We start from the raw sequence: 144,179 nt of genomic DNA on the forward strand, positions 1-144,179 counted from the left end.
GCTAGTGAAGAAGCATCAATACTAGGGATCAAAGAGTTTGATGGTATGTATTTTGTGTTCTAGAGGATGCAAATCAAATATTATCTATACAGTAAAAAGTTGCACGCACCACTTCTGGATATGAAACCAGAAGGTATGAAATATGATGAGTGGAATCTCCTCGATAGATAAGTGTTTGGAGTAGTCCGGTTAACACTATCGAAGAATAATGCTCACAACGTGGTGTCAGAGAAAACCACAGCAGGGATGATGAAGATTATATCCGACATGTATGAGAAGCCTTTCACAAATAATAAGGTACATTTCCTGCAAAAACTCTTCAATATAAAGATGACAGAAAATACATCAATTGCACTACATTTGAATGAGTTTAGCACAATTTTCAATCAATTGACATCCATTCAAATTAAATTTGATGATGAGGTTTGTGCTTCAATTCTTTTGGTGTCTCTGCCAAATTATTGGGAGCCTATGAGGGCTGCAGTCAGCAACTCTATAGGCAACAAAAAGTTGATCTTTAATGATGTTCGGGATACCATTCTCGCGAAGGAAGTTCATAGAAAGGGGTCTGGAGAATCGTCGACATCTAAGTTTATCCTAAGTGTCAATACTAGGGGCAGGAAATTCGAGAGGAATTCCAACAAGAGCAATGGTAGAGGGAAGTCAATGAATGGTAGAAGCAAGTCCAAATTCAAAAGGAATGTGGAATGTTGGAACTGCGGCAAGTCTGGTCATATAAAGAAGAAATGCAGAGCACTGAATAAGGATGGAAAGGAAAATGATGCTATAAATGTGGTAACTAAAGAGGTACAAGATGATTTACTCTTGTCGGTTGATAGCCCTATTGACTTCTAGGTGTTAGATTTAGGAGCTTCTTTTTACATCATCGCACATCATGAGATCATGGAAAATTATGTTGTTGGAGATCACGGGAAGGTGTATCTTGATGATAAGAACCTTTGGATATTGTTGGTATTGGTAATGTCAATTTGAGGATGTCAAATGGGACAATGTGGAAAATTCACAAGGTGAGACATGTACCAAAATTGATGAGTAATCTGATCTCAGTAGGGAAAATTGATGATGAAGGTCATAATGTGAATTTTAATGGTGTTGCTTGGAAAGTCATAAGGGGATCCATTGTTCTTGCACGCAGAGTTAAAACTGGAACTATTTGCATCACTTCCAATTGTAGAGACACGATTACAGTTGTTGATGTTATTACCGATCACATGAGTGAGAATGGAATGAAAGTGTTTCAGTCAAAGAGAAACTACCAGGGTTGAAAACTATAAATAATAGTTCGTATGAAGGCTTTATTTTCGGCAAGCAAAAAATGGTTAGCTTTTCTAAAGCTGAAAAGGAGCAAAAGACAACAAAATTGGAGTTGGTTAACACAGATGTATGACGGCCTTCAACTGTTACTTGCCTTGGTGGTTCTAACTGCTATGTGACATTTATTGATGATGCAAGCAGAAAGGAATGGGTTTATTTCCTGAAAATAAAATTTGATGTTTTTGACACCTTCAAGAAATGGAGAACAATGGTTGAGAATGAGACAGATTTGAAAGTGAAGTGCTTGCAGTCAAATACTGGGTGAGAATACATAGATGATGAACTCAACCAGTACTGTGTTGATAATGGAATCAAGATGAAGAAGACCATACCTGGAAAACTTCAACAGAATGGTGAGGCTGAGAGGATAAACAGAACTTTGAATAAGCATGCTAGGAGCATGAGATTAGATGCGAGATTGCTAAAGATGCGTTAGGTTCTTCCCTTGCCATGGATCGAGTCACCCTTCTTTCCTCTCTTCCCTCCATGGATGATCATGATGTTGGAAGAGAACCCTTGTTTCTTGAACGAGTAATGGTGGAACTCAATTTAGAATCAAGGAGCTTTGGAGGAAGTTCAACCTTCGACCTCAAAGGGAGAATCCGACCTTGATCTCTGAGGGAGAATCAGACCTGTAAAATATAATTTTCTCAATACTTGCCTCTCTTTTCCTTCACGTCCCCCTAAATAGGGTTGAGGACGAAAATACAAAGATGACCCATTAGGTCAAGTGGTTCACGCCACATTACACTGAACCAACCCAAAGTAAACCAAACCAATTAAAGTAGACCAAACCGAATTGAAATTACATGAAAAGTAAATTGACATAATTTAATTCCTATGCCTATGGATAACTCGTGATGCTATGGAGTCCATAACATCACCCCCCCCCCCCCCCCCCCCCCCCCCTTGGAGAAAGAGCTTGTCCTCAAGCTCAAAGTATGGGTAGAGGGTGTGAAACGCTGCTAATGGCTCCCATATCGTGTCACTGGGGTCAACATCTGCCCATTGCACTAAGATCTCCCAATCACCCTGAATACGGCGAGTTTGTAATACCTGTGCCGGGGTAGAAAGTACACGTCCCTCAGGGAGTGGTGGCAGCGGGGTGTGCAGCAAAGGCGAATCACCGTGGAAGGCCTTTAATTGTGAGACAAGAAAGACGTTGTGAATTCTGGCCTCTAGCGGTAGCTGCAATCTGTAGGCCACTGTCCCAATACGGTCCATCACCTGAAAGGGACCATAATATTTTGGAGAGAGCTTGTGACGTTTGGTGGCTGTCAACGACAACTGCCTGTAGTATTGGAGACGCAACCAAACATAATCTCTAGGAGAAAAGAAGACTTCCCGGTGCTTCTTGTCATAATATTGTTTCATAGAATGTTGTGCTTTCTGTAGATGAGTGCGCACCTTAGTGATGAATGTGTCTCTTTCAGCTAATGCTTGGTCCAAAGTGGCGAGTTTAGAGGCCCCTGGTTCATAGGCTAAAAGTCAGGGAGGTTCTCGACCATATACCATCTTGAATGGGGTTGTGCCGAGTGCGTTGTGGTAGGAGGTGTTGTAACAGAACTCAGCCCAGGCGAGCCACTTAACCCACCTCTTAGGTGAGTCCCCCACGAAACAGCGGAGATACATTTTAATGGTTCTGTTGACGACCTCTGTCTGACCATCAGTCTGTGGATGGTAGCCGGAAGAAAAGGTTAATGTGGTGCCTTGTAACTTGAAGAGATCTTTCCAGAAGGTACTTGTAAAGATTGCATCCCTATCACTGGTAATTGAATTAGGCATCCCATGTAATCGTACAATGTTATCCATAAAAAGTTGAGCAACCTGAGAAGCAGTGTAAGGATGTGCCAGAGGAATGAAATGCCCATATTTAGAGAAACGATCCACCACTAAAAGGATAACAGATTTACCCGACGAAGAGGGAAGTCCATCTATGAAGTCCATAGAAATATCAGACCAGACCTATGACGGAAACTGAAGTGGTTGAAGCAACCCCACTGGACTTAATGTTTCGGCTTTATTCCATTGACAAGTCTGACAAGCCGCCACATAATCAGCTATACTGCGCTTCATGCCCCTCCAATAAAACTCCCTACTGATCCGGAAATATGTTTTCTGTCGGCCCTCATGTGTACTGTCATGGAAGGAGGCTAAAATGCTGTTAATCAGAGGGGATGTGTGGTGTAGAAAAATTCTGTTTTTGTAGAGGACGAGATTGTCCTGAACCGACCAATGTGGTGTCGTTGTGCCCTGCTGGATATCCTGGCATAAGGAGATAATATTCGGGTACTGTTGTGCCTCTTTTTGTATAAAATCCAACAAGAGTGCTCTGGGCTGACTGATGGCGTGTAATTGCGGCTCTGGAACGTCCTGACGAAATAAGGCATCAGCCCCTACATTCAAACTTCTCGGTTTGTACTCGACAGAAAAGTCAAACCCCATAAGCTTACTTAACCAATGCTGTTGTGGTGAAGTAGTGAGTCACTGCTCAAGAAGATACTTGAGGCTGCAATGATCAGTGCGAATCAAAAAAGAATGTCCCCAAAGATAAGGGCGCCAATGTTGTATAGCTTTCGCCAATCCAATTCCCTCTCATAAGCTGCCAACTTGTGGTGGTGTTGGCCCAGTTGACGGCTAAAATAAGCAATCGGGTGGCCCTATTGGTGCAACATTGCACCAATACCGCCCCCCGAAGCAACACATTCCACTACAAAAGACTCATCAAAGTTGGGGAGCTTCAAAACTGGGGCTGATGATAAGGCGTCTTTCAATTGCTGAAAGGAATGAGCTGCTATCTCTGACCAGGTAAAAGCATTTTTCTTGAGGAGATTGTTGAGCAGAGCTGCAAGCTGGCCATAGCTACGAATAAATTTTCTATAATATCCAGCTAGGCCCAAAAATCCTCTTAAGGCTGTAATAGATGTAGGAATAGGCCAATCTGTGACCGCTTGTATCTTACTCTGGTCAACCTTCACCCCTGATGCTGAAATAATGTGGCCCAAATATGCCACTTCTGATGTGCCCATAGAACATTTTGACTGATTTAAAAGCAAATGATGTGAACATATAAGAGAAAATACCTGGTGAAGGTGCTGAAGATGTTCTTCCCAGCTGTTGCTATCGACCAAAATATCGTCGAAAAAGACCAATACATATTTTCTCAAGAGAGGAGAAAATACCTCATTCATGAGGGCTTGGAAGGTGGAAAGCGCATTTGACAGACTAAATGGCATTAACTAAATGGCATTACAAGGAATTCAAAATGGCCGTGATGCATGTGGAACGCTGTTTTCTCCACATTGGATGGATGAACTCGGATTTGATGATAGCCCGATTTCAAATCGAGTTTAGTAAAAATAGTAGCTCCATGTAGTTTGTCCACCACTAGAATAGGAAATTTATCTTTAATTGTATGGGCATTGAGTTGTCGGTAATCCACACAGAACCTCCATGACTTATCATGCTTGCGGACTAGTAATACCGGTGAAGAAAAAGGAGACTTGCTGGGCTGAATAATACCCTGTGCTAACATCTGCTGGCACTGCCTTTCAATCTCATCCTTCTGTAAGTGAGGGTAACGATACGGACGTACCACTACCGGCTCGGTACCCATTTTCAAACGGATACGGTGATCACAGTGCCTAAGTGGCAGTAAGGTAGTAGGGTCTTGAAAGATATCCTCAAATTCTATAAGTAAGTGAGATAACTTACATGTGTATGTAGACTGGACTTGGGCAACCTGTAGTTCGCAGGTGAGTAGTGCTTGTGTGCCATGCAATATAATCTGATGTTGGTCCTCTAGAAAAGTCATGGTCAGAGCTTGGATATCCCATAGTAAATGTCCCAACGATTGTAGCCATTTAATTCCTAGCACCAAATCGAATCCTGATAGTGGAATCACCAGAAAATCTGCAACAAATTCATATCCTTCAATATCAAAGTGTGTGGCTGGTGATATGCCGACACTAGTAATTTTAACCCCATTGGCTACTGATACAGAAAGACCATTATGTTGCTGTACTACTAACCCAAGTTGTTCTGCAGCCTGCTAACTGATGAAATTATGTGTACTACCCGAGTCAACTAAAGCCAGTAACTGTAAATGATGTAATTGGGCTTTAACCTGCATGATGCTTGCACTGCGTAGACCAGTCATAGCATGAAGGGAAATCTCTGGACCTTCTTGGTCAGTTTTAGCAATTTCTTCCTCTGCTGGTATTTCTTCTCCATCCTCCCACAGACATATACTAAATAATCGTTTGCAGTGGTGCCCAAAGACATACTGTTCATCACAGTTAAAATAGAGGCCCTTGGCCTTTCTCTGGTCCGTTTCCTGTCTAGTAAGTTTTTTGAAATAAGGAGCAGGTGGAGCCGAATTAGAGATGTTAGGGCGTGGGGCTGCACTGTCTCTAAATCTAGGAGGTCCATAGGAAGGGTTTGGCGCAGAGGCATTGTGCCTCCCTGGCCAAGCTGGTTTTCTGACCAGTGACTCCTTGAGAACACACTGCTTGTGCTCAATTGCCCTGGCTAAATTCATAGCGTGGTCTAAATCAGTAGGAGCATGTAATTCAACTTCTAAACGCAGAGCTTCTATCAAACCAGCAGTAAAAATATGGACATACTGTGTGTGTTAACAAACTGGTTTGCTGAGGCTAACCTTTCCTAGAAGGTCTTTTGGTACACCTCTAGTGTTCCAGTTTGTTGGTAATTGATTAATTCGCCCAATGGATTGCTACTAGCAGGAGGACCAAATCACATCATGCAAGACTGTCTAAAAGTTGCCCAATCCTGAACCACTTGGTCATTTCGGAATTGGTGGTACCATAGAAGTGATTCATCAAGCATGTGGTAGGAAGCCAAATACACTTTCTCATCCGCAGGTGTTTTTGATGGTAAAAGAACTGATCACACTTGGCTAACCAAATCAAAGGGTCCTTAGACCCATCATACGTAGGAAAGTCAAGTTTTAAATACCTGGGCACTGTGTTTGGTCCTTGAACGGCAGTCCCCAGATGGGAATGGTGTTGACGCATTGGTGGTTGTGGGGGAGGTGGTGGGTGGAATGGATGTTGTTCGGCCGGTGGAGAGTAGGCAGCTGGAGGTTGGGCTAGTGTATCATGGTCCTCTTGTCACCGGAGGAGAGCTTGGATGGCAGCATCCATTGATTTTATTGCCTCACGCAAATCAGAGGTTGTTTGATGCACCTCTTCTAAGGCATGAGCCTGGTTATCTGTCCTTTGCCTATTATCTTCCACTAACTGTCTCAAATCATCAGGGGAAGAGGAATCCCCAAGGGTGGACCTGTCTGATACCAAGATGTTAGGTTCTTCCCTTGTCATGGATCGAGTCACCCTTCTTTCCTCTCTTCCCTCCATGGATGATCTTGACGTTGGAAGAGAACCCTTGTTTCTTGAACGAGTGATGGTGGAACTCAATTTAGAATGAAGGAGCTTTGGAGGAAGCTCAACCTTGGATCTCAAAGGGAGAATCCGACCTTGACCTTTGAGGGAGAATCAGACCTGTAAAATATAATTTTCTCAATACTTGCCTCTTTTCCTTCACGTCCCCCTAAATAGGGTTGAGGACGAAAATTCAAAGATGACCCATTAGGTCAAGTGGTTCACGCCACATTACACTGAACCAACCCAAAGTAAACCAAACCGATTAAAGTAGACCAAACCGAATTGAAATTACATGAAAAGTAAATTGACATAATTTAATTCCTATGCCTATGGATAACTCGTGATGCTATGGAGTCCATAACAAGATGTTCTGGTTTGAGGCTATTAGCACTGCAGCCTATTTGATTAACAAAGGTCCCTCAACACCATTGGATTACAAAATACCAGACGAGGTCTGGAGCGGCAAAGAGGTAAACCTATCTTTCTTGAAAGTGTTTAGTTTTATTTCTAATATTAATATTGATTTTGTAGCTAGAAGTAAACTTGACGCAAAATCTAAAATATGTTTCTTTATTGGCTATGGTGTTACCGAATTTGATTATCGCTTATGGAAGGACCAAAGTCATAAGGTTTTTAGGAGCAAGGATGAGATCTTCAATGAAGGTGTCTTGTATAAAGACAAGTTGAGAACAGAGTTTGAGAGCACAAGAAATGAAGCTAAGAAGTCTGAAGTGATTCAGTTGAGATATCTTCCAGCTATTGAGATGGAGAATATTTACACTTTTTTTTTCACAGAAAAATATTGCTCAAGAAGACCAGAAGTGTCAGAGATAGGTGGTTCCGGTGCACCTAGGTTAGGTTCCATCCACCCCTGGTTTTTTACAGTCCCGGGTCATGGATCGAGTAACATGGCATGGGATATGAGGCTCCAGCACTATGAGTGTGTTTTTAGACTCGGTAAGGTCAGAGAAAACCCTTTCTTGGACTGATCTTAATCAAATGGTAAACTCTCTTTGATGAAGGTAATATGGTGCTTGGTAGAGGTCAAGAAACCAAATATGATGAACGTGAAGGGTAGAGAGAAAGTGTTACCTTTTCTTGACCACGACAAAAAGTGTTTCACTCCTCTTCTTGCTGTTGCTCATGCTAGGATTGTAGTCCTAGCTTGGGTAGCCCATGGCCTACATTGGGAAGCTCCTTCCTAGACTCAATTCTAGAAAGAGACCTGCCTAATGCGGCTCGTGATGTAGGAGATGAAATCTCTCAATTCTAGCTCGATAAGAGAGAAGAAAGCCTTCTCTTCTTGCTGGTGATGAAGAGGAGACAGAAGCCTCTCTTTGAACTCGAAAAAGGGATAGAAAGTCTCCCTCCCTTGCTCGGTATGAATAAATGGAGAATGGGTCAGAGTGATGGTGGGAAATGCAGATATTTGAGGAAAACCTATACCTCGAGACCTTCAAGGGATATCTCTAACCCTAGAACTCATCAAGGTGAGCCCCAAGCCTGTTTAACCAAATTCTCAATGCTTGCCTTTTCTCTTTTTTCTTAACCTTTAAATAGGGTTTAACGTCATAAGTGTTTTAGGGCTAAAAATACGCATATTGCCCCTACAAACATAATCCTTACATACTCAATAAAAATCATACTTAAAGCAATATAAAATATGAATTATAAAACTACTGAACTCGTTGAGTCATTGTCATCTCCTTTGAGTGACTCGGTGTGCAATTGAGTCGACAACATCTGCCTCCCCTTGGAGAAAGAGCTTGTCCTCAAGCTCGTAAGTTGGGTACACCTATTTGAAGATGTCTAACCGCTCCCAAGTAACTGCCACTTGATCGGTTGTTGTCCACTGGACGAGAAGCTCCCATTGGTCATTGATCAAACGGGCACGTAACACCAAGAATGGTGTAAGAATAACTTGTCCCTCGGCTACAGTAGGAAGGAACATAGCGGATGTAGGAGGTGGTCCCTTATGCGGTTTCAAGAGGGAGACATGGAACACATCATGCAGCTTAGCCGTGTTGGGCAGTTGTCATTGATAGGCCACTAGTCCCACACCCTGGAATATGGGGAAGGCCCAAAAAACATGGGGGAGAGTTTATTGCTCTACGGTCCCCCAATGGACTGTTGTCTATACTGTTGTAGGCATAACCACACATAGTCCCCTACCTTGTAGGAGACATCACGATGCCCCTTGTCGTAGAGATCTTTCATACGAACCTGAGCACGGCGTAGGCATTTTGTGATAGTCTCCAACACCTGATCATGATCCCTGAGTGCCTGATCAATGGTGTCCACACGGGTTGACCCTACAGTATAAGACAAAAGGCGAGGGGGTTCCCTACCATAAAGTACCATGAACGGAGAAGATTGCAAAGTGGAGTAGAACGAAGTGTTGTAGCAGTATTCGGCCCATGGCAGCCATTGAAACCAGCGCTTCGGACGATCACCCACCACACATCGTAGATACATCTATATGGTACGGTTAACCACCTCGGTTTGCCCATCTGTCTATGGATGATATGCGGAGGAGAATTTCAATTTTGTACCAATCAGACGAAAAAGTTCATGCCAGAAAGTGTTGGTGAGCACCGCATCCCTATCACTTACAATCAATTCCGAGATGCCATGTAAGCGTACAATCTACTCAAAGAAAATATGTGCGACCCATGACACTGTATACGGATGAGTGAGAGGAATAAAGTGGCCATACATGGAGAACCGATCGACCACCACAAAGAGGACTGATTTCCCAGATGACTGTGGCAAATCCTCAACAAAATCCATCAAAATATCGGCCCATACCTGAGTAGGAAGGGCTAGCGGTTGTAGGAGGCCGGTGGGGCTTAAGTGGTCCGCCTTGAAACGTTGACATACCTCACATGCGGAGACATATGAAGCAATGGATGTCTTCGTGGCTTGCTAGTAAAAGTCTGCTCAAATACAGGTCAAAGTTTTCTGAATTCTCTCATGTGTGTTGTTATGGTATGCAGAGAGGATGGCAGGAATCAACTCGGACGTGTGTGGGAGGTAAATGTGCCGCTTGTAGCAAATAAGTGAATCCTGGATGGACCACTTCGACTCCATCGTCCCCTCTGAAATTTTATGGTGTAGCTCCTATAGGGCCGGAAGAGTAGCATGGGTTTCTCTAACCAAATCAAGAATGAGGAACCGAGGCTGACTGCTAGCATATACAAGCTGCTGATATTCCAAATGATGGAACAAGGCATCCACGGCCTTGTTTAATCTTCCTGCACGGTATTCAACCAAAAAGTCAAATCCCATCAACTTACTGATCCAATGCTATTGGGGTGAAGTCATGAGACGTTGCTCCAATAGGCATTTAAGGTTTTAGTGATCCGTCCGGATGAGAAAAGCACGGCCCCATAAGTAAGGCCACCAATGTTGGACTGCCTTGGCCAACCCAATTAATTTCCATTCATATGCCACCAAGTTGTGATGATGAACGGCCAATTATCGACTAAAATACGCAATCGGATATGACTACTGCTGTAAGACTGCCCCAATGCCTACACCAGAGGCGTCACACTCAACCACAAATAAATCTTCAAAATTAGGAAGTTGTAGGACAGGGATTGAAGCGAGAGCTCCTTTGAGGGACTCAAATGACTCTGTGGCCGCCTCATTCCACTTAAAGGAATTATTCTTCAAGAGACTGGTTAAGGGCGCAGCCAGCAGACCGTAATTCTAAATGAATTTACAGTAGTACCCTGCTAGACCCAAAAATCACCGTAGAGCGGAGCAAGACTGCGGTTGAGGCCAATCCTTAATCACCCGAATCTTCTCAAGGTCAATCGTGACCCCCACATGTGATATAATATGGTCTAGATAAGCAATATGTGAAGCCGCAATGGAGCATTTGGATTTCTTCAAATAGAGCTGATGTGCTCGTAGTAGGTCAAAAACAATCCGCAAATGCGCCAAATGCTCGTTGGTGGACTTGCTATTTATGAGAATATCATAAAAAAAAATAAGAACAAACTTCCGAAGATAGGGGCTAAATACCTCATTCATCAGAGCTTGAAAAGTAGAGGGTACATTTGATAACCCGAACGGCATGACCACAAACTCAAAGTGACCATGATGCGTGCAGACACAGTCTTCTCGATATCGGAGGGGTGCATACGAACCTGATGATATCCCGACCGTAGGTCCAATTTAGTAAATATCCATGACCCATGTAACTCATCCAGGAGCTCCTCCACAACCAGAATCGGAAACTTATCCTTCACTGTCTGATCATTCAACTCCCGATAATCAACACAAAACCTCCATGTTCCATCATGTTTCTTCACAAGTAAGATGGGTGAAGAGAATAGGGATCGACTGTTACGAATAAGGCCCTGTTGTAACATCTCTTGACATTGTCGCTCGATCTCATCCTTCTAAAGGTGTGGGTACTGGTACGGACAAACTACCACCACATCAAAACCTGGTTTTAAACAGATCATGTGGTCACAATGCCTCAAGGGAGGCAATCCTGAAGGCTAATGGAAGAGGTCAAAGAATTCCTCTACCAGATTATCAATAGTACTATCTGATGGGTCCTGTGTGTGGATGGTGTGGATGCGGTGGGCCCTATCCACCTGACAGCCCTGCAAAAGCACTTGACTACCGGCCAACACAAAGCTCATAGTTAAAGCCAAAAAGACCCACAGAATGGGTCCCAATGTTTGCAACCATTTAATGCCTAACACCATATCAAAGCCAACCAAGGGTGTGGTGAAAAATTCAGCATTAAATAAAGTAGAACCAATGGAAAAAGTTACCACCTTACTGATCCCATAGCTAGGGACTTTCTCCCCATTGGCCACTGACATGGTGGCTATCGGATGAGGAAGGATCTATAACTGAAGATGCTACACTGCGGTTAAGCTCAGAAAATTGTGTGTACTGCCCGAATCCACTAGTCATACAAGTTCCTGGTCTAGGACAAGAGCTCGGACTTGCATAGGTTTGGCAGATTTCTGCCCAATAATAGCATGCAAAGAAATCGTTGGTGGTTCCTCCTCAAGAATTTCATCCATCTCCTTTGTACCGTCTAATTCACTCACTTCGAGCCAAAACAACCTTTCACATTGGTGCCCCACCCGGTACTATTCATCATAGTTGTAGCATAGATTCTTGGACTTCCGTTCTACCATCTCCGCACTTGTAAATTTTTTATATATTGCGGCGGGGAATTACTAGAGCATGCATTGGCTACCAGAGCAGTATTTGGATTGTGTCTGGAGGAAGGTAATGCAGGGGGTGTCACCTGTGACAAATTATGGCAGCACCCTTGCCAAGTGGAGGATGTGTTCCTTTCATCTTGCCAACGCGGCTTATGTTGCTGCAACCGTTGTCGTTGTTCCATTGCCCGGGATAAATTCATTGCCCGAGCCAAATCAGGTAGGAAAAGGAGTTCAACCTCTATCCTCAGAGATTCATGGAGACCCGTTGTGAATAAGGAGACCTGTTGGTCGACCCGTACCAAGCCGCCAGCACGAGCCAATTTTTCTTGGAACAGTTTTTTATACTGTTCAACTGATCCAGTTTTTCTCAATAGGACTAAATCTCCCAAGGGGTCTGTGGGCGGGAGGACCAAATCTGATTGTGCATAAATTTTTAAATTCATCCCAATCCAGCACTGGTCTCTCTAGGTCCACCTAGTGAACCCATAACTGGGTTTCATCTATCATATGGAAGGAGGGTAGTTGCACCTTATCCCACTCAGCAATCCCTTGATATAAAAAAAAATTCTCACATCTATGCAACCAAATTAAGGGATCCACTGACCCATTAAAAGTGGGAAAATCTAATTTTTTGTACCTTGGTATTGTGCCTCCATTCTACAGTCCCTGGACAGCAGTGCACCCAGGCCACTGCTCCCCTCTTCGGTTGAACGGTTGAGTCACCTCCTTCGTCTCTGGGTTATGTTGTCTCTCTTCCCATAGATCAGATATCATGCTACTGATTTGGTTCATCTCTAAGTCCAAACCACAAACTTTTCCCAGCAGTGGTTGTGTTGCCTCCATGCTATCCTCCATCTTTTGCATCCTGTTTGAAGTTCTTCATTGTTGGATGTATGCCTCATGTTACCCTGCTCTGATACCAAGTTGTTACGGTCCCGGGTCAAGGATCGAGTAACACGGCATGGGATCTGAGGCTCCAGCACTGTGAGTTTGTTGCTGGACTCGGTAAGGTCAGAGAAACCCTTTCTTGTACTGATCTTGATCAAGTGGTAAACACACTCTTTGATGAAGGTAATATAGTGCTCGGTAGAGGTCAAGAAACCAAATATGATAAGTGTTACCTTTTCTTGACCATGGCAAAGAGGGTTTCACTCCTGTTCTTGTTGATGCTTGTGCTAGGATTGTAGTCCTAGCTTGGGTAGCCTTTGGCCTACGTTGGGAAGCTCCTTCATAGCTTCTTGTTGGACTCAATGCTAAAAAGAGACCTGCTTGATGTTACTCGAGATGTAGGAGATGAAATCTCTCAATTCTGGCTCGGTAAGAGAGAGGAAAGCCTTCTCTTCTTACTGGTGATGAAGAAGAGGCTGAATCCTCTCTTTGAACTTGGAAAAGGTACAGAAAGTCTCCCTCCCTTCCTCGGTATGAATCAATAGAGAATGGGTCAGAGTGATGGTGGGATATGCAGATTTTTTAGGAAAATCGATACCTCGAGACCTTCAATGGGGTCAAACCCTATCTTCTCTTGCTCGAAATTAGGGAATTTTCTTCCCTCTTACTATTGTATACGTGAATAGGCTAAATCCCTCGTTTGAACTCAGAAAAAAGTAATTAAAACCCTCATCTTCCCTTTGATCTCGAATACTCTTACTACAAACAGAATTTAAGATGAAAATAATGCAAGATCAAATCAAGAACATACCTTGGAGCTCGTCAAGGAGACCTCCCAACCCTAGAGCTCATCAAGGAGAACTCCCAATCTTGTTTAATCTAATTCTAGACTTGCCTTTCTTCTATTTCCTTTCCCTTTAAATAGGGTATTTCACGTCATAAGTGTTTTTGGCTAATAATTCTAATTTTACCCCTACGTCCTTGCTCATTACATAATTAATGAAAAATTAAAATGAAAGCAATATAAATAATGAAAGTTAAACTAGTGAACTCTGTGTGAGTCATTGTCTTCTCCTTTGGGTGACTCGGTTTGCTATTGAGTCCATAACACGGTCCCGTAATGGACTGTTGGAGGTACGGTTGTAGGCGTAACCAAACATTGTCCCCTACCTCGTATGAAACATCGTGGTGTCCCTTGTTGTAGGCACCAGTCATGCACTCCTGAGCCCACTGTAGGCGGTCTGTGATAGTTTGTAATGCCTGATCTCGATCCATAAGCTTCTGATCAATGACGTCCACGTGGGAGGAGCCTCTCATATAAGAGAGAAGAAGAGGGGGATCCCTTCCATAAAGAACCCAGAAAGGAGATGATTGCAAAGTGGAGTGGAACGAGGCATTATAACAATATTCAGCCCATGGTAGCCATTGAACCCTATGCTTCAAACAATCACCAACAAAGCATGGGAGATACATTTCGATGGTGTGATTGACCACCTTGGTTTGGCCATCTATCTGAGGGTGATACGCGGATGAGAACCTCAATTTTGTGCCGCTCAGATGAAAAAGTTCCTTCCAGAAAGTGTTTATATATACCGCGTCCTGATCACTGACAATAGATTCTAGAATGCCATGTAATCATACAATATGCTCAAGGAAAGTATGTGCCACTCGAGATGCCGTATAAGGATGAACCATCGGAATAAAATGTGCATACTTGGAGAACCGATCAACCACCACAAATAAAACTGATTTTTCAGTTGAAAGTGGAAGACTCTCAATGAAGTCCATCGAAATATCGGCCCAAACTTGGGTAGGGAGTGTGAGCGGTTTTAGAAGACCTGCTGGACTCAAATGATCGGATTTATTTCATTGACAGACCTAGTAAGCTGAAACATAGTTCGCAATGGAAGTCTTCATAGCCTACCAATAAAAATTGGCTCGAATGCGCAGGAAAGTTTTCTGAAGACCTTCATGTGTACTGTCATGATAAGCCAAGAGAATTGCAGGAATCAAATCGAACGTGTCGGGAAGGTAAAGTTTCTATTTGTAACAAATCGGTGAATCCTGGATGAACCACTTAGAATCCAGAGCCCCCTCTATAATCTTCCTGTGGAGCTCCTTTATGGAATGAAGAGAGATATGTGCATCTCGCACCAAGTCGAGGAAGAGAAACTGAGGCTGGCTAACTGCATATATGAGCTGCTGGTGTTCAAAATGCCTGGACAAGGCATCTGCTGCCTTGTTTAACCTTCCCGCACAGTACTCCACTGAGAAATCAAAGCCCATTAACTTATCAATCCAATGCTACTGAGGCGAAGTCGTGAGGCATCGTTCAAGTAAGAACTTGAGGCTATAATGATCAGTACGGATGAGAAATGCATGAACCCATAAGTAAGGCCTCCAATGTTGGACCGCCTTGGCCAACCAGATTAATTCTCATTCATACGCAGACAGTTTGTGATGGCGAGCTACCAATTGCCGACTGAAATACGCAATGGGGTGTGATTGCTGTTGTAAGATGGCCCCAATGCCCCCACCCGAAGTGTCTCACTTAACCACAAATAAGTCTTCAAAATTCAGAAGTTGTAAAACAGGTGTAGAGGTGAGAGCACCTTTGAGGGCCTCAAAGGATTGTGTGGCATCCTCGTTCCAATGAATGGAATTCTTCTTGAAGAGATTTGTCAAAGGTGCTGCCAGAGTACCGTAATTCTGAATGAATTTGTGGTAATAGCCCGCTAGACCCAAAAATTTGCACAAAGCTGAGCAAGACTGTGGCTGTGGCCACTCACAAAGTACCTAAATCTTTTCGGGATCAATAGTGACCCCCTCAAGTGATATAATGTGCCGAGATAAGGAACATAAGATGCCACAAAGGAGCATTTGGATTTCTTCAAATAGATTTGATGTGCTCATAGTAATTCAAACACAATCCTTAAATGTGCTAAATGTTCTTCTCTAGACTTTCTATATATGAGTATATCATAAAAAATAAAAAAAGTAAGAATTTCTGAAGATAAGTGCTAAATACCTCATTCATTAGCGCTTGAAAAGTTGAAGGTGCATTTGATAACCCCAAATGGCATGACCACAAACTCAAAATGGTCGTGATGTGTGCGGAATGTTGTCTTCTCAATGTCGGAGGGATGCATGCAAAGCTGATGATATCCCAAACGTACGTCCAATTTTGTAAAGACCCACGACCCATGTAACTCATCGAGGAGCTCCTCCACTATAGGAATCAGGAACTTATCCTTCACTGTCTGCGCATTTAATTCTCAATAATCAATACAGAATCGGCACGTGCCATCATGTTTCTTCACAAGAAAAATGGGTGAAGATAATGGGGACCTGCTTCTACGAATAAGGCCTTGTTGTAACATTGCCTGGCTCTGTCTCTCAATCTCATCTTTCTAGAGGCTGGTACGGTCTAACGACCACCACAACAGACCCTGGTTTCAAATAGATCCGGTGATCACAGTGCCTCAAGGGAGGGAACCCTAAAGGCTCATGAAGAGGTTGGAGAACTAGTCAATAAGATTATCAAGAGTGTTGTCTGGAGTGTCCTGGGCTTGCATAGAATGAATGTGATGTGGTTTGTCTACTTGACTCCCTTTGTTGAAGCACTTGGCTACCGTGCATGACAAAACTCATGGTTAAAGCTGAGAAGTCCCACAGAATGGGGCCCAATGTTTGTAACCATTTAATGCCCAATACCATATCAAAACCCGCCAGAGGAATGACAAAAAATTCAGCATGAAATAAAGTTGTACCAATGGAAAAATTTACCGCCTTGCTGATCCCATAACTCAGAACTTTCCCCCATTAGCCACCGAGACTGTGGTTGTTGGATGTGGAAGGATCTGTAACTGCAGACATTAGGCCGCAGTTAAGCAAAGAAAATTGTGAGTACTCCCCAAATCAACTAGTCCCACAAGTTCCCGATCAAGGACCTGAGCACGGACTTGCATGGTTTTGGGCAATTTTTGCCCTGTAATGGCATGCAAAGAAATTTCTGGTGGTTCCTCCTCTATAATCTCATCGGTATCATCTGGATTATCTGCTTTATCCACTTCGAGCCAAAACAAGCTTTTGCACTAGTGACCTGCCCGATACAGTTCATCACAGTTGTAACACAAATTCTTGGACTGCCTTTTCGCCATCTCGGCACTTGTCAATTTTTTGATATATTGAGGTGGAGGATTAGTAGATCTCGTATTAGCTGTCATAGGATTGCCCAAGGTATTTCTCAGAGGATATACTGCTGATTGAAATGCCTGAGAAGGAGTATTGCATCGTCCTTGCCACGTGGAGGAAATGCTCTGTTCCCCTGGCCATAGTGGTCTTCTGTGCTAGACTTTCTATCAAAGTTCTAATGATCGGGCTAGATTCATTGCTCTAGCTAAGTGGACAAGTGCATATAACTCCACCTCTAGCCATAAAGACTCATTAAGGACTACTGTAAATAAATTTACCTGCTGATCCACTTGAACCATCCTGCTCGCTCTTGCTAATTTTTCCTGAAACTGTTTTTGATATATTTCCTCGGAGCCAGTTTGGCATAACAACACCAAATCTCCCAAAGGGTTGATGTGAGGTAGAGGACCAAAATGCAGAATGCATAATTCCTTAAACTCTTCCCAGTCTACCAATAATTTATCTGACTCAACTTGCTGATACCAAAGTTGTGCTTCCCCTAGTAAGTGGAAAGTAGCCAACTCCACCCTATCATTAGCTATTGTTCTTTGATGGCTAAAAAATTTTTCATAGCTATACAAAAAAATCAAAGGATCTTCTGACCCATTAAAAGTAGGAAAATCAAGTTTAGTATACCTGGGTACGGTGCCTCCTCCCTGGTTGAAGTGTCCAGCAAACTCATCTCCCCCTCTGTTATATGAGTGGTCCTCTCCTCTTTGTTCTGGATTGTGTTCCTTCCAGTTGTTAGACCAGTTGTTATGTTGTCCATCCTTCCATTCAATCTCTCCATATCGAGATTAATTTTAGAGAACATGTCCATGAATTGAGAAATTTTTTTGTCATTCTCTGCCTGACCTCTTAGCATCAACTCCCTTAAATCATTGTTGCTGATCTCTGTCATTTTACCCTGCTCTGATACCAAGTTGTTATGGACCCTAGCCATGGATCTAGAAACTTGGCGAGATAATTGTGAATCCAACACTGTATTAGGGTTTTTTATCACGTAATGAAGAAAAGACTCCCTATTTTCTGGTTGGGATCGTGATGCTTGCAAAGGAGTTTCCTTTGCTTGATCTTCTATGTAAATAAAAGAGTTAACTTGTTGTTCTTGATCATGAAGGTTGAAACCCTTTTTGAGGTTCATGGCAATGAGGGTAGGAAGCCTCTAGGATGATTACTGCTAACCACGTAAGGAAGATTAGGACTTTCCCAATACTCCTTCACTACGTTTCAGCTAAAGCTCCTCCTTGAAGGTACAGCTCGAGTATGGGATCAAACCCTATCTTTTCTTACTCGGAATTAGGGAGTTATCTTCCCTCTTACTGTTGTATACGTGAAGAGGCTAAAGCCCTCCTTTGAACTCGAAAAAGAGTAATTAAACCCTCTTCCTCCCTTTGATCTCGAATACTATTTCTACAAACAAAATTTAAGATGAAAAGAATGCAAAATCAAATCAAGAACTTACCTTGGAGCTCGTCAAGGAGACCTCCCAACCCTAGAGTTTGTCAAGGAGAACTCCCAATCTTGTTTAACCTAATTCCAGACTTGCCTTTCTTCTATTTCCTTACCCTTTAAATAGGGTATTTGACGTCATAAGTGTTTTAGGCTAACAATGCCAATTTTACCCCTACATCCTTGCTCATTACATAATTAATGAAAAAATAAACTGAAAGCAATATAAATAATGAAAGTTAAACTAGTGAACTCTGTGAGTCATTGTCTCCTCTCTGGGTGACTCGGTGTGTTATTGAGTCCATAATACAATACAACCCAAAAGATCGATCTGTTAACTGCAGAAAGCCATGTACCTAATCCAAGTGGACCAGGGGTGGACGGAACCTAACCCAAGTGAACCGGAACCACCTAGCTCTGACACCCACCATTCCCATTCCCTACGGCTTCTGCCGGGATTCGAACATGAAACGTGGTGTCGAACTCTGATACCATGTCAAACGCCTAGCCAATACAACCCAAAAGACTAGTCTATTAAGTGCGGAAAGCCAAGTACCTAACCCTGGTGGACTAGGGATGGACGAAACCTAACCCACGTGGACCGGAACCACCTAGCTCAAAAAAAGATGACATAGGTCCAGAAGTAAATTAGAACATTCCTGTGACTGAACTCAGAAGATCTGTCAGAACTAGCTGACCACCACAAAGGTACTCCTCTACACTTAATTATATTTTTTTGAGTGATAAAGGTGAACCAGAGAGTTATAAGGAAGTCATGCAAGTTGATGAATCAATTAAGTGGGAGTTGGCCATGCGGGATGAGATGGATTCATTGTTATCTAATCAAAAAAGGCAGTTGATCGAGCTCCCAAAAGGAAATAAGACCTTGTAGAATAAATGGATGTACCGAATAAAAGACGAACATGATGGTAGCAAGTGGTACAAGGCAAGACTGATGGTAAAGGGATTTCAACAAAAAGAAGGCATTGACTACACTGAGAGTTTCTCTCCAGTAGTGAAACAACTATTAGAACAGTACTTGGAGTAATGCGAAATGAAGACTTGCACTTAGAGCAGTTGGATGTAAAGATAACCTTTCTTCTAGGTGATTTGAAGGAAAAATTTTACATGATGCAGCCATAGGGTTTCAAAGCACAAGGAAAGGAGAAAATGGTGTGCAAACTTAAAAATAGCTTTTATGGTCTTAAACAAGCTACAAGACAGTGGTATAAGAAGTTTGACACTTTTATGAGTAGTAATGGTTTCTTGAGGTGCCAATCAGATCATTGCTATTATGTGAAGAAGCTGGATGACTCCTACATTATTATAATATTATATGTTGAAGACATGTTGATAGCAGGTGCTAGCAAACAGGAAATATATAAGTTGAAAAGGGAGTTATCCAAGAAGTTGCCAATGAAGGATTTGGGTGTTGCAAAACAAATCCTTGAGATGAGGATTACTAGAGATGTTGATGTCTTGAAACTATCACAAGAAGAATATGTGCAAATTCAACGTGAATGATGCAAAACTAGTGAGTACTCCTTTGGCTAATCACTTTAGGCTATCTAAGGAGCAGTCACCTTCTACAAGCCAGAAGCGAGCCAATATCGCCAATGTGCCTTATGCTTCTACTATTGGTAGTCTCATGTATGCCATGGTGTGTACTAGACCAGATATAGCTCATGTAGTTGGAGTTGTGAGTAGATATAAGATTAATTCGGGAAAACAACATTGGGAAGTAGTGAAGTGGATTCTCAAGTATTTGAGAGGCACCGCAGACTCAACCTTATGTTTCAAAAAGTTAGACTTGGGACTACAAGGTTATGTAGATGTTGACATGGTTGGAGACATTGATGGTAGGAAGACTACCACTGGATATGTATACATGTTGGGTGGTACAGTAGTTAGTTTGGTCTCTAAGTTGTAGAAGTTAGTTGCTATTTCCACTATTGAGGCAAAATATATTGTCGTGGCTGAAGCCAGCAAAGAGATCATATGGTTGCCATCTTTCTGCCATGGGAAGAATGTGTTGTATTGTGACAATCAGAGTGTTATTCATTTAGCAAAGAATCTTATTTATCATACCAGAATAAAGCACATAGGTGCGTTATCACTTCATCAGATCAGCTCTAGAGGATGGAGTCTTAGCTGTAGAGAAGATTCAAGGAAGTCAGAATTTGGCAGATATGTTGACAAAGACTGTTACGATTGAGAAACTGAAATTGTGTTCAACTTCAGTTGGACTTCTCTCTGAGGATTCAGAAGTAGGGGACGGAGCCCCCGCCCGGTCCACAATATATTAACTGTTATTTTATTAAGGGCAGTTTGGGAATTTCACTCTTGTAATTCGATTCCCCAATTTTCTCTTTATAATTGAGGGGTGCAGCTATTATGGTTTTATCATCTTATACCGAGGAGCATCTCGAGTTGAAGCCCGAGAGGTTAGAGAGAAACACCTATAAGTGTGCGATTTCTCATGTAAAGTATTTCATCTTCATAGTGGATAACTATAGCAGTGGAAGACAAAACATAGTCTCACCTTGAGGCAAACTTGTATAAATATTGTTGTGCTTTCTAGTGGTTGTTTTTTTCCTTCTTCAATGTTTATTATTATTGTTCTCATTAGTTTAGAATTAGGGCATCTAATTCCTAACAAATTCTCCATGAACTCACAATGCGCAGTGGTGTGAAAGACGCTCCTCAATCTAACACCCCAAGAGTCAATAGGGATATCGACCAACAAGAGTAAAGCATCTTGTACCTCTTTAGTCACCGCATTTGCAGCATCGCTTTTCTTTTCATCCTTCTTCGGTGCACTGCAGTTCTTTTTAATGTGACCAGACTAGCAACAATTCTAGAATTCCACATTCCTTCCGAATTTAGACTTGCTTCTATCATTTCTTGACTTCCCTCTACCATTGCCCTTGTTGGAATTCCTCTTGAAGTTCCTGCCCCTAGTATCTACATTAAGGGTAGAAATAGATGTCGACGATTCTCCAGAGTACTTTCTATGAACTTCCTCTATGAGAATGGTATCTTGAACATTATTAAAGATCAACTTCTCATTGCCTATAGAGTTGTTGACTATAGCCCTCATAGGCTTCCAACAATTTGGCAAAGATGTCAAAAGAATTAAAGCACGAACCTCAACATCAAATTTAATTTGAATGGAGGTCAATTGATTGACAATCGTGCTAAACTCATTCAAATGTGATGTGATGTATTTTATGTCATCTTTAAATTAAAGAGTTTTTTTCATGACATGTACCTTTTTATTTGCTGAAGACTTCTCATACATGTCAGAGAGAATCTTCATCATCCCCATTGTGGTTTTCTCTGACGCAACATTTTGAGCAACATTCTTTGATATTTTTAATTGGCTTACTCCCAACACCTGTCTATCCAGGAGATTCCACTCATCATATTGCATACCTTCTGGTTTCATATCCGAAAGTGTTGCGTGTAGCTTTTTTCTATAAAGATAATCTTCTATTTGCATCCTGTAGAATGCAAAATCCATACCATCAAACTTGTTGATTCCAAGTGTCGATCGTTCTCTGCTAGCCATTACTCTCAATCACAAACCAAAGCTCTTATACCACTTGTCAGGAATTAGACACCTTAATTCCAAACTAACGAGATATATAATAATAAACATAGAAGAAGGAAAAAGCAAGCACGAAAAATATAAGATTTATATAGGTTCGCCTCAAGGTGAGACTACGTCCTATCTTCCGCTGTTGCAATAATCCACTATGAAGATGAAATAGTTTACAAGAGAAATCGCACACACTTACATGTGCTTTTCTCTAAGCTCTCACGGGCCGCGACAGATGATCATCACAATGATAAAACCCTAATAGTGGTACCCCAAATATAAAGAGAAAATAAGGGTAACCGCAATACATAAGTAAAATTCCCAAACTACCCTTAATGAAATAGCAGTTAATATATCGTGGACCGGGCGGGGCTTCACCCCCGCACGCACTTCCAACCCCCACCACGACCATATAACGAAGGTCAATCCACATACCAACTCAGCATGAGGTGTTGATTAGGCTCCACAAGTTAACAACATGTTGTATGCACGAAGCATAGTTCTCGCCATTTAATTTAAGGTTTGGTTTCTTCTCTCAACAACACCATTTTGCATAGGAGTTTGAGATGCTGAGAATGTATGGTCTATACCATGCTTTGTGCAATATTCCTCTATTGGAAGATGGGACCAAGCCCACACGACCAAGGAAGACTCACATATCTAAGAGTATTGGAAGTGGGCCCAAGCCCATAAGATGTGGATCCACAGAAGATGGGCTTGAAATCACACGACCAAGGAAAGCCCACATACCTATGAATGTTGGAAGATGGACCCAAGCCCATAAGATATGGACCCACAGAAGAGTTTCAGTTTTAAGGTTTTTAGTCATGTTAGTCTTCTATTTATTTTGGGTTATTTAATTATGCTAGGACTTATCATTAAGTGTTAGAGTTTGGGTGTAATTGGGACAAAGGTAGTTTTTTTTGTAATTGGACTCTACTACCTTCCTCTATTATAAATAGAGGTTCAGGTACTCTGATTATAATAAGTTAATGAAGTCAATGAAGTATTTTTCTTTTCCAAAAATTCAACATGGTATCAGAGTAAGTTATGTGAGTTGACTTGGTCAACCCACAGAGATAATGAGATCCTTTTCTCTAAACCCTAAACCCTAACTCTAGGTTCGTAGTTATTTTTTTCAGTCCCTACACCGTAGTTTGCTTTGCATTTTTCACCTCTATACTGAGATTTTCATATTGACAGAAATATATTTGAGTGTACTTTCAAATGAAAAATGATTTTTTTTCCAATCGGAGTTATCTAAAAAGATAAATCGATATTTGAATTAGCGAAGGTCAGATTGAAAAAAAAGGTTTGAACAGCAGTAGAAAGCTTCAACTTCCGAGCTATTTTATGCAATCAAGAACGAGACTTTATATGGAGAATTATATATCAAAAGAAAGAACTATGTCTCTTTGGATGAGACATTATTATTGAAGAAGAGGTCACCTCAGTACCTTTTGTCATACCATAATTAATTTGACTCTAAAAAATATTATGGTTGGGACACCATGAGAGTAAGTGCCCAGATTGGGACACCATGATAAATTTAACTCTCAAAAATATCACGTTTGTGATACCATGAGAGTTGGTGTCTGGATTGGGACACCATTATAAATAAACCCACTACCTCCCCTGTAATGACTTTTATTACTCCTACCACTTGAGAGTCGTTGTCTTGTAGAGGAACACGGTGGTGGACACTTCAGAGCAATGCCGATAGACACACTACCTACAAAAGACGAAGTGTGCCCTACATCCAACATTAGGACTGGAGTATGGAGCATTGTCTTACCGTCTAAGAGTGATTTATACTCTCACTTATATTATGCCAGCAGGACCACATGGAAGGACGCAACAGCCTAAGGGGGAGTGCTGGAAGATGAAGGCATATTGGAATCTGTGCCATTTTATACAAAAAAATTCTATACATCATTTGCAATAAGTTGAGAGTTCATGTTGTTCTCTCACCCCCATCTTGAGGGGGAGTGTTGGAAGATAGGCCCAAACCCACACGACCAAGGAAGGCCCACATATCTAAGAGTATTATAAGATGGGCCACACAACCAAGAAAGGCCAACAAGATGGGCCCAAGCGCATAAGAAGTAGGACCCACCATGATTACCACGAGTTGGCATCCATATAACATAAGTTGGAAGATCAAGGACTCACAAATTCATCTTTATCTTATGGTCACGTCCTAAAAAAGTTCATGTTTGAGTTATGTTTGTCTTTTATCTATATTGATTTATTTAATTATGCTAGGACTTATCTTTAAGTGTTAGAGTTTGGCTGTAATTGGGACAAATGTAGTTTTATTGTAATTGGATTCTACTAGTTTCCTCTATTATAAATAGAGGTTCATGTACTCTGATTATAATATATTAATAAAATCAATGAAGTATTTCTCTTTCCATAAATTCAACAAGGTTCATGTACTCTAATTATAATACGTCAATGAAGTATTTCTCTTTTCCATAAATTCAACATCCTATCAGAGCAGGTCTTGTGAGTTGACTTGGTCAACCCACAGAGATAATGAGATCCTTTTCTCTAAACCATAAACCCTAAGTTTAGGTTCATATTTTTTTTCTTTTCAATCCCTATACCCGTTAGTTTTCTTTGCATTTTCACCTCTATACTGAGCTTTTCATAGTGCAAACTATATATTGATGGAAATATAATCGAGTCTACTTTCTAAGAAAAAAATATTTTTTTCCAATCGAATTTATCTACAAAGAGAAATCGATATTTGAAGTAGCGAAGGTCAGATTGCAAAAGAGGTTTGAATAGCAGTAGAAAACTTCAACTTCCAGGGTATTTCAACAAATTCTTGATCTGAGTTTTGTATAAGGAGGTATTGATCTTAGAAGTGTTAATGGTCATGCTGGAAAAAGGAGAAATAATAGTTAGTTTGGCTTGATGATAGAGAAGTTATACTTGGATGAAAGGTATTTAAGTCTAGTTTCATAAGGAGAAAATTTCATGTCATTCTGATCTATATTTAAAGATATATTCACATTGAAAGAATCAAAGGTCATGTGGGTCTTCTGTTGCATTGGAAAATCCGAATTTAAGCCCATTGTTTTGTGTCACTTTTTGAGTTTCTATCTCAGGAAAATATCTCACTTCTCCCTATTTTGAGGGCTTATTTATATGTCTCTGTTATTTGGACTTATTGCTACATTTATGATATTTGGTTCAAGCAGGGATCACTGCCATTACCTCCCAGTTTGAGGGGGAGAAGTAGAAGAAGTAGAAGAAAGAGGTATTTTATTCCATATGTTGTGAATAAGTTTTATATGACCAAAATATTCAAGAAAGGGGGAGCACAAATGAAGCTTGTGCATCTAAGAAGAAATTTTTTATATCAAATTATTTCATGGCTCCTTTTATAAGGTTTATTATTTTAGTTTGTGTTATATGTTGGAAAATGGTCATGTTATATTCAGCTACAGCTATTATGTCTTTTTGGATGAAACATTATTATTGAAGAAGAGGTGGCCTCGGTATATGTTACATCATCGTCACGGAGGAGCTTATTACTACATCCACTACACGTAAGGACATCTATGTTATTTTACTGTGATGGAAGAGTTTATTACTAACTCTATGTTATACCCCCAATCAATTGGCATTTCTTACTCCTACCACTTGAGACTCATTGTAATGTGGAGGGACACGGTGATGGAGCTTGTTTTAGTACACTTTCGAACAGTGTATAGACCCACTACTTACATTAATAGGAGTGGCACTACCTACAGAAGATAGGAGTGTGCCGAACATCCAGCATGAGTTATTTGACTGGATTATGGAGCAATGTCATACGACTTGAAGTGATTTTACCCTCACTTATCTTATGCCAGTTGAGCCTCATTAACGAGAGCACCAGTGTGAGGGGGAGTATTGGAAGATATGAAGGACTGCCATTTTATACAAAAAGACACTATACATCATTTGCAGCAAGCTAGGAGTTCAAGATGTTCTCTCACCCTCGGCTTGAGGGGGAGTATTGGAAGATGGGCCCAAGCCCACAAGATATGGATCCACAAAAGATGGGCTAAAGCCCACAAGACCAAGGAAGGCCCACATACCTAAGAATGTTGGAAGATGGGCCCAAACCCATAAGATATGGACCCACAGAAGAGTTTCAGTTTAAAGGTGTTTTAGCCATGTTAATCTTCTATTTATTTGGGTTATTTAATTATGCTAGGACTTATCTTTAAGTGTTAGAGTTTGGGTGTAATTGGGAAAAAGGTAGTGTAATTGGACTCTACTACCTTCCTCTATTATAAATAGAGGTTCATGTACTCTAATTACAATAAGTAATAAGTCAACGAAGTATTTCTCTTTTCCATAAATTTAATATCCTTGAAATATGAATTTTCAAATTCTCCTCCATGATCATTCTTAATTTTGATAGTACTATAACCTTGCTCCTTTTGAACTTTTTCACATAATTTAACTAAGGCTTGAAAAGCATCATCCTTATGGGCTAGTAAGTCTACCCATGTCCACCGTGAATAGTCATCTACCACCAGTAGGGTGAAGCTCTTCCCATTAGCTTAAGATTTGGGTAGGTCCAACTAAATCCTTGTGGATTAGTTGAAGGGGACGAGATGTTGAAACTATATTCTTAGCCTCGAAAGAGGTTTTGTATTGTTTTCCAACTCAGGAAGCACCACATGGTTTCCCTCTTACAAAAAATTTATCTTGTAGTCTTCTCACTAAGTTCTTTTTCACTAATTTGTTCAAGGAATCAATTCTATAAGTCCTATTCTCTTATGCCATAACCAAGACTCATCAATTTTTGCACCCAAATAGATGGCACTAGTTTAGGGTGTATTAACTATATTAGCAACATAGAGATTTCTATTTTTGTTTCCCTCTAGAACTAGTTCATCATTTTGATTCTTTACTAAGTTTTTGTCCTTTTCAAATGAAAGCTTATTTCCTTTATCACAGAATTGAGTAATGCTAAGGAAGTCATGCATCAACCCTTCAATGTAATAAACATAGGATATGAAAGAGGTTAGTTAAGGTAATGATTTTATCAATTTATTTTATGGTACCTTTGCTATTGTCTCCAAAATTTACATGACCTCCATCTTTGGGATTGAGTTCAACGAACTTCTTTTTGTCACTAGTCATGTGCCTTGAGCAACCGCTATCCAAAATCCAAACATTTTTTGGTACCTTGGCTTGGAGACATACCTACACCCTAAGAGATTTAAGCCTTAGAGACCCATTTAAGGGCGGTTCTCATTTGGATAACATTTGGGGTGTTAGGTAATTTGGACTTCCAAGTTTGTTTGCGCAACTTCTTTTGGGAAACCTCTTTGGTAGATTTGGATACCCAAGTTTGTTTGATGTCGTTCTCATTTTTAACTTTGCAAACGTGCGCAGGATGACCCAACTCATTACAATAGTGGCATCTAATATGAGGAATGGGAAAGAACATCTTGTTTTTATTTGTTTTGTTCTTCCCAACTTTCCTCTTGGTTATGAATTTGAGAGATAGAATTGATATCAAATCAGCCAAGAACTTAATTGATATCAAAGCCATGTGGGCCAAATAAAAATGATTTTAGTTATTCAAATAAAAAATGATTTATTCATGTAATCAAAATATCATGCATTAAAACAATTCAATATAAGTAAAGGCATGCACTCACGACAAGGATAAAAAGAGTTTTTGTTCTCCCCTAAGGGTAGTCACCGCCCAAGAACCCTTGCTTGGGAAAATTTCCACTATTACACTCTAATAGCTGGAAAATAGAAAGAGATTTCGGTTCTCTTAAGCCAAGTGTAGTTCAATACATGATTTTCATACAACCCAATCTCCCCAAAAGATTGTTGCCAGATTCTAGCTCTACCTAAGCCTTTCTATTTAGATTATTAGGTTCTAGATGAATCTTTCACAAATACATAAATGAAAGGGAAAATTTTACCCCCCTACTTGGAGAGATACTTTTCCTTGAGAGATTCAAGTTCCCTCCTCCTTTGTAGCATATTGTGGAATGATCAAGGAGCTTGTACTATGATGCGTACAAGGATGATTGAAAGTGGTAGGAGATTTTTAAAGGTTTGGCTCTCTCAATTTCTCTCTAAAACACTTTTGATGGGATTTTGTAAGGTAAAACTTTGTGGCTTGATAATATGCCAATTAATGCTCATTCACTTCTTTGCTCATGGTTTGGTGGAGAATTTATAGCTTCCCCGACTCAAACTAGCTATTCTTTACCTATTGGCAAAAATCAGATCGTTGATTGATCCACCACTGGTAAGTGATTGATCGATTTATTGACCATAACGACTACTTTTTTTCCAAACAATGATTTATTGATCAACGGACTGATAGATCGGTATGCTACCATTGGTCCAAAAAAGTTAAGTTGATTGATCATTGCTAGTGGTTGATTGATCAATCAAGATTCCCTATGGCTGTGCATAATAAGTATGATCGATTAGTGTATTTTCTTTTGATCGATCATGCTTGAAATCCCTTTTTAGCAAGGTTCTGACTTATCGATCAATCATTCCATGTTAATTTTGCTTGCCTAGACAACTATGATCGATCAATCTTTGAGGGACAATTGTTCATGCATTATAGCATGAAATGGCCATGTCTTGGATGATCGATCAATCAACTATGGTTAATCAATCATGCTATATATTTTTGTTCCACATAGTTCTGGATGATTACAATGCCACATAAAAATATGTCTTTTTATAAAGCATAGGAATTTCTCTATAAGTGCTTTAACATATTTCTAACTGATACACATACACACACACACACACACACACACACATATATATATATATATATGATTTTAAACATTTCTAAATGCTAATTAAATCCTAAAGCTCTAATCTCAAAAGTACTTAGGACTAGGAGTTAGAATACTCATTTACAAATATTGAATGAGTTTAAATATATAACTTGATGCTTAAACTCAAATCTTCACATTGTCTTCTTCCTGTGGGTGTTTCTTCAATAGTTGTTCTTCAATTTTACTTGAGGTCTTCGTTTTGGATTTGAAACTTTAGACCTTGAGATATTCTTGAAGGTTAAGTTATTAGCTCAATTAAGTTTTGTTATCATCAAAATCAATGTGAAAGTCAACCTATGGTCAATATAAAAAAATATAAATAGGTGCACAAGAATATTGATTTAGACAATGAGAGGGAAGAAACCCACTCTTCTCCTCTCCCTCCTCATGTTCAAATGGAGGGAGGTGAATGTGATGGACTCCATAGCATCCCGAGTTATCCACAGGCGTAGGAATCGTTCATGTAATCTAGCGGTAAGCGAGGGTCATCTCCACAGGGAGGATTGACTTTTGTGTATTCTTCAGTCAACTAGCCTAACCAAATATGATGAATTAATCTGAACTAAACACTGATTAAATCCTAAATTATAAAGCAATGATCTAATTAACTACTTGCACAACAGGAAACATCAACTCCGGATTTATCGTGATTCGTGCCTCTCTCGAGCGCCACGTAACCACGAGTCCGGATTCTCAATCCTTTCGTCTAGCCCCTCTAGGGTGCCTAGAGTTAATGACAGAGATCGGATTACAATAGAATGCGGAGAATCAATTTCGTATTTTAATGATGCTAAAATTACAAAATAGGGCAAACATGTAATTCAGGTTTCCTATTCAATTCACTTAAAACTTTAATCCAAACATTCCCACAACAAATCATTCTCTTAATTTAAATCATGGATAAGAGATTGGATTTAAGATTCCAGAATCCAACCTAAATTATAATCCTGCCCTAACTAGCTAATTACACAAAAATTTGGAAAACAAATATTCAATAAACATCCATTCTCAAATCAAATTTAATAAGCATTCAAAACCTTAGTTCAAACTATAGGAAACTAATTAAATTATAAAATGACGGATTACTCCCCTTCTTCTTCCTTTCGCTCGGGCAGCAATTTCGTTCTCACGGTTGCTACAATTTCCAGAAATGGAGGGCTTCAGATTGCAAGAGCGAGTGGTCGTAGGTGGAGATGACGCCGGCGAAGAAGAATAGAAATTCACGAAGGGAGGTGGTGCTGTGAAAGATGGAATAGACTCTCTCGAGCTTCCTCTTTTTCCTCCCCCCTCCTCCCCAGGTCTCAAATCGATTTTCCCTTAAAATTTACCTATCTCTTTCACTAATGGCATTTCTATAAATATCTCCTTCTCCACACAAAATTCTCCTGAAATTCCATAATTAAATCCATACAAATTATTAAAAGCAATGAAATAAACCCTAAAAGCAATGAAATATAATCAGGAGAGAAAAATATGCAATATAAGCAGTGATTAATGCCAAATTCAGTAAATGCACGTTTCATTTGAAAATCAATAAATAACCACCTATAACACAATTATAAGGGTTATTCTATTTTAATTAACCTAGTTCTCATGTCAGAATTTGGCATCTATCACACCCCCAAACTTAAGTCTTTGCTAGTCCCTAGCAACACAACAACAGAACCAAAATTAAGCCTAGGAAAACAAAATGTCCCTTTCGTAGGGAACACGATTGCATTTAGCGTATCCAACAAGCCGTTAAACCCCTACTTTACAGTAGTGGATGAGTTGTGTCTCATGAGGGTTTGCATGGAATTTACCCACAAAATTCATCTAAATCAACAATATAAAAAGAAAACTGAAGAAAATCTACTCCTCATTAGCATATGACTAACACTTAGTATAGTAAAATGTCTGAAAATCCTTTGAAACCCTACTCAATTTGAAAACTTGTGTAAAATATAACACATTATCAATCCAAATACACTCACTGCTACTCCACCTGAACCAAGGTGACCCATAAGCAATTACTTCAACAGAACAAAGAGGCAATAAATACCAATAAAATCCTGGTCACATCACAATTAAGAGAGAATAGGAGAGTAAGCCTGTTGTCTAACAATCTCACAAAAGAAGTGTATATATTTCAACCTACAACTTCTTTCAACTTACAATTCATCATCAAAGTTAAGGAAACGCATTGCTTCCATATTTAAACCCATTTTTCGCTATTACCAGCATAATTTTTTTTCACTAAATACTTTTGGTATTACCACCATTTTGTATTCATCCTCACTGCACATGCACTTACTTTTTAAGTAACCGACTGTTCCGGTGCATGCCCCTTGGTTTGCCCAGGCTGTTTCTGAGGTTATCTGCCTTTTGCAAGCAAGAGCATTTCCATTTGCATTCATACATTACAACAAAAAATTTCACAGAGATATAAAAAAGAATAAGATCAAATAGGCATACAAGACTATTTAGACTAACATATATCAACACTAGATTTACATGTTCTCTTTTGCAACTTAAGTTCCAAGTCTAATGCAATAGTAAGTTATCCCATTGAATTCTCATGGATCACAACAAATGATATCAGAATTCTAATATGCATATTCTGCACAGTTTTACAAAAAAAATTGAAACACATTTGAGCCAACTTATTTTAACTCTACTAAAGTTAACCACATACTAAGAGGAGTAATTTGAAAACAATGAACAAAAATCAAAAGAAAATCATTGCTAAGACATAAAAGAGTCCTTCCCCGACCCCCCCCCCCCCCCCCCCCCCAAACCTAAACCTGACATTGTCCTCAATGGGGAAAAGTTAAAACACCAGAACGACTACAAAAAGGAATAACAGCTAAAGAATAATAAAACTCATGAAAACCACATGCTCCATTGGCAACACAAGAAGTAAAGCAAAGCCAAAACAATATAAGGAAAAGAGATATCAGCAAACACCCCCAAACCTAGAGCATGACACATCATCAAACAAACCAACTAACAATCACTAAAATCAACATAACCAAGAATGAATAAACCAAAAATAAAAACTCTAATGTACAAAGGGATAGAAACGTGGGGATTGCCCACAATGTGCTAAGTTAATAGTCTTAAGCAAGACTCTGACACAGTCAAGATGAGTGGACGGGTTCCTCCAAGAGAATCACCATCACCTCCTTCGGTGTTGGGACATTCTCAAGATACGGTTTGAGCCTCTGACCGTTAACTTTGAAGACCGACCCGTCTCCGTGATTGTGGATCTCAACTGCTCCATGAGGAAACACCTGTGTAACCTCAAATGGACCTGACCACCTGGTTCTCAGCTTCACTAGAAACAAATGCAATCGTGAGTTATAAAGTAAAACATTCTGCCCAACAGTAAAAGACTTGCAAAAAATAGATTTATCATGTAAAAGCTTTGTTCACTCCTTATATTGTTTGGCATTCTCATAAGCATCATGACATATCTCTTCCAACTCATTCAATTGCAATTTCCTCTCCTCACCCGCTTGAGCCAAATCAAAATTCAAAGCCTTAATGGCCCAATAAGCTCTATGCTCAAGCTCAACAGGTAGATGACATGCTTTCCCAAACATATGGCGAAATGGAGACATCCCAATAGGAGTATTATAAGCGGTTCGATAGGCCCATAAGGCATCGTCTAATTGAGTGGACCAATCTTTCCTATCAAAGCGAACCGACTTCTCCAAAATCCGTTTGATCTCCCTATTAGAGATTTCCACTTGACCACAAGTTTGCGGGTGGTACGGAGTGGACACCCGATGAGTGATGGAGTATTTCTTCAAAAAGGTCTCAAATGCTCTGTTACATAAATGAGATCCCCCATCACTGATGATCGCTCTCGGGGTACCAAACCGATTAAAGATATTTTCTTTTAAAAACTTGACCACCATTTTGTGATCATTTGTCTTACATGCAATAGTTTCAATCCATCTAGAGACATATTCAACATCAACAAGGATGTATTGATAGCAGAACGAGATAGGAAAAGGACCCATGAAGTCAATACCCCACACATCAAACAATTCAACAATAAGAATGGGGTTCAGAGGCATCATGTTCTTCCTAGACAAACAACCAGTCCATTGGCATCTATCACACACATGAAAAAACTCATGGGCATCTCTAAATAATGAAGGCCAATAGAAACCACATTGCAAGACTTTAGTCGCGGTCTTTCTAGCACCAAAATGTCCACCACATGCGTGGGAATGACAAAATTCAAGAATGTTGGTAAAGTCTTGCTCAGGTACACAACGCCTAATGTCTTGGTCTAGACACACCTTGAAAAAATAAGGGTCATCCCAAAAACAATGTTTGACTTGGGAAAATAATTTCAACCGATCTTGTTTACTCCAATAATCAGGAATCTTACAAGTTACAAGATAGTTGACTATGTCAGCAAACCAAGGCAACTAGGATACTTGGAGAAGTTTTTCATCAGGGAAGGAATCATTTAAAAGGAAGGGATCCTTCCTGAGGTGCTACACATATCCTAGATAGATGATCAGCAACAACATTCTCACAACCCTTCTTATCTCGAATCTCAAGGTCAAATTCTTGCAATTGCAAGATCCATCTAATCAAGCGAGGTTTAGTGTCCTTGATGGATAATAAGTACTTCAAAGTAGAATAATCAATGAACACTATAACCTTTGACCCTAACAGATATGATCTAAATTTGTTCACAACAAACACAACAGATAGCAACTCCTTCTCAGTGGTAGTGTAATTCAATTGAGCATCATGAAGAGTGCGGCTAGCATACTGAATGACATAGGGAATTTGATCCGCCGTTTGTCCCAAAACAACCCCCAATGCATAATCAGAGGCATTACACATCAACTCAAAAGGCAAAGACAGAGTAGGGGGTTGGACAATGGGTGCAGTTAACAAACATTTCTTCAGTGTCTCAAAAGCATGAATACACGCATTATCAAAGGCAAAAGCGATATCTTAAGCAAGCAAATTCATCAAAGGACGAGAAATTTTGCTAAAGTCCTTAATGAAGCACCTATAGAACCCAACATGGCCAAGGAAAGAACGCACCCCCTTCATAGAAGTAGGTGGTGACAGATTGGCAATTAGGTCAACCTTGGCTTTGTCCACTTCTATACCCCGCTCAGACACTACATGTCCTAAAACAATTCTTTCTTTTACCATGAAGTGGCATTTCTCCCAATTCAAGACTAAATTGGACTTAATGCAACAGGACATTACAAGTGAAAGATTGTGCAAACATGTCTCAAAGCTAGAGCCAAACACAGAAAAGTCATCCATAAAGACCTCTAAAAAGTCACCAATCATGTCAGAAAAGATACTCATAATGCACTGTTGGAAAGTGGCGGGCGCATTGCATAAACCAAAAGGCATGCGTCTGTAAGCAAGGGTGCCAAACGGACTCGTGAATGTGGTCTTTTCCTGGTCTTCTGGAGCAATGGGAATTTGATTGTAGCCAGAGTATCCATCTAAGAAGCAATAAAAACTGTGGCCGGCCATTCGCTCAAGCATCTGATCAATGAAAGGTAGTGGGAAGTGATCCTTCCTAGTGGTGGAATTAAGTTTTCTATAGTCAATGCAGACATGTCACATGGTGGTAGTTCTTGTGGGAATCAATTCACCACTCACATTTTTCATTATTGTTATCCCCATTTCTTAGGGACAACTTGAATTGGACTCACCCAGGTGCTATCAGAAATAGGGTAAATGATGCCTGACACAAGCAACCTGATGACTTCTTCTCTCACAACCTCCTGCATATGGGGATTTAACCTACATTGCATCTCACGTGAGGCTTTAGTCCCCTCCTCTAAATGAATACGATGCATGCATATGGAGGGGCTAATCCCTTTTAAGTCATCAAGAGTCCACCCCCAATGCATCTCTGTGTGCTTGTAAAACTTCAGTCAATTGTTATTCCTGCTCAGTACTCAAATCAGAGGCAATAATGACTGGCAAGGAGTTCATGGGCCCCAAAAATGCATACTTAAATGTGGGAGGAAGTGGCTTAAGATCTAGCTTGGAAGTTTCAAGAGGTTTGTCCAAGTCGAGATGAAGATTATGTGGATGATCAATTGTGACAACCTCATAAGCTTCCTCCAACAGAGGTACAAAACTGAGTAAAGAGTCAACCTCTCGGAAATATGCTTCCTCATCAAAATAGTCCATGTCTAAAGATGTTATGGAAGACTCATAAGATTCAAGAATGGATTTGTCATCAAGCATAATAGTCTCTATCTTAAATGCAGGACTCAGATCATCAGACTCAAGTGGATGGTGCCTTGCATTAAACACATTCAACGTGACCTTAAAATTTCCAAAAGACAACAACTCACCACTTTTACACTGAATGATAGCATTAGATGTGGCTAAGAAGGACGTCCTAGGATGACAGGAATTTGGTTGGTTACATTGACTATTGGTTCTGTATTAAGAACAATGAAATCAACCGGGAACAGAAATTTGTCCACTTTTATCAAAACATCTTCAACTATTCCTCGTGGTATCTTGACAAAATGGTTAGCTAGTTGAAGTATGATGGGGGTAGGCTTCAATTCCCCCAAACCTAATTGCTGGTACACAGAGAAAGGAAGCAAATTCACACTTACCCCTAAGTCAAGAAGAGCTCTCTAGATGGTGTGTTCACCAATGACACATGAAATTGTGGGGCATCCAGGATCTTTAACTTTAGGAGGAGTGTTGTGCTTCAGAATTGAGCTTACATTCTCAGTAAAAAAGTCCTTTTTGTTAACATGTTGTTTTCTCTTCTGTGTACAAAGGTCTTTCAAAAATCGGGCATAAGCAGGGACTTGCTTAATAGCATCAAGAAGTGGAATGTTAATGTGAACCTTACTAAACAGTTCCAACGTTTCATGCATGCTATCTCCTTTCCTAGGTGGGCCCGATAATCTCTATGGATAAGGAGCTGGTGGGACTTGGTTAGAGATCTGCCTAGCTGTTGGTAGAGAACTTTGGGTTCTTCACTCAATGATGTGTCCCCATTGTCATTCTTTGACTCCTTAGACTTAGTGGTCCTACCCCATTTTTCAACTCACAACCACTCCTAAGGGTGGTTATGGCTTTGGCTTGCTCGTGGTGGGGATTGGAACTCAACCCACTCGCATGTGTGCTTTTGGGGTTAGGAATGGTTTGACTTGGGAGTCTATTTTGTGCCTGTTCACTCATGTGGCTGGCCAACTAACTCACTTGCATTTCAAGTTTAGCAATGGAGGACTGTGTATTCTACAAGAATAATTGAAGTGTATCCTCAATTGAAGGTTTTTGTGGAATCAATGGTTGTTGAGTGAAGTGTGGGCGTGGAGCTTGGGGTTGAATAAACCCTGAAGGACCCCCAACCTGTGGGCCCTTGGACCATGAGAAATTTGGGTGCCTAGCCCAACCCGGATTATATGTTTCCGAAAATGGCTTGTTCCGGTTTGGTCTATGAAAATTTTGGACTGCATTCAAGTCCTCAATGAGCTCCAGGTAGGATGAACTAGATGGACACATTTGTGTGGGATGAGATGAACTAGATCATATGGCACAGACAGTAGATGGGTTAGGAGCAGGTGAACTCTTGGACACCATAAGGGCATCAATTTTTCTAGTCAACCCCTCAATCTTGGCCATTAGCATGGGTGTTTCACTAACCTCGTAGAGACCCCCCTCTTTTGGCTTCATGGGATCTCCTATCAACATTAAATGATGAACCCCATTGCTGAGATTGATCACTCAACATTTCAAAGAAGTCCCATGCCTCACTAGCATTCTCACCTATCAAACTCCCACCACTAGTTGCATCTACCATGGATCTATCCTACGGTGTAAGACCTTGATAAAAGTATTGCACTAAGTGCCATTTCTCAAACCCATGATGCGGACACCTATGGATCAAATCCTTCCATCTCTCCCAAGCCTCATAAAAGTGTTCACCCTTCTGCTACATAAAGTTGGAGATTTCTCTCCTGAGAGTTGTAGTTCTCTGAATGGGAAAGTACTTGGACAAAAATTTCGTGACTAATGTGTCCCATGAAGTGATGCTGCCCACCTCTAAGGAATTAAACCAAGACTTGGCCTTATCCTTAAGTGAAAATGGAAAAAGTCTTAACTGGATAGAGTCATCTGAGAAATTCTGGAATTTGAAAGTCGCACAGATATCTAAGAATTCCTTGATGTGGTAATAAGGGTCCTCCTTCTCCAACCCATAGAATGTAGGGAGGAGTTGGATCACACCCGATTTCAACTCATAACAGGTGGCAGTAGTGGGTGGCAATATAATGCAAGAAGGTGATGTGAAGTGGGATGGGATAGAATAATCCCTCAAGGCTCTATGGTCACCTGCTGCAGGTAACTGTGATGGTTCACCCTGATTGGCCATGGTAGCTCCTAACTTGACTTCTGGTGTTTTCCTACAACTATGCTCTACCTCTTCAACAAAGGGAGCTAATGGTTCACCTAAGGAGCCGCGCACGTGCATAAAAACACAAAAGGAAACAAAACTAACTATCAAATTATGCTAACAAACTAACTACAGAAAATACAAACTAACTAGAAGAAATAAAAATAACTCCACACAAAATCATCAAGATAAAACAAAAACATAAAATAATGAAAGCAGAAAAATAAATCTAACCTAAGACCATGGAGAACAAAGAAATACACTTAATATGTGCCTCCCCGGCAACGGCGCCAAAAACTTGGTGTGTCATTTAATTACATCGGCTTTTATACCTCGCAAGCGTACGAATCGTTCATGTAATCTAGCGGTAAGCGAGGGTCATATCCAAAATATGATGAATTAATTTGAACTAAACACTGATTATATCCTAAATTATCAAGCAATGATCTAATTAACTACTTGCACAACAGGAAACATCAACTTTGGATTTTATCGTGATTTGTGCCTCTCCGAGCGCCACATAACCACGAGTCCGGATTCTCAATCCTTGCATCTAGCCCCTCTCGGGCGCCTAGAGTTAATGATAGAGATCGGATTACAATAGAATGCAGAGAATCAATTTCCTATTGTGATGATGCTAAAATTACAAAATAGGGCAGACATGTAATTCAGGTTTCCTATTCAATTCACTTAAAATTTTAATCCAAACATTCCCACTACAAATCATTCTCTTAATTTAAATCACAGATAAGAGATTGGATTTAAGATTCCAAAATCCAACCTAAATTATAATCCTGCCCTAACTAGCTAATTAATCAAAAATTCGAAAAAAAAAAATTCAATAAACATCCATTCTCAAATCAAATTTAATAAGCACTCAAAACCTAAGTTCAAACTATAGGAAACTAATTAAATTATAAAATGACGGACTACTCTCATTCTTCCTTTCGCTCGGGCAACAATTTCGTTCTCACGGTTGCTGCGATTTCCAGAAATTGAGGGCTTTGGATTGCAAGAGCGAGTGGTCGGAGGTGGAGATGACGCTGGTGAAGAAGAATAGAAATCCATCGAGGGAGGTGGTGCGGCGAAATATGGAATGGAGCCGAAATCCCCTGACCGGCTCTCTTGAGTCCTGGTCGGAAGTGCGGAATCGACACCGGAGGGTGGTCAGAATCTGGAATCGGTGTAGGAGAAGCCCTCTCGGGTCACCTCTCGGCCTGGCGAGCAAAAAATGGTAGTGTCAAACTCACCGCAACAGAGACTCTATCAAGGTCTCCTCGGGTCTGTTCCCGGACGGCATTGGACAAAGGTGGCGTGCGGCGGATGGCGATTGGAGGGAGCCCTCTTGGGTCTTCCCTTCGACCGATCGGCAGTAGCTTGAGAGACTCTCTCGAGCTCCCTCTTTTTCCTCCCCCCTCCTCCCCTGGTCTCAAATCGATTTTCCCTTAAAATTTACCTACCCCTTTCCCTAATGGCATTTCTATAAATATCTCCTTCTCCACACAAAATTCTCTTGAAATTCCATAATTAAATCCATAAAATCCATTAAAAGCAATGAAATAAACCCTAAAAGCAATGAAATATAATTCATGAGAGAAAAATATGCAATATAAACAGTGATTAATGCCAAATTCAATAAATGCACGTTTCTTTTGAAAACCGATAAATAACCACCTATAATACAATTATAAGGGCTATTCTATTTTAATTAACCTAGTTCTCATGTCAGAATTTGGCATCTATCAAGGTCCACCCTTAAGGATTCCTCTTCCCCGGAGGATTTGCATAAACTTATTGATGCAAATCGTCAAAGATCAAATGCACGTATTGATGATCTTCGCACTTCAATGGAGACCATGAATATGACACTCGAGCTCATTCCACGACGACTTGATGAAGGTGGGGGTCGCGGACCACCGCCTCCAGCAGCCTATTCTCCGTCGGCCGAGCACCACCAGACACCACAAGCTCATCCACCACCGCTACGCCACCCCCATCCACCTATGGCACCTCACGCCCAAGGACCAAATTCGGTTCCCAGGTATGTGAAACTAGACTTTCCAATATTTGATGGGTTTAATGTTAGGTTCTTCCCTTGCCATGGATTGAGTCACCCTTCTTTCCTCTCTTCCCTCCATGGTTGATCTTGACGTTGGAAGAGAAACCTTGTTTCTTGAACGAGTAATGGTGGAACTCAATTTAGAATGAAGGAGCTTTGGAGGAAGCTCAACCTTGGACCTCAAAGGGAGAATCCGACCTTGACCTCTGAGGGAGAATCAGACCTGTAAAATATAATTTTCTGAATACTTGCCTCTCTTTTCCTTCACGTCCCCCTAAATAGGGTTGAGGACGAAAATACAAAGATGACCCATTAGGTCAAGTGGTTCACGCCACATTACATTGAACCAAATAAAATAAAGTAAACCAAACCGAATTGAAATTACATGAAAAGTAAATTGACATAATTTAATTCCTATGCCTATGGATAACTCGTGATGCTATGGAGTCCATAACATTTAAGGACCCCTTGATATGGTTACACAAATGTGACCAGTTCTTTTACCATAAAAAAACATAGGCAGATGACCGAGTCCAATCGGCCGCATACCATATGCTCGATGAAGCGCTCCTATGGTTCCACCAATTCCGAAATGAACATTTGGTTCAAGATTGAGAGACATTTAGACAATCTTGCATGATGAGGTTTGGTCCTCTTGCCAGTAGCAATCTGTTGAGCAAATTGATCAATTTTAAACAGACAGGCCCACTTGATGTGTACCAAAAGACCTTCCAGAAATGTTTGACCAGAGCTAGTATTTTTGTCAAGCCCTCCCAGTATGTTCAAATCTTAACTGCTGGATTAACTGAGGCCCTGCATCTGGAGGTTGAATTACATGGCCCAAGATATTTGGACCACGCTATGAATCTGGCCAGGACAATTGATACTAAACAGCGTGTTCTAAAGGACTCGCTGATTAGAAAACCAGCTTGGTCAAGCAGGATAAATACCTCTACGCCATCACCCTATTCAGGGCCTCCACGTACAGGTACTACTATAGCCCAGCATGCAGAGAGTTCTTCCTCTACGCCACCAGCCCCTTACATAAAAAAATTAAATAGACAGGAGATGGAACAGAGAAGGGCCAAGGGCCTTTGTTTTAATTGTGATGACTAGTATGTCCAGGGTCACATATGTTAAAAATTGTTCAGTGTAATTCTCTGTGCGGATTCTAAGGACATCTTACCCGAGGAAGACATTGTTGAGACAGACTAGAAGGGCCCAGCTATTTCCCTCCATGCCATGACTGGCCTGCGCAGTTCCAACACAATGCAAGTTCGGGCACAATTGTACCTTCTACAGTTACTAGCCTTAGTTAACTCGGGCAGCACACATAACGTCATTAGTCAGCCAGCGGCAGAACAACTTGGGTTAGTAATCCAACAGAACACAAGCCTCTCAGTCTCAGTGGCCAATGGGGCCAAAATTGCCAGTGTGGGTATCTCTACAGCCACCCCCTTTTCTATTGAGGGTCACTCCTTTATTGCCGATTTCTTGGTGATTCCTCTGGCAGGATTTGATTTGGTACTCAGAGTTAAATGGCTCCAAATGTTGAGGCCTATTTTATGGGATTTTCAGGCCCTGACCATGACCTTCACAAAGGCCCAACGTCAAATAACCTTGCAGGGCACACATGCTACTATGCCCAGCACACTTCAGGCAGTTCAGGTCCAGAGCACCAAGTTATGTAAGTTATCTCAATTACTTATAGACTTTGAAGATTTGTTTTAGGCACCTTCTGCTCTTCCGCCTATTCGCCACTGTGATCACCGTATCATATTGCACATAGGGACTGAACCTATGGTGGTTCGGCCTTACCGTTACCCCCACTTACAAAAGGATGAAATTGAGCACCAGTGCCAAACTATACTCGTCCAGGGAATTATTTAGTCCAGCAGGTCTCCTTTCTCATCCCTGATGTTACTGGTCAAAGGCATGACAAGTCGTGGAGGTCTTGTGTGGACTACATGCAGCTCAATGCTCACACAATTAAAGACAAATTTTCCATTCCAGTGGTGGACGAGCTGTTAGATGAGTTACATGGTGCCACTATATTTACCAAGTTGGACTTGAAGTCTGGTTATCATCATATTTGAGTTCATCCTTCAGATGTGGAGAAGACCGCGTTCCGCATGCACCATGGTCATTTCGAGTTCCTCGTCATGCCCTTTGGTCGCTCCAATGCACCATCCACATTCCAGGCCCTCATGAATGAGGTATTTAGCTCTCTCTTGCGGAAATATGTTCTTGTTTTTTTTTTATGATATATTGGTGTATAGAAAACACTAGGACGAGCACCTTCAGCACTTTCAACAGGTATTTACTCTTCTCCGCTCCCATCATTTGGTTTTAAACAAGTCCAAATATCCTATGGGTACCTCCGAGGTGGCATACTTGGGCCACGTTATTTCAGCAGTTGGGGTGAAGGTTGACCAGACCAAGATTCAGGCCGTCACAGACTGGCCTCCTCCCACCTCCATCATCGCGTTAAGGGGATTTTTGGGCCTCACTGGGTATTACAGAAAATTTATCAGCAGTTATGGCCAGATTGCAGCACCTCTCCACAACCTCCTCAAGAAAAATGCTTTTACCTGGTATGAGACAGCGGATCATTCCTTTCAGCAATTGAAGGAAGCATTATCTTCAGCGCCGGTTTTGCAGCTCCTGGATTTTGATGAGTTGTTTGTAGTGGAATGTGATGCTTCGGGCGAAGGTATAGGTGCAGTGTTACAGCAACAAGGCCACCCAATCACTTATTTCAGCCGACAACTTGGCCAACACCATCACAAACTAGCAGCTTATGAAAGGGAATTAATCAGTTTAGCTAAAGCAATCCAACGTTGGTGGCCTTATCTCTAGGGGCGCCCATTTATTATTCGAACCGATCATTGCAGCTTGAAGTATCTTCTTGAGCAGCGTCTCACCACCTCCCCTCAATAGCATTGGTTGAGTAAGCTGATGGGGTTTGACTTTACCGTTGAGTATAAACCTAGCAGTTTGAATCTGGGGGCCGATGCCTTGTCTCGCCAGGACGTTCCAGAGCCACACTTACATGCTATCAGTCAGCCCAGAGTTCTTTCGCTGAATTCTATACGGGAGGAGACACAACAGCATCCGAAATTCATTGCATTATATCATGATATTCAGTAGGGGACATCAGATATCCATTGGACAATCCAGGATCATCTTATCTTGTTCAGGAATAGGATTTTTCTGCACCACATCTTGCCACTTATACCCAGTATCTTAGCCACTTTCCATGACAGTACACATGACGGTAGATAGAAAACATATTTCCGCCTCAGTAGAGATTTTTATTGGAAGGGTATGAAAAGTAGTGTAACAGATTATGTGGTGGCTTGTCAAACTTGTCGACGGAACAAAGCCAAATCATTAAGTCCAGTGGGGTTGCTCCAACCACTTCAGCTACTGTCACAGGTATAGTCAAATATTTCCATGGACTTCATTGATGGCCTTCCCCCCTCTTTCGCTAAATCCGTTATATTTGTTGTGGTTGACCGCTTCTCCAAGTATGGTCATTTCCGCCCTTTGGCGCATCCATGCACAACCGCTCACGTGGCTCAGATCTTCATGGATAACATTGTCCAGTTACATGGGATGCCTGCGTCCATTACCAGTGACAGGGACGCCATCTTTACCAGTACATTCTGGAAAGAACTATTCAAGCTGCAAGGCACGAAATTGGAGTTCTCTTCCGCCTACCATCCGCAAATTGATGGACAGACCGAGGTAGTTAACAGGACGATTGTATTCAAGCTGCAAGGCACGAAATTGGCGTTCTCTTCCGCCTACCATCCGCAAACTGATGGATAGATCGAGGTAGTTAACGGGACAATTGAGATGTATCTCCGTTGTTTTGTGGGGGACTCACCTAAAAGGTGGATTAAATGGCTGGCATGGGCAGAGTTTTTTTATAATACATCGTACCACAGTGCCCTCAGCACTACTCTGTTCAAGGTAGTATATGGCAGAGATCCGCCTCGGCTTTTGTCGTATGAACCAGGTACATCCAAGGTAGCCACCTTGGACCAGGCTTTAGCAGAAAGGGACAACATGATCAGTGAGGTGTGCACTCATCTCCAAGAGGCCCAACATGCTATGAAACTATCTTATGATAAGAAGCACCGGGAAGTGTTCTTCACTCCCAGGGATTATGCGTGGCTACGTCTCCAAAATTACAGGCAACTTTCACTGACCGCCTCCAAACGTCACAAACTCTCCCCGAAATATTATGGTCCCTTTTAGGTGTTGGACCGCATTGGCACAGTCGCCTACCGCTTGCAGCTTCCACCAGAAGCCAAGATCCACAATGTGTTTCACATCTCCCAATTGAAGGCCTTCCAGGGAGACTCCCCATTGCTACACACCCCTCTGCCACCGCTACATGTAGGTCGGGTCCTTTCTACTCCAGCGCAGGTGTTGTAGGCTCGCCGCATTCAAGGCGATTGGGAGGTTCTAGTGCAGTGGGCTGATGCAGACCCCAGTGACACTACATGGGAGCCCTTAGCCACTTTCAGGGCTCTCTACCCCTCTTTCGATCTTGAGGACAAACTCTTTCTCCAGGAGGGGGATGATGTTATGGACTTCATAGCATCCCGAGTTATCCACATGCATAAGAATTAAATTATTTCCCTTTCCATGTATGTTAAATTTGGTTTGGTTTGGTTTGGATGTAATTTGGCGTGAACCAATTGACCCATGGGTCTAAGTTGTATTTTTATTCCCAAACATATTTATTGGGATGGGATGCTGAATGAAGGCAAACATTGAGTAAATTAATTTTAGCTAAGTCGGATTCTTCCTCAGAGGGCTAGGTCGGATTCTCCCTCAGAGGTCCAGGTTGAGCTTCCTTCAAAGCTCAATCCATTCCATTCCGATTCCACCATTACACGTTCAAAGAACAGGGGTTCTCTTCCAGCATCAACAGTCAATCTGGAGGAAAGAGAGGGAAGAAGGGTGACGAGATCCATGGCCCGGGAAGATCCCAACAATGAAGAGACCCTCAATGGCTATCTTAACATACAACCCCGGTCTTCATCCTTCTCTTTGTACAATGATAGGGTGTTGGAATGCACATCACCACCATATGTAGGGAGGAAGGCCCCATCATCCTCTAATTCTATTTTTCATATAGAAATAAGATGGGGCTTTCCCGCTTTCCCCTCTCCCATTGAACAAAAGCAACCGCCCAAAAAGCTAATCCCCCCTCACATTAGCAAGAGAGAGAATTTAAACGCATTTTTTTCCAAATAAAATCAACAAAATATTTTTCATTGCCTTTTTAAACAAAGGCATTAATATCTTTTGAAGGAGTGAATTTAAGTAATTTATAATTTGTGATGGGTGAGAGTAGGGGTGGCATCGTGCCGAGCTGAGCCAAGCTCGAACCTGCCTATATTGGATCTGAGCTTGATTAAAATATTTTGAGCTCGAGCCGAGCCTATGCTCAAGCCTAAAATTGTTATCAAGCTCGAGCCTAATAATTTTAACCGAGTTTGAGCCAAACTCGAGCTTCAACATTCATTTAAAACTTTTCAAAAAATACAAGTCTCGAGTTTGTGCTCCAACATACATTTAAAACTTTTCAAAAATACATGTCAAATAAATTGTATATAAATTATATATACATTTTACATAAAATTGAAAATGACATCTACTTAAAATTGGGCATAAGGGTGGCATCGAATCCAGTTGAGTTTGAACCTTGTTCAAGCCAAGCTTGATTTAAATATTTTGAACTCGAGCTTGACCGATCCTAGCCTCAAACCTAAAATTGTAATCGAACTTGAGCCTAATAATTTTAACCGAGTTTGAGCTCGAGCTCTGGCTGAGTTTGAACTTAACCTACATTTAATACTTTATATAAAATATATATTATATAAATTATATATAAAATTATACATACATTTTAAAAAAAGAATGACAGGGGAGGTTCAGAATTGAATTTCAATAATGGATTAGAACGCACCAATATTAATCTTTTTTACTCCAAATGTTGTCTAACTTATTATGTAATGTTTGAATCTGGCCATAAATTTACTACAGCCGCCTTAGTGCCCCTAGTTGAAAATTTATATTCTAGGAAAAAAAACCTTTAAATAAAATCTTATTACTATTAGTGACTTATTAGAAAATTACAAGAAATATTTTAAAGTTTTTTAGAAAAGTTAAATGGACCTCTTATTGCCTCTTCTAGGGAAATAAATAAAAATTAATAATCAATCTAATATATTACTATACTTATTGATAAATTTTTAATCAAATAAAATGTCAAACACAAAATTGCTTTGAAAATTGCTTCATGGTAAAAGTATTACAACAATAATTGTCAAATACTTATTCAAAAATTTTCTATACGGTTTTCTAGCCCATCTTGGCAGGAAATCTTACTTAGAAAATTATATGATTTTTTAATAAAAATTTTCAATTAGAAAAATATTTACAAAAAATATGAGACACTAATAGTCCCTAAAAATTTATTTCTACTAAAATGTATTTTCAATTTCTTCAAGAGCCATGAGAAAGGAGAGTTTAAGGAAAAAGTTATTTTTTCACTTTATGATCTCGCACGTGCGAAATCGCACGAGCGAAAGTCGCATGGGGTGGGGGGTGCAGAAATTATTTCTCCCCTTAACTTGGTATCTCTGCTAGTTCTGGTTTTCCGCCGAGATGAGGAACGTTGCCAAGGGAAAAGCTTCCAGTGGCATCGGCTAGGAACTTTCATTGAGGATAATGGTTGTGATAGAAACGGCGGCGGTGGAAACAAAAGTGAAGGCAGACGAGGGGGAAGAAATCGATCGACGATCACAGAATCGGTGGCGACAGAAAGGCAGAAGGCGGCCGGTGAGGCAGCTGTCGACGGCAACACATGCGGCCACAATAGCGGCTGGAGAGGCTCGACAGTGACGAGGGGAGGAAGAATTTTCCCACACCACTCATTAAATTAACGAGCAGACTCGAGAGCTTTCAAGCCGAACCTTGATTCAGTCGAGCTCGGCTCATTAATTTAAATGAGCCAATCCTGGATCTTGAACTCGGCTTAATATTTGGGTATACGAATCGAACCGAGCCGGAGTTGAGCCACGGCTTGCGAGCCGGCTCAGTTTGAAGCTACCCCTAGTGTGAGTCATTTACCCTTTCGAAAAGAGCAAGTCGGCCTTTTCTTCTCGTCATTCAAATTTCAATTTGGCTGGCCATGTTCAACGGAAAGCTGATCTTCAAACCAAGGAATCTATAAATTTGAAACTGAAACGCAACTGTATCTTTCCGAGCGGCGCTTGCCACGACAAGCTGTGATAGAGAATGAACATCAACAAACTGGTTTGCAGCCTACTGAGCACGTTTGAAGAACTTCATTGATGGGTTCGGGGCATTTCTCATTGTCAGCCAAATGCATTTCCCACTCTTAAGTTCCATGTTACTCTAAAGAAGAAAGCAGATGCCTTGGGGTTTTTTGAAGCAGAAGACAAGCCCATCTCTTTTTGACCTTGTGTTCTTCGTCTTTTTTCCTCTGAATGCAATTATTCAGACGTCAGCCTTGGAGAATTTCCATTCGCGCCAAGGCCAACCAGTTCGAATTCAGGTTCAGAGCATGGAACCTTCAACCTAAAACCCGCTTCTCTATTATTCTTCATCTTCGAAAATTTCTCTTGAAGGTTGACTCTGAAGTAGGCGATTCGGTCGTAAGACATAGAAGAGGGAGGTCTCAATGGAAAATAGTGCAGTTTTTTCAGAAAATGTTTGCACAGAAACTTGGCATTAAAACCTTTTTTGCAGATAAATTCGTTTCTGTGAAAGGCAGACCAAATCCCCGGCAGCCGAAAAATGCTATTCCGCATAAAGGGCAAGGCAGATTTCTGGTGAAGGTAATCACCTGAGTGGTCTTCTTGTCTACTTCTCTCTTTTCATAGTTCTGAACCGGATAAAGACCTCATTGTCAGAGGAGGTTCTAGGGAGATTGATTTACCGAATAAAGGCTATTCCTTTGCCAAATCAAAGTCTTATGCTTCTTCAGTATTAGTATCCACTTTTATATTTGTTAATTAAAATATTAGTGTTTATTTCTCCAATCTTATCCATCTAACAAATCCAGCTTGTACCATTTTTACCAGGGAAATAAAGTAAAGTTAACTAAAACTATACCATACTTTTCAATTTGTTTTAATAAACTTTTGCTTCTTGCAGTTTCTTCCCTTCTGGGCGTGATAAAGGTTAATTTTTTCTTCCATGCTATTTCCCTGTACACCTTTTATGCCATTCGTCTCTTACAATAGCCTGATTAGAAAGTTAATTCTATTCTGAAGAAAAATGAGATGACGTTTTTGTTTTTTTTTAAATTTCTGATATAACCAACGAAACTATTTTGCAGGAGTATATTTCCTTCATTGCTGGTTTTCTCGCTCTTCTTTCTGTTTCTGTCTCTCAGAACAAACACTGGGAAGTAATTATTTACGCTGCTACTGTCGTTTCCTGCACTATCGCGCTGTCTAAGAGTCTTATAGCTACAAAAGAGCATCTATGTCGGGTTTTAGCTGTACTAGCAGTTACATTACTAGGGTTCGCTTATATTTTGAATTATCCAATCCACATTTCAGCGTTCTTTTGGAAAGCTTGGAAGCACGCTGTCTCATTTGGGTGTTTAAATATTGTAAGTCAGGTCAGTAATTTCCCTACAGTACTTTTCTCTGTTGCTGGAAAGTTGTTAGGTGTCAATTTTTTTATGGACACGAATCTTCCAATGGATCCACTCCTCTCTTCCTGAACATTCTGCCTTTTGGAATAAAACGTTTTTTTTCTTCGTGATTTTAGTATTTATATGGCCTTAATTTAGATTCATAGAAATGGTTTTCTGTTTGGCAGGCAGTTTTAAGGAGATTTTCACTCTTTATTAGAAGATATAAATCAGTTGGGTTCATTGTTTCAATTGTGCTGTCCTTATTGCTACTAAAGGTACGACATTGAACCTTTTACATGATACATTTTTCTCTTATCGTGGAATTAATTTAATTTAATCCTTAAGATTGAGAGATGGAATTCATTTTGATATTGTCAAAATTAGCATAAACTACAACTGTTTGTGTTAAATTACCAGTTCAGGGGTACTTTGGTTATTTCACATACACAGATTATTCTCAGCTTACCCTTATTAGATAGATGCCTTCATTCAGTTCTTATGCTTCAATCTTTGAATTCTGAGTTGTATTATATGAGTTATAGTTGATTTTGTAAGTAGGAGCATTTCTGTCCTTTTATGTAAATATCCCTTAAGTGAGTAATAAAAAGAAGGGAGCTCGTACTTTTCAGGCATGCACTCCAATGTAGCCTGTCCTTTTATGTAAATATCCCTTAAGTGAGTAATAAAAAGAAGGGAGCTCGTACTTTTCAGGCATGCACTCCAATGTAGCCGTGCCTGCTTCTCCCTTTCTCAATTTTTCTCAATTCCTCCGTCTTTCTCTCAAATTTTCTCTAGTTGCTTTCTTTTCATGGTATTAGAGCAATAGAAGTCTATCTTGAGTAGATTTTCCACAGATCTAAGCCTCTCTCTCAACCTTATTGAAGTACTTCAAGAAATTTCTGGACTGATAATTTAAAAATCAAAATTTGTTCCTCTTCTTACTGCCATAACCTCTTTGGTTATGTTACTAATTGAGTAGGGCCTTATGTTCTACTACCCTAGAAGGGTTCCTACTTGAAGCCCTAGATGCATATCTGCCTGAGCACCCCATCCAGGGCATGCATCATCCTGTTTTGCTTACATTATCCTACTTGCTGCATATGTAATTGATTCCTATCCAGCCTATGTGCTGATTTGAAAGTTGATTATTGTTGATTGAATTGTGTAATGAAAGTGGAGTTTCTGCCCTAATTTCGAAATTGTGGGGCTTCTTTTACATGTGCTGGTTGAAATTTATTTGGATATGAGTTTAAAGAGTATCTCTTTGAATGGCTGGACGAGAGGTCGGTCAAGGAGTAATTTCCTCCCACCAACCATCTGGGGAACGAAGTAACTCCCATTCAACGACCACTCTCTCTGATCCAGCACCTCTAGTAGGACAGCATCCAGGAAGAGGCGAAGATCGAACCAGTCTGGGGAAGCAGCACCGGCAGCAGCAGCAACGAAGAGGTAAACAACCGGAAGAAGAAGAAAAGAGGGAAAAGGAAGTTATTGAATCTGAAGATAGTTCAGGCGAGAGATGGCAAACTGTAATCTCGAAATCCTCACGCCGAAGGATCCTTGTGGAGGATCCGACCATATACGAATTCCGGAATGGAAAAGCAAAGCTGACTTTTCAAAAGAGAAAGGAGAAGAGTGGGGAGGCCATCCAGATTCATGCGCAAGAGGGGAAAAAGAAATCATACATCTCCCTCCCGATCTCCGCAGTCAGATTTTTCCTAGACATTTTTAGGAAAGTCCAAGTAGGAAACATGGGAAGAAAATACAGCAGATCACTCCTCACTGGCGATCTGGAATTCCAAGTTCACAGCCAGTATCATGGAGGCCTTCTTCATTGCGTCATCCACCAAAGACGTGGACAAATGATAATGGGTATGATTTTCCTCCCACAGCCCTCCACTTCTGGAATGGGTTGGAAACGATTTGATCAAATTCTTCAGCAGCTAGCCACCCCACCAAAAATCCACTCACAACCTAGCGCTTCACACCAGACAACTCTGTCGCTCCCACCGGATCCTCCACTAGAGAAGACTCAGACCTGCAAAACCAATTATCCAATACCACCATCAACACCACTCCCCCAATTTTCACCCCAGAAAAAACAATTCTTTATATCCCTGCCAGCCCACATTGAAACTGAGGGCAAGCGCAAAATGTCCCTGGCAGTCCTCTTGGAAGACCCGGAAAATTTTTTCACCAGAAGACAACTCCAAGAATGGCTGCAAAAACGAAATATCACGTTCACAGCCATCATCAAAGCTCATAAGAGGAGCTGGATCATCAACTGCCATTCGGAGGAGGACCGCAAGAGACTTCATTCACTAAAGGCAGAGACTATTTCAACGATCCTCCACATGACCAATTGGAGCCCAGAACTCACAACCCCCATCTCGGGGCAATGGGTGATCGTCAAAGGTCTTCCGGTGGAAATCCGATGCCGGCATACTCTGGAATGCCTCACAAAAGAATTCGGAGAGGTTATTTGGGCCGAAAGCCAGCCAACGCAGCTTCACAGAGAAAAAATTTTCATCCGGCCAAAATCACCGGTAAGTGGTTTACAATTTTTTCATATCTCCTGCGGAAAAACCATGATCTGGGTCTCCATGGAATTCGGAGATCTGGAAACCCTTCCGGCAGCCAACTCGGAAGAAACCTCACGAAACACAACCCAGACTCAGCAGATCCGTCAGTTACTGACTCGGAAGCCGCACTCGGAGTTCAATCGGACATGGGTTCCGAAAAAACAAAAACAAAAAAAAAATCCAACCACACAACATCAATCCCCATATCCCGAAACAATCCAATCAACACCAGTTCACAGTAACCCTTTCACTGCCCCCGCCGAAAAAGATCCTATCCACATAAGTGCATCCGCAGACAAAATCTCATCTCTGAAATCGCCCTTGGCAACAGTGCCAATCCCCAATTCCAAAACACCTGCAATACACCATTCCCCAAATCCAAAAGCTGATAGGATCTTTCAAACCGATGTGCAGACACATCCGGACAAGGGGATTATTACTTCCCTTTGTTCACATCCATCACTGTCAAACACTAACCCGCCTCGAAACAAAAAACACTTTCCCCCACATACCTACCTCTCCATTTACCAAAATCCATCATCACCTTCTCAACCTCGAGCCCCGCACCATACTCTTACACAAAAAAAAAAAAAAAAAAAAAAAAAAAAAAAAAAAAAAAAACCACCTTTTCAACCATCAAATCCACAGCCGTCGACCTCTACAACTTCCAAAGCGCCTCAGCCCACATCACGCCGTCGCCCCGTCATGTCCTTTCTACATCAACCCTTTCCCCAACGCCGCACCTCGAGTCCCGAACTCGCCTGCCATACATCAACCTCCAACACCCTTCAGTCGACATCACGCCCCGTCCTTCCCTTTCTACATCAACCTTTTCACCTCTGCCGCTTTTCATTTCCCGAAGCAGTACCCATCTTTCCATCTTTAAATCCCTCCCATCCCCTCCGCCACCCAAATCTTCCTCTTCCCGAAGCCTACCGTACGCCAATCCCTCAGTCCAAATCACGCCACCATCAACCCTTTCCCCAACGCCACACCTCGAGTCCCGAACTCGCCTGCCATACATCAACCTCCAACACCCTTCAGTCGACATCACGCCCCGCCCTTCCCTTTCTACATCAACCTTTTCACCTCCGCCGCTTTTCATTTCCCGAAGCAGTACCCATCTTTCCATCTTTAAATCCCTCCCATCCCCTCCGCCACCCAAATCTTCCTCTTCCCGAAGCCTACCGTACGCCAATTTCTCAGTCCAAATCACGCCACCCTCCCGTCCTTTCACTTTTAAATCCCTCTCCTTCCCTCCGCCGCCTAAATCTTCCTTTTCCCGAAGCCGCACCCCTCACTTGTCATCCCCGTCCCGCAGCTTCTCTAACTCGATAAATCCCCTTTCCCCCCCACTTCCACCCACATTCTCGGCTCGTTATCGAGGATCTCCCTCTGCGACCCCCCCGACCTCAAACCTTCCTCATCACCCATCCCATCCATCCCAGCAACCAACTCCTCTCGCCGTCCCATCAAACCCTCCCTCTCTGACTCAAATCTCCCCTTATACGGCCACCCCTCGAGCCCCGTTAAGGCCATCCCTCTTCTCTAATGAATCCACTTGGGATTTCGAACCCCCCTCTCACTCCCCTTCCCCCTTATATATTCACTCTCCCACTATCCTCTGCCCCACCCCCCTTCGTATTATTTACCCCCACTCCGACACCATGGAAAACTCAAACCCCAAAACCTTCACCCCTCCCTTCCACACCAATACTGAAAAACAAATTGCCACCACCCCTTTCCGATATACCTACTCCAGGAAAAAAGAAGCAGGGAAAACTAAAGCCAAACTCGGTAACCCCACACCTTCCGAGACAAACAAGGACAAAGATAAAATCAAAGACACTACCCCCCCACCTTCCCCCCCTCCAAATTCCCCTCCTGTCCTTCCAATGGAATTTCCGCATGATTGGTACGATCTCCCCCCTGCTTTCCCCTATGGAATCCCTCCAATTTGGTCCGACCTCCCCCCAACTATAACCTCTGAATCTACCCTAGCCAAGGCCTTCACTCCCAATCCGCGCGATGAGCTCCTCCTATTCCTGCTGGAACAGGAACAATCCTTTCCTCGAGAAGAATTTTCAGAAATGACGGAGCTTGCCAACATATTTTGTGCGGGATACACTGAAGCTGGAGCCGTGGAGCGAAACATCAACTCCCACCGTTCCCCATGATCGTTCTATCATGGAATGTAAGAGGTCTCGGCTCTCTGGCCAAGCGTGCTCTCGTCAGAGCAGCGCTTTTTGATGTTAAACCAAAAATAACTATACTTCTTGAAACGAAGATACAGTCTTTTGATTATTCAATTGTGTGTAATATATGGTATGACTCCAACCCAGCGTGGGCGCATGTAGCTGCAATTGGCCATTCTGGGGGCATTATTGTCATCTGGGATCCAATTGCTTTTGATGCTATTTCCGTCCTTCCGGGGCGATACTCAATAGGTATCCAGCTCCGGGATCACAACCTCGGTACTTGTTGGGCTCTTGCTGGCATATATGGGCCTACTCGGTACCATGACCGAGCATCTTTCTGGGAGGAAATCTTTCAGCTTGTCCAATTGTGGGACCTCCCTTGGCTCATTGGAGGAGACTTCAATGCGACATTATCTTGCTCTGACAAATGTCCTCCTGCTTCCCGAACCTCATCAACCATGAGAGCCTTTTCTGACTTTATCAATAGTGTTGCTCTCTCCGAGATTCCTCTTTCGGGGAAAAAATTCACCTGGACAAATTGTCAGAACCCCCCCATTTTGTCTAAATTGGACAGATTTTTTTCAAATATAGAATGGAACCTTCTTTTTCCCAACACCTCTGGCCAAGTCCTAAACAAAATTGGATCTGACCATTGGCCTATCCAACTCAATTCCCGGCCTCTTGCGTGGGAAAAATCTCCCTTTCGGTTTGAGAATGCCTGGTTATTAACCACGGCTTTCATCCCTTCTTTGAAATCTTGGTGGCTCGAATTGGAAAATCATCCGAACCCGGGCTGGGCCCTCCCTCGGAAACTGAAAGCCCTCAAAGCAAAGATCAGAATGTGGGATAAAAATCACCGTGTTTCTGCTGCTTCCCAGAAAGATTCGATTCGCCGCCGCATTTCTGAGCTGGATCTACTGGAGGAACAAAGGTTAATCTCTCCTACTGAATTTTTGCTTAGAAATAAATTAAATGCTGAATACCGTACATTTCTTCATTCTGATTCTGTCCGTTGGAAACAACGTTCAAGATTTCGTTGGATGGCTGAGGGTGATGGAAACACAAAGTTTTTTCATTCCATCGCCTCGGCCAGGAGGAGGACTAACCGTATCACTGCTCTCTGTAACGGAGACCAAGTGGTAACGGATAGTGCCTCCATTTCTAACCTTTTGGTGAAGTATTTCTCAGAGCTATATTCAGAAGTCTGTTTCAGAAGACCAAAAATCCATCAGCTCAATTTCGAGCGCATCTCAACTGAAGACGCAATTGATCTTGAAAAACCATTCTCCTCAGAAGAAATTGAACGGGCTGTGCTGGGCCTTCCTAAAGATAAAGCCCCCGGACCAGATGGCTTTAATGGTGAGTTTTATCACTGTTTTTGGGATCTGTTAAAAAATGATGTATGTGCCTTCGTTCACAATTTTCACCAAGTGGGAATTACTCACTCTGGAATTGGTGCATCTTTTATTGCGCTTATTCCTAAAAAAACAAATTCAGAGGAGCCTAAAGATTTCCGGCCCATCAGTCTCATTTCCAGTTCATATAAAATTATTGGTCGTCTGTTGGCTAATCGGCTAAAAGCTGTCCTTTACAAGGTAATTAATCCTTGTCAAAGTGCTTTTATCCGAGACAGAAACATCCTGGACTCTTCTCTTACTGCTCATGAACTTCTTCATTCGTTCAAAAAATCTTCCCTTCCTAGGTTTGTTCTGAAAATTGATTTTGAGAAAGCCTTTGACCGGATTGACTGGAAACTGGTGGATTATCTTTTTGACCGTATGGGTTTTGGTACCAGATGGAAATTCTGGATGAGGAGTTGTATTTCCTCCCCTTCTTATTCTGTTTTGGTAAATGGGAAACCCCGAGGATACTTCAAATCCTCTAGAGGGATCAGACAAGGAGACCCCCTTTCTCCATTTATTTTTACTCTCATTGGAGAATACCTTACCTCTATGATCCGGTTTGCTAAACGTTCGGGTTGGCTCAGTCCTATTTTTTCTGATCCAATCCAAGACGTCCCCATTCTTCAGTTTGCAGATGATTCTATTCTTTTTGGAGAAGGGTCCATGAGACAAATAAAACGCATGAAAGCTATCTTGAATATCTTTGAATTGACGTCTGGTCAAAAGATAAGCTGGGAGAAAACCACAATCTTTGGTTTTAATATTGATGCATCTATTCTCAACTCAATGGCGAACTATCTGGGTTGTAAGGTAGCATCAATTCCGAGTACATATCTGGGCTTACCTTTGACTCCTTTCCTGCCTTCGAAAAATTCCTGGTTTCCGGTTGTTGAGAGGCTTGAGAAGCGTCTGGCTTCTTGGAAAGGAAAATTTTTATCCAAAGCTGGTAAACTGGTTCTAATTAAATCATGCCTTCATGGAATACCTTCCTATTTCTTATCTTTGTACAATTGTCCAGCTTCTATTCGGGATAGAATTGAATTTTTGAAAAGAAGATTTTTATGGGATGGGCCAAATGGGGAAAAAAAGGTTAATCTTGTAAAATGGGTTGATGTTTGTAAACCAATTGTAATGGGGGGCCTCGGGATTCGTGACGTTGCTACCACCAACAAGTCTCTGCTACTAAAGTGGGTTTGGAAGTACAACATGCAACCCAATCTACTGTGGCGCCGAATGGTTGCAAGTAAATCAGGAAAAGAGAGAGGTTGGTGGACGGAGGGGGGAAGATTTTACAAGTTATCCCCTGTTTGGAAGAAAATTGCCAAACTCTTACCTTGCTTCAAAGCCGCCGTCAAATGCTATATTGGAAGTGGTGAAAATACTCTTTTCTGGTCCGATTGGTGGATCGGGACTAGTTCCTTAGAGGAAAGTTATCCTCTTTTATTCCAGCTGTCAAGATCTCGAAGTTCAATGATTTCTGACCATTGGCAGTCCTCGGGTGGGTGGAATCTTCATCTCAGACGGGCATTAAATGACTCTGAAACTGTTGAAGCAACTGGCCTGATCAATTTACTTTCTGGTGTGGCCTTAAAAAATTCTTCCGATATCCTCATCTGGACACCCAACAAACAAGGTATGTTCTCTTCAGCCTCAACGTACCATCATTTGATTTCCTACCATCTTCTTCACGCAGAACATCTTGTTACTTTTGCTTGGTCGCTCCCGATTCCTCCTCGCATCAAATTTTTCATCTGGACGGTATGTCTTAAAAAAATTTTAACTTCTGACGCTTTGCAAAGACGAGGCATTAATATTCCCAATCCAGAATGCCCATTTTGCAACACATCTCCTGAAACAGCAGATCATACGCTTTTGCATTGCGAATATGCTCATAAGATTTGGACCGAATTAATGGACAAGATCGGTTTATTATATTGCCCTTCGCAATATTTGCTAAACACTATTTATACTTTGGTTAGCTCCCATTTTCCGAAGTTAGGGAAAATCTTAATATCTTGTTGTGTTGGACACATTGTGTGGAATTTATGGAAAGAAAGAAATAATCGCAAAATCAATCAGAAATCTATTCCTCGGAATATTCTCTGTGATCAGATAGTCGGTCAAGTTAGCTCTTGGGTTCTCCTTCGCAAAGAATTCTGTGATCTAAGAGCAACAAATATGAGGGAAAATTGGAGAAATGTTGCGAAAATGTCTCTTATTTCGAAGGCTCCTATTATGATAGAATGGACTAGACCTCCTCCTGGACACTTTAAATTAAATTTTGATGGAAGTGCTTTCGGTTGTCCGGGCCCAGCCGGATTTAGTGGAGTAATTCACGATGATCAAGCAAATCTTCTCTACACTTATGCGGGTCCAATTGGAGTATCAGACTCTACTTGTGCGGAATTACATGGCTTGCTCAACGGGCTGAAACTCTTCATACAAAAAAAGGACGGTGCTCTCTTGATTGAAGGGGATTCTCAAGTTATTATAAATTGGTGCTCCAAGCCTTCAAAACCTCCTTGGCGTCATTGGAAGATTTATGATGAAATCTGTAATTTAACTTCTGATTTATTATGTACTTGGAAACATGTACCAAGATCTGCTAATCATTTAGCCGATGTTCAAGCTAAAAAAGGCGTTACCCTCCAACATCTTGTTGTGGAGGAAATGTCTTTTTAGTTTTTTAGTTTGTATTTTATCTCTTTTGAATGCATTTACAACTCTTCTCAAAAAAAAGAGTATCTCTTTGAATAGAATTCTGGTGTTTTTATTTGGGTGAATTTATGTTAGAATCCAGTAAACCTGCTGCTGCCCTTAAACCTATTGAGAATTCAGACAGTTGAAACCTATATTAGAGATGATCCTCCTATTCCTATGAATGAAGATTGGGAGGCTAAAGATAACCAAGCCATAACTTGGTTGGCGAATAGTACGGTGTCACGCTTATCTTGAGTTGTGGGACAACCAAGGGGATGTGGACCAAGCTGGCTTCTATTTTGTCTCAGGAGGGCCACCTATCTTGTACTTTATGAGTTATATGTTTAGTACTTCACATGAAGAGGGTTGAAAGATCAGTCACTAAAGATAACCAAGTCATAACTTGGTTGGTGAATAGTACGAAGTCACGCTTTAGTGACTAGATCTTGAGTTGTGGGACAACCAAGGAAATGTGGACCAAGCTGGCCTCTATTTTGTCTCAGGAGATCAACCTATCTTGTACTTTATGAGTTATAAGTTCAGTACTTCACATGAAGAGTGGTGGCAGATCAGTCACTGATTACTTTATAGAGATGAGAGGTGTTCTTCAAGAGATCAGTATGTTTCATCTCTTCACATGAATGCGAATGATATAAGGAAAGAGAAAAATCAGATTCAGGCTGCAAGGTTTTTAGGGCCCAATTGTTAGCCAATGATGACGTGACCACTTTAGAACAAGCCTTTAATAGAGTTATTTGAGCAGAAGGAGCTGTAACAGGTAAAGTTGTAAAGGATATCAGAATGTCAGATGCAATTGCACTCAATCTTCACTTATCATTAAGTAAGTATGAGGGTAGAGGTTGAGGGAGAGATTTCTCTACATGAGGCCATGGTCGAAACGATAAAGGGGATTAGAAATGCATTCATTGTGGTCGATCAAACCATTTTTTGACAAATGTTGGGAGAAATTTGGTAGCCTGCCTGGGTAATCTCCACAGTGACGGACAAAGATACTACCTCCTACTTTGGTCCACAAGATGAAATTCAGCAGTTACTACAGAGACTTGGTTAGTTGGCCACTACAACTACCACCTTTTTGATTTCAGGATTCCATACTATTCAGATCTTCAACTTAGAGTGTAGGAGAGAAGAAGGAAGGAGAAGTGAATGAGGAGAGGTAATGATGTTAGAGAGAGAGAGAGAGATGAAGTGAAATAGGGATTTGGAAGATATCTGAACCCTTCCCCTTATCCTTTATTTATAGATGACAATAGTACATAAATTATTAGTATACCCTAATACCCTTCATGCTAGAGAGACTGAAGAAGAGACCAAAAAATAAGATAAATACAATAATGCCAGCCAAGCTTGTCTATATCTTTCAACACTCCCCCTCAAGCTGGTGGTGAAAAAACATTGTATATCCCAACTTGGTATATGAACTGGAGAGAATTTTGGAGTTAACTGACTTCATGAACATATCAGCAAGTTGTTTATAAGTTGAGACATGTTAAAAGCTTATGATTCCTGCTTGCAACTTTTCTCTCATAAAGTTACAGTCCACCTTGATATGCTTATTCTCTCATGAAAAACTGGGTTGGAGGCAATGTGGATTGTTGCTTGATTATCACAATAGATTTCCATAGGGTCTTCTTTGTGGAATCCTAATTCAGCTAGAAGAGATTTAACCCATAGAAGCTCACTTATCGCATGTGCCATGACTCTGTTTTCTATTTTTGCACTTGACCTTGTATCCACATTTTGTATTTTACTTCTCCATGTAAGAAGGTTGCCTCCTAATAAAATATAGTATCTTGAAGTAGATTTTCTTATTGGAAGATAGGGCCCAAGCCCACACGACCAAAGAAGGCCCACATATCCAAATGTGTTGGAAGATGGGCCCAAGCCCATAAGACCATGGAAGTGTCAAGATTTTTTGAAGATTATTTTCATTTCCCGATTGATTGCATACATAGAAAGAGGGAACTTAGGGAACATATAGTCCCGTAAGTGATAATAAATGCAAAATTACAATAATACCCCTTTACATATATATATATATATATATACATATATACATATACATATATATATATATATATATATACACATATACATATATATATATATATATATATATATATTAACATCCCCCCTCAAATAGATGCTGGTAAGTCAACCAACAACAATTTGTCAACCAAAAATTGATGCTGCTGTCGAGTCATTGCTTTGGTGAAGACATCGGCCACTTGGAGATCTGAAGAAATGTAAGGAAGAGATATCACTCGACTCTCTAAGATATCTCGGATAGAATGACAATCAACCTCAATGTGCTTGGTGCGTTCATGGAAAACGGGATTGGTGGCAATCTGAATAGCACTAGTGTTATCAACATGAAGAGGGGTAGAAATAGTCTGAGGAAAGTCAAGCTCCGAAAGAAGACCACGAAGCCATACAATCTCAAAACAAGCAGTAGACATGGCACGGTACTCGGCCTCAGTAGAAGATTTTGAAACACGATCCTATTTCTTACATCTCCAAGAAATTAAAGCATCATCTAAAAACATACACCAACCCGTAGTAGATCGACGTGTATCTGGACACCCAGCCCAATCAGCATCACTATAAGCAACAAGTTGAAGGGATGAGCCAGTAGGAAAGAATAACCCACGAGTAGGAGAACCTCGAAGATAGCGAATAATACGTCGAATTGCCGCAATATGGAAATGCCAAGGAGAGGACATAAACTGATTGATCTGATGAACTGCATATTAGATATCGGGGCGAGTAGTGGTCAAGTAGATGAGACTCCCAACCAAGCGCTGATAGAGAGTAGGGTCATCTAGAAGGTCCCCTTCATCTTTCCTGTATTTGGCATTGACCTCCATAGGAGTATCAACCGAAGAAGGGTCCTCCAAACCAATCAAGGTAATAATATCTTGAATATACTTTTGCTGGTTTATGAAAATACCATTGGCCCAATGATGTACTTCCAGTCCTAAGAAGTAGGTGAGCTGGCCAAGATCTTTCATATGAAAAGTGCCATGCAATAGCTGCTGAACTTTAGTAATCAAACCACAGTCAGTGCTAGTAATTATAATATCATCCACATAAACCAAGAGAAGGACTATACCAGATGCGGACTTGTGGAAGAGAGAAGAATCATACTGACTTTGTGTAAACCTAAAGGTAAGAAGCGTACTGTGAAACTTCTCAAACCAGGCCCGGGGAGCTTGCTTGAGTCCATATAGAGAACACCTTAGCTTACAGACATCATGAGGAGAAGAGGTAATCATACCACACGAAAGCTTCATGTAGATCTCTTCTTGAAGGTCATCGTGAAGAAAGGCGTTCTTCACATCCATCTGATGCAGTTGCCACGATTGGGAAGCAGCAATAGCTAAGATAGTTCGAACCGTGGTCATTTTGGCAATAGGAGCAAATGTATCTTAATAATCTATCCCATATTCTTGTTTGTTGCCCAGAGTTACTAGGCAAGCTTTGTACCGATCCAAAGAGCCATCAGAGCGAAGTTTTAGAGAGAAAACCCATTCACTCTCAAGAGGCTTAATTGTAGGGGGGCAAGGAACAATATCCCAAGAGTGATTCTCTTCAAGAGCTTGAAGTTCTGTTTGCATTGCATGCTGCCAACACTCATGTTCCATGGCTTGTTTGTAACAAGTGGGAATGGAAATAGAGGATAAGGTAGCCACTAGAGAGACAGTGGAGGAGAAACCATACCAATGAGGAGGTCGAGAAGGGTGAGTAGACTGGCGAAGAGCGGTGGAAGCTAGAGCAGGAGTAGAAGCAAGCGTCAGGACAAGATCGTGAGGGGGCATAGAGGAAGTGGAACCAGACTCATGTCTACTACGTCTTCCATACACAAAACCAGGTTTGAACCTTTCCACAATTGTCGAAGAATCATCAAAGCTAGGCAGAAGAGATAAAGATGCAAATGGCAGCTCAACATGAGATGGAAAGAAATAATGATTTTCAAAGAAAACCACATTCCGAGAAACACGTATACGACGAGTATGTGGATCATAACAAACATAACGCTTTTGAGGTATAACATAACCAAGAAAAGCACACTTAACTGACTGGGCTGTAAGTTTATGTTGTTCATGAGTAGGGAGATGCACAAAACAAACACAACCAAATGTCCGAAGATTAGAATATGAAGGAGAATGGCCAAACAACTTAAAGAAGGGAGATGCAAGATGGAATGTAGGAGAAGGTAAATGATTGATCTAATGAACCGAAGTAGAAAGCGCTTCACACCAAAAACGAGAAGGAACAAATGATTCAAGTAAAAGGGTTCTGACTACATCAAGAAGGTGACGATTTTTCCGCTCAGCAATACCATTTTGTTGAGGTGTAGAAGGACAAGAGCGTTGAGAGACGATCCCTTTGCTTTGAAGTAAGTCCTGAAACTCATTAGACATGTATTCGCTGCCAGAATCAGAGCGCAAGACCTTGATGTTGGCAGAGAATTGAGTCTCTAGAAGTGCAAGAAAACGCTTAAATACTAAAAAAACTTCGGCCTTAGCCCGTAGAAAGTAAACCCAAGTAAACCGACTACAGTCATCAATAAAGGTGACAAAGTACTTGTAATGCGCATGGGAAACAACAGGTGTAATCCCCCAAACATCAGTATGTATAATACCAAAACATTGTAAGGCATGAGATGCATGATGAGGAAAAGGTAGAACTTTACTTTTGCCAAGTTTGCATAATGGACATTCAAAAGAAAGATCAAGAGAAGAACATGCTTTATGTCCCAATACACCAGAATTAAATAATTTTCAAAGTACATTAGAGTTTGGGTGGCCTAGATGTGTATGCCACATCTTAGGTACAGAACCAACAACATTACATGCAATGGAAAGAAAAGGAAAACTAGGACTAATGGTGGAAGGAAAAACATCAAGAGGAAAAAGTCGTTCCACTTTAGGCCCCTTCGGGATCATCGTCCCTGACACTTAATCTTACACAACACAACCAGATCGAGAGAAATGGACATTACAATTATTATCGACAAATATAGCAACATAAATAAGATTTGTGGAGAGGTCAACAGACACAAAAACATCAGTTAAGCAAGAGGAAATATCACCAACAACATTGATAGGCAAAAAACTGCCATCAGCGGTGATAATTTTCTGATTTCCATCACAATTTCTGACATTGGAAAGATAAACAACAGTATTGGTCATATGGTTAGAAACTTCAGAGTCAAAATACCATGGCTTAGAAGAAACTTTATGATTACTTGAGAGCCCAAAAATAGAGAAAACAGAAATGATCATCTGTTGTACCATCTCAGGAGTGAGTATGTTCGGGTTTGCCGAGGTTGTAGTGGTAGTAGGAATAGGAACAACCGTTGAGGCAATAGGGAATGCAGTTTAACTAGAGGCACCAACAGAGGCATGATAAGCAGTACCCTGCTTCCTTTCAGGTCGAATGGGGCAGGCAGAAATGATATGACCCTGTTTCTTGTAGTAGTTACAGAACTTCCTAGGGCAATCCCGAGCAATATGACCAAAAGCTTTACAACTAAAGCACTGAACAACACGCATATCTCTTCCCTTATTCCTCCCCTATGCTGCATATGCCATAGTAATAGGGGCACCAACATTAGCCCGATGTTCCAAGCCAGCTTGAGTTACTATACGCTGCTCCTCACGAAGAAGTTCACTGAAACAAGCATCTAGAGATAGTACAGGATGATGATTTATCAAATTAAACCGTGCAATTTCAAAATCAGAATGGAGCTTCATCAAGAATTGATCTCTCTTGCTGGTTTCATACACTGCTTGAATAGTAGAGAGAGCTGCAATGGGAACATTCGAGTAAACAATGTCTGCATAGTCGGCCCAAAGGTTTTGAAAACCAGAAAAATATTCCTCAATGGAGAGACTTCCTTGGGTGAAATTAGCCATCTCATACTCCAATTGAAAACGCCGAGCCGTGTTGTCTTGATGGTAAATCTTGGCGAGATAACTCCACATGTCAGCCACATTTCTATAAGGCCTCAGATTGAGAACAAAGTGAGGCTCAACAGAGCCAAGGATCCAGGTCATGACCCTAGCATTCTTGACTGTCCACTTGGACAAAGCCTCGGCCTCTTCGAGGTGCGGGATCACTCCCATCGATATGACCCTATAACTCTTTTCCCATGACGAATAAACGAAACTGAAATTCCCAGGCAGTGTAATTTTTACCCGTGAAACGAATAGGGAACGACTCTAACCGATCAGATGACATGATAAAATCCAGATGACATCTCTCTGGACAGAAACCCCCAAATGCTAGAACAGAAAACCCAAGTCTTCAAAGAGAAGAAAGATAAACGAGCCAGGCACCGTAATCGTCAATTCGAATGGGCACGAACCAGAACCAGAACCCAAGGACTCAATTTCTGCGTACAGTGTTCTCTGTTCGTCCGTTCGAGCAGAGGACCAACACGCCGAAAATCAAGCTCAAATAACGACGCAAGAAGGGCGAAACCCAACCTGATCGATCAAATGAACATCGTCGCTGTGTCACCAGATTCGACTCCTATTCTCCAATCTGAAAGTTTCTGAACGACGAAGCCTCTTTTCTCGTGTATGCAAGTTTGCGTGTGGGATTGAAGCGTTCGTGAGTTCTCCGTGGAAGGACTGGAAGTAAAACGAACCTCCAAAATCCACTAAATCACGCGTAACAGCAAAATGAACAACCAAAAAAAAAATTATCCGAGAGAGGAATCTCCAAAATCCACTAAATCGGAGATAGGAATCTCTGAAATCCGAGATAAAACCCAGATGGCGCCACAAGACCCTCCGAAATCAACTGCAAATCGAGAACCGATAACCTTGATCCAAGATACGACGAACTAAGAAAGAGGGACAGAGAACTCACCCGAAGCAGCAGTCGTCGATGATCTCCAATGCCGAACTGAGACAGCCGATGGCGCCGAACAAGCTTTGAAAAAAATTTAGGGCTCGGAACGAAGCTCTAATACCATGTCAAGATTTTCTGAAGATTACTTTCATTTCCCGATTGATTTCATACATCAAAGAGGGAACTTAGGAAACATATAGTTCATAATAAAATGTAAAATTACAATAATACCCTTTACATATATATTAGAAGGAAAATCCATGCATCCAAGAGATATAGAAGATGGGCTCAAGGCCTATAGATCAAGGAGAAGACCCACAGGCCTATACAATGATGACAGAATGGTAAATAAAGGGTAATCTCATAGAGATGACATTGATGTAATTAGGTTAAAGTTCCAGGGTTAAAACCCTAAACCTTCAACCCTAAGTTCAAGGGTATTATTGTAATACGGTAGTTTCATTAATCTATAGATAGAACTTCAAAGGGAGGGTTAGGAAATCAAGTCCATAACCACCTCTTCTTCCTCTAGTTTTCTCCCAATGGGTCTCTCTCCCTTTTTTTTCATGAGCTAAATTCATGGAGTCCTGTAAATCAACATTTCTATTATCTGGTGATCCAGCCCAATACTCATCGACAAAGCTTTCAATATTAAGATGACCTTGACACTTATATAAGAACCCTTGTTCTGGTGCCTTTTTCAAGTACTCGAGAATCCTTTCCAATGCTTGCCTATGAGACATCTGAGGTTTATCCATATATTGACTGACTGCAAAAGAAATATCTGGTCTAGTCACACTGAGATAGATAAGCTTGCCAACTAGCCTCTGGTACTTGCCTATAACAACTTCTTCTCCTTAGCCAGTACAAAGTTTTGTATTTGTCTCCATAGCAGTGTCAGCAGGGCGACATCTCACCATTCCTATTTCTTCAAGCAAGTCAAGAACATATTTCCTCTGTGATACGATAATACCATGCTTGGACTGAAGAACCTCAATACCGAGAAAATATTTAAGAAGTCCCAAGTCTTTTGTCTTGAATTCATTGCATATCTTGTTTTTAACTTGACTGATGCTATCTGAATGACTACCCGTCAAAATAATATCATCCACATATACAGCAAGTAGTACAACTCCTTTCTTAGTATGCTTGACAAATACAGAATGGTCCACAGAGCACCTTGTAAACACAAATCGAATCATTCTTCGACTAAACTTGTCAAACCAAGCCTACAGAGATTGTTGTGGACCATATAGTGATTTTTTAAGGCGGCACACGAACTCCCCCTCAACCACATATCTAGGTGGTTAGTGCATATTAATTTCCTCTTTAATATCGCCATTGAGGGAAGCATTTTTTACATCTAGCTGAAAGATAGGGCATCGAGAATTAGCAGCCAGAGATAATAAGAGATGCACCGAGTTGAGCTTTGCGACTTGGAAAAAGGTTTCCTCATAATCAATCCCATAACATTTTTTTTAAATGATGCTGATTTTTATTAAGACAAAAACGTAAAAGAGCAATTTACAAAGGAGGGAAGCCTTCCCAAACAATGAGAGATTGCTGACAAATTCCGAATTTTGCCAATTTATCTGCCAAAGAGTGTGCTGATCTAGGAATGAGATTCCAATTACAATCAATAAAAGATACAATGTTAGTAATACTATCCGTGATGGACTAGTAGTGTTAAGGGGGGGGGAGCTGTCTTTGGAACACCAACTAATAACAGTCTTCGAGTCGCCTTGAATGATTAACTTGCCATGGAGACGATCCCTGAAGATTTGGAGGCCAAACAGTAGAGCACTAACTTCAGCAGTATTAGAATCAGCAATGCCCACCGGACCAGTATAAGAAAGAATAGGGTCACCATTGTGACCTTTGAACACACCGCCTACTCCAGCCGGCCTAGGACAACCAATAACACTACCATCAAAATTCAGCTTAATGCAATCGTAAGGGGGAGGATCCCAGATGACCATAATTGGAGTTCTGCAAGGGCCAGACATATGGACTATCAAAATCCAATTTTTCGGAAGGGAAACACCCGATAGAGCGGAAAATTCCTTTCTTGTATGAAGCCAGCTTGAGATGAGGCCCACGGCATGAGAAGTCGTGTTGTCCGGGGTGCAAGCTTGGAGTGAATCTCCGGTTGTTCCACTTGAGCCAAATGCACCATGGAACATGCGCATGACAGGACGAAAGTATTAACTTGCCCAACCGAGGAAGGTGAATCCCTCAAACCATCTCAAAAGTGCCAAAGAGGTCCTGATGTAGCCCCACTTGGAGCCTAATCTTCTGAAAAATCTTCATCCATACTTGCCATGAAAATCCAGTGTAAAAGGACATGCTAGACTATCTCATCGCACTCACCACAAAAGAGACAAGAAAGATCAAGTGTGGTGAAGACTCTTCTATGAAGGTTGTCCAAAAGAAGAATCTGTTCTCTGATGGCCGACCACACAAAAAATTTGATTTTGCTTGGCGCTGAGAGTTTCCAAGCCAGATTCGTCTTGTGTTCATGAATATTGTAGTCTTGCTTTCTGATATGGGAGTAAGCAGAAATAACAGTGAATCGGCCATTAATGTTGGGCTTCCAAATCAGCTTATCAACTGAATGCTCCCGGATAATAGTACGACTGGTAAGGAGAGAGCAAAAAGCCAGCCAACAATTCTTCATCATTTAGTCCCCGTCAGAACGGGAGACTCCATGAATCAGCCATAGAGCAAGAGAGGTCGCTAGCCACCCTATGCAGCCCTGAGAAGTCCTCCGAGAGGGATCAGGGGCCACACCATTCATCCGACCAGAAGAGAAGGGTTCCATTGCCCATGTGAAACGAGGTAGCATCTCTGAATATTGGAAGGAGCTTGAAAATTGATTTCCATATCGGGGAAAGGAGGCGAGCGGCACCACCCTCTCTCCATTAGGCACCCAAAAACTGAAGGTAGAATTTCACCATATTCCTCCATAAACTGTTATGCTTGTTGTTGAAGTTCCAAATCCATTTGAGCATAAGAACTTTGTTCATTTCTCTTGTAGGTCGGATGTCCAATCCTACCCTATTATCAGGCATGCAAATATCCTTCCAACTAACTAAATGGTATCTGAAGGTGTCTTCTGGACCTCTCCAGAGAAATCATCAACGAATGGCATCGATTTTGGAGCAAATGGAGGCCGGACAGTGCATGAATGATAACAAATAATTTGGCAGCCAACCCAGACTAGACTTGAGGAGAGTGAGACACCCCGCTGTAGATAAGAGTTTACCCCTCCAAGTGGCTAGCCTCTTTTCAAATTTCTCAATGAGGGGGGACCATAGTGATGTCGAAGACCGAGAATCAAAAAGTGGGAGCCCAAGATATGTAGCTGGCATATTTTCCACAGAGCATCCCAAGTAGTCCGCCATATCTCAAAGCCTAGCTGGATCAACGTGGTAGCCAAGAAGAGTGGTTTTTCCCTAGTTTATGTTTTGATCGGAAGCCAATTCAAATAATCCCAGAATAGCACGCAATTTTCTGATATGATCCATAATACCAACCCCCAAGCAAATAGTATTATCCACAAACTGGAGAATCGGAATATCAAAGGCTGTGCAATCTATCATGGGGAGGAGCCATCCCATGTTCTTGGTCGAGTAGATCAAGGAGGATAGATATTCTGCTACCACGTTGAAGAGCAAGGGGGAGAGGGGGTCTCCCTGTTTGATTCCCCTGGTTCCCTTAAAATACCCACAAACTGTTCCGTTGAGAAGGACAGAGTAGCTTGCAGAGGAGATGTAGCTTTGGATCCAGAAGCGCCATTTTTCCCCGAATCCCATCTTCCCTAGGAGGGTGTCCAGAAACTTCCAGTTAACTTTGTCAAATGCTTTTTCGAAGTCAAGCTTGACGATGAATTTGGGGAGCTTGCGGACCTTGAAATGATGACTAAGTTCATGACATGCCATGGCCGAATCACGATTGTTTCTTCCCTTAATAAAAGCACTCTGGCCATGGTGAATGGCAATAGGGAGGACTTCCCTGAGTCAACTAGCAAGGAGGCGTGCAATCACCTTATATGCACTGGTGGTGAGACTGATCAGCCGGAAGTCGGATGGGAGCTTTGCCCCATCTTTTTAGGGATGAGGGTGATGAAAGAGGCTCCAATACTCCTATATCTGATGCCATGCTGATAAAAAGGAGCGGGCCATGTCGGAGATGTCGTCTTTGATGAAGAGCCACAACGGCGATAAAATTCCCCGTTGAATCCATCCGGGCCCGGAGCACGATCCTGAGGAAGACCAAGGGCTGCAATTTCAATTTCCCGACTAGAGAAGGGGAGCTCGATGAGGCTAGCTACGGCTGATGGAAAAACCTGAAGGTTAACACTTTGGAAGAAGGGGCGGACTGGGTGGTGATTAGAGTATAAATTTGCAAAAAAATTCACCAGTGAGTCAGAAATAAGTGTTCGGTCCGAGGTGGTCTCATCGTTGATGCTGAGCATGACGATGTGGTTGGCCCTTCTTCGTGTAGAGGCGATTGCATGGAAGAATTTAGTATTAGCATCCCATAACATTGGGTATAACCTTTAGCCAAAAGGCAAGCTTTAAGGCGAGCCATTGTAGCATCCGGATTCTGTTTGACAGCGAAGACCCATATACAACCTATCGGCTTTTTGCCAGATGGCAAGGAAACAAGGCGCCATGTTTGATTATCGTAAAGAGTTGTCATTTCTTCATCCATGGTTGCTTTCCATCGTGGATTCTAAAGGGCCTACTAATAAGATTGAGGAATAACAACAAAAGAAATGGAGGCAAGAAACTGACAACAAGATGGTGATAACCGATGGGTAGATAAAAAACGAGCAATTGGGGTGAGAAGTAGAAAGTAAGGTGCAAGCCCTAGTGTCACACAGTTAGATTTAGGTTAGGTCCGTCTAGCCAAGCGGAATATCTACCCTATGTGGCCTAGTCCTTCCCAAGAACTAGTCAGCCTCCTTGAGCCTCGGATCCTCCAACCAATACTTCACACTAGAAGTTGTAAGCCAAAAAGGACAATGGAAAAATCAAGATATACAAGAGAAAAGCCAACTTTGTATTGAGAATACAAGGTTACAAAGGGTGGCCAAACACTCTTGAAGGCCAAAGGCTAAAAACTCTCTCTATACACTTGAAGAGCAAAGAATGGTAAGGATTTTTCGATCCCTTTACAATGGGAGAGGTCCCTCTATTTATAACCTCTCCCCTGGCCTTTAGAAATCTCTAAAAATGCCCAAAAATCCGCTAGATCCTAAAAATTCGAATTCTGGCGTCAGAGGCGCCTTGGTCGCACGGGTGCCTTTGAAACCCCATTTCGCGCTCCTCAGGAAACGCCTGGGCTCAACCCCGCTTCGCACGCTTGCGGATGCGCCTGGTGTCCTTGTCGCGCGCAACCCCATTTTGATCCGCTTGGAGTCCTAGTCGCGCGTAACCCCATTTTGACCTGTTGGAGTCCTGGTCGCACGTAACCCCATTTCGATCCATCTAGAGTTCTAGTCGCGCGCAACCCCATTTCGACCCGCCTGGAGTCCTGGTCGCGTGCAACCCCATTTCGGTCCGCCTGCGCTCCTGCTGGCTGCAACCCCATTTTGACCTGCCTTCTTGTGTCTGTTGGCATGCTGCCTTGTGTCTGGGTTGGTTGCTGGGGTTGTTGCGTGCCTTGTTGCTTGGCCATCCGTTTGGCAAGCTCAAGTGTGTCTTCCTCTGCTGCAGCTGATGCCGGCCAACCATATGTGTGCGCCCCTCTGGGCCGTGCCATTGCACTTGGCCTTGGCCTTTGCTGCTTTTGTTGTGCACTGGACTTGCATAGTCTTCGGCCTTGGTGTCTGGCCACACCATGGCTTCATCCTCTGTCTCATACTCCCACCGCCATAAGGTAGACGCCCTCGTTTGCAAGCCCTGGCGATAGTCGGCTACCTCCTTTTCGAACTGCCATAACTCGGCAACGTCTTGCCTTGTTGCCTCGCTTTCCGGTTGACCCTGCCACTTGACCAAGTATTGCGTCCTCCGAGGCTTGCCCCTTTGGCGTGCCTCTCGGTCTGCAATAATATACTCTAGCCTATTGTCAAAGGTAGTAGATATATCCATGGGAGCTCTTGGGTCAACTATTCTATCCGGATCCGGGTCTTCAAAATAAAAGGTTTGAGACATGAAAAACGTTGTAGAACTTAAATCTTTTCGGCAGCTGCAATTTGTAGGCAAGGTTGCCCACACGTTCAATGATAGGAAAGGGTCCTTTATATTTCTTCAAAAGACCTTTGTTTTTGCTTCTTAGGTGACGAAATTGCTCAGGTCCGAGTTTTAGAAGGACATGGTCACCGATATTGAAAGAAGACTCCCTCCTCTTCAAATCAGCATGTTTCTTCATCTTTTTAGCTGCCTTATGCAATAAGACCCGTGCCAACTCCGTTTTCTCTTTCCACCTCTTCGCCAGCTGATGAGTTGCTGGACTTTTCCGTGAAGTGTCTGGAAAGAGACCCATGGGAGCCAAAGGCTGTCATCCTGTCGCCAACTCGAAAGGACTGTGCCCGGTTGATTCTGATTTCTGCAAATTGTATGAAAACTGGGCCACATCTAACAAGTCTTGCCAGTTTTTTTGATTTGCTGCAACAAAATGGCATAAGTACTGTTCTAACAAAGCATTTACCCGCTCAGTTTGGCCGTCACTTTGAGGATGAAAACTAGTGGAAAAACTTAGAGATGTTCCCAATAGCTTGAATAACTCGGTCCAGAATTTCCCAGTGAATCTGGGGTCACGATCACTGATGATCGTTGTGGGCAAACCCCAATGCTTCACCACATGTGCCATGAATGCTCTAGCTGCTTCGTCTGCTGTACAATCACTTGGCACCGCTACGAATGTACCATACTTCGTAAATCTGTCTACCACCACCATGATAGACGCCAACCCATCCTTTCTACGTAATCCAGAGATGAAGTCTATTGAAACAGACTCCCATGACCGCTTTGGAATAGGTAAGGGCAATAGCAAACCCCTAGGCTTGCGTTGTTCAATCTTATTTTGTTGACAGATAAGACACGTGCGCACAAATTCCTCCACATTATTCTCCATGTCTGGCCAATAATACTGGCCAGACAACAAGGCCAATGTCGTTCTTTGACCTGGATGTCCTGCCCACAAGGTATCATGGCATTCCCTCAAGAGGTCACGCCGTAGGTTATCGTACTTAGGCACATAAAGTCCATTACCTTTGGTCTTGAGTAATCTGTCGTCAAGCCAGAATCTTCTCGTCTCTCCCAAGGCAGCAGCTTGTACAATGCTGTGAGCCTGGGTGTCTTGGCGAAGTCCAATGCGAATCCTTTCTAGCAACTTCGTACTAACTTGTGTAATTGTTGCTAAGGCTTGTAATCGCAAAGTCCCATTTTCTGTTTCTGCGCCAAGATGGTCTTCCATGTACGCGCGCATGCCTTGCGCAAAGCGCCTATCTCCTACGCCTACGCTCGCGCCACACGCCTCTTCATGTTCAGCTGCTACCGCACCGCACGTGGTGCGTGTGAAGCAAGTGCCGATTGCTGCGGTATGTGGGGATTCAGCCGCACACGTCTTCTCCTCAGCCGCATGCGTGCATGATGCTGGTGCTTGCTACGCTATGTGCGTCAAGCTCTGGCTGGTTTCTACCTCGTAAGAGTTAGGTGCGTCCACCTTCCTGCTCAGTGTGTCGGCAGCACCATTGGCCTTCCCCGCCTTGTACATCATCTCAAAGTCAAACTCAGCCAAGAAATCTAGCCACCGGGCCTGCTTTGGACTGAGCTTTTTTTGCGTAAGAAAGTAGTTAGAAGCGACGTTGTCAGTTCTTACAATAAATTTGGAGCCAAAAAGATAGTGCCTCCAAAGACGTAAACAATGCACTACTGCCGTCATTTCTCTTTCTTGTACAGTATACTGTTGCTCAGTTTCATTGAGCTTCCTACTCTCATAAGCAACTGGGTGTCCTTCCTATTCTAGCACACCCCCAATGGTATAGTTTGAGGCATCTGTATGTACCTCAAATGGGTTGCTGAAATCAGCAAGGTGCAACACTGGTTCAGCCATCATGGTATCCTTCAGCCGTTGGAATGCTCCTTGGCATGAGTCCGTCCATTGCCACTTTTGGTCCTTGAGGAGATCGGTCAAGGGGGCTGCTATAGCTGAGAAGCCCTTGATAAACCTCCTATAATAATTTGCTAGACCAAGGAAACTCCTAAGCTCACGCACCTTGGTAGGGATAGACTAGTCACGCACAACCTCCACCATCTTGCTGTCTATCCATATCCGTCCTCCCCCTATCCAATGTCCAAGAAAGGACACCTCTTGCAACCCAAAGGAGCACTTCTCTTCCTTGACATACAACTGATTGTGTCTCAATTTCTTGAACACCTTTCGAAGATGTTCTTTGTGCTCGTCCATACTCTTGTTGTACACCACAATATCATCCAAATAAACAATGACAAACTTGTCCAAGTATTCGAAAAATACCTCGTTCATGAGAGTGTAAAATGTTGCCGGTGCGTTGGTTAGGCCAAAGGGCATAACCATGAACTCGGAAGCCCCATATCTCGTTACACAAGTAGTCTTCCCCTTGTCTCCTTTAGCAATCCGAACTTGGTAATAACCACTTCGCAAATCCAATTTGGAGAAAACTCTAGCCTCCTTCAATTGATCAAAGAGATCAGCAATAAGGGGAATAGGGTACTTGTTCTTTATGGTTACCTTGTTGAGCGCCCTATAGTCGATGCAGAGTCTCATACTTCCATCCTTCTTAGTCTGAAACAGTATAGGGGCCCCATAAGGTGCTTTGCTTGGCTTTATGAACCCAGAATCCAGCAGCTCGCTGAGTTGTCTTCGCAATTCGTCCAACTCTTTGGGCGCCATTCGGTATGGTGCTTGTGCTGGCTTTCTTACTCCAGCCTCAAGCTCTATGCGATGGTCCACCCCTCTCCTAGGTGGTAACCTCGCTGGGAGTTGTTCAGGCATGACGTCTCTATAATCATGCAAAACGGTTTGTATCTCCTTAGGGGTAGGCACGGCCTCATCCTGCTCCATAGCACAAATAGAAGCAATGTAAGTAGAACAGCCCTGCTTAAGACCTTTCTTAAGCTGGAGGGCTGATAACATTAAGTCCTTTTTTGTTACATCTTTGTTCTCAACTTCAGAAACAATACAAGGACTTTGCTCATCCATAATCCCCACTACCCCAACATGTGGCATTAAAAAAGCCTTAAAAACCGTGAAAAACTCCATTTCCAAAATTACCTTGAAATCGTCCATGCCAACAATGGTAAAATTCAGAAATCCTACCCACTTGCCTATCACCATCGGGACATTCCTGGCAATGCCTTGGATTTCACGAGCAGCAGAATTTACAGCCTTCATTTTGCTCCCATCTTTCTCTTCTCGTATTCTTAGGCGCCTAGCCTCCTCCTCCGAAAGGAAGTTGTGGGTGGCGCCAGTGTCCACCATTGCTTTTACAGTATGTCCAGCAAGTGTTAGAGATATAAAAAGAAGTTCTCTTGAGGGTCTTACCGGAAGTGGAGCAGCCTTCTCCTCCTTGGAACGGACAACAGCATTGAGAAGGGTTAGAGAGCCCATCCTAGGCTCAATTCCTCCATTGTCCGTTTCTGTTTGAGCAGCATTGATGAGTCTCTTTTTAGGACAATCCTTCGCATAGTGCTCTCCCTCCCATATGAAACAATGGACCTTCTTCCTCTATTTGTCCCCTCTCTCCTTCTTCTTAAAATTTGTTTTACCATTGTTATTTTCCGTAGACACCTTGTTAGCTGAATCATTCCTCTTCTTGTATTCGGTTAACTTTTTAGCCGTAGATAAAGCTAAAACTAGTGTCTTTACCTCCCGCCTTCTCAATTCTTGGTCAGCCCATGGACGTAAGCCAGCAAGAAAGGAAAAGAGATGGTCCTCATCCGTCATGTTGGAGATACAAAGCATAAGGGAAGTGAAGGATTGTACATACTCTTTAATAGTACCTTTCTGCGTCAATGCACAAAGTTTCTTCCTTGCTTGGTACTCGACATCCTTCGGAAAGAACTGCCTCCGCAGCTCCCTCTTGAAATATTCCCAAGTGTGGACGGGGTCTTCTCCCTCTTGCTCATCTTCCATGCGTCTTCTCCACCAAAGAATTGCATCATCAGACAAGAACATGGCAGCTGTACTAACCTTAGCTTGCTCGTCGGTGAGCTTGCTAGCATGGAAGTATTGCTCCACTTGCCGTAGAAAATTATCTATGACCTTCGTGTCTCTCTTTCCGTTGAAAGACTTTGGCTCAGGCACCTTTATCTTTGCATGTGTGTGAACAACCCCTTCATTTGCCAAGGCTTGTTTGCACAAAGAGTCTTGCCTGCAGCTCTCCAGAGAGGTCTTTGACGTCCTTCCCCAATCGTTCGATCTCCACCCTCATGACGGCCATGGCTGAATGGACGTCCTCCTCAAATCCTCTCAGCCAATTCGGAGTTGGCTGATGCTCCTCAATCGTCCTTTGAACGAACTCCTCCCAGTTTGTACAAAGGTTTTCAACACTGTCCAAACGATGCTCAAGAGTTGAAAAACGAAAGTTAACATCACTTACTTGTTCTTTGCCTCTTGAAGCATCTTCACCACTTGTGGAAGCCATTGATTGCAACGTACGCTCTGATACCAGTTGTCACGCGGTTAGATTTAGGCTAGGTCTGTCTAGCCAAGCGGAATATCTACCCCGTGCGGCCTAGTCCTTCCCAAGAACTAGTCAGCCTCCTTGAGCCTCGGATCCTCCAACCAATACTTCACACTAGAAGTTGTAAGCCAAAAAGGACAATGGAAAGATAAAGCTATACAAGAGAAAAACCAACTTTGTTTTGAGAATATAAGATTACAAAGGGTGGCCAAACACTCTTGAAGGCCAAAGGCTAAAAACTTTCTCTATACACTTGAAGAGCAAAGAATGGTAAAGATTTTTCGACCCCTTTACAATGGGAGAGGCCCTCTATTTATAGCCTCTCCTCTGGCCTTTAAAAATCTCTAAAAATGCCCAGGAATCCGCCAGATCCCAAAATTCGAATTCTAGCGCCTCTGAAACCCCATTTCGCGCTTCTCAGGAAACGCCTGGGCGCAACCCCACTTCGCGCACTTGCGGATGCGCCTGAAGTCTGGGTCGCACGTGCACCTGTGGATGCGATTGGAGTCCTTGCCGCGCGCAACCCCATTTCGATCCGCCTGGAGTCCTAGTCACTCGCAACCCCATTTCGACCCGCTGAAGTCCTGGTCGCGCGCAACCCCATTTCAATCCGTCTGGAGTCCTAGTCGTGCGCAACCCCATTTCGACCCGCCTAGAGTCCAAGTCGCACGCATCCCCATTTCGGTCCGCCTGCGCGCCTACTGGCTGCAACCCCATTTTGACCCGCTGCCTTGTGTTTGGGTTGGCTGCTGGGGTTGTTGCTTGGCCATCCGTTTGGCTAGCTCAAGTGTGTTTTCCTCTACTGCAGCTAATGCCGGGCCAACCATATGTGTGCGCCCCTCTGGGCGGTGCCATTGCACTTGGCCTTGGCCTTTGTTGCTATTGTTGTGCACGGGACTTACATAGTCTTCGGCCTTGGTGTCTGGCCACACCATGGCTTCATCCTCCGTCTCACCTAGGTTCTTTCTGAAGAGCAATAGGCTGGGAATCAAATAAAGGACCAAAAAGAGGGGGTGGGGAAGGAGAACTTACCTCAGAGGAGTCTGGAGATTCCACAGGTGTAGTGTTGGCCAAGTTTCAGGGGGCAGGGCAGGTACATCAATACAACTATGAGTTGCGAGGTCATCAATTTTCACAATAGGTTTAGGAAACTCATTGGCTGCAGAAAAAGCCAAGTTGGGTACCGATGGATGGATTAAAAGGCTGGTCCTAAAAAATGTGACATAACTATAAATAAACAATTTCTTAAGAGATGAACTGTGACATACATATCCTTTTTGAGTACGAGAGTACTCCCCAAAAAATACATTTAAATGCCTTGGAATCTAATTTAGTAGTATGTTTGGAAGTATTATGAACAAAGCAGGTACACCCAAAAACTCTCAAAGGAAGAGTGAACAACTTATCACCAGGAAAAAGATAAGAATATGATGTTTGTTGACCAAGCACTGAAGAAATTAGATAACAGGCGGTGTGTAGAGCATGGGGCCAGTTGAAATGAGGTACATGCATATGATGGAGTAGAGCACAGGCAATCTCAAGAAGGTATCTATTTTTTTCTTTCAGCTACACCATTTTGTTGTGGTGTGTAGACACAAGAGATTTGGTGAATGATGCCTATGTCCTGGCAAAAAGTTTGAAAGTCTGAAGACAAATATTCCTTGGCATTATTGGAGCAAATAGTCTTTAAGGTAGTGTTGAACTGTAGAGACCATGGCACAATAAGACTTAAAAGAGGTAAGACTTTTGATCTCTCTTTTAATAGGAACAACCATGTAACTTGGGAGAAATCATCCACAAATGTAACGAAATACTTAGACCGGGAAACATTGGAGATGTTCATAGGGTCCCATATATCAGTATGAACTAAAGAAAATGGGGCAACACTCTTGGTTTCACTGCGAGGAGAATAAGTACTCCGTTGGTGTTTGCTCACTTGATAGTCTTGACAATTGAGACCGGAAATGGACTATAATGTAGGAATAATCTGTTTGAGTGACTGAAGGGAAGGATGTCCTAAACTATTGTGCCACTAAAGAGCTGTATGCTGGTGAATCAAGATAGTTAAGTCCCTTCTTTCATGGCCTCCTCCAATAACCTCCTTTGTCTTCAGATGCTGAAAAACACAAGAAGTGGGGGAAAAAGTGATGGAATTAATTTTTTTTGTGAGTAGATTAACGGATAAAAAATTTAATGGAAACTCAGGAACAAATAAAACTTCTTTTAAATGAAGAGTAGGTGTAGCAAATGTGGACCCCACCCTATGTACCTTGTTTTGGAATCAATCTGCTATAGAAACAAACTTGTCAAGTAAACAAGGAGATATAAAATTCAGGAGGGTACCATTACTTGTCAATTGCTCAGAGGTCCTAGAGTCAATGATCTGGGAGGAAGAAGTAGCTGAAACCATACCTATTATAGAAGTAGCAACAATTAGAGAAATCTTGTTGGAGTTAGCTTGGCTGTTTGGATAAGCAGTTAGACGCTTTCTCTTCTGAAGTAGTGCAAATTCTTTGGCAGAGACTGTCTTCTAGCCTTTGGTTTTTTAATAGCCATTATAGTGCAAGCTAAAAGCAAACATTGTAGTGCAAGCTGACACCAGTCAGTGAGTAATAATCCAAGGTAGTCAAACTGAGTATTTTCTTCTTCAACAAAAGCGTCTTGATTAAAAGACCCAATATGCAGCAACGAGGGTAATGAGATACAATGAGCGTATCAAGCCAGGTTAAGATCCCGAGTTAAGCCGAGTCAAGATACTGAGTCCAGCTAGCTAAGATACCAAGTTAGGCTGAGTCAAGACTGAGTCAGGTACCGAGTCAAGATTCTGATGGCCCAAAGGATGAGGCTCTGGTCTACGGAACCAGAGATTCTAGGTGAAGCCGAGTTGCCGAGTCTGATACCAGGTATCAGATATCAGGTGAAGCCAAGTCGGTTTTAGTCTTTGGACATCCAAATAAGCCGAACTCCTTATATATCAGATACAACCTTAATATATCAAATAATCAACGAGTGTGAATCATATAGAGCATTACCAAAACCACATATGTCAGATGTCCAAATAATCAACGGGAAAAGCCAACTGTTGCGGCACTGCAATAAGATGATTGACGTCCAAATACATCTGGAGACGTTCAAAGATAGATTGAATCCCAGTTCAAGGATAATGAGCAAATAAGAAGGTACAGAATCTGCTGGCTAATTGATTCTTCCATCGGAAGCAACTTTCCATCTCATTTTCCTTTGAACCGACCAAGATTCTTACATGGAAAGTCTGATTTAAGAAACCAGTAAAAGAAACCTTACATTCAAGTAAAAGAAAGGAGTTGACTACTATAAAAGTTCTCAATCTCACACAGATTGAGAGCGACTTTCCAGCTTATAAGTTCCAAGATTGACGGCAACTTGCTGGACGAGATTGATGGTAACTTACGTGTGCCTTCTTGTAAAAACAGCAACTTGAGATTGACGGCAACTTCCAAGATTGATAGTAATTTGCGGAGGTTGATAACAATTTTAATCTTGCATGGGGACGTCTGAAACAGCAATGTAGATGAAGAAATTTTCTGTTAAAAAGATATGTATCAAATCCAGATTACGTGGGCCTTCTGCTAAAAACAGCAACATCCCAAACAAAGATCAAATCTACGAGATGGCTAATGGCTTCAGGATTGTCATTCTTGCCTTTGCTGCTGCTGTAATCTCGGGCTTCATCTCGGCAGGAGGAGCAAAAGCTTTAGCAGTCTAGCATCTTTGAAGAATTATCGTCATTGACGAGGTCTTCCCACACTTCGCTAATCATTCTAACTTTCACTTTCTCTGCTTCTACCCAACAACGAAGAAGACGAAGACAGATGAGAAGGACTCCCTTCGCTTGAAATCAACACTAACAGAGTCAGACCCTTCAACCCAGGAACAAGAGACCTATCAGCCTCTGGTCGACGCCAACTCAATCTTCACAGGATATACCAACCTTGAGAACAACTGTTTGAGCCATATCTAGAATGGGAAGCAATTGAATTAGACACTGTACACAACTGTCTCAACTCAGAAGCAAGTTTCAGCAAAGGTAGCAAAGACACCATACCATCAGCAACAAGGTAGCAAAGGTTGAAGATAATCAAAGAATCACAATTTTCAGCAAAGTAACAATGCATCTATCAGCAACTGCTGTTCTTTATCAACGTATCCAGATTATAATAGATTATGAGTAGGATACCAACAAGTAAACCGAGCAAAATAGCAAGCATACCAATGTAGGAAGGAGTAGCAGATTTAGCAGCAGTAACACGTCATCTAAGGATGCAACTTAGCAGCAATAAACAGTTATAAAAGCATGAAGTATTGACTGCTCCAAATCCAGGAACAACAAAAAAAACTTATCTTTGTCATGCAGCTCCTCCATGTAGAACAATTCCTTCATGAATCATGATCCGAGTGAAAATTTTGGAATCTTAAAATCATTGCTCTGATACCATATTGATTTCAGGATTCCATATTGTTAAGATCTTCAACTTAGAGTGTAGGAGAGAAGAAGGAAGAAGGAGAAGTGAATAAGGAGAGAGGTGAGGATGTTAGAGAGAGAGAGAGATGGTCATGTGGAGGAGAGAAGAGAGGGAGTGAATTAGGGATTTGGAAGATATCCAAACTTTCCCCCTTACCCATTATTTGTAGATGACAAGAGTACATAAATTACAAATATACTCTTCACCTTAGAGAGAGTGAATAAGAGACAAAAAACATAAGATATTTACAGTAATGCCACCCAAGCTAGTCTATATCTTTCTACACACCTCATCTATTGTTGAGCCTGATCCATCTTCCTTAGCGAGTGCCATGATGGTAAACACAAGTATGCCAGCACTGCATGTGTACCATTCTCTTTTTATGGATCATTCAATCAGGGGCCTTTTTCTCATATGTCAGGTATGTCCTCCCTGTTTCAATCCATTCATTCTTCTCATTCATATAGCCATGTTATTTAGTTGATGGTTCCACCACTCCTATTTAGAGGGAGGGTACTTGATACAACCCCTTAAATGTCCTTGAGCTCAGTTCTCTTTATTCCAATCTTTCCTATTAACCTCTTATTTGTCAACAATATAACTGAGTTTTTAAACTGTTCAATAACTAATTATCCCACCTCTTGTATTTTTCAAGACTTGTAGACAAAGAGGACAATTGGTTTCGGGCATGAGGAGGGAGGCATTTATCTACTGGATGATGTTTCTATTCCTAAAGCTATGGCACTTACCACTGAAGACTCCTCATACTTATGGCACCTACATTTGAGGCATCCATCACTAGTTAAGCTATGTCAATTTTTTCTGTCTTTGTCAGATGACATCTTCTTTGAGTGTGGTCTTGTCAACTGGGGAAACTTTGTTGTGCCAGTTTCCCTGTTAGTCCTAGTCGTAGTTCTTGCATGTATGAATTAGTTCACTCTGATGTATGGGGTCCTTGTTGGATTTCCAATCCTTTTTGGTTTCAAGTTTTTTGTTTCTTTTATACATGATATCAATCGTGTTACTTGGGTGTATCTCCTATGGGAGAAATCCGAAGTTTTCAATGTATTCTTGATTTTTTCATTGAAATAAAGAATCAGTTTGGTGCTTGTGTTCATATTTTTGTATATGGAGTATCTCAAACCAAAATTTGCATTGTTTTGTGCTTCACATGGTATTACTTATCAGACGTTTTGCATCTATTCTCCCCAAAAAAATGGGATTGCTAAACGCAAAAACAGACTTCTCCTTGAAGTTACTCGGAGTTTATTATTCTAATGAACGTTCCAAAATCTTTTTTGGAGAGATGCAACGTCAACTTCATGTTACTTAATTAATCGCATGCCTTCATCTTTTTTGCGTCATTAGATTCCAATGCAAGTTTTAAAACCTCACTGCAAGTTGTTTGATGTTCTTCCTTGCATATTTTGATGCACATGTTTATTGCATTTGTTTTGTAATTCTTTAAATATACTGTCCCCTCGATCTGTTAAGTATATTTTTTTTTGCAGTATTCATGTCATAAAAAGGGTATAAATATTATGATCCTATTTGACGTAAAACATATGTGTCAGCTGATGTTACATTCTTTTAGTATACTCCATATTTTACATCTTATGTTGAGTATGAGTCATCATCTAGTCCTTTTATGGATAATTTTGTTCTTGTAGTAGTTTTGGATACACCAGTCGCAGGTCACTCACCACCCCTTTAAGTCTACAATCGGTGCCCTTGCCATGTGTTGCCATCATCTGCACCACTGGCAGCTCTAGCTCCTGAGCCCTCTCCTCTAGACCAGCCATCTTCCTCCTTGCTTGCAGCTCTGGCTCCTTTTGATTTGGATTTACTTATCGACCTCCGAAAAGGGAAAAGGTCATGTACATCTAGTTGTATCTCACAATATGTCCTTTGATTTTTTATCCCCATCCTATAAGTCATTTGCCATGTCTGTCTATGTCCAATGTTCCTCATTCAATGCAGGATGCTTTGTATTTACCTGAGTGGAAACAAGTCATGGATTATGAGGTAAGTGCCTTGACATATAGGGGAACATGGAGTCTCTGTCATCCACCTGCAGGGGCAGTTGTTCTAGGGTGTCATTGAGTGTATACCATAACTATAAAGTTGATGGATCTATTGAACAGTATAAAGAAAGATTGGTACAGAGGGATATACATAAACTTTTCAACTGGATGTGAAAAATGCCATCTTATATAGTGTTTTCAAAGAGGAGGTATACATGGAGCAACCTCATGAGTATGTTGCTTAAGAGGAGGTAGGGAAGGTATGCCGGTTAAGGAAGGCTAACTAAAGACTTAAACAAATTCCGAGGGTATGGTTTGAAAAGTGTAGCAGTGTTGTGATGCATTTTGGCTTCTATAGAAATTATTGTGATCATTTATGTTCGTGCTTAAAAGGAAAACTAGGGTGGTTATCTTGGTTGTATATGTTGATGACATTGTACTTTTTGGGGATGATCTAGAAGGAATTGAACAAGTAAAGAGACATTTGGCCACTCACTTCCAAACAAAAGATTTAAGACACTTGAAGTACTTCTTTGGCATTGAAGTTGTTCGCAGTCAACAAGGTATTGTTCTCTCTTAGAGAAAGTATATATTGGATATGTTACAAGAATATGGTCTATTAGGTACAAAACCAACAGACATCCCCATGGAGATCAACACTAGTCTTCATGACACTCAAAGTCTTGCAGTCAAGGACAAGACACGGTACAAAAGCCTTGTAGGGAAGTTGATCTATGCGACAGTTACCAAACCTGATATATCTTTTGTTGTGGGAATTGTTAATCAATTCATGGAAAGCCCAAGGAAAGTACATTTAGAAGCTGCCCACAAAATTTTAAAATACTAAAAGGGTGCTCCTAGAAAAGGTTTGTTGTGTACTTGTAATAACCAAATTGATATGGTGGGTTATTCTGATGCAGATTATACTGAATGTAAGATGGACGGAAGATCTATTTTTAGCTATTGTTGCTTTGTTGGGGGTAACTTAGTAAGTTGGAAAAGCAAGAAACAGACACTTGTGGCTAGATCCAGTGCATAAGCTGAATATAGGGAAAAACTTATGTAGTTAGTGAGCTTATGTGGGTTAAATCTGTTCTTCTTGAGTTTGGGTTTCATATTCTTCAACCTTCAGTTATGAAGTGTAACAATCTGGCTATTATTTTCATTGCAATTAATCTGGTATTCCACAAGAGAGCTAAACATATTGAAGTTGATTGTCATTTTATTAGAAATGTAGTTATACAAGGAAAGGTGGTTACCCCATATGTGAAGTTGTCAGGCCATTACCAAGCTATTGGGAAGACGTGAACACTTGGTATTTTGTGATATTTTGTTAGGTTCTTCCCTTGCCATGGATTGAGTCACCCTTCTTTCCTCTCTTCCCTCCATGGTTGATCTAGACGTTGGAAGAGAAACCTTGTTTCTTGAACGAGTAATGGTGGAACTCAATTTAGAATGAAGGAGCTTTGGAGGAAGCTCAACCTTGGACCTCAAAGGGAGAATCCGACCTTGACCTCTAAGGGAGAATCAGACCTGTAAAATATAATTTTCTCAATACTTGCCTCTCTTTTCCTTCACGTCCCCCTAAATAGGGTTGAGGACGAAAATACAAAGATGACCCATTAGGTCAAGTGGTTCACGCCACATTACACTGAACCAACTCAAATTAAACCAAACCAAATAAAGTAAACCAAACCGAATTGAAATTACATGAAAAGTAAATTGACATAATTTAATTCCTATGCCTATGGATAACTCGTGATGCTATGGAGTCCATAACATCACCCCCCCCCCCCCCCCCCCCCCCCCCCCCCCCTTGGAGAAAGAGCATTCCTCAAGCTCAAAGTATGGGTAGAGGGTGCGAAACGCCGCTAATGGCTCCCATGTCGTGTCACTGGGTCAGCATCAGCCCATTGCACTAAGATCTCCCAATCACCGTGAATACAACGAGTTTGTAATACCTGTGCCGGGGTAGAAAGTACACGTCCCTCATGGAGTGGTGGCAGCGGGGTGTGCAGCATGGGCAAATCACCGTGGAAGGCCTTTAATTGTGAGACATGAAAGACGTTGTGAATTCTGGCCTCTGGCGGAAGCTGCAATCTGTAGGCCACTGTCCCAATGCGGTCCATCACCTGAAATGGACCATAATATTTTGGAGAGAGCTTGTGACGTTTGGAGGCTGTCAATGACAGTTGCCTGTAGTGTTGGAGACGCAACCAAACATAATCTCCAGGAGAAAAGAAGACTTCCCGGTACTTCTTGTCATAATATTGCTTCATAGAATTTTGTGCCTTCTGTAGATGAGTGCGCACCTCTGTGATGAATGTGTCTCTTTCAACCAATGCTTGGTCCAAAGTTGCGACTTTAGAGGCCCCTGGTTCAGAGGCTAAAAGACGGGGAGGTTCTCTACCATATACCACCTTGAATGGGGTTGTGCCGAGCGCACTGTGGTAGGAGGTGTTGTAACAGAACTCAGCCCAGGCGAGCCACTTAACCCACCTCTTAGGTGAGTCCCCCACGAAACAGCGGAGATACATTTCAATAGTTCTGTTGACGACCTCTGTCTGACCATCAGTCTGTGGATGGTAGGCTGAAGAAAAGGCTAACGTTGTGCCTTGTAACTTGAAGAGTTCTTTCCAGAAGGTACTTGTAAAGATTGCATCCCTTTCACTGGTAATTGAATTAGGCATCCCATGTAATCGTACAATGTTTTCCATAAAAATTTGAGCTACCTGCGTTGCAGTGTAAGGATGTGCCAGAGGAATGAAATGCCCATATTTAGAGAAACGATTCACCACTACCAGGATAACAGATTTACCTGACGAAGAGGGAAGTCCATCTATGAAGTCCATAGAAATATCAGACCAGACCTGTGATGGAAGCTGAAGTGGTTGGAGAAACCCTGCTGGACTTAATGTTTCAGCTTTATTCCGTTGACAAGTCTGACAAGCCGCCACATAATCAGCTATACTGCACTTCATGCCCCTCCAATAAAATTCCCTACTGATTCGAAAATATTTTTCTGTCGGCCCTCATGTGTACTGTCATGGAAGGAGGCCAAAATGCTGTTAATCAGAGGGGATGTGTGGTGTAGAAAAATTCTGTTTTTGTAGAGGATGAGATTGTCCTGAACCGTCCAATGTGGTGCCGCTGTGCCCTGCTGGATATCCTTGCATAAGGAGATAATATCTGGGTACTGTTGTGCCTCTTCCTGTATAGAATCCAACAAGAGAGCTTTGGGCTGACTGATGGTGTTTAATTGCGGCTCTGGAACATCCCGGCGAGATAAGGCATCAGCCCCTACATTCAAACTTCTTGGTTTATACTCGACAGAAAAGTCAAACCCCATAAACTTACTTAACCAATATTGTTGTGGTGAAGTAGTGAGACGCTGCTCAAGAAGATACTTGAGGCTGCAATGATCAGTGCGAATCAAAAAACAACGTCCCCAAAGATAAGGGCGCCAATGCTGTATAGTTTTCGCCAATCCAATCAATTCCCTCTCATAAGCTGCCAACTTGTGGTGGTGTTGGCCCAGTTGATGGCTAAAATAAGCAATCGGGTGGCCCTGTTGGTGCAACACTGCGCCAATACCGCCCCCTGAAGCATCACATTCCACTACAAAGGACTCCTCAAAGTCGGGGAGCTGCAAAACTGGGGCTGATGATAAGGCGTCTTTCAATTGCTGAAAGGAATGAGCTGCTGTCTCTGACCAGGTAAAAGCATTTTTCTTGAGGAGATTGTTGAGCGGAGCTGCAAGCTGGCCATAGCTACGAATAAATTTTCTATAATATCCAGCTAGGCCCACAAATCTTCTTAAGGCTGTAATAGATGTAGGAATAGGCCAATCTGTGACCGCTTGTATCTTACTCTGGTCTACCTTTACCCCTGATGCTGAAATAACGTGACCCAAATATGCCACTTCTGATGTGCCCATAGAACATTTTGACCGATTTAAAACCAAATGATGTGAACGTATAAGAGAAAATACCTGGTGAAGGTGCTGAAGATGTTCTTCCCAGCTGTTGCTATTGACCAAAATATCGTCGAAAAAGACCAATACATATTTTCGCAAGAGAGGGGAAAATACCTCATTCATGAGGGCCTGGAAGGTGGAAGGCACATTTGATAGACCAAATGGCATTACGAGGAATTCAAAATGGCCGTGATGCGTGCGGAACGCTATTTTCTCCACATCTGATGGATGAACTCGGATTTGATGATAGCCAGATTTCAAATCGAGTTTAGTAAATATAGTAGCTCCATGTAGCTCATCTAATAGTTCGTCCACCACTGGAATAGGAAATTTATCTTTAATTGTATGGGCATTGAGTTGTCGGTTATCCACACAGAACCTCCATGACTTATCATGCTTGCGGACTAGTAATACCGGTGAAGAAAAAGGAGACCTGTTGGGCTGAATAATACCCTGTGCTAACATCTGCTGGCACTGCCTTTCAATCTCATCCTTCTGTAAGTGAGGGTAACGATACGGACGTACCACTACCGGCTCGGTCCCTGTTTTCAAATGGATACGGTGATCACAGTGCCTAAGTGGCGGTAAGGCAGTAGGGTCTTGAAAGATATCCTCAAATTCTGTAAGTAAGTGAGATAACTGGCATGTATTTGTGGACTGGACCTGGGCAACCTGTAGTTGGCAGGTGAGTGGTGCTTGTGTGCCATGCAATATAATCTGATGTTGGTCCTCTATAAAAGACATGGTCAGAGCTTGGAAATCCCATAGTATTGGTCCCAACAATTGTAGCCATTTATTTCCTAGCACCAAATCGAATCCTGATAGTGGAATCACCAGAAAATCTCCAAAAAATTTATATCCCTCAATATCAAAGTGTGTGGCTGGTGATATGCCTACACTAGTAATTTTAGCCCTATTGGCTACTGATACAGAAAGACCATTCTGTTGCTGTACTACTAACCCAAGTTGTTCTGCCGCCTGCTGACTAATGAAATTATGTGTACTACCCGAGTCAACTAAAGCCAGTAACTGTAAATGATGTAATTGGGCTTTAACCTGCATTGTGCTTGCACTGCGTAGACCAGTCATAGCATGAAGGGAAATCTCTGGATCTTCGTGGTCAGTTTCCACAATTTCTTCCTCTTGTGGTATTTCGTCTCCATCCTCCCACAGACATATACTGAATAATCGTTTGCAGTGGTGACCGAAAACATACTGTTCATCACAATTAAAACAGAGGCCCTTGGCCTTTCTCTGCTCCATTTCCTGTCTAGTAAGTTTTTTGAAGTAAGGAGCAGGTGGAGCTGAATTAGAGATGTCTGGGCGTGGGGCTGCACTGTCTCTAAATCTTGGAGGTCCATAGGAATGGTTTGGCGCAGAGGCATTGTGCCTTCCTGGCCAGGCTGGTTTTCTGACCAGTGACTCCTTTAGAACATGCTGCTTGTGCTCAATTGCTCTGGCTAAATTCATAGCGTGGTCTAAATCTGTAGGAGCATGTAATTCAACTTCTAGACGCAGAGCTTCTGTCAAACCAGCAGTAAAAATATGAACGTACTGTGTGTGGCTAACAAACTGGTTTGCTCGGGCTGACCTTTCCTGGAAGGTCTTTTGGTACACCTCTAGTGTTCTAGTTTGTTTGTAATTGATTAATTCGCCCAATGGATTGCTATTAGCAGGAGGACCAAATCTCATCATGCAAGACTGTCTCAAAGTTGCCCAATCCTGAACCACTTGGTCATTTCGGAATTGGTGGTACCATAGAAGCGCTTCATCGAGCATGTGGTAGGTGGCCAAATACACTTTCTCATCCGTAGGTGTTTTTTGATGGTAAAAGAACTGATCACACTTGGCTAACCAAATCAAAGGGTCCTTAGACCCATCATACGTAGGAAAGTCAAGTTTTAAATACCTGGGCACAGTGTTTGGTCCTTGAACGGCAGGCCCCAGATGGGAATGGTGTTGACGCATTGGTGGTTGTGGGGGAGGTGGTGGGTGGAATGGATGGTGTTCGGCCGGTGGAGAGTAGGCAGCTGGAGGTTGGGCTCGTGTATCATGGTCCTCTTGTCGCCGGAGGAGAGCTTGGATGGCAGCATCCATTGAATTTATTGCCTCACACAAATCAGAGGTTGTTTGACGCACCTCTTCCAGGGCATGAGCCTGGTTATCTGTCCTTTGCCTATTATCTTCCACTAACTGTCTCAAATCGTCAGGGGAAGAGGAATCCCCAAGGGTGGACCTGTCTGATACCAAGATGTTAGGTTCTTCCCTTGCCATGGATCGAGTCACCCTTCTTTCCTCTCTTCCCTCCATGGTTGATCTAGACGTTGGAAGAGAAACCTTGTTTCTTAAACGAGTAATGGTGGAACTCAATTTAGAATCAAGGAGCTTTGGAGGAAGCTCAACCTTGGACCTCAAAGGGAGAATCCGACCTTGACCTCTGAGGGAGAATCAGACTGTAAAATATAATTTTCTCAATACTTGCCTCTCTTTTCCTTCACGTCCCCCTAAATAGGGTTGAGGACGAAAATACAAAGATGACCCATTAGGTCAAGTGGTTCACGCCACATTACACTGAACCAACTCAAATTAAACCAAACCAAATAAAGTAAACCAAACCGAATTGAAATTACATGAAAAGTAAATTGACATAATTTAATTCCTATGCCTATGGATAATCCGTGATGCTATGGAGTCGATAACATATTTACTCTCCAGCTTGAGGGTTAGTGTTAAATAACAATTCAGGGGTATTTTGGTCATTTCATATATATAGATTATTCTCAACTTAGCCGTAGTAGATAAATGCCTTCTTTTTAGGTCTTACGTTTCAAATTTCATTGAATTCTGAGTTGTTGTCTGAGTTATAGTTGATTTTGTAACCAGGGGCATTTCTGTCCTTTTTATGTAAACATCACTTAATTGAGTAATTAAAAGAGGGGAGCTCGTGCTTTTCAGTCATGCACTCCAGTGCAGCCTTGGCAGCTTCTTCCTTTCTCAATTTGTCTCAATTTCTTTCCTCTTTTTTTCTGAAATCTTCTCTAGTTTCTTTCTTTTCAGGTTGGTTTCAATATGCAATAATCATCATAAACTACATTCACTTTTGTTCTTTAGATATATCTAAATGCAGCTTCCAACTTCCAAGTGTTACAATGCTCATGTAATTTGTTACTCAAGTACAAAAGTCAAGCAGGCTGCCATCATAAAGTTTTTTTTCCTGCATGTGGGAGAATTCTATCTGGATTATTATCCACTCATGCACAAACATGTTTCATACTGACTCATAAGAATCAAGGATGGCTGTAACTGTATCGTGTTTCAAAGATGCTCCATGCCTCACTTAGTGGTACGGAGACCCTGATAAGCACCATGAGCAAAACATAATTAAGCCAAGTTAGATGTCTTGACACAGCTTACTGCCATGTTTTATGCTCTCAAATAAGGTGAGGCTTTGTGTATCTTATGGGGTTTACATTTATTCATAGAATTATCTGGAGGAGGAAAAGCTAACTCACCTCATGTTTGTTTTTATAATTAATGTAAATTCTTTAACAGCTATTATACATGCAGATGGCATAAAAAAAGAACATAAATGCATTACTCTGATTTTTTTTTTTTTTTTTGTAACTGGACTTCCTGGTTGGAAATATTTCCATCCATTGAAGTCTTGTAGGGAGGGGATGGGTGAGATTGGATATTCAAAATCCATTTTTAAGTTCCATTGGTTCTCATGGATTTTAAAATTTAATTTTTTTCTTCAAAAAAAAAAATTCAGTTTTTGTTGTTGTGCCAATTACAACAGGTTTATTCTTGGTTATCTCCGAGTCTAGGGACACTCAAAATCTCAAGACCTCGTTTGAAAACCCTCCAGAGACCATTGTTTTGTAGCCCAAGTCTCGGATTTTAAAATTCAATTATTTTCTTTCAAATGAGTTTATACATGAACTCATAAAATAAAAAATAAAAAATATTTAAATTTTTAAAAAATAAAAGAGAATGACTATCTGTTCTAGGAAGGGACAGGGACAGGGGACGATCTCCTGGTAAAGGGACAGGAGCAAAGGAGGGGCTCCTCTCCTGTCCCCCTCTGTTACAGATAGTGGCTGGGCTCCTCTGTAACAGAACCATTTTCTGTTGCAGAGTGGTGGATGTAAGGGAGGCGGGGGATTCTTATTCTGGCCAGAAAGAGAGGTTTCCCCCTCTCTGAAACGGGTGAAAGGGAGGGTCTCACCTCACCACTGCCATCCTGGTCAGAGAGGAAGGGGTTCTCAAAGTTCGGTAAGAATTCCTCCTCACTAACAATCGATTGTACAAATCCCCTCTTAATCCCTGGATTTTAGAAATCTGAAACTGGTGAAAGGGAGGGTCTCACCTCACCACTGCCATCCTGGTCAGAGGAAGGGGTCTCAAAGTTCGGTAAGAATTCCTCCTCACTAAAAATCGATTGTAAAAATCCCCTCTTAATCCCTGGATTTTAGAAATCCGACCAATTTGTCTTGTTCCACTAACCCTTAATAGACAGATTTCTCAAAGAAGTTTAATATCTATGAGACCAAATTGTGGGTTCCAACTACGCAAACTTTCAGCCAACATGTTCGACTTAATTGGCTCCCATCACAGCTTTTGAAAATTTTACCTAGAGATGAAAAACAAAGATGTGATCAGTCTTCATTTATGTCGGAGTTTTTTTCCCACCAAAAAGATCAGATTCTGATCATGTTTATGGATCTGGGCATCAAATAACAAAACAACAAAGCCTAGCTGTGAAAAATTTGACTATGGCCTTACCTGTGTGGTGGCAGTCTTCTTTTTGAAGGTTTTTCCTATTCTACAGATTTCTGGTTATTTGCTTTTGAAATTCAAGCAGAATGACGAAACTGAAACATCTAATAGTGCTCCTGATAATATTTCTTTAGTATGAGAGAACAGAAATTGTAACAAGTTTGACTTGTGGATTCATGGGTTTCCTTTAATGACCTGAACCTAACTCTTGTCTTGTTATGAAAACAATCAAATTTAGACTAAATATACAAATTCCAAAGTATTACACGTTTTTGTAGCAGAAACTAAGCATGGTGGATTGTACTTATAATCAAGTTTCCATCTTGGTTTTGAGAAGGGATTTTACACTATGTGCAGGTAAGATACCTGGGGACTAACAGGATGCCAACATTGGTCATCAATTCAGCTTGTATATTGGCGAAGGAAACATCCCATGTTCTTGGATTTGGTTCCTACTTAGAGATAATTTGTCCACATAATTTATTGCTTAATCATAGGTCAAAAAAATTGGCCTCCAAAAAAATTATTAGTCGTATAAAGGAAAATCTTCCCATCTGATGTAAGAAGGTTGTACCGTTTAAAGTCTTGAACAGCTGTGAAACTTTTGATTTCTCATTAACGTCTGGTTTGTCTATTTGCTATTTGCAGGATGGATGAAGCCGTATCTTTTATTTGTTTTATAGGTGCGCCGTGGAGAATAATTGGGTTTTGACCTTCTAAAATTCATTTTTAAATCTCCGTTAAAACAGTTAATTTGTTTTAATTCAGTTTCATGGACTAGTTTCTCACTATTAAAAAAATTATTATAACTAGAAGCGTAACTATCAAATTTTTATATGAATTTTAATTAAAAAGTAAATTTGGATCTGACCCATTTAGTTTAGGTCGACCCAGTTAATGAAGAGTTTGAACTTAAGGGTTGTAATTGAGACTCATCGAATTTATTCCATCCAAAGGCTCAAAACAGGTTTTAAAACATTACAGATTAAATCAGATATCTACATGTTAGATTAAGATCTTGGATTTGGTTTTCTTGGTTTTCTTTGGGATACATTCTTACGTGAATTTATTTATATTGTGTATAGAAGAGACATGTTGATCCATCTACAAACTAATTCTATTAATTTGCATGTTCAATTATGTTTCAAGGATAGGTAGTAGATAGTTTATTTATTAAAATACAAATTTTAGATTTTGATTAACTGTCCAAAATGTCAATACTGATCATTGATCAACATTGAAGGAATTTGATCTTCAATTGACCAATGATCAAAGTCAAAGATCTTGATTATCAAAGTGTGGAGGTTAAGTCAAATAATCAGTCAATTATGATAATCAAGCTTTGGTCAAGATTTGGATTGATAATTAAGCCCAAAACTTATTTGAGGTTTAAGATGAAGTCGATTGTAATGGGGCCACTACCTAAGTTAAACTAAAAGAGGACCACTTTGTTGATCAAGTACTGACTCCCTTTTTGAATTTGATGATAACAAAACTTGATAGAGTTGACCGTTGCAAATCTAGTATTTTAGATACTTTTCCTTTAAGAGACATTTATTCTAAGGTCTAAAACATTGAATCGATACTAATTTTTCAAATACCTAAAGTCTCATGGAAAGTCAAGAACTCTTGAAGAAGTACCCCTCAGAAGTTGAAGAAAAATTAAAGACTAGAGTTTTAGGAATCATTGAGAAATACAAAAAACTTAGTCTATGTAAGAGAGCATTCTACTCCTGCCAAAACTTGAAGTACAATGCAAACTTGGAGTTCTAGGATATATTTTGCATTTAAACAAGTTTTCACAAATACATACATACATGTTAGAATCACTCAGGATAATTAATTCTCATGCTTTAAAAATTTATAAGATGAATTGGCACTGGAATAATCAATCAACCAGAAGTATACAAACAAAAAATATAAAGCGTGATTGATCATCTAGAACATGGGCAATTTGTGTTAGGAAGTATGATCGATCAACTCATTTGGACTGGCTAATCGATTAACCCATTTGGACTGATCGATCAATATTATCTAGGCAAAGAAAATTCTTGTTGATTGATCAATCAATCTCTAAGACCGATCAATCATATAGAACATTGGCAGTCAAGGACATAAAAATATGATCAATCATTGTAAGGTCATTGATCGATCATACTAGCAATGCATGGACAAAGGGAATTCTGATTGATCGATCATACCATGTGCATTGATTGATCAACTTAAAATGTCAGACCCAATGGAAAGATACTGATTGATTATATAATTGATCAATAAGTCATATTCTGACAAAACAATAGTCGTTACACATGATTAATTGATCATCCACTTTACATTGATCAATAAGCGTGAACTAAACTTTTTGAGAACCAGTAAAAATGGTTAGTTTAGCTTGAGGAATTTAGAAATACCCACTAAACCTCCCACTGAAAAGTTAATGAGATTTTATTGGTATGTCCACAAGCATTTACTCTTAATTCTATAAAAATCTTCCTTAAGCGCATCTTTGAGAAAGAGTGATCCAAAACTCTAGGAAAATCATTTCTCTTTTCTCATATCATCACCATTGCATACATCTTAGACAAGCTTCAACATCTTCATTGTGTTGCAAAGGTTGAAGGCTTGGATCTCTTGTTAGGGTTAATTGGATCACTTGTTTTCTAATTAATTACGAAAGGAGAGATAGGAAGATAGTTCCAACGGTGATTACTCAAGTGCGAATTGATATATGCTTGCATCGATGATTAGTTGTGAAATTCCGATGGGGGATGTTAACTTAGACCAAAGTTTGTTCTTCTAATTGATTTTCATTCTTTTAATTTGAATTATTTCTAAGTTGTTTTTCTTAAAAGTGTTTTCGTTATAATCAAACCCCCCATCCTTGTTCACTGAGCATAAAAGTAGAATAATCACTTTTCGTGGGATCGAACCATACTGTCATTACTACATATATTTTTAGGAGTATAGGTTTTATTTTTGGTTGCCTGTGACCACACACCAAATTTTGGCGCCGTTGTTGAGGAGTGATTCTAGTTGATTTTTGTGCTTCTCGTGATCATTATTTCGTTCTTGAAATTTTAAAAAAAAATTGTTACTTTTTCCTCGTTACGGTTTTGGCAGAATTTTGACTCCGAAGCCAAATTCCACTGTTTTTTAAGGTTTTTTGAAAATTTATTTGTTTTCTTTATTCTAGATTTTTCCTGATTTGTTTTTCATGTTTTATTAGAGTTCCCTTGATTGTTTATGACTGTAAGTTGATCTTCTAATCAAGGTGATTTGTAGTGCGATCTAGAAATAGAGAGAACTTTGCACAGGTTAAGGAAAGAAGCTCAGAAGAATTCTGAAGAGAACGAGCTAGATCTTGATTCCCCATTTGATAGTGAATCTGATTAAGAGGAGGAAGAAGTCATGGCTGGAAATCGAACTTTGAAAGAGCTTTCAACCCCTGATTTGAATCAACAATCCTTATGCATAACGTTCCCCACTTTTGATGGTACTACCACGTTTGAATTAAAATCTGAAATAATACATCTCTTGCCCACTTTTCATGGTCTTGCAGGTGAAGATCCTCACAAGCATCTAAAAGAGTTTCATGTGGTATGCACGAGTATGAAACCTTCAGAAGATGGAAGAAAATTGAAGACTAGAGTTTTAGGAATCACTGAGAAATATAAAAAACTTAGTCTATGTAAGAGAGCGTTCTACTCTTGCCAAAACTTGAAGTACAATGCAAACTTGGAGTTCTAGGACATATTTTGCATTTAAACATGTTTTCACAAATACATACATACACGTTAAAATCACTTAGGATAATTAATTCTCATGCTTTAAAAGTTCATGAGAAGAATTGGCACTGAAATGATCAATCAACCAGAAGTACACAAACAAAAAATATTAAAGCATGATCGATCATCCAGAACATGGGCAATTTGTGCTAGGACGTATGGTCGATCAACTCATTTGGACTGGTTGATCGATTAACCCATTTGGACTGATCAACCAATACTATCAAGGCAAATAATAATCTTGTCGATTGATCAATCAATCTCTAAAACCGATCGATTATACAGAACTTTGGTAGTTAGGGACATAAAAGTATGATCGATCATAGTAAGGTCATTGATCGATCATACTAGTAATGCATTGACAAAGGGAATTCTGATTGATCGATCATACCATGTGCATTGATTGATCAACTTAAAATGTCAGACCCAATGCAAAGATATTGATTGATTATATAATCGATCAACAAGTCATATTCTGACAGAATAATAGCCGTTACACACGATTAATTGATCAATAAATGTGAACTAAAATTTTTGTGAACTGGTAAAAATGGCTAGGTTGGCTTGAGGAATTTAGAAATACCTCACTAAACCTCCCACTGAGAAGTTAATGAGATTTTATTGGTATATCCACAAGCATTTACTCTTAATTCTATGAAAATCTTCCTTAAGCATATCTTTGAGAAAAGTGATCCAAAACTCTAGGAAAGTCATTTCTCTTTTCTCATATCATCACCATTGCATACATCTTAGACAAGCTCCGACATCTTCATTGTGCTGCAGAGGCTCTAGGCTTGGAGCTCTTAAAGGAGAAGGTTTCTCTCCAAATGATAAGGGTGTAAGTACTTGCCTTTCTTTTCTATTTTTCATCTGAGATAGGTTCACCATGAATTTGATTGAATCTAGATGGAAAGGGCTTTGCTAGAGTTTGAATCTAGCCAATATCTTTGGGGGGGATTGATTTGTAAATTGTGTATTTGAAAATACATGTGGCTAATAATCTCTTTTATGTAATTTTCAGCTAATAGAACTTTATTTATGGAATTTTCCAAGTACGGGTTCTTGGGTGATGAATACCAATAAGGGAACATCAATAACAAAACATTTGGTGTCAAATCTTGAGGTGTGTGAATTTTTTCCACTTTAATTTACATGTTTGCAAGATTTATTATTTTACACCTTAAATTTCTAAACTTTAATTCTCAATTCACCCCCCTCTTTAGAAGTCACCTGGGCCAACAATTGACATCAGAATAGGCCAAAACTTGATTTGAGTCATAATCCACTTGATTTTAAAATTCAATAGAGATGACATCTCAAGAAAAATTTCTCCTTTATGAAGGACAATCCACCAACCGTCCCCATTATTTAATGGTGTTAATTATGGATATTGGAAGGTAATAATAAAATTCTTCCTCCAATCCATGGATTGGGATATTTGGCATGTGGCCAAGAATGACCTTTTGAAGCTCAAAAGTTAGAGAATGGCATTCTAGTAACAAAAGACTTCATTGAGTTGATTAGGGAAAATAAGGAGTAGCTCGAAATAAATTCCAAGGTCAACAACATATTATTGTGTACCATAGGACTAAACAAGTTCAATCAAGAAATTTGTGACAAATTAGAGGTCACACATGAAGAGACCATTAGAGTCAAGGACTCTAGGATTAGTTAATTGATTGGCCAATAGGATGAATTAAAGAAATCCGGTGAATTGATTGCTGAGATAACTTTAGGTTCACTCGTATTATAAACAACTGAATATCTTAGGAGAAGATATTTCCCTTTACAGACAAAATGGCAAGCTTCTCAAGACACTTCCAAAGTCATGGGATATGAGGAAGACTGCCATCCGTGAGAATGCTAAATTTAGGATAATGAGCTCAGAAGATCTTCTTGGAATTCTCTCAAGAATTAGAGGAAGAGCAACCTAAAAGAAAAAACTCTTGCTCTTAAGGGCAAAGCTAGTGTGGAGAATAATAAAGATAGCTTTGCTAAGGTGAATTTCATCACTAGACATCTATAAAGAATGTATAGAAAGAAGAATAAGTTTATAAAAGTTTAGAAAAAGGCCAAATTAGAACTTAAAATAAAAAAATTGTTAAGAAAAATAATATTTATTTTTAGTGTGGAAAATCAAGGCATAGAAGGAACAAATGCCCAAACTTAGAAGGAAGAACCTCATCCTCGAGCGAAGATCCAAAGAACAAGAAGAAAATCTTGATCTCAGTTTGGGATGCTATGAAAGATGAATCAAAACGTTCCGATGAAGAAGAAAGTGATGTGGAACTCATGGCAATTGAAGATGATGATGAGTCTACTACTTTGGAAGAGGTAAGTGACTCAGACTATGGAAATGAACTTGAATTGCTTCTAGAATGGTTGATGCAAATTGGTACCTCAACCTCTTTTATATCCGATGTCTATCATGTAGAAGGGTTGATGCATGATTTACTTAGAATTAGTGAATTTTGTGACAAAGGTAATAAAGTCTCTTTTGAAAAAGACAAATTCTTAGGAAGAACAAAAATGATGAACTACTTTTAAAGGGACATAAAAATAGAAACCTCTATGTTGTGAACATAGTTGATTTGTGCTTGTTGGATTTAGGATCCTATGATAAGGACCTCGACAAAGATGTTGAGAAAGGAGAGAAAGAGGAAGATGAAAAGAAAAGAGAGGAAGAAGGAAGAGAAGAGAAAGGAGAGAGAGTTTGGGAGAAAAGTTTACAGACGAATTTGAGAGAGAAGAGGGGAAACTTAATGATCTACCCCATGCCTTGAGCCTTTATTTATAGTTGAGGAAGGAAGTTTATAATGACTATAATACCCTTAGGGCTACAAGCTCTAAAAAAGAAAAGACATAAGTAGACATACTACATCTTCTTTAATTACACCCTTGTGCCATCCTTATGAGAAGACCGTTAATTTACATCATTTGTCACCTCCTTGACATGGGGAAGGTATTTACCTTAATACCACTTTGAGGTATCTTCCAACACTCCCCCTTGCGCTGGAGGAGAGAAAACATTATAGATACCTAGCTTGCTATTTATAGTGGTTAATGATAGATGCCATATTCTGACATGAGAACTAGGTTAATTATAATAGAATAACCTTTATAATTGTGTTATAGGTGGTTATTTATCAGTTTTCAAACGAAACGTGCATTTATTGAATTTGGCATTAATCATTGTCTATATTGCATATTTTTCCCTCCTGAATTATATTTCATTGCTTTTAGGGTTTATTTATTCTTGAAATACTTTTTATGGATTAAAGTATGGAATTTTAGGAGAATTTTGGTGGAGAAGGAGATATTTACCAAAATACCCTTAGTGAAATGGAGGTGATTTTTAGGGCAAATCGTTTTAAAACAAAGAAAATCGTATTAAAGGAAAAAGGGGGAGCGTCGACGAAAGGGAGAGCATCGACAAAAACAGAGGACCTTGGACTGAAACAGGGGAAGACCCGAGAGGAGTTTGTCACCGTCATTCGCCGCGCCACTGTCGTCCACCGTCGTCCACCGCCGTCCACCGCCGTCTGGCAACCGAGAACAAACCCGAGGAGAGCTCGAGAGAGTCTCCGTCGAGGTGAGTTCGACAGTGCCAGTTTCTGCTCGCCAGACCGAGAGGTGATCCGAGAGGGCTTCTTCGGTGCCAATTCTGCATTCCGACCATCCTCCGGCGTCGATTACGTATTTTTGACCATTCTCGGAGCTATTCCGACTCCGACCGAGACTCGAGAGAGCCGGTTAGAGGACTTCAGCTCTGTTTCGATCTTCGCCGGACGTCACCTCCGTCCGTCGGCTTCTATCCTTCGTCCCCGGCGTCGTCTCTACCTCCGGCCACTCACTCTTACTACCCGAAGCCATCAATTTCGGGAAATTGCAGCACCCGTGAGAACGAGTTGCTGCCTGAGCGAGAGAAAGGAGAAGGGGAGTAATTCATCATTTTGGAATTTAATTTTTTATATAGTTTGAACTTAGGTCTTGAATGTTTATTAAATGTGATTTGATAATTAATGTTTATTGAATATTTTTTTTTGGATATTTGATTAAATTAGCTAGTTAGGTAGGATTATAATTTAGGTTGGATTTTGGTATTTTAATATGATTTCTGTCTTTCGCTCTATGCGCCCAAGAGGAGGTAGACGCAAGGATTGAAAAATCGGATCCGTGGTTACATGGCGCTCGAGAAAGGCACGAATCACCGTAAAATCCAGAGTTGACATTTCCTGTTGTGCAAGTAGTTAACCAGATGATTGCTTGATAATTTAGGATATAATTAGTGTTTAGTTCAGTTTAATTCACCATATTTGGTTAGACTAGTTGACTGAAGAATACACAAAATTCAGTCCTCCATGTGGATATGACCCTCGCTTCTTACTAAATTATAGGAACGATTCGTATGCTTGCTAAGTATATAAGCCGATGTTATTAAATTTTACATCAAGTTTTTGGCGCCGTTGCGGAGGAGGCACGTATTAAGTGTATTTCTTTGTTCTCCATGGTCTTAAGTTATATTTTTTTTTTTTTTTTTTTTTGCTTTCATAATTTTATCTTGGTGATTTTTTATGGAATTATTTTTATTTCTTCTAGTTAGTTCGTATTTTCAGTAGTGAGTTTATTAGCTTAATTTGATAGTTCGTTTTGTTTCTTTTTGTGTTTTTATGCATGGGCGCCGCTCCCTAGGTGTACCATTAGCTCCCTTTGTTGAAGAGGTGGAACAAATTTGTAGGAAAACACCCGAAGTCAAGTTAGGAGCTACCATGGCTAATCAGGGTGAACCATTACAGTTATCTGCATCAGGTGACCGTAGAGCCCTAAGGGATTATTCTATCCCATCCCACTTCACATCACCTTCTTGCATTATATTGCCACCCACTACTGCCGCCAGTTATAAGTTGAAACCGGGTGTGATCCAACTCCTCCCTACATTCTATGGGTTGGAGAAGGAGGACCCATATTACCACATCAAGGAATTCTTAGATATTTGTCCAACTTTCAAATTCTAGAATTTCTCAGATGACTCTATCCGGTTAAGAATTTTTCCATTTTCACTTAAGGATAAGGCCAAGTTTTGGCTTAATTCCTTAGAGGTGGGCAACATTACTTCATGGGACACATTAGTCACGAAATTTTTGTCCAAGTACTTTCCCATTCAGAGAACTACAACCCTCAGAAGAGAAATCTCCAACTTTATGCAGCAGGAGGGTGAACACTTTTATGAGGCTTGGGAGAAATGAAAAGATTTGATCCGTAGGTGTCCGCATCATGGGTTTGAGAAATGACATTTAGTGCAATACTTTTATCAAGGTCTTACACCCTAGGTTAGATCCATGGTAGATGCAACGAGTGGTGGGAGTTTGATGGGTAAGAGTGCTAGTGAGGCATGGGACTTCTTTGAAACGTTGAGTGATCAATCTCAGCAATGGGGTTCGTCATTTAATGTTGATAGGAGATCCCACGAAGCCAAAAGAGGGGGTCTCTACGAGGTTAATGAAACACCCATGCTCATGGCCAAGATTGAGGGGTTGACTAGAAAAATTGATGCCCTTATGGTGTCCAAGAGTTCACTTGCTCCTAACCCATCTACTGTCTGTGCCATATTCTCTGGTTCATCTCATCCCACACAAATGTGTCCATCTAGTTCATCCTACCCGGAGCTCATTGAGGACTTGAATGCAGTCCAGAATTTTCATAGACCCAACCGGAACGATCCTTTTTCGGAAACATATAATCCGGGTTGGGCTAGGCACCCAAATTTGTCATGGTCCAAGGGCCCACAGGTTGGGGGTCCTCCAGGGTTTACTCAACCCCAAGCTCCGCGCCCACACTTCACTCAACAACCATTGATTCCACAAAAACCTTCACTTGAGGATACACTTCAATTATTCAAGCAGAATACTCAGTCCTCCATTGCTAAACTTGAAATGCAAGTGAGTCAGTTGGCCAGCCACATGAGTGAACAAGCACAAAATAGACTCCCGAGTCAAACCATTCCTAACCCCAAAAGCACACATGAGAGTGGGTTGAGTTCCAAACCCCACCATGAGCAAGCCAAAGTCATAACCACCCTTAGGAGTGGTCGTGAGTTGAACAATGGGGTAGGGATCACTAAGTCTAAGGAGTCAAAGGATGACAATGGGGACACATCATTGAGTGAAGAACCTCCAAGTTCTCCACCAACAGCCAAGCAGATCCCTAACCAAGTCTCACTAGCTCCTTATCCGCAGAGGTTATTGGGCCCACTTAGGAAAGGAGATAGCTTGCATGAAATGTTGAAACTGTTTAGTAAAGTTCACATGAACATTCCACTTCTTGATGCTATTAGGCAAGTCCCTGCCTATGCCTGATTTTTGAAAGACCTTTGTACACAGAAGAGAAAACAACATGTTAACAAAAAGGTCTTTCTTACTGAGAATGTAAGCTCAATTCTGAAGCACAACACTCCTCCTAAAGTTAAAGACCCTGGATGTCCCACAATTTCATGTGTCATTGGTGAACATACCATCCAGAGAGCTTCTTGACTTAGGGGCAAGTGTGAATTTGCTTCCTTTCTTTGTGTACCAGCAATTAGGTTTGGGGGAATTGAAGCCTACTCCCATCACACTTCAACTAGCTGACCATTCTGTCAAGATACCACGAGGAATAGTTAGAAGATGTTTTGATAAAAGTGGACAAATTTTTGTTCCCGGTTGATTTCATTGTTCTTGATACAGAACCAGTAGTAATGTGATCAACCAAATTCCTGTCATCCTAGGACGTCCCTTCTTAGCCACATCTAATGCTATCATTCATTGTAAAAGTGGTGAGTTGGAGTTGTCTTTTGGAAATTTTAAGGTCTCATTGAATGTATTTAATGTCGGGCACAACCCACTTGAGTCTGATGATCTGAGTTCTGCATTTAAGATAGAAACTGTTATGCTTGATGACGAATCCACTCTTGAATCTTTTGAGTCTTGCATAACATCTTTAGACATGGACTATTTTGATGAGGAAACATATTTTCGAGAGGTTGATTCTTTACTCAATTTTGTACCTCTGTTGGAGGAAGCTTATGAGGTTATCACAAATGATCATCCACAGGATCTTCCTCTTGACTTGGACAAACCTCTTGAAACTTCCAAGCTAGATCTTAAGCCACTTCCGCCCACGTTGAAGTATGCGTTCTTGGGGCCCATGAATTCATTACCAGTCATTATTTCCTCTAATTTGAGTACTGAGCAGGAGGAACAATTGACTGAAGTTTTACAAGCACACAGAGAGGCATTGGGGTAGAATCTTGATGCCTTAAAAGGGATTAGCCCCTCCATAAGCATGCATCGTATTCATTTAGAGGAGGGGACTAAAGCCTCACGTGAGATGCAACGTAGGTTAAATCCCCATATGCTGGAGGTTGTGAGAGAAGAAGTCATCAGGTTGCTTGTGACACAAATCATTTACCCTATTTCCGATAGCACCTGGGTGAGTCCAATTCAAGTTGTCCCTAAGAAAGGGGGGATAACGATAATGAAAAATGAGAATGGTGAATTGATTCCCACAAGAACTACCACCAAGTGGCGTTTTTGCATTGACTATAGAAAACTTAATTCCGCCACTAGGAAGGATCACTTCCCCTACCTTTCATTGATCAGGTACTACAACGATTGGCCGACCATAATTTTTATTGCTTCTTAGATGGATACTCCGGCTACAATCAAATTCCCATTGCTCCAGAAGACCAGGAAAAGACCACATTCATGTGTCCGTTTGGCAACTATGCTTACAGATGCATGCCTTTTGGTTTATGCAATGCGCCCGCCACTTTCCAACAGTGCATGATGAGTATCTTTTCTGACATGATTGGTGACTTTTTAGAGGTCTTTATGGATGACTTTTCTGTGTTTGGCTCTAGTTTTGATACATGTCTGCACAATCTTTCACTCGTATTGTCCCATTGCATTAAGTCCAATTTAGTCTTGAATTGGGAGAAATGCCACTTCATGCTAAAAGAAGGAATTGTTTTAGGACATGTAGTGTCTGAGCGGGGTGTAGAAGTGGACAAAGCCAAGGTTGACCTAATTGCCAATCTGCCACCACCTACTTCTGTGAAGGGGGTGCATTCTTTCCTTGGCCATGCTGGGTTCTATAGGCGTTTCATTAAGGACTTTAGCAAAATTTCTCGTCCTTTGATGAATTTTCTTGCTCAAGATGTTGCTTTTGCCTTTGATGATGCCTTTATTCATGCTTTTGAGACACTGAAGAAATGTTTGTCCACTACACCCATTGTCCAACCCCTTACTTGGTCTTTGCCTTTTGAGTTGATGTGTGATGCCTTTGACTATGCATTGGGGGCTGTTTTGGGGCAAAAGACGGATAAAATTCCCTGTGTCATTCTGTATGCTAGCCACACTCTTCATGATGCTCAATTAAATTACGCTACCACTGAGAAGGAGTTGCTAGCTGTTGTGTTTGCCTTGAAAAAATTCAGATCATATCTGTTAGGGTCAAAGGTTATTGTATTCACTGATCATTCTGCTTTGAAGTACTTATTATCCATCAAGGACACTAAACCTCGCTTGATTAGATGGATCTTGCAATTGCAAGAATTTGACCTTGAGATTCGAGATAAGAAGGGTGGTGAGAATGTTGTTGTTGATCATCTATCTAGGATCTGTGTAGCACCTCAAGAAGGATTCCTTCCTTTAAATGATTCCTTCCTTGATGAACAACTTCTCCAAGTATCCCAGTTACCTTGGTTTGCTGACATAGTCAACTATCTTGTAACTCATAAGATTCCTGATTATTGGAGTAAACAAGATCGGTTGAAATTCTTTTGCCAAGTCAAACATTTTTTTTGGGATGACCCTTATTTGTTCAAGGTGTGTTCTGACCAAGTTATTAGGCGTTGTGTACATGAGCAAGACTTTGCCAATATTCTTGAATTTTGTCATTCCCACGCATGTGGTGGACATTTTGGTGCTAGAAAGACCGCGGCTAAAGTCTTGTAATGTGGTTTCTATTGGCCTTCATTATTTAGAGATGCCCATGAGTTTTGTCGTGTGTGTGATAAATGCCAACGAACTGGTTGTTTGTCTAGGAAGAACATGATGCCTCTTAACCCCATTCTTATTGTTGAATTGTTTGATGTGTGGGGTATTGACTTCATGGGTCCTTTTCCTGTCTCGTTCGGCTCTCAATACATCCTTGTTGCTGTTGAATATGTCTCTAAATGGATTGAAGCTATTGCATGTAAGACAAATGATCACAAAGTGGTGGTAAAGTTTTTAAAAGAAAACATCTTTAATCGGTTTGGTACCCCGAGAGCGATCATCAGTGATGGGGGATCTCATTTTTGTAACAGAGCATTTAAGACCTTATTGAAGAAATATTTTATCACTCATCGGGTGTCCACTCCGTACCACCCGCAAACTTGTGGGCAAGTGGAAATCTCTAATAGGGAGATCAAACGAATTTTGGAGAAGTCGGTTTGTTTTGATAGGAAAGATTGGTCCACTCGATTGGACGATGCCTTATGGGCCTATCAAACCGCTTATAAGACTCCTATTGGGATGTCTCTACTGCGCCTAGTGTTCGTCAAAGCATGTCATCTACCTATTGAGTTTGAGCATAGAGCTTATTGGGCCATTAAGGCTTTGAATTTTGATTTGACTCAAGCGGGTGAGGAGAGAAAATTGCAATTGAATGAGTTGGAGGAGATACGTCATGATGCTTATGAGAATGCCAAACTGTATAAGGAGCTAACAAAGCTTTTACATGATAAATCTATTTTTTGCAAGTCTTTTACTGTTGGGCAGAATGTTTTACTTTATAACTCACAATTGCATTTGTTTCCAAGCAAGCTAAGATCCAGGTGGTCCGGTCCATTTGAAGTTACACAGGTGTTTCCTCATGGCGCTATTGACATCCGCAATCACGGAGACGGGTCGGTCTTCAAAGTTAACGGTCAGAGGCTCAAACTGTATCTTGCGAATGTCCCCACACCAGAGGAGGTGATGGTGATTTTCTTGGAGGAACCTGTCATTTCATCTTGAATGCGTCAGAGTCTTGCTTACGACTATAAACTTAGCACATTGTGGGAAATCCCCACGTTTCTATCCCTTTGTACATTACAGTTTTATTTTTGGTTTATTCATTCTTATTTGGGATAACCTTTGGTGTACTCTGGTCTTGATTGATTGGAGGTCCCCCGGCGATGCCGGCCCCATCATGGACTCGGGGTATTCTCTTGCCGGCTGAGAGCATAAATGGTTCCGGTAGTCGATGACTAGACTTTTGGTCCCTAGTTTGAGAGGTTTGTACTCAAACAACCATTCTGGGATTGACCAGTTCGATCTTGAAGTATTGAATGAAAACTTTATGGTGAGTGACTTAAGGGCTTGTTTTCAGTGCGTGATTCCTGTTGCCTTCAGTGGCTGGTCACACAGAGATTTCTTCAAAGTGTGATGTGGGATAGCGGTTTCATCTACGGATGATTACCTATGGGTACGGCTGCTACGAGTAAACCTTCTTCGAGGGAGACTATGTATCATTCTTGGGGGTCTTTATTGACTTTTTTGGTATTATTGTTGATGACCAAACAGATATGGTCCCACCTATGGATTTAGGAGCCCTGAGGAGCTTAACCCTCACCCTGCTGGAGTATAACTAGCTAAGTTGTTATTCCTTTTTCTAGTCGTTCTAGTGTTTTAACTTTTCCCCATTGAGGACAATGTCAGGTTTAGGTTTGTGGGGGGGGGGGGGGGGGGGGGGGGGGGGGGGGGTTGGAACGACTCTTTTATGTCTTAGCAATAATTTTCTTTTGATTTATGTTCGTGGTTTTCAAATTACTCCTCTTAGTAGGTAGTTAACGTTAGTAGAGTTAAAATAAGTTGGTCAAATGTGTTTCAAAATTTTTTGAAAAAAAACTGTGTTGAATATGCCTATTAGAAATCTGATATCATTTGTTGTGATTCATGAGAATTCAATGGGATAACTTACTATTGCATTAGACTTGGAATTTAGTTGCAAAAGAGAACATGTAAATCTAGTGTTGATCTATGTTAGTCTGAATAATCTTGTATGCATGTTTGAACTCATTCCTTTTTATACCTCAGTGAAATTCCTTGTTGTAATGTATGAATGCAAATGGAAATGCTCTTGCTTGCAAAAGACAGATAACTTCAGAAATAGCCTGGGCAAACCCAGGGACATGCACCGGAACAGTTGGTTACTTAAAAATAAGTGCATGTGTAGTGAAGACGAATACAAAATGGTGGTAATACCAAAAGTATTCAGTGAAACAAAAATTACGCTGGTAATAGCAAAAGTGCACTGGTAATAGCGTAAAATGGTTTTAAATCTGGAAGCAATGAGTTTCCTTAACTTTGATGATGAATTGTAATTTGAAAGAAGTTGCAGGTCAAGATTGAAATTGGTATATTTCTTTTGTGAGATTGTCAGACAACAGGCTTACTCTACTATTTTCTCTTAATTGTGATGTGACCAGGATTTTATTGTTATTTGTTGCCTCTTTGTTCTGTTGAAGTAATTGCTTATGGGTCACATTGGTTCAGGTGGAGTAACAATGAGTGTATTTGGATTGATAATATGCTATATTTTACACAGGTTTTCAAATTTCGCAGGATCTCATATGATTTTCAGATATTTTACGATACTAAGTGTTAGTCATATGCTAATGAGAAGTAAATTTTTTTTAGTTTTCTTTTTATATTATTGATTTAGATGAATTTTGTGTGTAAATTCCATGCAAACCCTCAGGAGACATAACTTGTCCACTACTGCAAAGTAGGGGTTTAACGGCTTGTTGCATGCGCTAAATGCGATCGTGCTCCCTACGAAAGTGGCATTTTGTTTTCCTAGGCTTAATTTTGGTTCGATTGTTGTTTTGCTAGGGACTAGCAAAGATTTAGGTTTGGGGGTGTGATAGATGCCATATTTTGACATGAGAACTAGGTTAATTATAATAGAATAACCTTTATAATTGTGTCATAGGTGGTTATTTATCAGTTTTCAAATGAAACGTGCATTTATTGAATTTGGCATTAATCACTGTCTATATTGCATATTTTTCTCTTCTGAATTATATTTCATTTCTTTTAGGGTTTATTTATTCCTGAAATGCTTTTTATGGATTCAATTATGGAATTTCAGGAGAATTTTGGTGGAGAAGGAGATATTTACCAAAATACCCTTAGTGAAATGGAGGTGATTTTTAGGGCAAATCGTTTTAAAACAAAGAAAATCGCATTAAAGGAAAAAGGGGGAGCGTCGACGGAAGGAAGAGCATCGACCAAAATAGAGGACCTTGGACCGAAACAGGGGAAGACCTGAGAGGAGTTTGCCACCGTTGTTCACCGTGCCACTGTCGACCACCGTCGTCCACCATCGTCCACCGCCGTCCACCGCCGTCCCGCAACCAAGAACGAACCCGAGGAGAGCTCGAGAGAGTCTCCATCAAGGTGAGTTCCACAGTGCCAGTTTCTGCTCGCCAGGCCGAGAGGTGATCCGAGAGGGCTTCTCTGGTGCCAATTCTGCATTCCGACCATCCTCCGGCGTAGATTACGTATTTTTGACCATTTCCGGAGCTATTCCTACTTCGACCGAGACTCGAGAGAGCCGGTTAGAGGAATTCAGCTCTGTTTCGTTCTTCGTCGGACGTCACCTCCGTCCGTCGGCTTCTATCCTTCGTCGCCGGCGTCATCTCTACCTCCGGCCACTCACTCTTGCTACACGAAGCCATCAATTTCGGGAAATTGTAGCACCCGTGAGAACGAGTTGCTGCCCGAGCGAGAGGAAGGAGAAGGGGAGTAATTCGTTATTTTGGAATTTAATTTTTTATATAGTTTGAACTTAGGTCTTGAATGTTTATTAAATGTGATTTGATAATTAATGTTTATTAAATATTTGCTTTCCGGATATTTGATTAAATTAGCTAGTTAGGGTAGGATTATAATTTAGGTTGGATTTTGGTATTTTAATCTGATTTCTGTCTTTCACTCTATGCGCCCGAGAGGGGCTAGATGCAAGGATTGAGAAATCGGATCCGTGGTTATGTGGCGCTCGAAAGAGGCACGAATCACCGTAAAATCCAGAGTTGATGTTTCCTGTTGTGCAAGTAGTTAACCAGATGATTGCTTGATAATTTAGGATATAATTAGTGTTTAGTTCAGATTAATTCATCATATTTGGTTAGACTAGTTGACTGAAGAATACACAAAATTCAGTCCTCCCTGTGGATATGACCCTCGCTTCCTGCTAAATTACATGAACGATTCGTACGCTTGCGAGGTATATAAGCTAATGTAATTAAATTTTACATCAGTTAACATCTTGAATATGTTTGGTTTCCTAAGAATATCTGCCTCCTACCCTTGTGATGAAACATGTCTAAGAGATAAGACACAGGCCTAAAATTTCTCCTGTATAAAGTTACAATCTATCTCAATGTGTTTTGTCCTTTTATGGAAGACATGATTCGAAATGATATGAATGGACGCCTGGTTGTCGCAATATATAGTTCCTTTATAGAATCCCAATTCAGTAATGAGGATCTGATTCATAGAAGTTCACTGACTATGTGGGCCATAGCTCTATACTATGCTTCTGCACTGAATCTTGCAACAATATTTTACTTTTTGCTTCTTCATGTAACCAGGTTACCATAACTAAGGTATAGTACCCTGAAATCGACTTCCTGTCATCAGGTGATCCAACCCAATCTGCATCTAAGAGATCTTCTATGATGAAATAGTCATGATTCTTATTGAGAAGCCCTTTCCATGGAGCTCCTTTTAAATATCCTAGTATCCTCTCTAAGGCTTGCCAATGGGTAAGTTGTGGTTTGCGGATATACTGACTCACCATACTTATTGCACATGATATATCTGGTCTAGTCACTGTGAGCTAAATAAGCTTTTCCACATGCCTATGATATTTACCTATATCAACATCTTCTCTAAAGCTTGCACATAGCTTTGTATTTCCATCCATAGGAGTATCAATAGGTCAACACCCCATCATCCATGTGTCCTCTAGTAGATCCAAAACATACTTTCTTCGAGATAATACAATTGCATGCTTTGAATGGAATACCTTAATACCTTGAAAATATTTTAGAAGTCCAAGATCCTTCGTTTTAAATTCTAGGCATGTCTTCTCTTTGACTACTTTCAAGCAGTCTTCATCATTATCAGTTAAGACGATATCATCCACATAAAATGTTAGTAATAGTTTTCCCTTCAAGGTATTCTGGATAAAGGCAAAATGATCTACTGAGTACTGACTGAATCTAAACCGCGATATTGCTTGGCTAAATTCGTCAAACTAAGCCCAAAGAGACTGTTTAAGCCTGTATAGAGACTTCCTTAATTTGTGTTGGAAGATATGGCCCAAGCCTACATGACCAAAGAAGGTGCACATATCCAAGTGTGTTGGAAGATGGGTCCAAGCCCATAAGACCAAGGAAGACCTACACATCCAAGAGATGTGGAAGATGGGCTCAAAGGGCATAAGACCAAGGAGAAGGCCGACTGACCCATACAATGATGGCAGGATGGTAAATAAAAGGTTATCTCATAGATATGGCATTGATGTAATTAGGTTAAAGTTCCAGGTTAAAACCCTAAACCCTAAGTTCAAGGGAATTATTGTAATATAATAGTTTGATTAATCTATAAATTGAGCTTTAGTGGAAGGGTTAGGCTATCAAGTTCAAAACCTTTTCTTCCTTTGGTTTTCTACTAATGAGTCCCTTTCTCTTTTTCTCTATGAGCTAAATCTTTGGAGTCTTGAAAATCAACATGGTATTAGAGCTTTGATTTTTAGTATTTCGGCTATGGTTTTCAGGTTTCATTCGTCTTATTTTTTTTTGTTTTTTTGATTATTTTCTCTTATTGCCCGACATTACTCTGTAATGTGATCTTTGCCATTATTTGAATCTCTCATGAGGCGCCAATAGCAAAGTATCATCGTTAATTGATCTCGATGATTTTTTTCCGAGGAAAGCTCTCTACTTCACTGGCTGTCAATCTGGGATCTTATCTTTTTTTTTGGATGCTCTTTCGGAATTTATCTTTCGAGTTGCTGTGTTGTCATTTCTAGACGAATTGTGTTGCCCTTTTTGGACGAACATGCAGCTAATTTTCCGGTTCTATTTCTTATTCTAGAAACTCCTCTATCTCATGATTTACAGAGATGTGTCACTTCATAGCTGTTCATGCCCCAGATTTTTAGCTATTATGGAAACTTGTTGTTTTCATTGTTGAAGATGTTGTTGCGTTAAACAAGATCTCCATTGCTATTTTAGGAAACTCCTCTTATGGCCATCCGAGACCTCTCGCTGATGTCCCATGCTGTTCGGAGACCACCAGCACCATTGTCGGAGAAGACGACTCTGTAAGTCTGTTTTCTATTTCTGTTGGTGAATTATTTTCTCCGTCGAGAACTCTATTTCCTCCAAGAAGAGAGATGCTGATTCGAACCAGTGTGTTGAGTCCATTACAGCCTTTCGGCAAGGGGGAGAAGAATTTGCTGAATTGTTTGGTGTCGTGAGGAAGATGAAGGAATATTGATTAATTTTTTTCCTAAGTTAGGAAAATTTCATTGAGCGCCAGTTCAGTGCCTGCCGAGTCTCGGACCGGACCCGAGGCAAACCAACAACCCAAGCTTACTGCTATTTCACCAGTATTCCGAGTAAACTCGGAGTCAACTCAGACATGGCCCACTTATTTTTTGCCTTGATATACATGTCCAAGTTTTATACATATTTCTTCCATGACTCGGATATATTGGTCTACTATTTGATTCGGCATGACTCCGTAGTTTTTTTATGGCTGGATTATTATTTTAAAGTATTGACAGATTATTCCTTGGTCAGTATATTATTTGGTACAAATACGTGTATTAGATTATTTCATGGGTCAATTTTATAAGGATTATTTTGGTTCATGTTATATGGGCCCAAGCCCATTTCAGTTGCTGCTATTGTGTCTCTTTGGATGAGACATTATTATTCAAGAAGAGGCGGCCTCAGTATCTTTTCTCATACCATAATTTATTTGACTCTCAAAAATATCATGGTTGGGACACCATGAGAGTCGGTGCCGGATTGGGACACTTTATTTAACTCTAAAAAATATCACGGTTGGGACACCATGAGAGTTGGTGTTCGGATTGGGACACCATGATTACGAATATTCTACTACGTCCCTGTAATGGTTTTTATTACTCCTACCACTTGAGAGTCATTGTCATGTGGAGGGACACGGTGGTAGAGAAGTTTTACACTTTAGAGCAATGTCGATAGACACACTATCTATAGAAGTCAGAGTGTGCCCTGCATCCAACATGAGTTAAAACTGGTGTATGGAACAATGTCCTAGCTTCCAGGGTGATTTTTACTCTCACTTATCTTATGCCAACAGGGCCTCATGGAAGGATGCACCGACATGAGGGGGAGTGTTGGAAGATGTGCCATTTTATACAAAAAGATTCTATACATCATTTGCAGCAAGCTAGGAGTTCATGCTGTTCTCTCACTCCCAACTTGAAGGGGAGTGCTGGAACATAGGGCCCAAGCCCACATGACCAAAGAAGGGCCACATATGCAAGTGTGTTGGAAGATGGGCCCAAGCCCATAACACAAAGGAAGACCCACATAGCCAAGAGATGAGGAAGATGGGCCCAAGCCCATAAGACCAAGGAAGACCCACACATCCAAGAGATGTGGAAGATGGGCCCAAGCCCATAAGACCAAGGAAGAGGCCCATAGGCCCATACAAGGATGACAGGATGGTAAATAAATGGTCATCTCATAGAGATGATATTGATGTAATTAGGTTAAAGTTCCTGGGTTAAAACCCTAAACCCTAAGTTTAGGGGTATTATTGTAATAGAGTAGTTTGATTAATCTATAAATTGAGCTTTAGGGGAAGGGTTAGGATATCAAGTCCATAACCTCTTCTTCCTCTGGTTTTCTCCCAATGAGTCCCTTTCTCTTTTTCTCCATGAGCTAAATCCATGGAGTCCTGAAAATCAATAATTTGCATACCCACTCCCCCTCAACATAAAAGCCAAGTGGTTGATGCATATGTATCTCTTCTTTTATGTCCCCATTCAAAAAAACATTTTTTACATCCAATTGGTATACTGGCCAAGAAAAATTAGTAGCTAGAGATAATAAGATGCCTGCTAAGTTTAAATTAGCCACATGGGAGAATGTTTCCTCATAATCCACTCTATAACACCAAATGTATCACTTTGCAACAAGTCGGGCTTTGAGGTGACCAACATAACCATCTAGATTGTGCTTGATAGTTAAAACCCATTTACAACCCATGGATTTCTTGCCAGGAGGAAGAGGAACTAGGGCCCTGTTGAGAACTCAATAGCTAATCGAGTCATACAACGGAGGTGCATTGCATCACAAAGTTAATAGCAGAGTTAATACCTTTCTTTCCATATTATTGTAAATTTTTTTATGCATTATTTAAGTTAAATGCCATAGGGGAAGAATTGTAATAATTAACCATAAAACTATGGTTGGCGTCAAATCTACTCAGAGGGCAAGGGAATGAGAAAAAAGACAAGTCCTAAATTAGGTTAAACAGGGTTTGGAGTTCTCCTTGATGAGCTCTAGGTCCAGGTTCCCTCTTGAATCTGAATTTCCTTCTTCCCTATTTTGATTTATGTTTACCTTGATCCGTACCGAAGAGGAGAGGGCAATTTCTGCCCCTTTTCTAAGTTCAATCAGAGGCTTCAGCCTTCCATCCATCCACATCAGCCACAGAGGGTTTCTCTCCCTCTTTCCGAGCCATGGTTGAGGCTTCTCAATCCCCATACCACAAGCAACACAAGTCAAAGTTTTCTCAGCCTCAAGGCCAACAAGAAGCAAGGTAAGGAACCCCTAACCTTTGATCCAAGGACTATCCAAGTTAGAGGCTTTCAGCCCCTAACTACAGCAGCAGCAAGGAGGGGTCTAAACCCTCTAAATCATGAGCAAAAGGGGAACCTTCCCCCTTCTATCTAAGCAACAGCAGTAAGGGCTCTCTGCCCTTACCGAAAGCAGAAGCATAGTCCCACAAAGGAGGCTATTTTCCTCCTATCCGAGATAAGACCAAAGAAAGACTCTTTTCCCATCCTTACCGAGATCAGCTGCTCTATGACAGTGCTGGATTCTCAAATCCCACACCGAGTTACTTGATCCATGACTAGGGATCATAACAACTTGGTATCAGAACTGGATAACATGGGGGATACATCTAGAAATGAAGAACTTAGAAGCATGATCAAAGGGTTGCAAGATGAACTGGTTGAAGCACGAGAAAAGTTGGAACAAATTCGTAGAATGAGTTTGCAAATCATAGGACTCACTAGCATGATATCAGATCTCATGGCAGAGAGACACTCTATCCTATATCATAGAGGGGAGAATCATTCGCACAGCCGAAGGGAGGGCAGTTTGCTGGGCGCACCGCTGTCCAGACACCGAAGAGTGGAGGTACAATACCCAGGTACACAAAATTGAAATTTTCTACATTTATTGGGTCAGTCGATCCCTTAATTTGGTTGCATAGATGTGAATTTTTTTTTTTTCACATCAAGGGACTGCTGAGTTTGACAAGGTGGGACTTGCCGCCTTCCACGTGTTAGATGAGGCACAACTATGGTTTCACCAGGTGGAACTAGAAAGATTAGTGCTGGATTGAGATGAATTTAAAGAGTTATGCACAATTCAATTTGACCCTCCCGCCCACAACAACCCATTGGGAGATTTGTTCCTGTTGAAACAAACCGAGTATGTGGAACTGTATCAAAAACAATTCCAAGAAAAATTGGCTTGCGTTGGCCGGTTGGTACGAGTCGACCAGTAGGTCAACTTATTTACAACAGACCTCACTGAATCTCTATTGTTAGAGGTGGAACTTCATTCACCTTCATATTTGGCTTGGGCAATGAATTTAGCTCAAGCAATGGAACAACGACAACGACTTCAGCAAAGTAGGCCTGCTTGGCAAGGGGAACAGAACACTTCCTCCAATTGGCAAGGGTGACCAAGTACTTCTCCTTAGGTCACCCAGAAATAATCCGATTACTACTCTACCAGCCGACACATGCTCTAGTAAACCCCCACCTCAGTATTTCAAAAAATTAGCTAGTCCTGAGATGGCAGAACGGAGATCCAAGAATCTGTACTAAAACTGTGATGAACCATACGAGGTAGGCCACCAATGTAAACGGTTGGTTTGGCTCGAAGTGGATGAAACAGAGGCTACAGAAAATAGTGATGATCTTATTGAGGAGGAACCACCAGCAATCTCTTTGCATGCCATTACTAGGCAGAAATCTACCCAAACTATGCAAGTCAGAGCTTGAGTCCTCGACCAGGAACTTGTGGGACTAGTGGATTCGGTAAGTGCACACAAATTTATTAGCTTGACAGCTGCTGAGCATCTTCAGTTACAGATCCATCCCCACCCAATAGCCACGGTTTCAATGGCCAATGGGGAGAGCTGTAAAATTTTCAATTGGTACGACTTTATTTCATTCAGAATTTTTGGACATACCTTTGGCAGGATTTGTTATGGTGTTAGGCATCAAACGGTTACAATCATTGGGACCCATACTGTGACACTTATCTACTTTAACTATGAGCTTTGTATTGAGCAGTCGCCAAGTGCTATTACAGGGCAGTTTGGTGGACAAACCCCACCACCTTCATACCATTCACACACAAGACCAACTAGACAGTGCTATCAAAAAAATTCTCAATGAGTACTCATACCTCTTCCACGAGCCTTCCGGATTGCCTCCCTTGAGACACTGTGACCATAGGATCTGTTTAAAACTAGGTTCTGATGTGGTGGTAGTTCGGCCGTACTGGTATCCCCACCTCTAGAAGGATGAAATCGAGCGACAGTGCCATGCCATGTTACAATAGGGCCTTTTTCACAATAGCCGCTCCCCCTTCTCTTCACCAATCTTGCTCATGAAGAAACATGATGGCACATGGAGATTTTGTATCGATTATAGGGAGTTAAATGCCCAGACCGTGAAGGATAAGTTCCCTATCCCGGTAGTGGAGGTGCTCCTGGATGAATTACATGGTTCGTGGGTCTTCACTAAACTGGATTTACGCTCAGGATATCATCATCTTTGTATGCACCCCTCCGACATTGAGAAGATGACCTTCCACACACATCATGACCATTTTGAGTTTGTGGTCATGTTGTTTGGGTTATCAAATGCACCATCCACTTTTCAAGCACTGATGAATGAGGTATTTGGCAACTATCTTTGGAAATTTGTACTTTTTTTTCATGATATACTCATATACAATAAGTCCGGGGAAGAGAATTTAGCGCATTTACGGATAGTTTTTGAATTGTTATGAGCCCACCAGCTCTATTTGAAGAAATCCCAATGCTCTTTTGCGGAGTCACATGTCGCCTATCTCGGCCTTCTTATATCACATGCAGGGGTCACAGTTGATCCCGAGAAGATTCAGGTAATTCATGATTGGCCACAACCTCAGTTTTGCTCAACTTTGAGAGGATTTTTGGGCCTAGTTGGATACTACCACAAATTCATTACGAATTACAGACCCTTGGCAACACCATTGACCAATCTCCTCAAGAAGAATTCCTTTATTTGGAATGAGGAGGCCACACAGTCCTTTGAGGCCCTCAAACTAGCTCTCGCCTCCACACCCATCCTACAACTTCCCAATTTTGAGGACTTATTTGTGGTTGAGTGTCATGCATCCGGTGGGGGCATTGGGGCTGTCTTATAACAACAATCACACCCCATTACATATTTCAGCAGGCAGTTGGAAACACGACATCACAAATTGGCATCGTATGAAAGAGAATTAATTGGGTTGGCCAAGGTGGTCCAACACTGACGTCCTTACTTATGGGGTCGTGCATATCTCATCCGTACTGATCATTACAACCTTAAATTTTTACTTGAACAACGCCTCATGACTTCACCACAGCAGCATTGGATCAGTAAGTTGATGGGATTTGATTTTTCGGTCGAGTACCATTCGGGAAGATTAAACAAGGCAACGGATGCCTTGTCACGGCATTTTGAACACCAATAGCTCATATATGAAATCAGCGAACCTCGTTTCCTCATCTTAGACTTGGTGAGAGAGTCCCGTGCCACTCTTCCTATCCTACAGGAGCTATACAGAAAAGTTACAGAGGGGACAATAGATTCTAAGTAGTCCGTATAGAATTCCCTTATTTTGCTACAAAGGGCAGATTTGTCTACCACACACTTCTGAGTTGATTCCAACCATCCTTTCTGCCTACAATGACAACACACATGAAGGCATCCAAAAAACTTTGCAGTGCGTTCGAGCAGATTTTTATTGGTAGGCCATGAAGACCACCATAGCCACATATGTCTCAGCATGTTAGGTATGTCAACGCAACAAAGCCGACCACTTAAGTCCAGCAGGGCTTCTTCAACCTCTCACACTACTCCCTACACAACTCTGGGCCGATATTTCAATGGACTTTGATGAAGGTCTTCCCTAGTTAGCCGACAAATCAATATTATTTTTGGTGGTCGATCGGTTCTCCAAGTACTCACATTTTATTCCAATGGCTCATCCATATACAACATCACGAGTGGCACAGACCTTCCTTGTGCATATTGTCTGCTTGTATGGCATTCCTGAATCTATTGTTAGTGATGAAGACACAGTATTTACAAGCACTTTCTGGTGGGAACTTTTTCGTCTAAACGACATGAAGTTGAAATCTTCCTCCTCATATCATCCCCAGACAGATGGCCAAACCGAAGTGGTTAACCGCACCATTGAAATGTATCTATGGTGCCTTGTGGGCAGTCGTCCGAAACACTGGGTTCAGTGGCTATTGTGGGCTGAATATTGTTACAATACTTCATTCCACTCAGCCTTGCAACCCACTCCTTTCAGGGTTCTCTATGGCAGGGATCCCCCTCAACTCCTCTCTTATACTCCAGGGTCCACCCGCGTGGATGCCATTGATCAGGCACTCATGGATCGCAACCAGGTATTATAGAATATTGCAGATCGTCTCCGGTGCGCTCAGGTTCGTATGAAAGTTTTCTATGACAAGGGACACCTAGATGTCTCGTACGAGGTAGGGGACTACGTTTGGTTACGATTCCAACCGTATCGAGAACAATCCATTGTCGACCACCACGCCATAAGCTCTCACCCAAGTACTTTGGGCCTTTCTCCATTATTCAGCACGTGGGACCAGTGGCCTATCAACTACAACTTCCAGCCATGGCCAAACTGCATGACGTGTTTCATGTATCCCTCCTAAAACCATATACAGGATCACCGCCCACAAGCACTCCGTTCCTTCCTCCGGTGGACAATGGACACGTCATCCTTACACCAACCGCGGTGTTACGAATCCATTTGGTTAATGACCAGTGGGAGGTTCTAGTCTAGTGGACAACTATTGAACCAGACACAACGACATGGGAACAATTGGACACCTTCAAACAGGTCTACCCAGCTTATGAGCTTGAGGATAAGCTCTTTCTCCAAGGGGAGGCACATGTTGAGGACTCAATAGCTAACTGAGTCATACAACAAAAGCATGCTGAGTTATAGAGTTAATAGCAGAGTTAATAGCTTTATTTCCATATTGTTTTTTATGCATTATTTAAGTTAAATTACCATAGGGGCAGAATTATAATAATTAACCCTAAAACTATGTTAGGCGTCAACCCTACGTAGTGGGCAAGGGAATGAGAAAAAAGGCAAGTCTTGAATTAGATTAATTAGGGTTTGGAGTTCTCCTTGACGAGCTCTAGGGTTTGGAGGTCTCCTTGATGAGCTCTAGTTCCAGGTTCCCTCTTGAATCTGAATTTCCTTCTTCCCTATTTTGATTTCTGTTTACCTTGATCCATGCCGAAGAGGAGAGGGGAATTTCTACCCCTTTTTTGAGTTCAATCAGAGGCTTCAGCCTCCCATCCATCCATAGCAGCCATGGAGGGTTTCTCTTCCTCTTTCCGAGCTAGGGCTGAGGCTTCTCAATCCCCATACCATGAGCAGCACAAGTCAGCGTTTTTTCAACCTCAAGGCCAACAAGAAGCAAGGTAAGGAACCCCTAACCTTTGATCCAAGGATTGTCCAAGTTAGAGGCTTTTCAGCCACTAACTAAAGAAGCAGCAAGGAGGGGTCTAAACCCTCTAAATCGTGAGAAAAAGGGGAACCTTTCCCCTCCTGTCCGAGCAGAAGCAGTAAAGGCTATCTGCCCTTACCGAAAGCAGCAACATAGTCCCACAAAGGAGGCTTTTTTCCTCCTATCCAAGATAAGACCAAAGAAAGACTCTTTTTCCACACCGAGTTACTCGATCCATGACTAGGGATCATAATAGGCCCTAGTCTGATTGTCAGATAATGCATGCATTTCTTCTTCCATGGTTGCCTTCCATCCTAGATGTCTCACACCTTCCTGATATGACCGCGGAACAAAGATAGAGGAAATAGATACAAAAAATTGACAACTTGAAGAAGACAATTGATGGTGAGAAAAAAATTGGATATAGGATGAGAAGTGGAGGGCCTAGTAAAAGTTTGAGGCTCCTTCCATAGACCTATAGGCCGAGTATCAAATTGTAGGTCAAATACAACATGAGAAGACGAGCTTACCTCAGAGGGATCCATAAACTCCATAGGTGTGGTATTAGTCGAGGCTTTAGGTGGTTGAAGTAGATCTGCATCAAGTGGCACAAAGGGCTTCAGAGCTGCCTGACCTAAAGAAAGACCGAATGGAGCAACTTTTGAGGAATAAAAAGATGTGTCCTAAAAAAGGTTATTTCCCCAGAAACAATTAGCATTCGAAGAGAAGGATTATAACAAGCATAACATTTTTGGGTACGAGAGTAACCTAAAAAATACACTTCAGAGATTTAAGCTCAAGCTTACTCTTCAGAGGGAATGTGACAAGAACAAAGCATGTGCAACCAAAGACTTTCAAAGGAAGGGAGAAAGGGTCTTAATCCGGAAATAATAATTTTTGGATTTAGGATCCCACGATAAAGTCCTCGACCAAGAGGGTGAGAGAGAGGAGAGAAAGAAGAAGAGGATAAGAAAATGAGGAAGAAGGAAGAGAGAAGATAGGAGAGAGAGGGACGACTAGAGAGAGGAGAAAGAGAGAGAGAGAGTTTGAGAGAAAAGTGAAGAATTTGAGAGAGAAGAGGGGAGATTTAACTACCCCTTGCCTTGATCCTCTATTTATATGTTGAATTTAGGACCCCATTATTGATATATCAAGAAATGTGAGAGAGGGAAAAAGAAAAATAAAGAGAGAGAGAGAGAGCTCTCAAGTAGAGAAGAGAGAAGAAGAAAAAAAGAAGAAAAAAGAATCTACAAGAGAAGAGCTCTTCACGAGAGAGAAGAGGGAACTAATTCCTTTGATGATTTAATTTCAAGTACAAGGTCCTCTATTTATAGTAGAGGAAAGTGGTAGAGTCCATGTACAATTAAACTCTATTATCCTAGTTACATTCCAACTCTAACTCTTAAAGATAATCCTATCATGATAAGATAACTCAACATAATTAGAAGTTTAACATAACTCAAACTCTAACTCTTCTATAAGGATGTGACCAGAGGCTGAAGATGCCAGCTCGTGGTTTATTTTTGTGGGTCCCACTTGATCTTCTAGCTCATGTGATAAGGATACTAGCTTATGGTATCTTTGTGGGTCCCACTTAATCTTCAAATCTTCCAACTCATACCATCTCGTGCTTCTTATCTTCCACTCATGCCAGCTTGTGTGATGACTCCTCTTGGCTTCTCACGTCCTCATAGTGGGTCCTACCAGCTTGTGCAACCATGGTGGGTCCCACATTGTAACACTCCCCCTCAAGCTAGGGGTGAGAAAATATTGTAAAAGCCTAGCTTGTTGCAGATGGTGAACAAAATTTTATGAGTGACTAGTTTGGTGAGAATGTCTGCAATTTGGCTCCATGAAGATATATGCTTTAGAGATAATGTGCTGGTTTTAAATTTTTCTTGTATGAAGTGATAGTCTACTTCAATGTGCTTTGTTCTCTCACGGAAGACTAGATTTGATGTCATATTTATGGCTGCCTGATTATTGCAATATAGATCCATAGGAGCTTCTTTATGGAATCCCAGTTCAGTGAGAAGATATCAAATCCTTAGAAGCTCACTAACAGTGTGTGCCATAGCTTTGTATTCTGCTTCTGCACTCGATCGTGCAACCACATTCTGGTTCTTGCTTCTCCATGTAACCAAGTTTCCTCCAACCATCATACAATATCTCGAAGTAGATTTTCTGTCATCAGGGTATCTGACCCAGTTTGCATTTGAGAATCTTTCGATGTTGAAGTGACCATGATTCTTATAGAGAAGCCCTCTTCCTAGAGCTCCTTTCAAATATTGCAATATCCTTTCTAGTGCTTGCCAATGACTGAGTTGTGGTTTGTGCATGTATTGACTCACTACACTTTTTGCATATGATATATCTAGCCTTGTTACACAGAGATAAATGAGTTTTCCCACTAGTCTTTGATATTTTCCAATATCCACATCTTCTCTAGTGCCTACACATAACTTTGTATTTGAGTCTATAGGGGTTTCTACTGGTCTACACCCCATCATTCTTGTCTCCTCCAGTAGAACAAGGACATACTTTCTTTGGGATAGTACAATCCATGTCTGGATCATAGTACTTCAATACCTAGAAAATATTTAAGTAGTCCAAGATCTTTTGTCTTGAATTCTGCACATATTTTTTCTTTGGTTTCCTAGATGCCCTCGAGATCACTTTCGGTTAAAATAATATCATCAACATATATTGCCAAAATTACCTTGCCTTTAGGTGTGTCTTTAATAAATACGGAGTGATCTGCCGAACATCTATGAAATCTAGCCCGTATGAGAGCTTGACTAAAATTTTTAAACCATGCACGAGGAGACTGTTTTTGACCATAAACGGATTTCTTCAATCGACATATTGACTCCCCCTCAACCACATAACCAGGTGGCTGATGCATATAAATTTCTTTCTTAATATCCCCGTTAAGCAAGACATTTTTCACATGAAGCTGATATACCTGCCAAGAAGAATTAGCTGCAAGAGATAATAAAGATGTATTGAATTCATTTTGGCCACTGGAGAGAATATTTCCTCATAATCAATTCCATAACACTGTGTATAGCCTTTAGAAATGAGGTGAGCCTTAGGCTGAGCAATGGACCCATCCAGATTGTGTTTCACTGTAAAAACCCACTTGCAACCGATAGGTGTATTACCTGATGGAAGAGGAACTAGAGCCTATGTCTGATTTTCATATAGTACCTGCATTTCTTGGTCCATTGTCGCCTTGCACCCTGGATTTATGAGAGCCTCCTGATAGGACTGCAGTAGTGATATGGAGGAAAAAGATGAAATAAATTGACAACATAAAGGGGATAAATGATGGTGAGACAAAAAATTAGATATGGGGTGAGAAGTAGAAGGCCTAGTGCAAGTTTTGGGTTCTTTCTGCAAGGCAATGGGACAAGTATCATATTGTGGGCTAAAAACAACAGGAGAAGATGGACTTACCTTGGTGGGATCCATAAACTCAGTAGGTGTGGTGTTAGCCAGTGTGTCTGGGGGTTGAGCAGTTTTCGTAGCATGGGGCACAACCGATCGAGGAGAATCTGGTACTGAAGATAAACCTGGAGGAGCACTGTTAGAATAGTATGGAAAGTCTTAAAAAAAAGTGACATCCCTGGACACAAGTAAATATTGAAGAGTGAGATTCTAGCAAACATAGCCCTTTTTGTATGCGAGATTATCCTAAAAAGATACACTTGATAGATTTGGGATCAAGTTCACTGTGTTAAGGAGAGGTAATATGAACAAAACATTAACACTCGAAGACTTTCAATGGAAGTGAAAAAAGGATCATCATGTGGCAACAATTAAAAGTATGGGGATTTATTATCTAGAACGGAAGAGGGTAGCCTATTTATAAGAAAACATGTAGTAAGGATGGCATGCGGCCAATAAAAGTAAGAAACTTTCATGGTATATAGTAAACTACAAGCTACTTCAAGAAGATGACGGTTCTTCCGTTTTGGTACACCATTTTGTTGAGGAGTGTAGGCACACGATGTTTGATGAATAATGCCATTTTATTGACAAAAGGAGTCAAGGTCTCTATAAGTATATTATTTGGCATTATCAGATCGAAGTACTTTAATTTTCTAACCAAACTGAGTGAGTACCATAGCATGAAAAGATTTAAATATGGACGGTATTTCAAAACATTCCTTAAAGAGAAATAACCAAGTAATATAAGTAAAATCATCGATAAATGTAATAAAGTACTTGACTCGGGAAATATTTGAGGCACTCAAAGGTCCCCATACATCTATATGAATCAATGAAAAAGGAGTAATACTTTTAAGTTCTAGATGAGGTGAGTATGTAGTCCTTTGGTGTTTACTTAGTTGACAGACTTCACTCTGACCTTTCTTTAAGAGTAGGAAAAAGACGATGAAGAGACTATGCAAATGGATGTCCCAACTGGTTGTGCCATAGACTTGTCCCAGTTTTACTGGTTGAAATAATATTTATTTTAGGCACATCTAGGTAGTAGAGCCCCCCTTGTTCATAGCCTCCACCAATCACTATCTTCGTTATAACATCTTGAAATACACAAGAAGTGGGTGAGAAGGTGATGGAGTAATTAAAATATTATGTGAGCTGACTATCAGATAAAAGATTCAAGGGAAAAGTAGGAACAAACAAAATATCTGTGAGCAGAAGTGATGGTGTAACAGAAGTGGATCCTTTCCCTAAAACTTTAGTTTGAGAACCGTCAGCTATGGTAACAAATTTATGTGAGAGACAAGGAAAAACTGAGTGTGGTAGATTTTTTTTACCTGTGAGATGCTCGAAGACCCTGAGTCAATTATCCAGGATGAAGAGGAAGCATATAATATACCTGAAGTGGTGGTGGCAGCATCAGTTGAGGAGGAATTTGGAGAAAAACCCATTAGTGTTTTCATTTTTTGGAATAAATCATACTCATCATCGGTAAGAGTTTTATTATCTATCAATGTAGTAGCTTGGTCCTCCTTTTTATCACTTACTAAGGCTTGATTTGTCTTTGTCCATTCTGGTTTGCCACAAACTTTATAACATGTCTCTATAGTGTGACCATATCTCCCATAATAGGTGCATTCCTTAGTATAGCATGTATCTATAGTGAAACCATATCTCCCACACCTCGTGCATTCCTTGCCATCTGTTCTGACATACCTATTCCTTCCACCTCTTCCTTGTTCTCTTCTATAATTTTTTCCACGTCCTCGGCCACGATCGGATGATGTTCCCCTATTCTAGAAGTACATAGCGGATGATACTTCAGTAGTGGAAGAAGATGTGTCTGAAATACGGAGTAATGTGGCACATACATCATCAAAAGTGGAAATGGTAGAAGCACTAAGAAGTTGACTTTTAGCAACTTCAAAATACGGTTTAATATTTGCAAGGCATATAGCAGTAACTAAGGTTTCTTTCTGTTTGTCTTGAACATAGACATCCATGGAAATAGGTTGAGCTATTTTCCATTCCTGAAGAAGGCCTCTAGAGTGAGCCAAATTATTTTCTCCTTGTTTAGTGGTAAGCATTTTTTTGAAAAATATCATATGGCTTGTGTAAGTTTTCAGAGCTAGAATACAACTTAGCACATGTCTCCCAAATTTGTTTAGCTGTATCAAGATGAATAACATTGTTGGAGACATGTTCTTCCATGTTGTTGATAGGTCAACTAATAACCAAAGTATCATTTTTAACTACATTTTTTAAAAAATATCCTTTTCATCAATAGGTGGTCCATGGTTGGTGAGGTGACCAAAGAGGTATTTTGTTATAAGAAACCGGCGAACCGATGTGGACCAGCTCATGAAATTTGATACCGCTCACAAGGGTATAGTAGTAATTCTAAGTATATCACTCTTGTGACTCATGTTTTCTTCAGCCATAATAGGCAATTCAATAAAAAAAATTCTCCAATCAAATACTAATAAAAAAACCAAGTAGAGTTCTTTAACCAACTCAGTTAATAGAGAGGCTTAGCATAAAGATAAGTAATCATAGTTTTGAAATTCAATGAATAATCACTCATAATAGGCTCAATACCGATATTATTTATCATGGAATCTTGTTCTCGTAGAATTATAACTCTTTATGCATAAATCTCATCATAAACTAGTCTCGGTCAAATTATTTCCAAACCGACAAAAACTGCCTTGGAAACTTCTTCTAATCCAAGATGCATATATTTCCATAGTCTCATAAGGTGAAGACAGTTATAAAATATCTTTAAACCATCTTCTAATATCTAAAAACCAGTAGCAAGAATCAATAATACCAAAAAAAAAGAAAATTTTATCTCTTGAGCATCAATCTTGCTTCATAAAGATCCTTCTATGAGCAACTTTGATCACACCTTCTTAGAGCATTTCTTTGACGTGGGGATCCTTCATGTGATGCTCTGGTACCATGTTAAATTTAGGACCCCATTACTAATATCTCGGCAAGGTGAGAGAGGGAAAAAGAAAAAGAGAGAGAGAGAGAGAGCTCTAAAGTAGAGAAGAGAGAAGAAGAAAAAAAGAAGAAGAAAGAGTCTAGGCAAGAGAAGAGCTCTTCACGAGAGAGAAGGAGGAACTACTTCCTTTGATGATTTAATTCCAAGTACAAGGTCCTCTATTTATAGTAGAGGAAAGTGGTCGAGTCCATGTACAATTAAACTCTATTATCCTAATTACATTCCAACTCTAAGTCTTAAAGATAAGCCTTTCATGATAATAAGATAACTCAACATAATTAGAAGTTCAACATAACTCAAACTCTAACTCTTCTATAAGGACGTGGCCATAGGCTGAAGATGCCAACTCGTGGTTTTTCTTTGTGGGTCCCAATTGATCTTCCAGCTCATGTGATAAGGATACTAGCTTATGGTATCTTTGTGGATCCCACTTAATCTTCAAATCTTTCAACTCATTCCATCTCGTGCTTCTTATCTTCCAACTCATGCTAGCTTGTGTGATGACTCCTCTTGGCTTATCATGTCCTCATGGTGGGTCCCACATTATAACATTATAGTGTATGAAGTAAGGTTACAATGACTATATTTTCCTTAGGGCTACAAGCTCTCAGAAGGAAAAGACATAAAGTAGACATATATCATCTTCTCTATTTACACCCTTGTGCCATCTTGATGAGAAGACACTTAAATTACACTTTTGCCACCTCCTTGATGTGGGGAAAGTATTTACCTTAATGCCACTTCGAGTTGTCTTCAACACTCCTCCTCAAGCTGGTGGAGCAAAAACATCGTAGATACCCAAATTGCCACAAGGTTAAGATCATGAATGTGACTTGGTTTTGTAAGAATGTTTGCTACCTGCCTTTGTGATGAAACATGTTTGAGAGATAAGTTATCAACCTAAAATGTCTCCCATATAAAGTGTTAGTCTACCTCAATGTGTTTTATCCTCACATGGAAGACAAGATTTGAAGTGATATGAATAGCCGCCTGGTTGTCGCAATATAATTCCAAAGAAACTTCTTTATAAAATCCCAATTTTGTAAGAAGAGATATGATCCATAGAAGCTCGTTGACTTTGTGGGTCATACCTCTATACTTTGCTTCTGCATTGGACCTTGCAACAATATTTTGCTTTTTGCATCTCCAAGTAACCAGGTTACCTCCAACTAAGGTACAATTCCCTAAAGTACACTTCCGATCATCACATGATCCAGCCTAATCTGCATCTAAGAAACCTTCTATTAAGTTGTGGAGCGTAATCAACACCTTAGGTTGAATCGATATGCGGGGGTTGAAAAGGGGCGAATCCCCCAAAAGCTCCACAATATATTGACTGTTGTTTCATTATAATCAGAGTACATGAGCTCTATTTATAATAGAGGAAGGTATTAGAGTAAAATTACAATAAAACTACCTTTGTCCCAATTACACCCTAACTCTAACACTTAGAGATAAGTACTAGCATAATTAAATAAATCAATATAGATAAAAGATAAACATAACTCAAACTAGAACTCTTCTATGACATGACCATAAGATAAATATGTCTTTTGTGTGTCCTTCTTGACCTTCCAACTTATGTGATAAAGATGACAACTTGTGGGAATCATGGTGGGTCCAACTTCTTATGGGCTTGGGCCCATCTTGCGGGGCTTTCTTGGTCGTGTGGCCCATCTTATAATACTTTTAGATATGTGGGCATTCCTTGGTCATGTGTGTTGGAGCCCATCTTCCAACACTCCCCCTCTAGTTGGGGGTGAGAGAATATCATGAACTCCTAGCTTGCCGAAAATGATGTATTGAATCTTTTTGTATAAAATGGCACATTTTCCAATATGCCTTCATCTTCCAATACAACCCCTCACATTGTTGCGTCCTTCCATGAGGCCCTACTGGCATAATATATATAAGTGAGTGTAAAAATCACTCCTAGCTGGTAAGACTTTGCTCTATACTCCAGTCCTAATGTTGGATGTAAGGGACACTCTGTCTTCTGTAGGTAGTGTGTCTATCGGCATTGTTCTGAAGTGTCCACTATCGTGTCCCTCCATAGGACAACGACTCTCAATTGGTAGGAGTAATAAAAACCATTATGGGTGGGGGAGGGGGTTGTAGTGGGTTTATTTATAATGGTGTCCCAATCTGGACACCGACTCTCATGGTGTCTCAACCGTGATATTTTTGAGAGCCAAATAAATTATGGTATGGGAAAAGGTATTGAGGCCACCTCTTCTTCAATAATAATGTCTCATCCCAAGAGACATAATAGTAGCAATTGTAATGTAACACGACCATCTTCCAACACATATAACACGAACCAAAATAATAAACCCCTTAGAAGGACCCATGAAATAATCATAATCCGATATAAATATTTTTTCTTAGATGCATAAGCTTCATCTTTTGTGTTCCCCCTTTCTTGAATATTTTGGTCACATAAAATTTTCCACAACATATGGAATAAAATACCTCTTTCTTGTATTTCTTGTACTTCTCCCCCTCAAACTGGGGGGTCATGGTAGTGATCCCAGTTGGAACCAAATATCATAGATGCAACAATATGCCAAAATAACATAGATGTAATAATAAGTACTTAAAATCAGGGAGAAGCGAGATATTTTTCTGATATAGCAACTCATATAGTGACGCAAAACAAAGGGCATAAATTCGGATTTTTGAATACAATAGAATACCAGCATGACCTTTGATTCTTTCAATGTGAATATATATTTAAATATAGATCAGATTGACATGAAATTTTGTTCTTCTGAAACTAGAATTAAATAAATTTCATCCAAGTATAACTTCTCTTCACAAAATATAATTATTAGAAGATAAATAATCTGATAGATTTCTGTCTCTGTTATCTAGCCGAACTTAGCATTGTTTCTCCTTTTTTTTCTAGCATGACCATTGACTCTTCCAAGATCAATATCTCCTTATAAAAAAACTCAGATCGAGAATTGGTTGAATAGGTAAGAAAATAGACTTATAGATATTTCTTTTAATATGTAATTCTCCATATAAAGTCTTATTCTTGATAGAATAAAATACCTCAAAATTTGAAGCTTTTTGCTGCTGCTCGAACCTCTTTTGTAATTCGACCTTTGGTCATTCAAATATCGATTTCTCTTGTAGATAACTCCGATTGGAAAAAAAAAATGGTTTTTCCTTGGAAAGTAGTCTTTCTTTCCATCAATATAAAATTTTCAATATGAAATGCTCAGTATAGTGATGAAAAACATAAATATCTAATGGGTGTAAGGACTGAAATTAAATAACTATGAATCCTAATTGGTAGAGATGATAGATCAGGAAAAGGATCTCATTATCTCTATGGGTTGACAGAGTCAACTCACAGAACCTGCTCTGATACCATGTTGAATTTATGGAAAAGAGAAATACTTCAATGACTATATTAACTTATTATAATCAGAATACATGAACCTCTATTTATAATAGAGGAAGGTAGTAGAGTCCATGTACAATAAAACTACCTTTGTCCCAATTACACCCAAACTCTAACACTTAAAGATAAGTCCTAGCATAATTAAATTAACTAAATATTCATAAAAGACAAACATAACTCAAACTAGAATTCTTCTAAGACGTGATCATAAGATAAAGATGCCTTTTGTGAGTCCTTCTTGACCTTCCAACTTATGTGATAAGGATGTTGGCACATGGTAATCATGGTGGATCCTACTTTTTATGGACTTGGGGCCCATCTTGTGGGCTTTTCTTGGTCATGTGGCCCATCTTATAATACTCTTAGATATGTGGGACTTCCTTGGTCATGTGGGTTGGAGTCCATCTTCTAACAAAAGCGATTTGGGGGGGGGGGGGGGGGGGGTATGAGGGTTTAATCGTCATCATGGCTAAGGACTTTGAGTTTCAACCTGAGAGAGGTCAAAGAAAAACACCTGTAAGTGTGTACTTACGCGGTAGAAGATAACATAGTCTCACCTTGAGGCAAACTTGTATAAATCTTATTGTATCTCTGTGCATGTTTTTTCTTCTCCTGCATTTATTATTATTGTTGTCTTTAGTTTGGAATTAGGGTGTCTAATTTCTAACAAGTGGTATCAGAGCTTTCCTGCATGATTGAGAACAATAGTTGGAAGAGAAGGTTCAACACTAGAAATCAACAAGTTTGATGGTATGGATTTAGCATTTTGGAGGATGCAAATCGAAGTTTATCTATACAATAAAAAACTGCACTCACCGCTTTTGGATATGAAACCAAAAGGTATGAAATATGATGAGTGGAATGTCCTTGATAGACAGGTGTTGGGATTAGTCCAGTTAATACTATTCAAGAACGTTACTCACAATGTGGCATCGAAGAAAACCACATCGGGGATGATGAAGATTCTTTATGACATGTATGAGAAGCTTTCAGAAAATAATAAGGTATATCTTATGAAAAAACTCTTCAATTTAAAGATGATAGAAAATACATAAATGGCAATGCATTTGAATGAGTTTAGAACGATTGTCAATCAAATGACCTCCATTTAGATTAAATTTGATGATGAAGTTTGTGCTTTAATTCTTTTGGCCTTTTTTCCAAATTTTTGGGAGGCCAAGAGGGTTGCAGTCAGCAACTCAGTAAGCAATGGGAAGTTGATTTTTAAAGATGGCCGGGTACCATTCTTGCGGAGGAAGTTCGTAGAAAGGACTCTGAAGAATCGTCGACATCTAATTCTGCCCTAACTGATGATACTAGGGGCAGGAACTTTGAGAAGAATTCCAAGAAGGACAATGGTAGAGGGAAGTCAAGGAATGGTAGAAGCAAGTCCAAATTCGGAAGGAATGTGGAATGCTAAAGTTGGGGTGAGTCTGGTTACATAAAGAAAAATTACAGAGTATTGAAGAAGGATGAAAAGAAAAAAAATGCTGCAAATGCGGTGACTGAAGAAGTAAAAAACGTTTTACTCTTGTCGGTCGATGGTCCTATTGTCTCTTGGGTGTTAGATTTTGGAGCCTCTTTTCATACCACTACGAACTGTGAGATTATGGAGAATTACATTGCTGGAGATCATGGAAAGGTGTATCTTCCTGATGGAGAACCTTTGGATATTATTGGTATTGGTAATGTCAGTTTGAGGATGTCAAATGGGCCAGTGTGGAAAATTCACAAGGTGAGACATGTACCAAAACTGATGTGTAATCTGATCTTAGTAAGAAAGGTTGATGATGAAGGTCATAGTGTGATTTTTAATAGTGCTACTTGGAAAGTCACTAAGGGATACATGGTTGTTGCATGAGGAGTTAAAACTGGAACTCTTTACATCACTTCCAGTTGCAGAGACACGATTGCAGTTGCTGACGCTATTACTGATTCTGATTTGTGGTATTATAGACTCGGTCACATGAGTGAGACAGGAAAGAAAGTGCTTCAGTCCAAAGGGAAGCTAGCAAGGTTGAAAACTATAAACAACAATTTTTTTGTGAAGGCAATATTTTCGACAAGCAGAAAAGGGTAACTTTTTTAAGGTTGGAAAGGAGCAAAAGACAACAAAGTTGGAGTTGGTTCACACAGATGTGTGGGGGCCTTCAATTGTTACCTCCCTTGGTGGTTCTAACTACTATGTGACATTTATTGATAATGCAAGCAGAAAGGCATAAGTTTATTTTCTGAAAAAGAAATATGATGTCTTTGGTACCTTCAAGAAATGAGCAATGGTTATGAATGAGACATATTTGAAGGTGAAGTGTTTGCAGTCAGATAATTGGGGAGAATACATAGATGATGATTTCAAGTGGTACTGTGCTGATAATGGAATCAAAATAAAGAAGACCATTCCTGGAAAACCTCATCAGAATGGTGTAGCTGAGAGGATAAACATGACCTCGAACGAGCGTGCCAAGAGAATGAGATTACATGTGGGATTGCCAAAGATGTTCTTTTATGATACTATTAGCACCGTTCCCTATTTTATCAACAAAGGTCCTTCAACACCATTGGATTGAAAAATACCAAAAGTGGTTTGGAGTTGAAAAGAGGTAAAACTTTCTTTCTTGTAAGTTTTTCGTTGTGTTTCTTATATTCACATTGTTTCTGCTGTTAGAAGAAAACCTGATGCTAAATCTAAGATATGTTTATTTATCGGCTATGATGGTACCGAGTTTGGTTATGGCTTATGGGACGACCAAAGTCAACAGGTTATCAGGAGCAAGGATGTGATCTTCAATGAAGGTGTCCTGTATAAAGACTGGTTGAGAACAAAGTCTGAGAGCACAAGTAATCAAGCCAAGAAGTTTGAAGTGATTCAGTTGAGAGATCTTCTATTTAGTGAGATGGAGAATATTACTCAGAAAGACCAGGAAAACATACCCTTAGAAATAAATTAGAATATTTATGTGATTGAACTCAGGAGATCTGCCCAAACTAGCAGACCACCATAGAGGTACTCCGCTGCACTGAATTATATCTTGTTGATTGATAAAGGTAAGTAGAGAGTTATGATGAGGCCATTCAAGTTGATGAATCAACCAAGTGGGAGTTGTCCATGAAGGATGAGATGGATTCACTGTTATCCAATCAGACATCACAGTTGATCGAGCTACCAAAAGGGAAGAAGGCCTTTTAGAATAAATGGGTGTATAAATTCAAAGATGAACATGATGGCAGCAAGTGGTACAAGGCAAGGCTAGTGGTAAAGGGCTTTTAACATAAAGAAGGCATTGACTACACTGAGATTTTCTCTACAATTGTGAAATTGACTACTATTAGAACAATGCTTCAACTAGTGGCAAATGAAGACTTGCACTTAGAGCACTTGAATGTAAGGGGCAAGTTTTCTTGATGGTGATTGGATGAAGTAATTTACATGATGCATCAACAGGGTTTCAAAGCATAAGGAAAGGAGAAAATGGTGTGCAAACTTCAAAAGAGCTTATATGGTCTTAAATAGGCTCCAAGACAATGGTATCAGAAGTTTGACTCCTTTATGAGTAGTAATAGTTTCTTGAGGCGCCAGGCAGATCATTATTATTATGTGAAGAAGCTTGATGACTCCTACATCATTGTTGATGACATGTTGATAGCAGGTGCTTGCAAACATGAAATAGATAAGTTAAAAAGGGAGTTGTCCAAGAAGTTTGCAATGAAGGATTTGGGTGCTGCAAAAAAAATCCTTGGGATGAAGATTACTAGGGGCATTGATGTCTTGAAACTATCACAACAAGAATATATGAAGAAGGTCTTGAGAAAATTGAACATGAATGATGAAAAACCAGTGAGTACTCCTTTGGCTAGTCACTTTAGGCTACCTAAGGAGTAATTACCTTCTATAGAGCAGGAGCGATCCTACATGGTCAATGTGCCTTATAGTTCTAATATTGGCAGTATCATGTATGCCATGTTATGCACTAGACTAGACATAGCTCATGAGTAGGAGTTGTCAGTAGATATATGAGTAATTTGGGTAAAAAACATTGGGAGGCAGTGAAGTGGATTCTCAGGTATTTTAGAGGCACTGCAGACTCAACCATATATTTCAGAAAGTTGGACTTGGGATTACAGGGTTATGTAGATGTTGACATGGCTAAAGACATTGATGTCAGGAAGGAGTACCACTAGAGATGTATACACATTAGGTTGTATAGGAGTTAGTTGGGTCTCTAAGTTGTAGAAGATAGTTGTTCTTTTCACTACTGAGGCAGAAGATGTCACCGTGACCTAAATGTTACAATGTGGGACCCACCATGGTGCACGAGCTAGTGGGACCCACCATGAGGATGTGGGATGCCAAGAAAAGTCCTCACCCAAGCTAGCACGAGATAAGAAGATAAGAAGTACAATCTGAAATGAGTTAGAAGACTTGAAGATCAAGTAAGATCGACAAAGATACCATGAGTTTGTAATCTTATCAATATGATCTGGAAGATCATGTGGGACCAACAAGGATAAGGCCACGAGCTAGCCTCCTCCATTATGTCCACATTATTGAAGAAGAGTTCTAGTTCAACTTATGTTAGACCTTTAGTAGATTGTGTTATCTTTTCATGATAGACTTATCATAGAGAATTAGAGTTGGAATGTAATTAGGAGATTGAAAGGTTAATTGTATAAGGACTATCACCTCCTCTACTATAAATAGAGGTGTTGTAATTCTGAATTAATCAAGTTACACAATTCATTCTTGAGTAAATCTCTCTCTCTCTCTCTCTTTGCTTGGCTCACATCTCTCTTTTCCTCTTCTCTTCTCTTTACCCGAGAGCTCTTCTTCCCTTTTCTTCTTTTTCTTTCTCCCTTCTCTTGCTCAAAATATTGAAAAAGGGATCCTAAATTCAACATGATATCAAAGCATAAAATTAGGATCCCATATCAAAAGGAATGTTCTAAAGAAGATATGATCAACACCACTTAAAGAAGGCTCTTTTGTGAAGAAAGATCATAAACCGTGAGATAAGTTCTTCATTTTTTTATCACTTCATGTTACTGGTTTCCAAATTTAGAAGATGATTTAATGTTGAGTATGTGAATGCTTTTCATCTGATGATATTGTAGATATGCATGCCTCTCCATCTAGAAGAAGCTATCAAAACAGTTTTGTTGGTTTGGAAGTTCAATTAATCAATACCAGTCCATGATCAGATTGTTGGAAATTTTTATTTTTTTTCGTGGGAACTATTGAATTTAGACACCATGAATTTATGAGTGATAATTATTTATTTTATGCTACTGGTTTTTGGTATTAGAAGGTGGTTTAGAGAGGTCCTTATGCGTGTTTTCATCTTATGGGATTATCAAAATATATGTTTCTCGGATTATCTTTGATTAGAAAAATTATCAAGGCAGTTTTTTGTCGGTTTACACAATACTTTTACTGAGACCAATGCATATTGATTTTTTATATAACTATATGGAAACAAGATTCCCGGATAAAGAAGGAGGATGTTGAGCCTTTTATGAGTCATTGTCCATTAAAATTAATTACTTAGCTTTTATGCTAAGCATCTCCATTAACCGAGTTGGCTAAAGCCTTCCACTTGGTCATATTTTGATTACTTGATTTGAGAACTATTTTACAAATCGATTTGCTTACTATGGCTGAAGATAATATGAGTCACAAGAGTGACATACTCAGAATCACTACTGTACCCTTAGGGGGGCTATCAAATTTTATGAACTGGTCCACATCGGTTCGTCCGAGGAACTTAATGCCCCGTAAAAAAATATCAAGAGTTGGGAAGCCATGATTGAGGAATGTTAGGTTCTCTTGCCCTGGATCGAGTCACTCGGCGATCTCCTCTGGGTTCTAGGTTGAATGACGATGAATGGAGTGACTTAGAGTGCTTAGAACGACCAATGGTTGGGATAGATGTTGAGCTTTCGAAGGAGCTTCACCCTTAGGCCTCGTGAGAGAGAGAACCCGATCTCATTTACAACTAATTTGATAATGCTTGTTTTATTTCTCAACCTGTCCTCCTTATAAAAAGGATTAGGGAACACATACAAGCAAAGGCCCAAACCGAAGGGAACAAGATTGAAGGAAATTACAATAACACCGTCCTAATAACATAAACTGGAAATGGCATAAATTAAACCCTGCCTCTACGGACTACTTTGGATGCTATGGAGTCCATAACATCATCCCCCTCCTGGATAAGAGCTTGTCCTCAAGCTCCAAAGTAGGGTCTGTATGTCGACATCTCCACTTGTTGACAAGTAGCGTCCACGGTAGCTATGGTCATCGCCTGGATGCCAAAAACTGGCGCATTCCCCGTAGTACATTTTTTTTGGAATGTAGGGATGCGTGTCGTACATCGCTACATCTCCCCAAGTAGCATCGCTGTCGTCCATCAGGCTTGTACTGATGTGAAACAGCCATTCACGGGGATCCTCTCCCCATGGGCAAGTTTGCACTGCTAGGGTGCTCGGATCATCACTTGACTCATAAAATCTGGCGGACCCCCCGAACGACATTGACACGCATGTGTGGATACTGGGTAGCAACAACAGACCCCCTACCTATTAGTGGTTGGATAGGTTCCATCTGAGACACTACCCTGATATTCGGAATCCAAACAGGATTGGAGTGATTGATAATTACTGTTGTCGGCCCCAATTCTACCATTGTACCCTCAGGGAACAAATGAAGTGCTTCCTTCGTAATATTGTCTATGGGACACAGAATTGCATAAGCCTGACTCTTTAGACGAAGTGCTGGAGTGTGCTGCACCAACCCAACAGAAGGGAGGGTGCTGAGTATGTTCTCACACTCAGCATCAGATTGTGGTGCTGCAGTAAAATGGGGAGCTTCAGCTGGTTGAGGAGCTAGTGTAACAATTGAGATCTCCACCTTAGCACTTAGTTGTAGATCCTGGTGAAATCCACAAGCGACCTCAGAAGTAATGGTGGTGGCCGCCATGGATAGGGTAACCCGTCTGGCAATTCTAAGTTGCCAAACCAATATGTGCTTCATCCGCAATTCAATATGGTTGAGTTCTGATTGGGCAGCCGGCACCTGTCGATGAGGATCTCTTGTATGAAGGAGCTGCTCGTGAATTGCTTGTGGTAAAATTTCAAAAAAGAAGCTGTGACTGAAGTTGTATCTTCTCTTTCCACAATCCACCATACGTATAGCCAAGATCAGCTCGTTTGCTACTAATTTCTGTAATGCAGTCGTTCACATTTGCAGATTCTGCTACTGCTTTGTAGCCACAACTTCTCGAATAATGTCATGGCCTAATGAAGTAACCTGTGTTACATTTGCATGCCCTGCAGATGCTAGGGACTGCTCATTGGTATAACGTCGAACCGGGTTGATTTTTGGCTGTGAAGTCCATTGCTGCATTGTCACAGCAACAGCAACTAAAAGCCAGACTGATAAGCCGACCCAACTATCTATTTGAGCCCTTGCTGTCTGCCCCGTCTCTCTTAACCTCTGAATGACAAATGGAGCATCTTCTGATCTCTTTTCAACCAACCCAATAAAAGTCGCAACAATGGGTGAAGGCGCAGCCACCAACATATCAATGCCAAACCCAATCCCATTTGCCAGCTTCTGCCTTTTACACAATCTATGAAAAAAAACTGGATAGGTGAAGGAATTGGAATAGAGACCAATTGTCTGCAGATTCCAGAAAACCCCTTTTTCATCTTCCAACTGTAGTGCCTTGCAGCAAGTGTCCATGCAGAGGGTATCTAGCACTGCAACGGCCTTGGGGACGAGCCCCATGGCTTTCGTTGTCCTGAAATTCATAGGACCATCTGAAATAATGATAGACTTATATCCTAGAGCAAGCCTGACGTGTACATGGGTGGCAGCGCCTCTCCAATAGGAACTAACAACAGCATGGACAAGGTTGTAAGCTTTGCTAGTGTTATACCGCTTCCATGAAGGTGCATAGCCAAATAGGAGCATTTCAGCAAGTGTGTGAATTGCACACTGCTCTAGAGCTGCTTTAGCAAAGACCCTAATCAATGTTACTGCCACATAATTGTCTTGTGCCCTCCTTACACTCCCAGCCAGACAATAGGCATTTAGGAGGGTGGTATAGGTTACCAGATCAGCAGGTACAGTTAATAGCTGCAGTTGATTGTGGATGGGCATTGTATAGGGCAAAAGACGCCCATTCACAAACCGGAGGTGGAACGTAAAAAAATCGTGCACAAAGCTTCCATACCTGATTATGTGCTCACAAACAGCAACAAGCTTCTTTTGTTTAAGTAATTTCTCCATCCGCAGAGCAATAGGGTATAGGCCTGAGGTTGTAGCGGGAACGTTGCTATAATTCTGCTGAGAGGACGGACAAAGAGCAGTAAGAGCACGCTGGGGAATAGCTGTAGCAGCAGTTAATTTGGTGTACATTGCTTCGGCAAGTTGAAGTCTGCCCATTGAAATAGAGTGCAAAATTGTCGCTGCATCTCCGATCTCAAGTGGCATGATTGCAACCCGGCACCCAGCTCTTGTCTGAATACTTCTTAGCATCCCTCCATATATCGGGCAAGCACCAAGAGCATTCTAGAACCGATCCTCTGTAGTCCATCCTCTTTTGAGAACGAAACCATGACAAGACTGCCCATTTTGAGTGTCCTCTATCTGAAAAGCAATAGATGACACATCAGGTTGAAGACTACGTTCGGGCACCCCACTGAAAATTTCTGGTTCAGGTATTGGGTAATCTTGTGGTGCATATGCAGGGAGCATATAGTCCCATGTTACCAGATCTTTGCGTGCCCTGGCATCACATACTTGGTAGGCGTCTCCTGCCCAACCCAACGTTGCACCAATGTGAATCAATGTAGTGTACACAAAAGCTTCAGATTCAAAACCAAGAGGTGCAGTGCTTGTTCCTGGTAGACACGGGTTTGTGGATTGGTTCATCAGAAAAACAGAGAACGTAGAGTTCCCAGAGGAAATACTTCTATCTAGCATTCTCTCAAATAACTTCTCTGCATTCGGATTGCAGTAATGGTAGGTGAATTCGGATGACAGCTTTCTGGATTGACACTTCAGCTCTAGGGCGGTACCTCCCTTCAATCCATAAAGTCTGCTACCCATGGCATGAGCCCCTTTGCAGTCTGCAGAAATAAGAGAGCTCGGTCACCAGTTGTGGCAAGCTGCCGGAAGAACAACGGTTGTTCCCAAGTCGGTTTGCATTTTGTAGGTTGAGAGTGGTAGTGAGAGGGAGAGACGGACCTGGTCCCGATGGCGAGCCACAGCCATATGGGACTTCGTCGCTACGATTTTTTTCGAGACAGAGTCAGGTTGGGAATTGTGCGTCTGGTGGTTGGGCCCGTAGACTGCCCCTGCTGCTGGATAAGTGGGACGCATAGGAGGTGGAGGTGGTGGTGGGTGAAGGGGCTGCGGGAGACCCCCGGGGTTATGCTGTGCGGAAGGCAGAGGAGGCGTTGGGGGTGGGGGAAGAGGTGGCTGGTCGGAAGGCCTCTTGTTGCCGCGAGTCCCCCCTGGAATTGGCTAGGCTGGGCGTAGAGGAGGCATTGGGGGTGGGTGAAGTGGTGGCTGATCGGAAGGTCTGCTTGAACTTCCCAGCTACGCCGTAATCTGAGCAAACCCTTCTTCCATACGAACCATCATTTGCTGAAAGTTGTCTTTGAGGGCGAAAACTTCATGTTGCAGTGCGTCAATCCGAGTTTGAACCACCACACGATTTTTCTCCATGAATTTTCACAAATCTGCGGGGGAAGAGGAATCACCAACGGTGGTCCTATCTGATACCACGTTGTTAGGTTCTCTTGCCATGGATCGAGTCCCCCGACGATCTCCTCTGACTTCCAGGTTGAATGACAATGAATGGAGTGACTTAGATTGCTCAGAACGACCAAAGGGTTGGGAGAGATGTTGACCTTTCGAAGGAGCTCTACCCTTAGGCCTTGTGAGAGAGAGAACCTGATCTCATTTACAACTAATTTATTTAATGCTTGTTTTATTTCTCAGCCCGTCCTCCCTATAAAAAGGATTAGGGAACGCATACAAGCAAAGGCCCAAACCAAGGGTACAAGTTTGAAGAAAATTACAATAAAACCCTCCTAATAACATAAACTGGAAATTGCAGAAATTAAACCCTGTGTCTACAGACTACTCTGGATGCTATGGAGTCCATAACAAGGAACTTAATATCTCGTAAAAATATATCAATGGTTGGGAAACCAGGATGGAGGAACTTAATACCCTATAAAAAATATCAACGGTTGAAAACCATGATGGAGGAACTTATTATTACATCTATGTTAAACGCCCTTGAATTGGCTAGTTGGGCCTCATGGAAGAGAGCGCCAGCATGAGGGGGAGTGCTGGAAGATATGGAGGACTTCTATTTTATACAAAAAATTCAACATGAACAACAGTCCCCTGATACAGAAGATTGTCATTGAGTCTCTTATGAGTGGTATTAAGGAAAAAAAATCAGAATAATGATTTAGCATCAATGCTAAAGTTCTCCATATATCGAGTTGTTTGAAAAATATTACTTGGTGTTATTGTTAGAAATTTTTTGAAGATGAACCTGTTATGGACTCAATAAGATTGAGTCATCTACTTTACTTTTATTATTTATGTTGCTTTTAATTTCGAATTTTATTGATTTGTAATAAGACTTAAAGGTAGGGGTAGAATTGGGTTTAATAACCCTAACCTATGTTGATGTTAATTACCCTATTTAAGGGGTAAGGATGGAGAAATAAAGAAAGTTCGGAATTAGCATAAACTAGGGTAATTTAGGTTCCTTCTAGGCTCTCTATTCTAGGGTTCTTGGTGTGAACTCTCTTGGGGGTTTGCTGCATCCATTGGGGAGTCTTTGAGGATATCTTGGAAGGATAAGGAGGAGGAATCAGCCTTCTCTTCCATGCTGCAATAGTCATCCATCTCTTCCACGAACCAGTAGTGAGGGAAGGAGGATTTGGTTGAGTCTTAGCATCAAGAAAGGGATTTTCGAGTTGCTGAATTGAAGGAGGTCTTCAAGAGGTATTTTTATCTATCTTTTCCGAGTTTACAAGAGCTAGAGACTGCCCTCTTTACATTCAGCATTGGTAGTTGCATGAATTCAGAAACCCTACTCATTGATGTGAGGTATAAAGTGGGGTTTCATAATTGGATCCTTAAAATAGTCTCTTGCTTGAATTGGTGCATTCATAATTAAGAAAAGGAAACTCCTTTTCAAGGGGAATGAATTCAGTAAAGGGAAATGGGTTGTTCTTGAGTAATTACAGCAAGTAAAACCCTCTTCACATGAATCATAAAAGAGGGGTTTCATATCTGAGTGCTTAAACAGTCCTTTAACTTGCTGGTTGCATCTATAATTGAGAAAAGGAAACTCCTTTTCAATTATAACGTGTGAGGGAAGAAAAAGATAGTTTCTTTTCACAAAAACAATGTGTTAAGAAACCCTCTAACAGTGCTGGATTCATATTCAACTCGCCGAGTTACTAGATCCATGGCTAGGGACCATAACAGAACCTTTCATGGCGGAAGAGAATATGAATATCAAAGGTGATATACTGAGAATTACCACTATACCCTTACGTGGGGTATCAAAGTTTATGAGTTGGTCCACATCGGTTTGGATGTTTCTTATAACAAACGACCTACTTGGTCACCTCACCACCCGAGGACCACCTATTGATGAAGAAGATATTTTTTTTTATAAAAAATGGTTGAAAATGATACCTTGATGATTAGTTAGCTAATCAACATCATGGAAGAACATGTCTCCAACAATTTCATTCATCTTGACACTACTAAAAAAATTTGGGAGACATGTGCTAAGCTGTACTCTTGCCCGTATACTCTACATAGACCACATGATATTCTCCAAAGGATGTTGAGTACTAAACAATGAGAAAATATCCATGAGTACTTGGCCTACTTTAGAGGCTTTCTTCAAGAGTGGAAGTTAGCTTAGCCTTCAACCATATATATTTTTGTCCAAGACAAGCAAAAGGAAGCCTTAATTATTGCTATTTGCCTTGCAAATATTAAACCACATCTTGAGATTGCAAAGAGTCAACTTCTGAGTGCTTCCGATGTGCCCATGTTTGATGATGTCTTTGAAAAACTACTCCGTATTCTAGACACTTCTTCCTCCACTACTGAAGTATTATCCACTATGTATTCAGATCATAGAGGAACATCATTTGACCGTAGCCAAGGCCGAGGCAGAGGCAGAGGCAGAGGTTATAGAGAAGGCCAAGGAAGAGGTGGAAGGACTGGCGTCAATAGAGCTAATGGGAAAGAATATACTCATTGTAAGAAATTTGGCCACATTATAGATCAATTCTATTACAAGGATTACAAGGCATGCAGTTACTGTGGGCAATATGGTCATTATAAAGAAATATGCTATAAAGCCAATGGACAATTAGAATTGACAAAGGCTAATCAAGCTTTACTAAATGATACAAAAGAAGAACAACCCACAAAATCAGCAGCATAGAAATGTTTTTACTGATGAAGAGTATGAGCTATTTCAAAAAATGAAGACAATGTTGGGCTCTTCTCCTAGTTCCTCAACAACTATTGCTGCCACTATTGCTTCAGGTATGCTATATGCCTTATCTTCATCCTGGATAATTGACTCAGGAGCCTCTGATCATCTTATAGGTAACAGAAATTTATTACATTCTCTATCTTCGTGTCTTTCACACAAGTTTGTTACCATAGCTAACGGTTCTCAAACCAAAGTCCAAGGGAAAGGATCCACTTTTGTCATACTATCACTTCCACTCAATGATATTCTATTCGTTCCTACTTTCCCTTTGAATATATTATATGTTAGTCAGCTGAAAAAATATTTTAATTGCTCTGTTACCTTCTCTCCCACTTCATGTGTATTTCAGGATCTTATAACGAAGCAGGTGATTGGTGGAGGCCATGAAAAGTGGGGCTTTACTACCTAGGCATGCGAAAAATGAATATGGTTTCCACTACTGAAAGTGAGACAAGGCTATGGTACAATCGGTAGGGACATCCATCTACACAGTCTCTTCATTATATATTTCCTATTATTAAAATAAGGTCAGAATTTCATTATGAGGTTTGTCAAATGAGTAAACATCAAAGGAGTACATACACTCCTCGTCCAGAAGTTAAAAGTGTTACTCCATTTTCTTTAATTAATACTGATGTCTGGGGGCCCTTGAGTGTCTCAAACATTTCTCAAGCAAAATATTTTATTACATTTATTGATGATTTCACTCGCACAACTTGGTTGCTAGTATTTAAGGACCATTCTAAAATACCATTGATTTTTAAGTCATTCAATGCTATGGTACTCACACAATTTGCTCAGAAAATAAAATTTCTCCAGTCTGATAATGCCAAAGAATAAATTTCCAAATACCTTGACTATTTTTGTCAAGAAAATGACATTATCTATCAAACATCATGTTTCTACACTCCTCAACAAAATGGTGTAGCTGAACGGAAAAATTGTCACATTCTTGAGGTAGCTCGAGGTTTATTATATGCCATGAAAGTTCCCTACTTTTATTGGCCTCATGCAGTCCTCACAGCTTGCTTTCTTATAAATCGTCTACCATCTTCCGTTCTTGGTAATAAATCTCCTTACTCAAGATTATTACCAAATGATGATCCATTTTCAATACCTTTGAGAGTCTTCGGATGTCAACGCTTTGTTCATAATTCATTTCCTTGGCACAAAAAACTTTATCCTAAATCTATCAAGTATATCTTCTTGGGATACTCTTGCTCACAAAAGGGTTATGTTTGTTATAGTCCCACTCTTCAATGTTTATTTGTGTCCAGGGATGTAACATTTTTTAAAGACTCCTCATTTTATTCTGACAGTGCTCCTCCTGGTCTGTCTTTAGTACCAGGTTCCCCATTATCGGTTGTGCCCTGTGATACAAAGATTATTCAACCCCCAGAGCAAGTGGTCGACACCTCACCTACTGATGAGAATGCAAAATGTCATATTTTAATTGCTTAATGCTTAGTATTTTATAATTATTTGGTGCCTAAATATACTAATTATTCTTATATTATGATTTTGGATGCAAATGGAGGCGTTAAGTGCAAAACGAAGTTAATTGGGCGATTCTGGATAGTTTCGATATTGCTTCGTAATCTAAGCATAACTCCCTCATCTGAGCTCTGATGGAGATGATACAAGATGCTATGGAACACCATGAAAACGTTCTACAGATTTTATGTTTTTGTATTTTGAGAGATACCGGATGAATCCAGGTCGAAACTGGGCTTGAAGTTGCGGCACATGAATTGTGACCCTGACCGGATGCATGAAAAGAAAAACCCTAAACCGAGAGAAAGAAGGGAAAAAAAGTGACACAAGGAGAGTTCGGGAGGATGCCCCCTCCTGGTCTCTTCTCCATCTTTTCATCCTCTTTTCTCTAGTTTTCCCTTCAGCTTTCTTCATGGCCTTGCGTGGCTAAACTTTCTGACTTGGTCAAAGGAAATTGAAGCCATCATAATAAATACAACTGTGAAATCTAATTTATTTTCATCGTTAAATTTATCTTTTATGTATCTAATGTTCTTCTATAATTTTCTTTCATGATTGTCTCATTCAATCACTAGGAGGCCTACTAGTTTATTACTCGTTGCAATCTACTTCTAGGTTAGATATCGAATTTTTAATTGTTTGATCCCTCTAACCTGTGAAGCAATCGAGATTTGATGATTTACTGCGTTAAAAATTATTAGATATTGAGAAGAACGTTGGACTAAATTCAATGTAGCTTCTTGTGATTGTGTTGTTTAGCTTCATTGATCTCTCTAATTCTTAAGGTTGCAGGTAGATTAAACCTTTAGCGTATGTCTTGGGTTGTTTAGTAGTTAGGGTTAATTGGATCACTTGTTTTCTAATTAACTATGAATGGAAAGATAGGAAGATAGTTCCAATGGTGAATACTCATGTGCGAATTGATATATGCTTCCATCAATGATCTGGTGGATGTTGACTTAGACCAAGGTTTGTTCTTTTGATTTATTTTCATTATTGTAATTTGAATTGTTTCTAAGTTGTTTTTCTTAAAAGTGTTTTCTTTATACTCAAACAACCCCCTCCCCCCATCCTTATTCACCAAGCATAAAATCAGATTAATCATTCTTCGTGGGATCAATCCTTACTCGCACTATTACATATATTTTTAGGAGTACATGTTTTATTTTTGGTTGCCTGCGACATCACACCAAATTTTGGCGTTGTTGTCGGGGAGTAATTCTAGTTGTTGTTTTTTTGCTTCTTGTGATCATTATTGCGTTCTTGAAATTTTTGAAAAAAAAATTTGTTAGTTTTTCCTTGTTACGGTTTTGGCAAAATTCCGACTCCGAAGCCAAATTCCATTGTTTTCTAGGGTTTTTAGAAATTTTTTTTTTTCATTATTCTAGATTTTTCTTGATTTGCTTTTCATGTTTTGTTAGGGTTCGCTTGATTGTTTATGACTGTAAATTGATCTTCTAATCAAGGTGATTTATAGTACGATCTAGAAATAGAGAGAACTTTGCACAGGTTATGGAGAGAAGCTTGGAGGAATTCTGAAGAGAACAATCTAGCTCTTGATTCCCCATTTGATAGTGAACCTAATTTAGAGGAAGAATTCATGGCTGGAAATCGAACTTTGAAAGAGCTTGCAACCCCTGATTTAAATCAACAATCCTTATGCATATTGTTCCCCAATTTAGATTCTATTGCTACATTTGAATTAAAATCTAGACTAATACATCTCTTGCCCAATTTTCATGGTCTTGCCGGTGAAGATCATCACAAGCATTTAAACGAGTTTCTGGTGGTATGCACAAGTATGAAACCCATGGGGTGACTGAAGAGAAAATTAAATTATGAACCTTTCCTTCTTCTTTGAAGGATTCGGCTAAGGATTGGCTCTATTATCTACCCTTTGGGAGTATTACCACATGGGATGAGATGAAGAGATTGTTTTGGGGGTAATATTTGCCAACTTCAAGGGCAGCCAACATTCAAAAAGAAATTTGTGGTGTAAGGTAGCATAACGGAGAGTCCCTACACGAATACTGGGAACGTTTCAAGAAATTATGTGCAAGTTGCCCCCATCATCAGTGTTGAATTTATGGAAAAGTGAAATACTTCATTGACATCAATAACTTGTTGTAATTAGAGTACATGAACCTCTATTTATAATAGAGGAAGGTAGTAGAGTCCAATTACAATAAAACTATCCTTGTCCCAATTATACCCAAACTTTAACACTTAAAGATAAGTCTTAACATAATTAAATAACTCAATATAGATAAAAGACAAACATAACTCAAACTAAAACTCTTCTTGGTCGTGACCCTAAGATAAAGATACTTTTGTGAGTCCTTCTTGATCTTCCAACTGATGTGATAAGGATGCCAGCTCATGGTAATCATTGTGGGTCCTACTTCTTATGGGCTTGGGCCCATCTTATGGGCCTTTCTTGGTCGTGTGGTCCATAATCTTAGATATGTGGGCCTTCCTTGGTTGTGTAGGCTTGAGTTTATCTTTTAACACTCCCTCTCAAACTGGGGGTGAGAGAATAACATGAACTCCCAGCTTGCTGCAAATGATGTATAAAATATTTTTGTATAAAATGGCACATCTTCCAATATGCCTTTATCTTCCAATACTCCCCCTCACGCTGTTGTGTCCTTCAATGAGGCCTTGCGACATTATATAAGTGAGAGTAAAAATCACTCTTAGCCGGTAAGCCATTGCTTCATACTCTAGTCCTACTGCTGGATGTAAGGCACACTCCACTTCTATTAGTAGTGTGTCTATCGGCATTGCTCTAAAGTGTCCACCACTGTGTCCCTCCACAGGACAACGATTCTCAAGTGGTAGGAGACATAAAAGCCATTACAGGGGGGATAACATAGATGTAATCATAAGTTCCTCCATCATGGATTTCCAACCACAAATAATTTTCATCTTTTTGACAGGGATGAAGTTCCTCCGTCATGGACTCCAAACCAAAATTTTTTTTTATCTTTTTGATGGGGTAAAATAAATAATGACATGAGGCCACCTCTTATTCAATAATAATGTCCCCAAAGAGCTGCAGCTGAATATAACATATAACACTAATCAAATAGTAAAGTTTGTCAAAGAACCCATGAAATAATCTGATATAAAATTTTATTCTTTGATGCACAAGCTTCATCTTTTGTGCTCCCCATTTCTTGAATATTTTGGTCACATAAACTTATCAACAACATAAGGAATACAATACCTCTTTCTTGTTATTCTTCTACTTCTCCCCCTCAAACTGGGAGGTAATGGCAATGATCCCAGCTTGAACCAAATATCATAGATGTAGCAATAAATCCAAATAATAGAGATTTATAAATAAGCCCTCAAACCATGGAGAAGTGAGATATTTTCCTGATATATCAACTCAAACAGTGACACAAAAAAATCGGCATAAATTCGGATTTTTTAATACAACAGGATACCAGCATGACCTTTGATTCTTCCAATTCGAATATATCTTTCAATATAGATCAGATTGACATGAATTATTTTCCTTCTGAAACTAGATTTAAATG

General features: G+C 40.7%; 1 protein-coding gene, 2 non-coding genes and 1 pseudogene across 3 annotated transcripts; 3 read left to right on the forward strand and 1 right to left on the reverse strand.

Annotated features, from left to right (window-relative positions):
• The first annotated feature begins 36,783 nt into the window (after window positions 1–36,783).
• Window positions 36,784–36,890, forward strand: LOC137943290 (small nucleolar RNA R71). The gene has a single exon (XR_011110628.1). It is a non-coding gene; the product is annotated as a small nucleolar RNA R71 (small nucleolar RNA).
• Window positions 36,891–46,678: 9,788 nt separating this feature from the next.
• On the forward strand, window positions 46,679–88,218 carry LOC137942989 (uncharacterized). Its single transcript, XM_068788701.1, has 5 exons — window positions 46,679–47,261; window positions 47,765–48,052; window positions 48,256–48,345; window positions 88,127–88,158; window positions 88,206–88,218. The coding sequence occupies exons 1-5, from the start codon at window positions 46,911–46,913 to the stop codon at window positions 88,216–88,218; spliced, it is 774 nt and encodes a 257-aa protein (XP_068644802.1). The 5' UTR covers window positions 46,679–46,910.
• Window positions 88,219–95,820: 7,602 nt separating this feature from the next.
• LOC137942990 (uncharacterized) lies at window positions 95,821–104,028 on the forward strand (annotated as a pseudogene).
• LOC137943280 (small nucleolar RNA R71) lies at window positions 98,754–98,860 on the reverse strand. The gene has a single exon (XR_011110619.1). It is a non-coding gene; the product is annotated as a small nucleolar RNA R71 (small nucleolar RNA).
• Window positions 104,029–144,179: the final 40,151 nt, after the last annotated feature.

The sequence above is a fragment of the Aristolochia californica genome, unplaced genomic scaffold (assembly GCF_029961685.1).
Source record: "Aristolochia californica isolate CCGP_79_NKW_82.1479 unplaced genomic scaffold, dmAriCali1.0.hap1 SCAF_10, whole genome shotgun sequence".
Classification (NCBI taxonomy): domain Eukaryota; kingdom Viridiplantae; phylum Streptophyta; class Magnoliopsida; order Piperales; family Aristolochiaceae; genus Aristolochia; species Aristolochia californica.

Excerpts from the sequence above, each read along its gene's own strand:
- LOC137942989 (XM_068788701.1), top strand. The coding sequence starts at position 46,911 with ATGCAATTATTCAGACGTCAGCCTTGGAGAATTTCCATTCGCGCCAAG. Across the intron at positions 48,053-48,255 it reads GTTTAAATATTGTAAGTCAG|GCAGTTTTAAGGAGATTTTC; the intron begins GTCAGTAATTTC and ends TCTGTTTGGCAG. Across the intron at positions 48,346-88,126 it reads TGTCCTTATTGCTACTAAAG|ATATATCTAAATGCAGCTTC; the intron begins GTACGACATTGA and ends TTTGTTCTTTAG.